The 117432-nt window shown below is 41.3% G+C and overlaps 3 protein-coding genes across 3 annotated transcripts; 1 reads left to right on the forward strand and 2 right to left on the reverse strand.

Annotated features, from left to right (window-relative positions):
• Nucleotides 1–22005: 22005 nt before the first annotated feature.
• dipk2ab (divergent protein kinase domain 2Ab) lies at nt 22006–49174 on the reverse strand. The gene is made up of 4 exons (XM_078280450.1): nt 48697–49174; nt 42156–43050; nt 27740–28043; nt 22006–24479 (listed from the first exon to the last, which is right to left on the reverse strand). The coding sequence occupies exons 2-4, from the start codon at nt 42807–42809 to the stop codon at nt 24133–24135; spliced, it is 1305 nt and encodes a 434-aa protein (XP_078136576.1). The 5' UTR covers nt 42810–43050; nt 48697–49174; the 3' UTR covers nt 22006–24132.
• Nucleotides 49175–50280: 1106 nt separating this feature from the next.
• LOC144536855 (sodium/hydrogen exchanger 9-like) lies at nt 50281–111489 on the forward strand. Its single transcript, XM_078280137.1, has 16 exons — nt 50281–50597; nt 51340–51539; nt 55321–55398; nt 55596–55672; nt 59640–59755; nt 69369–69474; nt 71815–71953; nt 73013–73118; nt 76227–76315; nt 78591–78701; nt 82207–82318; nt 83733–83886; nt 103282–103327; nt 105254–105309; nt 110179–110284; nt 110374–111489. Exons 1-16 carry the CDS (start codon nt 50459–50461, stop codon nt 110542–110544), a joined length of 1806 nt encoding a protein of 601 aa, XP_078136263.1. The 5' UTR covers nt 50281–50458; the 3' UTR covers nt 110545–111489.
• A 924-nt stretch (nt 111490–112413) lies between these two features.
• Nucleotides 112414–115850, reverse strand: chst2b (carbohydrate (N-acetylglucosamine-6-O) sulfotransferase 2b). Its single transcript, XM_078280136.1, has one exon. The coding sequence runs from the start codon at nt 115098–115100 to the stop codon at nt 113703–113705; it is 1398 nt and encodes a 465-aa protein (XP_078136262.1). The 5' UTR covers nt 115101–115850; the 3' UTR covers nt 112414–113702.
• Nucleotides 115851–117432: the final 1582 nt, after the last annotated feature.

Here is a 117432-nt window from a genome sequence, read left to right on the forward strand (position 1 = left end):
TGAAACATGAATGCCACAGAATGTTCTTTTATTATGCAGTTTGACAGTCAGTTCTAACGGAAAAAGAACATAAATAAACTACTTTAACGTATTTTTTCTTTAGGGCTTTATTACGTGGTATCGGATCGGTGCATAAACTCCAGTACTTCCCGATACCGATAACAGCGTTTTAGGCAGTATCGGAGCCGATACCGATACTGGCATCGGTATCGGAACATCTCTAGACCTTGGCTACACATTTGTATTCGTCCAAACACACTGACAATGATACACAGTTCAACACTGTAAGAGCGACCTACAGTAGCCTACAGTGGGTCTAATCACAACAGGCTACTTAGCTTACAGCTTCACAGGCACAGGTGACGTCAACACTTACAGTGACGGCACAGGCACGGCGGCCATCCCACCACACTCAGTTCAATAAAACAACAGAACAAGAGACAACATGCAACTAGTGTGAAGGTCTGCAGGTTAAAGCTCCACAGACACAGGTGTGGTCAACACACAGTGATGGCTGTAGAAAAGGCCCCAAAGTTGTGTTGGTGTTGCTGTTGTTTAGTGCAGTTGACCATGTTGTGTTTTATGTTTCACGTTTACTCTCGTTTATTCAGTGCTTGTAATAGGGTAGGCAAAGCGTGTACTGGTTAGTATATTATAGCTGACGTCACACAGTTAATAAGCAGTAAGATAGTTAGTCGGTCAGTTGGACTGTAGTTGTGAGCAGCATATTTCTTCAGAGTGTGCGTAAATGAGAAGAGTAAGTATATCTGCTGCATCACTCGCTATATGTATTTCTTTGTTAAACCAGCTTTTATTTCTGCTATTTGATGTGGATGAGAGTTTAGAGTTTAAAGGGTCGCCACCCTACGCAACCACTGTGCTAATTATAGCCACGTTCATTCAAGCTAGTTTATCACCTTCGGCTCACCCGACTCAGTACGTCGGGTCAAAATATGTAACATTGTATTTCAACGTGTATACTTTTTATACTTGTTGTTAGGATTGTTCGGTACTTTGTGGTTGAGTAAAATAAGAAATAAGTGGTGTTAAATAGTGTTATCTGTGCCGCTATTGAGGCTTCTCTATTGAGATTTTGCTAGCTTGAACGAAATATAACATCCGGTCAGGGATTTTCACAATAAAAGCATCAAGCTGTTCAGTTTAGTCGGAGGCTTTTAAGTGTATCATAGACAACAAGAAGTGTTGTCTACGTTAGCAGTAATTTAACGGATGGTAGAAAATCTATGAGAATCCCATATAATAACTGTTTGAATCCCTTTTCTCTGCTTACATTATTGGAGTTTAAGAGATATATAGCCATATGCTGACTATTGTTTATTTTATGTTTGGTAATGTATATTAGTGCGTAAGAAGGAATGAGTGTATACATATGTTTCCTTTATTCATTTGTATTTTGTTCCTCTCTTTTATAGAAACCACACTCACACTCAAACGTACACAAAGGAACCAGGAAGAAATAAACGGAAAAAGAACATCTCTCAGCTCTTCATTTACTTATTTGTGAGATATTTGGCCTTAAGTGGTGTTCTGGCCGACACACCTGTGTGAACTTAGTGATAACCCTATAACTAGCACTTAGACTGAGCATCTACCCCTTATCTACATTACAATGGCACAGGCATGGCGGCCATCCTGCCACACTCAGTTCAATAAAACACATTACAACATAACATGACAATATGAACAGTGTGAGAGTAGTTCTGCAGGTTGCAGCTCCACAAACCCATGTAACCCACACATAACGTTACCGTATAACGTTATGTCACGGCGGCCCACAAACAAACAAACACCAAGCGTATATTTCCAACAATAACTGGCACTTACTAGGCTATTTGAAGGTCTTGACGGCGGGTCTACATGAAGTTCATTCTTTACAAATCCTCCTTCACAATAAGGTCCTTTATCGTTGTATGCCTGGTGTTTTTCATCCGTTTTGAAGGCTGAAGTGGTCATGGCCTGTAAGATGTGTTTTTCTTAGCTAGGTAGCGTGGACTTTTTACTGTGGAAAACGTTTATTTGTGTAATTTATACATCTTACCCTCCGTCCTTGATGGCAACAGTCGAGTGAAGCAGCTGTTTTTAGGCATTCTCTGCTGGCAAAGTTCTTCACATCTATCACATAAGTGTTGAAAGGAACCGTTGAAAGGACAGGTGTACATCTCAGCAACAATTCGGCAGAAATCAAATTGATATCGGACGGTCAGTAAATTCAGTAAATTACCAAAAATAAGTGTTATTGCAAGAGAGTGCAGGAAAGTCCAATTAACGCCAAAACACCTGTCAAATTCAAATATGGCGTGAAATATCTTCTTCGCTTGTATACCACGCAGCCGCTACATTGAGCTCTATGCTACTGCTGTCCCCTGCTGACTGAAAGTAAGCAGAGCATGTTTGGAAAAATAAGCAAACGTCATACTGTATGTACTATGTAGCATAAAATTTCAAATAATTGTAAAATTATGATTTCAAAGTAGGTATAGTGTAGTTCAGGCAGCACGATGCCACAATAATGTAAAACTACAATGTACTGCAAGTGGTTAAAAAAAAAAAGCTTTAGGTAGATGTGGTATGAGATATCTACACAGTAGCCTACACAAAGCTTAAACATGCAATGCAACTTTGATTATATTGTAACCTGAGAGCTAGAAAAGATGCAGCACACCATAATTTATGTACTGAAACAGTGTTGCTCATTGGTACTTTTACAGTGGTGTTTTTTTTTTTTTTTTCTGTGTAATTTCACAAAACGCAATGCTTAAACCCCTGTGTTACGGCTCCCTCACAAGTTCATGTATTATTTATGAGAGACATGATTATTATGCACAAAGGGAGCCCTACTGTGTACTTACAATGCTTTGACATAATGTAATAAACAGATTAACATTGGGGGATTCAGCTATTGTTTAAAGTCTTACTGTAATGCAGAATGTATCTACAAGAAACAACACATTTATTTTAGTTTTCTGGAGGCTGTAACTTCCCAGGTTGAGTTCACATAAATCACTGTGTTTTGCAATAGCCTATAAATTCATACTGTATGATGATAACTCAGATCTAAGTAGGTAGTTGGCAAAATTTTTGCTCCATCTCAGCTGCCACTGGTAGCCTGGCAGTGTCGAGCAGATGGCACTTTATGTATTTATAATTGTCCAAACATTGTAAGAACCTCTCAGTATTTGGATCTTGTGCGCACTAATTAGCTTGATGGATATAAATAAAGTGCTTAAAATTTAGCACATCGCAAAAACTGTGTGTGTGTGTGTGTGTGTGTGTGTGTGTGTGTTGCCTATAATACATAGACTCTGCTTGCAGATGACATGAACATGCAGTTTTGCATCAGTGTGAGTAAGCCCCCTACAGTATCTATTTCTAAGAGCCAACGACCACTGTCCATTATCTTACTGTTCAACATGGTATCATGAGGTGCTCTTAGCAGTGCCAGAAAATCATCAAAGTATTCTCAGCGTAGAGACACCATACATTTGTTATCAGAATTTTTTTGAGGGAAGCATCATTGATATATCTGGTGAACTGAACTTGATTCACTTGGTTTGTTTGAACGATATATACTATGAAGACAACAGTAGGTGAGCAAGCTTAGAGGGTGTAATACACATGTTACATATGTTCTTAGTCTATTGTATCATCATACCATTCCTTGTTACACGTTCCAACATTTAAAAACATAGTGCGGTTGATAAGGTTTTTTTTTTTAAAGGCGTAATTAATCAGTGAAAAGAAACGTTAATGCAAATTATGAATCACAGATTGAATCTGTGTATCTGCAGTTAATGATGCATGCCAGAAATTTGTGGATTCCTCATTGTATACGAATAATTATACAAAAATCTGTCATGCTTTTCTGCATTCCTTATACTTGGCTGATTTTCATAACACTGGTGAGAGAGGGACACCTATCAGGTCCCCTGGAAAGCCTGGATTGACATTGTTCGGTAAGACACGGCACTGCATAAATGAGTCATATGAGAATGACAGTAACATACCATACCAGCTGCTGTGAGGTGAGAGGAATATATTAGAAATAAAACAGATCAATTCCTCGTGCCTGACACCTCTAATGCAGAATAATGTCTTGTGGAAAGAAAAACGAAAGCAGCATAATGCTCATTTGCAGTGGACTGAGTTCTGTAGACATGAACTAATCTATAAATGATTTCACTTTCGTGGTTATGACTTTAATAAGACAAGCTACATTGTGACTGGCTGCTGAGGTCGCTACACAAGATCTTACAAAACTAGTAACTGCTTTTGAGCATGACTTCATCTCAAAAAAGCTCCAGCTATGCACTGACATTGACACTGTGCTGCTTCAAACTCCTTAAATTTGGATAAAAGGCTCAGACCCGAACGCAGACAGCGGTACAGATGTTGCAAACATGAATTGTCTGAATACAGACTGCAATATGACATGTTGCGCTACGTGACATAACATAACATAACACAAATTTGTCATGTGAAGAGTAAAGCAAAGGCTTTGTTTTCAAAACAAGGTCTGCTTACTTATGTGTTTTAGAATCTTTCAACCACATCTCATGGTCTCCATCAGCTGATGGAGATGGTTTAGTTATTATTACGTGATGTGGAATGACAGTCTAGTGATAAAAGGTGGTCTTTAATGGGGACCTTGGAGGGAAGCGGATGGCGTCTTTGCTGGTTTCCTGGCAACATGAATATAGATGTCGTCGTTCCCAGCCATGGTTCACCAACAAATAGCTAAAGCACATGTGGCGAACTTGTTATCAATCAGTGGCCTATTTATACATCCACCACATATGGAGAAACCTAAGCATTAATTTGGATTTATGTTTGTCCACCTGATGAATATAAGGCAAGGCAGGTTTATTTATATAGCACATTTCAGCACCAAGGCAATTCAAAGTGCTTTACATAAAACATTAGTAAAAGAGCAGTAAAAAACAATTAAAAACATCCATTTAAGAAAATATAAAAACAGCTAAAATAGAATAAGACAGGTATAACATACAAGAATAAAAGTTGCAGTGCAGTGTAACAAATGAACAATTACTTGATTTAAAAAAAAAAAGGCAGCATCAAAAAGAAACGTCTTCATCCTTGAATTAAAAGAACTGAGAGTTGCAGCAGACCTGCAGTTTTCTTAGAGTTTGTTCCAGATATGTGGTGCATAAAAACTGAACGCTGCTTGTAAGTCCAATATTCACTCTCCTTTAGCTGTGTTTCGTTCTCCACCAACTCCTCAGGGAAACATCTGCCTCTTCAGCGGCGTACAGCTCTCCTGTGTTCACCAGCTCGTCGCTCATTGTGTTTGTCTGCCTTTTTGGTGCTGGGCAGGTAGTCTACAGTAGGCTAAAGAAGGTGTTCTCATTACACTAAAGTCCCATGTATAAGTGTATGAGTGTAATGATATCAAAGAGACTTCTACAAAAACCTTCAAAATCCACCATAAAGTAAAACATGTATACATGTTCACTCAAGTTGTGGAGGATCCTGACTCATCAGCATCATCCAGTTGTTTATGTAACATGGGGGCCACAGTAATTATGCAAGTACACCATTGTAATTTATGGGGAACGTGTCCTATTTTGATGTAGAAGGATTAAGAAGCCTCCAAGGCTTTTTGACACCAATTCACACAGGAATGAATGCAAAACATTCTCTGCATGTCACCAACAGACAGATCTGCATCAACAACATTGTGCTGGGGAAAAGATTACACTGATGATGTGCACGTTCAGTGAGTGTAGTCATCCAAACAGTTTGTTACTCTTTTTTTTTCTTGATGTAAAGCAACGAGTTGTCTGGCCTCATTTCTCCAAATGGAATGGAATGTTCCCATTCCATCTGTCTGATTACAGGATTGTTAAAAATGTGTATCTGTAGCCTTAGAAAATAAATGAGTGAAAACACTTCAGGTGGGACATCCCATAAAACATATTCAACATTCTATTTCCTTCCACTACCTGTCATTTAAAGTGCAGAGGCTTTCCATCCACCTGCAAAGCCCTCAAAGAAGATGTAATTTGTATTTGTGTGTGTGTGTGTGTGTGTGTGTGTGTGTGTGTGTGTGTGTGTGCGTGCGTGCGTGTGTGCGTTCGTGCATGCCTGCGTGCGTGCGTGCCTGCGTGCGTGCGTGCCTGCGTGCGTGTGTGTGTGTGTGTGTAATAAGATGTGGAATCCAAGACAAGAACCTGCTTTAATCAACACTATACTGAAATGAAATAGCTGTGTTTCTAAAGAAAGTCTTCATATCAAATAATTGTATAATAAATTGGAATGTCCAACACAAGAGTGATATTAAATATTCAGCAATTTAATTTGAACATTTTCTCTCTCAAAAGTATTTGTGTTATAAAAATGTACCACTTGAAATTACTGTAGAATGATGCCGCAGGGTGGGCAAGATTTATCTGGAATAAACAGACACTGCTCTTTGGGCAATGAGTTTCTACTGTCATCTTTTCACAGGGACTAAAAATCCTTCTGCTCCCACTTAAAACATCAACAACTCTAACCATGTGGGCAGGGTAAATAAAACGGTTTGACAGAATGATACAGTTTTTCTAGTCTGACCCTCAACCCCAGTGTGCTTGTTATCCTTTCCTGCGAACTTTTGCGTAGGTTTGGTTTGTCTGCTTCCTGTTGCGTGTGTGTTGTTTTTTTGTTCCAGAATTAACATCAAACCAAAGCAAGCAAATTTGTTTATGTGATATCCTGTAAAGCAGCGCACAGGCTCCCTTTTTGGAGATACAAAAAACTCCCAATATTTGGATTGACACAATAATCACATCAGAACTGTGGCTCTATTCATATTCATATTTGAATCCGCTAGTGCACATTCTGACAGAAATTAACATAATTGTAAGCACTGAGGTGAATGCGGAGCTCTGAAGTCGCTAAACTGGAATATTCAGCATATTGCAATAGTGAAGGAAGTGACTGGATGAATGAAGGGCTGCGTACGGAGCACCGGAGGAGCCCACATCTTTCAACCAAAGCCCTCAGTGCCTCATGCTGACACCTCCACCCTGCTGAAGTGTCCCTGAGCAAACTCCTTACTCCTCTCTGAATTTCTCTGTGCCATATCGCTGTGAAAAGATATGTGGAGAAATGTAGGTGCCGGCCCTGCTTATCTTTCATTTTCTATTGCCTTGGTTTCCCTTCCCAGGAGAAATCCTACTAATTTAAATGAGTGACCTAAAGTAAAGCCCTCAGTGAAGGAATTATTTTAATAACATACAGAAAGTGGAGACAGTCAGCCTCTGCTGTACTTGGCAAATGTTACCATGCTACAGGCTAAACTAAGATGAAACATTTCATTTTACAGGATTTCCTATCAATATGGAGTATATTGTCAATTATTTCACCTTGGTCCATATTGGTTGTTTCGAATAAAAACACCCTTTCTTTTACTAAAATTGAACGTTTTTACAAATGTTTTCATTTCCATTGCCTTTATTCATTGTTATAAAGCTCTAGATTAATTTAGTGTCATATGAGGACTGTGAAGAGATTTTTATATTAGCAACAACATAACAATCTACCTTAATGAAAATACTTGGTTAAAAAATGAATATGAGCTGTAATGGAGAGACAGAACATGTTCTTTAAAGGTTCACAGTACCAAGATAGACTGAATGAAAGTGTGTCACAAAGCATAATCCCAGTGATTGTGTCCTCTGCCCAGGATGGTGCCATTGTCTGTTGATGGCTGGTTTCCAGCACAATCTCTTTTGTCACATCTGCAGCTCATCATCCCATCTCTCTCTCTCTCTCTCTCTCTCTCTCTCTCTCTCTCTGTCTTTTTTTCCTGGAAGCAGCCCTCTTATCTAGCTTTGCTTTTCTCTTTCTTCCATTGCTTTAATGCATCTTGTCAGATTGAGAGTCTCCGAGTCACAGCTCTCTCATTTTTGGATTATAAACCCCTTGAGGGTTTGTTGTTGTTTTGTTTTTTTTCTTTCTGCAACACCGCCTCCGCTCTTTTTTGACTTTAACTTCCTCTTCTTTATCCTCCTGTTTTTTTTGTTTGTTTTTTCTCCTTAGATAGTAGACCAGTATTCCCAATAAGCCTCTTACTCCAAACCCTCACCTCCATCTACCTCTGTGTCCTCATGACTGGAGTAACAAGTTCATGATATCCAGCTAGAGTCCATATGACACTTAAACCACTGACTGTCTTTATGCGCCCCTGGATCATATTGGGAAGGGCGGAGGTCTTCATCACCTCAGGGTTTTCTTACGATCAGTAGCTACACTTGTGATTCAGTATTCAGCTGTGCCACATCTATATCACAATCTCTTCCTCTGCTAAATCAACAGCTTCGCCAGAATGTGTGAGGCCAGAGCACAGAAATAAAGCAATAACTCAGCAGGAGTGGCCTACTTAAGCCGGCAGTTTGATGTGCTTCCATTTGACTGATTTCACAACTGCAAGTTCCAGAAAGACTTGGCTTTAAAACCCCACTGAATGGTCTTAAGGGTCCAGACCACACAAAAAGATCAACTTTATGTCTTTTTATTCTAAATGTCTTTGGCTTTACTGTAACAATGCATTTAAAATATTCATAAAGGGAAAGAGAGCTACAGAGGGCATTCATGTTTCTGCATCAGTAGACCCAAGGAATTTCCTCTTTGTTTTTAGAATAATGGGATTTGAATCATAATGTAACTGGTTAAAACTACAATCACCATCAGCTCTATTTATGTTGTAATGATGTTCCAAATGAAATCACACATTAGTCACAGTAAGATGGTTCTTTGTGGTTTCTTATCTTAGCGGTAGATACTAATTTTCTGAGTGAGTTCAGTGAACCGCCGTCATTTATTAGGATTTTTTACTTCAACCTTTTTTTGTCCCCGCAGGAGGTTGTGTTTGTTAATTTCTCACATCTCTGCACAGGATAGAGAGTGTTGCCGAGATGAAAAAAGGAAAACATCTCCTCCTGTCTCGTCCCCCGTTCTCCTCTCCCTCAGCTCAGCACCCCCACAGCCTAAAGCTTAAAAGACGGCTGTCCAGACTCCCCAGATCATTACACAGGAATCGTACTAGGAGAGGTGTGTGGGACGTGGCTGTGACTCAAAGCCTGCACCAGTGTTTAATGACATTCATCTCCATATGTCATGACCCCAGCAGCCAATCAGAAACCATGGACGTTGATTCGGCTTTCAGGAGAATGGATACATGCAGTTGCCTGTGGTAGCTGCAAGTTAAACATGTATTAACACAGCAGATAAGATTGTATCTCCACAGACATGGTTCATTTACATTCCCTATCAGATAAGTCTACATTTTTCCGGTTTTGCACCATGCACACTGATCTAATACAGGCCGGGTAAAACATACTGTTTAGACGATACAATTCAAACGGACAAAATCTCAAACAGCAAGTGAACACCCTCAAATCTCAAATGAAAACGACCAGCTCTTATACCGACTCCAATTACATTTTGGCATATCAGTATGAGAATACATACTCCAGAGCAAATTAAACCCTGTGCTTAAACAACCCCCCCCCCAGCAATTCAGTTCTATGCAGTGCTGAAATCACTTCCCTGACTGCACTGCCAATCTCTCCACATGAGGGGAGAGATTCACTCCAGTCTATTTCTGAAAGTCTAATAAGATGAACCCTCACACTTGCCATGCAAGATAAGGAGTCGCTTGAGTGTGTTGAAGTGTTTACCATGGCTCAGACTTGCCTTCCACATACACAATACAAATGCCTTAACCCTTTCATTTCCTTATAAGTGATTCTAGAGCTAATTTGTAACAAAACCGCATTAAAAATGAATGTCTTTGGTGCCTTTTCACTGAATAAACTATTTACTTTAGTAACAGTACTCATCTTTTACATAATGGATGTTTTATAGCCACTGTATTGGTTGGTCATTCATAGATATTTAGGGTAGCCACAGTAACACTTTGGTGACCTAAAGGAAAATTGGCTGATGATGAAGAGGTAGAAGATAAAGAGGTTGTTGAATTGGCGGTCTTTGGCCTTGCATCTTATTATTAACCTTGTTATCAGCCTCAAGGCATGCAGTTCCACTCTGTTTTTACATTCCTTCTATTATTGAGTGCCCATAGGCCATGCTGCCATTTTATCATAGCCTGCTAAATTGCAAAGTTGAAAGATAACTATCAGCTAGACCGCTGTGAATCACTTTTGTGCATGATGCAAAGCAGAAAATGTCATCCGCACTGTGACTCTCGTGTCCTCCGAGAGGCCAGATCCTCCTCATATTTCAGATGCATCAACTTCTCCTGCTCTCCGACTCCCACGCGAGTCAATACCTCACTGTGCGATAGTTGGCATTTACGGTAGTTTGTTTTGAGGAGGCTGTGCAAAGTGCAGGAGCAAAATGGAGCCTGTTAGTTATTCATTAATGAAATTAGTTTTTCAAGTGAGCAGGGAAAGGTTTGCAATCATGCCTGTACTTACAGTAGTAATTTTTATGCACACTCCCACTCGGAAAGCTCAAAAGTTTAAAATACTCAACAGAACATCCTCTCTTTGTTTACATATCAGCTCACACAAACACGTCTTTTTCAACTTCTCATATATACTTTCGTTTTCTATACTTATACATAATGCTCATCCACTCTTCTTGACATTACTTTTCCCGATGAAAAATGTAACATCAGTCTTATCTTTTGGTATATTGTACATATTTTTAGGAATGCATTCCAGCAATGACCAATGTCTATTTATAACTATTGGTTGCATGATCACTAGAGCACAATCAGGCTCTTGCCGACGTGGCAGAACTGCATAGGTTGATAGTTCTCTTTGAACTACTAGTTCCCTTTGATTGTTGCTGATGATTGCTACAGAGTGAGTGCAGTCACACACGCAGCTGCACGCACACAAATGTACTCTTCATACTCTTCAACTTTCTTCAAAATGTGATCTGTGGAAATCAGTGTAACCTATTCAGTATAAGGAGAACCGTGGCCGTACAGTACAGTAGAGTCAGCCTCAGTATAATCTACTTGGCTCCTAGGTTGTAATCCTTTTTCTTATACCCTGACCTCCAGGGTTTAGAACACAAGACTGAACACACCAATCTCATTCAGATGATACAATAATAATCATCATCTCTCCTCCTTCTGTCCCGTGCCCCTGCCTGCAACACATGCTGCCATGGATCTTTGTAATTATCCCTGCGCTACAGATGGCAAAATTTGATTAAAATCCTCTCCAAAAATCACGCTTTGTGCCCATTTCTCCGGACAACAGAATGTAATACTCCGTCTGAACATTCAAAGTTACAGTAGCTGCAAGGGGGCTGCTGTGAAAATGGTTTATCAAAGTAATTGGTGCTTTACACTTTGGCCCAGGGTGCAGAATGGATGGTAACAGATGTCTGTCTGAAGGAGATGTAGGTCAGCGAGTTTCCTGCTCTGCACTGATCCCATAAGATAAAGAGAAGGTTGTGTCTGAGACTGCTTCCCGCCATGACACCGTATCAGATCTGAAGCCCCATCTTGCTTCCTGTGTTTGAGGAAAATCCATGTCTTTTGAGACTGCTGGAGAGGCCATGTCAGAGTAATTACCGCACCATGATATCATCTACCCCTACTTATCCTCTAATGGCAATAGAAGCTAAATCCCAGTATTGTGGCCTCCTTATATTTGCTTTATCCCTGAATGTGACAGGATTTTATTTTGGAAATTAGTAGCCTATGATTTCTATGAATAAATCAGAAATAAACAAGGTGATGAGAACCATGGTTGATGTGGTATTGCTCCAAATGCATGTACTGCATGTCTTTTTCCACACAGTGCCAGGGAATCCTTTACATGCATGATCTGTTTTCGTGCCACCGGGTTAACAAGGAGCTTAATGGACTAATCCCCATCGGATAGCAGTCTGGCAGACTGTCGTCTTAGGAACTTATCCCCTGAGCCAAGGGTCAGAGTGCATGGCCCAGGTAATGCACCACCTTCCATGGCAATCTGAGTCACGACAAACTTCTTAAAAAGTGCTGTTTACGGGAACCTGGGTAGCTCACCTGGTAGAGTGCGCACCTATATAAAGAGGCTTAGTCCTCAATGCAACGGCCACGGTTTCAACTCCAACCTGCGGCCCTTTGCTGCATGTCATTCCCCCTCTCTCTCCCATTTCAAGTCTAAGCTGTCCACTCGGAAATAAAGGCCTAAAATGCCCCAAAAAAGAATCTTAAAAACAAAATAAAGGGCCCTTTATAAGTGTATGAAAACTAAAGATTGATTGGTTTCTTCAGACTGATAATTCCCTGTAAAATCATCCCAGCCCTGACTCAAAATGTGACCCCACTGCTCACCCTCCCCTCCCCTTCGTTTTTGCCATGCACACGACCTGCACAATCCTCGCCATCCACGATGGATTATGGGAAGGCCTCGGGGCAGGATGACTGGCTGGTTTTACTATCTGCCAGTTGTGACCCACATCCCTCTCTCTGGCTAATCCTTTTGTTCCTGCGGTCTATGAGTACCTAGCCAAATCTAATCCTTTGTATTGCTTTATTTCAGCATTAGATTTCATCTCATCCAAGCATCTTCTTGATGATAGTCTTCATTCCACTTATCAATTGGTTTTGGATGTGCATGGAATTTCTATTTGCCACAGGTTCACATAAAGGGAAAGGAGTTCTGGTAATTGTGATGATAATAATAAAAGTGTTATGATCTCATCCTACCTTGTCACTTAAAGCACATCAGATTAGGGGACAATGAATGATTACCCTGCATGTAACACTAGACCTACTCACTGTATATGTAATGTTCATACCCTGAAACTGTGCAGGACCAATCTCAGACAATGACTTCATGTAGGGCCTCTTCCCCTTAAAACTCTTCAGTTCACATATTCATGACATAACGACCTGTTATCTTTCTTTTATTTGAATCCTACAAAACTCTGCATGTCAGCATGTCAAAGCAAATATACCACGTTTCAATAACCACCAACAATTGATTGATTGATGAAAGTTCAATACAGCAGTTAATACAGTGTGAAACATCAAAGTTCGGGAATGAAATGTGAAAATATGTTTGGCTTCCTGTGTTGGCTATAGTAACCTGACTGGATTTCACATCTCTGATGGTGATTCAAATTATGGTGGCTTTCAGTTTTAATGTTTTTTTTAATGTTTTTGTAATGATACTACAAAGAGAATATGCCATATTTATTCTCATCACCTGCTCACGCAGACATACATTTATGCATGCAAATACAAAACGAGTTAAATTGGTCAGAGCCCCTTGAGCCATTTGGAGCCCCACAACAGCTAACCTGGTATCTGCCTTATTAAATAAATAAAGCTTTCTGCATCTATTATACATGGATATACTGTATACTACAAGAGCATATGGAGGAGATACAACTAGCCTACATATTAAATCATTGCTGGACTGAACTGTTGAAAAATGTATGTTGGTGAAGAATCAGTTTTACACTTGTACACAGACTAATTTGGCCATAAAGTAAAAAATAATTACAGTATATGCACTATCCTACACAAATACACAATTCTTCTTAAATATATGACCAAAAATGGCTATTTTTCCAACTTAAAACTAAGGTACACCCTATGCCAACCATACCTTTCATAACCTTCTGAAATGTTCAGCCTACGGTATCTTTCTCCTCTATTTGCTTTGTTATCTGTGAGTAAAAATAGCCCTTCTACTCCTCTTCTCAGCTCTTTTTCTGTCCTCTGTGACCTTTCATGACAGTGGAAGGGAAGCTACTTCCCTAGACTTTAACTATGTCTTGATTAAAGTTAAATTAAATATACTGTTGAAAGCACTTTCTCTACATCCTCCTTCAACTGTTGACGATCTAGCTATTTCTTGTGTCACCGTCACAGCATATGGGAACACAACAGTAGCCAGATTTTTCCATGCAAGACACAAGGCTCAACATTGGAGTACACATATACACATAGTATAGAATAATACCAGTGGCAGATTTACTACTCACTGTAGAGGGCTCATTAATTAAGCTAACATTATCTCTCCATGAGTTGGTTGAAAACGCTGTCTCTGGCCGACTTAAATAGCAAAAAGTCAACAAAGTCAACGTTTTTGACTTATGCTATATTGTTTGCATTTCCAAATAGTATGTTTCCCGTATATAAAACACCGTGGCTTTTATAATGAGGACAAACCAATGTGTTTGTCGAATGTAGTGCTTTTTTAGGTATACAACAAGTTTGGCTGGAGCTGCTGGAGTGTGAAATTACCCAAATTTAATAAAGGGCAGGAGACGCTAACATATAGTAACATTTTAAATATCCTGTAACCCTGTAAAAAAGCTTCTTGGCTCAAAGTCAGGCTGGGTTAGGTTGCTACTTCAGATAGTAAGCTCAGAGCAGATAAGGAAAGGGAAGCGAAAGGATTGAAAAAAGACACCACCATCTAAGTTCTCCAAAGCTTGATTGCCCTGCCGTGCCTTGTTACAGCTGCTAAGCTATGATTGGATAGTCTATATCGACGACATTCCACTTCCGCAAATGTTCAGGCGCCGCCGAGAATTCAGCCAGATGTCCCTCATTTCGGCCGGATGTCCGTTACCTTCTGCTCTCTTTGTGTTGGCATTCTAAACTCCGGTGGATTTATGAGGACTATGGTTAACTGCTCCTCAGATCTCTGCAGGGTAAATCCAGACAGCTAGCTAGACTATCTGTCCAATCTGAGTATTCTGTTGCACGACTAAAACAACTTTTGAATGTACACGTTCCCCCAAAACAAGTTCCTTTTGAGGCTATTTTGTAGAGGCACCATAATTGTGGTGAAGATTGTGATTGGTTTAAAGAAATGCCAATAAACCAGAGCATGTTTTTTCTCCCATCCCGGAGTGTGCCATCCAAGGTTATAATCGTTAACAAAAACAAACGAAATAACGAAAACTAAGTGGGAAAAAACATTGTCGTTAACTGAAATAAAAACAAAAACGAGGCATTACAAAAAAACGACAACTAACTAAAACTGTAATGTCTGTTTGCAAAACTAATTACAATAAAATAAAATGATCAAGTAATAAATGTCCTTAGTTTTCGTCTTTGTCAATGTCTTTCATAGAGCAAATAACGTTATAGCTTTCAGAGTTGACATTTCCGACCATAGACGTATATAGTTTCCAACTGGGAACCTCAGCATAGTCCATGCCACTCGCCTGGCATCATGGCGGTACCGAAAGTCGGAAGAAAGCGGCAGAGTCCTATTTGATAAAAGCAAATGCCTTGCAGTGGAAGGTGGTAAAATAACAACAATTTATTAAAGGGAAAAATCCTAACCTAGCTTACCTTAACAAGGTTTACATATTTGTGCTCATCATATGTACATTTCATGTACTGGTGTTATTGTTGAATACATTGTAAATACATATTTATAAGATTGTATGATGTTTTTGTTGAGTTATTATTACACAATACTTTTTCTGACCTTTTTGAATCTTGCCCCTGACAAATAACCCATATTACAAAAAAAGACTAAAACTAATAAAAACTAAACTAAAACTAAGTATTTTCAAAAAATGTAAACTAAACTAAATTAGCAAACCCGCTTCAAAAAACAATTAAAACTGAACTGCAAACTCTCAACAGATTTACTACATAGCAGGGTGTAAATACCACCTGGAGAATTGTACTGCATGGTCCTAATTATTCACCTCAGCAAAGTCTGCAGTTACATTCCACACCTTTTCCTTCTCCTTTTCGTTGCTGCAAAGTCTCTGACTGGCCAGTCACGGTCCAATTTACGCAGTATCTCACTTTCAAACAACACTTTGCTCCTCTGCGCTCCAATCTCCTTCTGCCTCGACTCTCTACCTATCCTGCGGTTTTGGACACCAGCTCGCAAAACATGGAGAATGAAACACCAATTTAATCATCTGGAACTCACGTTTGACCAGAGATAAGTAATTAACAACCAACGATTAATTGTGAGGATTAATGCTAAGGATGCAATTCCACACAACAAAGTATCTACAATAAAGGCAAAGAAGAACTGATTTTGGACAAAAGGAGTTCTTCAACTTTACTGGATTTTTTTCCAACCCAAAAGGGAGCCTTAAATGAATAGTTAGGCTGTTGGTGGAGGAAAACAGATGTCATGTTTTGTCTCAACATGTGGATACACTCACATACCCTGTCTCTTTCTCTCTCTCTCTCTCACTCTCTCTACACACACACACACACACACACACTTATGCTAAACTTGGCAGCCAGACACAATGACTACTCAACAAATTGCTGTCCAGCCTGCTGTTGGCCTGTGTGCATCATGTCTCAGCATTCGAACGACAGCTTTGAATTGCTTATGATGCAGTTTCTCTAGAGTGCTCTGCTTGCACATGCAAGCCACAATCTCTGTGCAGCAGCAGCTGACTAGGGAAACTGTGGGAATAATTGTCTGTCATTCCTTGTTGGCTGCTTTGACGTCTGGCGAATTCCTTTGTGGTGCACTAACAGAGTTGTTTGATGTCAGGTAGGAAGTGGCATGGCGCGAGTGTGCACTACATGCTATTTCACATCTGCAGTAAATTCCACGATCCACACAGTGTCAGACTGGTTGGTGGGCAGATGAGAGGTTGGACGGAAGAGCAGGCCGAGCATAATAGCTGCAGGTTTGACCCTGGCAGATGGACAAGACAGCTTCTAAATAGAGATTTTCTTTCTTCAAATATCATCTTGCACTTTCTTTCCAAGACAAGCCAAATGCCCAGACAATGGCAATCTGTTGTGTCCACGCAAGCATTTGTAACCATTTAGACTCATTTTTAAATGGCAGCAGGTTTCACACTCTTAATTTAAAACCTTCTGCTTGATGTTGGACACGCTGAGCATTGTGGTGAAACATATCTGAAGCATTAATCAAAAAGTAAAGGAAATAACTCCGTAAAATTGCCTCAGAGGTCTAAAATTGACCCTAGCTGTGGATGTGAGAGTCTAGTGTTTATTCAAGCATTGTTTCTGAAATATTTACTCCTATTTTGCTTCAAATCAAAGATGTAGAGAGCTGGAAATCTTTGAGTAGTTGTAATCAACATTTCATCAATTTTGCACTCGTCAGGGGAGAACAAGTTTTCATGAAAACATGCACATTAGAAAAACAAGGGAGGATGCATGTTTTCCCATTGTCCCTGGTCGCGTTTCTCCATTGGAAATAAATATAAAATTGACTGCCAGGGTGCATGCTTGATGAAAAATGGCATGGTGTACTTGTATCCAGGGTATCTGCTTTCATACTACCTGTGTGCTGTTAATTCCTCACAAGCTCACATGGAAAATTCTGGGTAAACCTTTCCATCGTGTTATCAGCTTTAGCCACATGTCACTTAATGAGGACGACAGTCATCAGAGAAAATGTTCCACTTTGTCCACTCAAGTGTCACTAACTGATGAATTCCTCCAGAGTGAGTTGGGCTGCACTGCTGCAGCTGAATGTGAAAAGCACCAAAGATTTTAGCACTGCTTTTTGCAGGCATAGTGGAGAAGCCATGTGAGGTCACAGAGGAGTAAATATAGCCCCAAGAGAGTGTTAAAGACCTTGGTCTGGGTCCAGGCTCATGTTAGATGTGCCGTCCTTGCCATGCTCTGGAGGGCAGGGAAACTAAGCACATCATTTGGGTGGAGCAACGAGGGTAGGACAGGTGAAGGGCAAGCAATGCAATAGTGAGCTAGAGGATTTTCCATCCATGCAGTTCAGTTTGTTCATATAGACATGTACGATTTATCTTATCTAGAGTGCTGTGGTAGTACAAGTAGAAGCATGAATAGTTACCACAATCAGTGCAAATGTCACCTAGTATCATCTCAGGCTTGCCACATGTTTATTACATCTTGTTTGAGTCACAGAGTACCATATGGTGAGTGATTAGATCAAAAATAGAAAAACTTATCTCAGCTACGCTCTGAAAAATACATTGAAATAAAGCCTCAATCTTGGACAGATGTGCACATCAGAATTTGATTCATTGGGCGAGGATGTGCGTTTGGCATTCTCTTCATCCAGACTGCGGGTGCTCGTACTGATCTGTGTGCATGGTGGATAATATGTTGTCTTTAGCGGGGATGAATACAAGCCTGGATAAGTGAGTCTGTTGAATAAATGATGTTTATAATCATAGCCCTGGGTGTCAGCTAATGTGCCTGGGGAGACGAGGGGTGGGGAGTGGAGGGTTGGGAGATGAGGAGTTCCAATCATCTGTCCAAGCAAGCCCCTCCAAGGCAGATGATAATGTGGGTCTAAACTGCTGCATGGGCGGGTAATGGGATTGTGTGCACGCTGGTCTCCTGCTGGATAAGCTTCCCTGATAGTGATGTTGACCTCTTCCCTGATAGCTGGGGTAAGGAGTCCCAACACAGCTTCATTTGGTGTATGTGTGTGTTTAGGTTGCAGGTATCATATACGAGACAAAGGGGCAACGGTAAAGTGTGCCGGTGGTGAGGTAAAAAGGTAGGAGGTGTGCACATTTCTCTAGCCAGAAAACTTAGGGGAAGAACAAATAAAAAATAAGTGAGTATAGATCGGGAATGAATGCTCAGGAGGGGTCATATTTGTTGTGATTCACTTCTTGTGAGATATCAGTTGAGGTCTCGCTGATTCACCAGTAATCAAAATTAAAGGTTGATTCTTGTTCTGGTAACTACAGATGGTAGACAAGATACAAGGATTTTAATTTGGAAGCAGCAAAATCACAGTTTAAACACTGTTATAAAGGTGATACATATTAGACTGCATGCAAATTAGCAGATTTCATCAACTCCTGTCTATCCTCTCTCTCTCGGGTAGTTCCAACTTGTGACCTTCGTTCCTCTTTGTGTAGGCAGTTTGTCTCATTTGGCCAATGTCGCAATGATTTTCCACACAGTTCCTTTTGACACACTGAGTCATTTTGCAGTTTTTCTGATTTGGACATAGATGATTTGTCCTTGAGTTATATTTGCTGACTCATGTTCCTTTGAAAACTTGTATATCAAAATGCTGATTGCCAGGCCTCTTCAATGGCTGAACTATGTGGGAAATAAGCATTCAACTGAATGTGACACACCTTTGCAAATGTGATTAATTTAAATGCAGTCACGTGAAGCGAAGACTTCCAATGCAGCGCACGGTGTATGTACATGAAGCTTTATTCATATCACAATAATCTAATTCAGAAGCTTTGATGATAACTGGCTGACTGGGTTCAGCAGAGAAGGGTTCGAACCACTATAAGAAAAGACGTTCCTGAGCGGCACTTTGAAGAGGACCTGTTAAAGAGGTGGGGCCCATCCTGAATGCCCTCTATACTAAGTTCCTTCAATAGAGGAAGCTGCAGTTTCAGGACCGCATATCTATAACTCTACTGATCAAAACTGGCATACTGCACAAGGGTCAACACTAAGGTTAGCAACTAGCTAGCTATGAAGGGTTAAGGTTATGTGAAAAGACAGGGGTTAGGGTTAGCATCTACCCAAAACACTAGGTTCCTCTATTGCAGGGACATGCTACTCAATGCCCTTGGCCTTTAGTGACAAGATTCCTTTCACACGCTGTTGTTGTCAGCATATTCTGTCTTTGACTTCCTTTTAGCACCTTCTGATGTCAAAATGTGCAGGACTAGAAGATCACACTAAAACCAGAGTAACTTACTAAAAATTCCAGCAACCCGGCTCCCGTGATGAATCCTTTTGGTACTTGTCATGCATACTGTCTGTATTTTCACACAACGAAAAACTTCAGACGTGGTTGTATTTGTGTTGGGCTGAAATGTGCAACAGCTTTAAAAAAAACAAAAAACAACTTCAGAACCAGAGCGCTCTAAATGAGGCATAATAGATGTGAGAGCGACATAACTATGTTGGAGGGATGTAAGCAGCCTGACAGGAACATTGCTTCTAGCAACCCAGTGTTGCATTAGTGATGATTTTCCAGAAGCCGCTCACAGTCTTTACAGCACTCTCCTCCTGAGCCCCAGTCAGACCCGGGAAAGCCCCAAAACAACAGGCCATGTGCTGCCTGACACAGCTTCACGTGTTGTTATTCATAACCCACCCTCAACACTGGCCAAATCTATTTCCCCTCACTTCTAAAAAAAAATATAGGTCATTGCGGTTCTAAAAATGGCTGCCTTTCCCTGGGGCTTGCCAGAGCATGAAATAGACTTTACATCACGTTAGCCAAGCAACAGCAACCAAGAAACTTTCCTGGTCATTTTTCATCCTCTTTTGTTGCTGTAATTTAACATATGGCGGTTCGCTCACACTCCTCTCCTCTCTTTCAGTTTATGACCTGAATAAGATATCAGTAGTTTGCCAGGTTTGGAATATGACAGGCGAGGCTAAAGTCATGTAGAGATTTAGATAATATGGTTGCGGAACACTTTACAATGCTTTCCACCTCTGCCTTTCAGACTTCCACCATACTGATAAGCAGAAATTCGGGGGTGGATTTCAAAACACTTTGGATTTGCAAAGTGCCTCCTGATATGGCGAAGGTAGTCACGTGACAGACATTACGTCCTATCGGTTTATAATGCTACCTATACTCTTAACCAGCGGCAGATGAATTACAATATCCACTCTTCCCTTGGGTAGTGGCTGCAAAGCTGCAACACACAATATGTAAAAATAAGCTGCTCTCGCCTACATTGTGGCTTTGACAACTTAGACTGCAATATATGGCGGCAGACTCGCAGCAAATTGGATAATGCAGTGAGGACATTTCTAGGGTTCCATTTGCTGTAGTTTACACATTTACAGATGCTCATCCTCCACAACCATATTGTCTCATTTTAGGTTTTTTTCTTCCAGATCCTACCTCTCTATGTTCAATGCCTAACCTCCCTGGTGGCTGTCCCTTGAAATGGCCTCATGTTTATTTAAACTTAGTTAGCAGCAGTGGAGCGCCTGGTGCCCCATCCGTTGTCTGTGATGTTTTCTTATAGCCAGCCAACCCCCATTCATCAGCTGGGCTTAGTGTAGCTACAGCACACAGGGCTAAACAGCACTTCACCACAATGAGTGTGACATAAACTCTCCACACAAACCAGCGGGTGTGTCAAAGAGAAGCACAATTACAGAGGAGAAAGAGGTGAATAAATGACCATGGAGAGACAGAGGGGAGAGAAAGAGAGGAGTCTCAGTCATGTAGCTTATAATTCTCTCTCTCTCTCTCTCTCTCTCTCTCTCTCTCGCTCACTCACACACACTTCAATTCCAGTCATTAAACAAATTACCTGTTTATTTTGTACGTGTTTAATGTTGAGTAATTCAAGTAGGCCTAAATTACTTTCTTTGGTCCATTTTGCAGCTGAAAAGGTCTAAAATGTTCGCCTTGCAGTGACATCACATAATTTTTTTAATGCTTCAGTTTGTCTTTCTTTGACAGGTTTGAAATAGGTAATACATCCCAAACTCTCAGGAGAAAACTCATTTCAAAACCATTACAGGCACATAAACACACAGCCAATTAAATGAGTGAAGTACTGGAACAATGGGCCCTTGTCAAATTATTTTTCTCATTTCCCCTTTGTCTCCCCAAAAAAATACAGATCATTACACCCTCATACCGTAACACTAGTCAGTCAGTTAGACAGACAGGTGCACACACACTTTTTTTTTATATAACTAAAGCTCCTCTGAATGTTAGGCTTCCAATTTCCTTGTGAAAATGGCACACGATATTCAACACAGACACAGTAAACTGTTACAAAAATGATTTCCCCAAATATGGATAAAAGTGAAGGACTCGCATCCTAGTTGAGTGAAGAGCACAACAAAGGGAACTCGGGCTAGGATCCAAATTAGGGGAAAGATGAAGATATGAAAAGATCAAAACCAAGGAGGAATGAGGAAAAAAAGTAATAGGAATTGGCAAACACCGACACCCAGCTGTGTCACACTGAATCAAATTTTAAAAAGACAATATGAACTAGAGCCAAATCGCCTCTAACTTACATGGGAAATAATAAAAAAAGATTGAGACAGATACAAAGAAGAGTCCACACAGAGCGTAAGTGTATATATCTCTATATGTATATATATATAGATATACATAGATATATATATCTATATATCTATATATCTTCATTTATTTTAATATTTAAACCCACTAAAAGTTGTAAATACAACTTTTGAATGAAAGGCACAGGAAAAAATCAGACAATGCTGATATAATACTCAAAAGAAAATGACAGTACAAAAGTGGACAGTTACGCACGTACAAATCCCTCCAGATTCAACGTCCTCCATACAGGGGAAGCAAAAATGTATCTGACACAACAAAGGAAAGGGAGGCTCAAAACCAGAAATCTGTTAGCCAAACTTCACTTTATTGCATTTCCTAACTGACATGGGTCATGTCAGCTCCTCGGGTCGTGGAGAAGGCGAAAAAGCAACTGTTGTGCTTTCTAGTTTCCCCGCAGATGGAGTGGCTCATATTTACTTGCTTATTGGGCTGTCTGTTGACCGTGCTACACAACACTCCACTGGGCATTTAGCGTCTGATTAACAACATCAAGACAGATAAAATACAGAACATATGGAGCCAAAGAGGGAATTCTTTTGTTTTAAGATCTCTCATAATCCATTACCAAATGAGCCTGTATTTGTAATTACGCTTTAATTCGTTGGTCCACTGAGTGCAAAAATCAACCCAACCTCTAAGTGGCAAGTGTTTAAATATTCAACAGAAATTTCCGGGCTGCAAAATTTAAAAGTGCAGGTCATAAGCCATTTATGGAGCGAGGAAGTAATTCAGGATATCTTCAGTTTGAAAATTAGATTTATTTATCAATTAGACATTTAAAGAGAATTCGGCACTCAAGGTCACTACAATGCTGTTTTATTGTGTTTTCTAGCCCTCTTAAGAATCACTATATTTCCCCCCCTTTCATTTAGTCGTGATGTTTTTTTACAATGTAACAGAAAAGCATGCTGAGGCCTATTCGATCATCATTTATTAATCATATGGGAGGTTAACAAAGCAGAGGGGGCTATGTGACATTAACAATGTCCAATCTTTGACTTCGGATTAGGAAAAAATAAATAAATCAGAATGCAGGCCTGCCAGCTCATATAGGATTGTGTACACATTACGGTTGCTTAGGAGAGCTCTATTGGGGAACAACTGGAGGGAAAGGTGCTGTCACTCTGTACTGCTCAGGGTTCTTAATATTACATATAGCCTCTTTGGTATAGGCACATCTGCATCAAGGGACCACCAATGTCCAATTATTCCCTTCCTTTTCCTATGTGCAGCTGTCTCATTCTCTTGGTTTCCTATAGAAAGGGAAGAAAGAAAAAAAAAACACACAAAAAAGACCACAATCCTGGAACCTGGAAATCAAGTGATTGATTGGAGTAGCAGGAAATTAGACTTGTATAGCCGCCAAGGGTTTTCTTTTTCTCCGGCATAAAAAAACCAAACCCCCAACTCTCCGCCTTTCCTCTCTACCTGCTGTAGTTTGGCCTTCCCTGCTGCCTGACAGCAGGAGATTCATGCTACCTCCGCCTTCCCTGCAGCCATGCTACAGAGGGTGAAAAAAGCCATGGCATAGCAAAAATGTAAACGCACCCATGTACTTAAATTCAGCCCTGAATAGAATAAAAAATAAAATAAAAAAAGACATCCTGGGGGCAAAATGAAACTGGTGTTAAGATTCAATGTTATAAAACACAACAGTTGTGATGGATTGAGGAGTGAACAGGACGATGAATGTGGTCAGGGCTGTGCGATGACGCTGTTGTTGCTTGGATGCTCTGGTTTGCGGTAGCCTCGGTTCCAGTGAAGGATGCGTTTACCAGAGCCCTTTCTCACCTCCCCCAAGGATGGCAGCCCACCCTGGGAGAGGAGAGGTTGCCTCTATCCCCTCTCTATCCTGGTTCTAACCAGAATCTCTTAGCGCCACACTGCTCTTTCACACAGAAGCAAAGTCAGGTAAAAGCTAGAGCTTTAACAAATCTGCTTTGAAGTTTTGATTCTTACACTTCCTGATGCAAGACCTCTTCACACCTTCCTGCTCCAGTGCACAAAGGGGAGCGAATGACATCATGTACAAGAACCAGGATCTCAAGAGTTCAGAGATAAAGAGTACAGGATCCAGTCTCTCAGTGTGTCAGGCTAACGCCGGCTCCATTCATTACCTGGCCGTGGCAGAGGAGGAAGCGGCAGCTAGCTGTGTGAGGTATTCACGCAGTTCCTTGGCCGCCTGGAAGCGGCCGTAGCGCTTTTTGGGCCTGGTGCACTCGTCCAGCAGGGTCTCGAGTTGTCCATCTTTGGCTATGTGGGCAGGGGGGTCGTGGAGGAGGCCTCCAGTGGTGCCCCGCCATGTAGCGTACCGCGACAGCAGGTTCTGGCACACGGCATAGTAGTTGTGGTCCACTGTGACCCTGGAACAAAGGGAGTCCTTGGAGAAAGACAGGCAGGCCTCCCTGTCGCACTCCTCAAACCGGCTCTCGTACCACGCGTCATAGTTTTCTGGCTTGTCTGCAGGGAGACAGGGAGACAGTTAAATGAACACACCGCAATAAAAGCATACTGATCATAAAAACAGTCAGTAATATCAATATAGTCGTAGATGCACAACATTCATTTGAAATATATAAAAGTGTTTATTGGGTCGTAAGCTCGTTTCTTACAGCCTTTGTCAGGTGAATATGTAATGAGGTCGGAATATGTGGGTCTTGCAAACCAAAAGAGCAACATACATTTATATTTTTTTTGCATATCGCTTAGTAGTTCCAACCAACCTGCAGTTTACATTTTATATGGCTTTTTTTAACTGTTAACTAATATGTAGAAAAGCATGGGAAGTTTGAAGCTGATACTGAGTGATGACAACTGTTTGACTGCATAACCGTGAAGAAAAAATATTTTTGTAAAGGTTTGTGCAGATTATTAGCCAAGAAATTAGCCAAAAAAGGCATTGGTGCCATTTTTGACATCCCACAGGCACTAACAGGAAATTGTTTCTCAAAGCACACAGCCAAACAACTCATCTACAGTTTCATTTGACAGAAATAAACAACTTTCCAGATTTATTGAGCAAATAAAATTCTCTCTCTAGCTCATTTCACATTGCTTTTTCTCTTTAGAGGATTGTGTTGGGAATGGAGGGAGCCAAGAAAATGACCTGGCATGATGAGAGTGCTATTGGTGTGTGCATTAAAAAGCAGATCAATAACAGTGTTGGGAGGGTGTGGAGGTGTGGGGGTGGGAACCCAGAGGACGCAAACACATGATCAGTGTATCAGCGTTGTAATGCACTTATCTTCTGGCTCATCAGAACAACTCAATCAAACCATCCACGCTGCCCTGTTAGCGAGGGGCCCCTGAGGCCCCCCCAAAAAGGAGGGGCACATCAACCTCAATCAGTGAGGGTGATGGAGATGGATCTGCGTGTGTATGCACACCATGAGCGTGCACACACATACCCATATAAAAATGTGTGCGCACAAGCAGCAAGGTGAGGTGAAAGCAATTAATGTTTCAGAGCTTGCCATGCATCACACCTCAGCACTGATTGACAGACGGCATCAGGAGAGTGTGAGACACACACACACAAAAAATTACTTTGTCTGAAGTCTGACGTCTATTTACTTGCACCCAGATGCCCTCTGTTCCACTCTTACAGCAGGCCTGAGCGTAATAAAGCTAGAACATTTCCAAAGCAAACTAAATAATTTCCAATTCAAATGAGTGGGAGAGCAGTGGCTGGGGTAGGCCGCCTCGCCCGTCTCCTGCACCTTACATGTTAAGGAGCTCAGGCCGGACTTGTATACAGTCATCTCACTGCTCTGCCTTCCCAGGGCTGCACTCAGAAGGGACATTGGGCCTGAAATGCTTGTTAGCGTGGCCTTACTAGTGGCATTCAAGAGAACCAGCCAGTTTTAACAATGCATGCCTGTGTTAGAGTGCATTATTAATTGTGAGAGAAAGAGTGTGTATGGGTTTCAAGTGCTGTTGCATTTGTGTGCGTTTGTGTTGAGGACAGAAGTGTGAGTGAGTGAAGTGTGTGTTACATTATACAGCATGCGTTTCCAAAAAACACTGGGGGTGCAACCATCCTCAAACACTATAAACTCAATGATGGGGAATGGCTCCTTTCGCACCACTGGACTGTGCAAATACACAGCGTGCGGCACAACTTAAACAAGGCATGCGTTTTATCTCGCCTGAAACCCGCAGCATCGATATGGATGCCCCTAACGAGAGAGTGGAACTGTGCGCGGCTTTCTGCGTGTTTGATTTGCAAATCAATTGGCCTCAGTTTACACTGATGAGATTCGCACTACACACTTTAACTCGCTTTCAATCTCACGCTCTAATTGTAGGGATTGGATTCTCCGCTTGTGGAGCCTTGGGAGGTTACCGCGCCTGTTTCCTGCTGCTGTCCGACACATGGCCGTGACCTCGCAATACTCATTATTGCCGTCATCCCTCTTCTTCGGAACTTGACAGACACACACACACACACACACACACACACACACAAACAGATCAGACACACAAACACGCGAGAAGCGCGTAAACATTCTTGAGGCTTAAACTCTGAATTGGCCAGGGTAAGCAGCTTGCATTGTCAAGCTCTAAATGTGTCGGCCAAACAAAGGGAGTCTCAACCTGGATTGTGCTTCGAGACTTGCTAAGGGCTACTGTGACGGGAAGGGGGGAGGGGGGGGGGTGTGGGAAATTGCAGTTATTAGCAAAATAAGGTGAATATTCACACTTTTGAGTAGGCTTGCACACACAGCAACATAATCACACAGGAAACCAAGTACAAACTCAAGGGGAAAAACTACAGTGCATGTAGTGCCTCGATATGTAAACACATCTATATGCGGTTTCCTGGTGTTAGATCTTGTAATGTGCAAAGTGGCATCACAATACTTCCCCCTAAATAACAAAACTTATCTCACACACACACACACGCACACGCACACGAGCACACACACGCGGCACAAGAGGGGTGGTACCTCCACACCTAGTGACACAACAGTTTATCACTCTAATAGGATTCCTGCAAGAAGGGATAAATCCAAGTCTGACTGGGTGGTCATCCCTCTCTTTGAAGTAGCCCTAGGAAGGGGGACTGAGGGGTAGCAAACTGCCACACTGAGTGTGTGATGTATAGCTCTCCATGTCCTTGTTATGAGGTTTATTCTGAGAGGCAAAAAAAAAGAAACTAGGGCAGCGGAGATGGCTTGTTATCCAAACTCTTTTCTTTGATGGGGACGAGTGTGTTGGAAGCACAAGGGGTGTTGGAGGAGTGTATTCTTAGAAAAGAGGAAACTATCCCTTGAGATCTTTCCTCGAACCTGCCTCATAACCTACAGTTGGTAGTTATAGTTTTGACATACAGTGCAGTGTTTTCCAGAGGGTTCACACCAAGCAACAGTGTTTGAATCACACTTTGGCTTTTGAGGAATGATAAACAGTTGGAAAGGAGGAAAAATATGGTTAATCATCACTTACAGTTTTAGTAAAGCATCAAGCTTATACGAGTATAAAACCACCAATGACATTTCCATAAGTTGAGCGTGACAGTCTTAAATGCAAATATAAATACTGTTGTGTAAAGATGAGCAGCATTTATCTTCCTATGTAGCTCCAGAGGTGGTAATGTTTAAAAGGTGTAACACACATGGAATTGCCATAGAAACTGGGATAATAAGCTGTGCTAGGCATCACACACACACACACACACACACACACACACACACGTAATACTGGACGCTGCCACTCACTCTGCTTGATCAGCCTTTTGTCTGCCACGAGAACATTCTCGGCATCAACAACGATGACCTTTCCGTCCCGTGGGCCGACGGCAAAGTTGTCGAAGCTGACATCGAGCAGGTAGAGGGCAAACTCAAAGTCGTTGTTGGTGAGCTGCTCGGCAATGTCCATGAGCTGGCGCGCCAAGTCTACCCTCTTCTCCCAGGGTGCGTTGTAGAAGCTCCACAGCTCCTCGCCCACGTAGTTGACAGCTACCATCCGCCCACACGCTCCGAGGTACTTGGCGAATGGCCACCCTTCGTCTGATGGAAAGCTCTGGGAAGGACAAACAGATGACAACAGAAAACGTTGATTTAAAAACCTAGATAAAAGAAGTAGGGTTGAAGAAGGCTGTGTAATGTAGAGTTGGCTGAAAGAAAAACAGAAATACCCCCATTGGCTTTGAAAAGCAAAGGCGAACATAAATTAAGAGAACCTTCACACTGTCAGAAAATATTTGTTTAACTTGCACAGAAACCAGTTTCTAAATAGAGACAAAGGGAGAAAAAAAAACCCCCAACATCAAATACAAAGTTGCTGTGTGCAGCCCTGGGTAATTTTTGATTCACAATTCTAAGCACAATAGTTGAAAATCTGCCAGAGGATCACGTGAGACGGAGCCAGCACTGGGTATAACGGATTAAATGTAATAAAAGCGAAACGAGCCAGTTTGTGTTAATGCCCCACAGCTATGAGCTGATGTACGCTGCTACACTCAGTGCTTCCAGAGAACTGATAGGAGGCGACCTGTGGTAGCAGCAGTTAGCAGGGAAGCCTTATGTGTTGTGATGCAGCAGCAGGGCGATTTAAACTGCTGCATGATGCTGGCTAACCGAGTAAATTCAGTGTGGGCATGCTGACAAGAAATCCCTGTGTATTGCAAGGTTAAAACTGATTAATAATAACAACATGGTAATACAGCTAGCAGGATGTGGTATCACTGCTGCTGCACAAAACCCTAATCTCTCGCTCAGCTTTACTCGACTTTATTGAGGTCAAACAAGAACATGCACACACGCACCATTGTCTGCAATCACTCAAAGCCAAGTGGTAACGTCTGAACACACACACATTCACACGCACACCTTAAATGAGTTGGGCGTGAAGCAGCTGCATTTGGCAAACGTGCCAGGCCACTAAGGGACTGGATTCTGTAAATCTACTGCTTCCATCTCTACCTCTGTGAGCTCAGGTGTCTCACACTTTCCATACATCGCTTTCTTTTCTCCTGGTCCATTTCATTGCCACGCAGGTTGACAAATAAAATATTCCTTCTTTTTTTTTCGCAGCCCATATGAGTTCCGCTACAAGTGATAATCTTTTACAATAAACCCCCAGCCATATGCTAGCTTAATGATAGCCCACAATTCCTATGTAACAAATCTCTCCTCGGCTGTCGTTTCTGGCAGGCAGCCGCCACTCAGACACAGACAGAGAATCAGAAGCGCTCATGTTTCACAGGAGCCTCAGTAGCCCTCCCTTTCTGAAACCCAATTGCATCGGAGATATGGCAGGGAACACACCATGCCACTGCAGGTAAGGTGGGAACTACTATGACGGTTAAGTCTCACTTTACAATTGCTGTAACTTAATACTTCACCAGCTTTCATTTATTTAGAGATGGGTGATTTTAAATATGCATGGCTTCTCCAACTCCCTTTAAATTTTAATGAAATACAAATAATCTAAAAAATTTGACCCCCTCTCGCCGGCTACCCAGCTGCTGTATCTCAAAGACAACAGCTGGACCTGTGCCACATAGAGAGGGCGTGAATGTGACAAAAAATAAATAAATAACACGGTTTGGTGAACCAATGGCTATGCAGCGATTTGACGGTTCACTTTTGCAGCATTGACTAGTGTTGAGACATTTGTTCTCAGACACTCCTCAAACTATGCTGCTTTTAAGCTCCTTTATTACATCCCTTGACTAGGCTATCATTTGGTAAATGTATTGAAGGCCAAAGCATACAGATCCCACCTGTGCTATAGTACCAGGTGCAACAAGCTGAATGCAATTTTAAGTGAAGGCTAAGGATGCCTTGCAATGGGTCCTTGACTGGACAAACACATTTTAAAGGATGAAAAATCAAGATCTCGATGCAACAATGAGTCACAACTCTTTTACAATCTACAGCGAAACAGACTTTTACTGCCTGCGGTGTAAATCTATCCCATAGGCGTATCTCCTGTTCCCATCCGTTTTAAGAAAGATCCACCACCAAGAGGGGAGGACAATGATAAGTTGCATCCAATGCAGTCTTGGTCGAACCCATTTCCATAAGGAGACCCAATCAATTTTGGGCCAGACAAAAGTCTGTCCAGGAAACTACTGGCTTCCAGCAGCCTGGCTGTCTGTGCCTGTCATCCTTAGACTTGGCAACGACTCACCCCAACTTCCCCCAAAAACTCTTGGCTTAATAGCCTACCTCTATATTTTCTGATATAGCAGACTTTACAGGAAGGGGAATCTGAGGAAGTAGATATGTCTCAAAAAGTGAAAGGTTCCAGCACATAGTAAGAAACAAAGGATAATGGTGGGCTCACTTCACTCCCAAATACAGGCTGGAAAGGAGACAATCCCAGACTACTGAGATGTTGTGAGTCAATGGGCATTCCTAAATTCCTATTTAGGATTAGAGACTATACAGGCTAAATACCTAAAATGGCTTACTAATTTCTGAAGTTGGTATAGACAGATTAGCTTGAAACTGGATCAGCTGGTGGTACATACCCATTAGGCCCGCTTCCCTTTGACCCAGATACAAGCCTCCGATTGCTTTATGTTGCTGCAAATCTAAGCGGCTCTTGGTCTTGTTGACAAAACTTAGCCTGTCCAATCTTACGGCTAAACCTGCTTTGTAAAACACCATCCTCCCTCACTCACCCCTTCAGGGTGGATGGATAAATGTGGGGAAGGGGGTGGTGGTGGGGAGACAGAGAGCAAAAGAGAAGGAGAGAAAGAAGAGAAAGAAAGAGAGAAAAAGAAAGAAGAGAGAGAGAGAGAGAGAGCGAGAGAGAGAATATGATGGAGACAGCAAACAGAAGAGACAAACAAGAGTGTCTTTCACTTCTCCGCTCCAGTGGACAGGAGGAATAAACCAGCAAAGACCTGCCTGCTAAACACATCCCTCTCTTTGTTGTCAGGTTGCAGCCTGAATGGGAGCAAAAGTAGAGCGATGGCAGATGGGGGGGGTGGCTGATGGGAGGGAGGAGAGGGATGAATGCCAAAGGCTACTTTCAGACACTGTCAACGGCTGTTATGAGAACACCTTCATGTCTGTCCGGCCCTCGTCCGCGGGTCTTAACATAGATGTTGCTCATTCACTGCTCTGACAGGCTCATTGCACTGCGTCAATTACAGCGGTCTTCACAACTCGTACCCATTTTTATGAGCTTTCCATATTTAGGTTTTTATATGCAATAAGTCTAAAGGTGAGAACTACTGAACAGTGTAGGCAGGCACATGGAAGTGGGCACATGAGCTTTGGATTCAAACTCGCCTGTTGCAGAGCTTGATAAATACTCCAAGTGTCCTACCAATCATTCTCCCTTAGCGCTCTTTAAACGGTTACTCTGCTGAAGTCATTAATGTCCGCAATGAGGCGTTGAGGGGGGGAGTGGACGAAATAAATTGGAAAGCTCAGCCTAATACTACATCCACTGCACTCTCTTAGCAGAATTGGGAGGTACTGTATGTGTGCGCGCTTGTATGTGTGGGGACTGCACAGGTAGTGAATTTTACCAGTGGTCTCTCGATGATGTTATGCTATTGAAAAAAATGCTGAGGGTGCAAAATTGCCAATGTCACATCTCAGCAACTTTTACTGCTTTAAAAAAAAATGGTCTTATCACTTCTTGTTCCTGTCATTGGATTACTTTTTATCTTCTGCTTAGCAAAACCTTTAACTTATAAAACCTGGCGCCAAATGCTCTTCTTATTTTCCGAACACATTTTTCTGCTAGCGTTTCTTGCAGTGTTACAGAAATAATTGAGCCTGGCTCTGGGGACAACGAAAGCGAGGGTGGAAAACAGACCAAAACAGAATTGTCTCATTACAGACGACCTCACGGTGACTTCTAGGCTCAAGTCTAACTAATCTAATCTTAAAAGGTTGTGCGGGTGCACTACAGGACCATTCACTGGGGGGGGTGTTTGTGCTTCCCACTCCCCTACCCTCCCTGTAATACAACAGACACACTGGCATCCTCTTGGGGAGAGATTGGAGTGGGCTGAAATGAAACAGGGCCACAGACAAATGGGCAGCCTCTGGAGAAGAGGATGAAACGAATGGAGCGAGAGGCAGAGGAACACACACCTGCGTCCTGACATCTGCTGACAAAGACATGCCCTTCTACTGGGCGACTCAGGGGAGGGCGTGGGCATGTGTGTGTGTGTGTGTGTGTGTGTGTGTGTGTGTGTGTGTGTGTGTGCGAGAGAGTTCCAAAGAGGTTCTTTGTGCGCGTTTGCATGTGTGTTTGTGTGCGTCTATGTGAAACTGTATCCAAGTGCATGTGAATGAGAACATGCAACGTGACCAGGGCTGATAACAACCTCTATTCAGAGGCAGAGTAAACATGAGCGACTCCCAAGATATAGCCTTGGCTGGTTTGCAAAGAACACTGGTCCATCAAACACACATACACAGACGCACACACGCATATCCGGTGGACACACATCAGGGTTTACGAACGCAAGATTTAAAGAGAACCAGTTGCCCTCATCCCGCAACCACAGCTACTTACAGCAAAAAAAGGAAATTAGTAGTTTGCCACAGAGGTGTTTCATGTGTGCAGCTTGTTAAAGCCCTGAGCAGGGTGTGGTGTAAATTCTCAACATTTTCTGTCCTCAACAAAATCCCACCGCATCATAGCAAACAAGTTGGGACAGGACTAGTCAAGAGTCCCGGGATCAAAAGGTAAAGCGTGGCGGACTGACGCATTCAGTTAAACACAATAACTTTTAACCCTGATGTTCCAAAATGAACATTATTTAGCCAGTTTATCAAAAGGGGCTTATAGCATTAAAGAGTCACATCTGCTCCGCAAGGCTAGGGCTGCCGAGCAGGACTTGAAACGTCATTTTTCTGTATAGCTCTCCTGGTGACCTTGCGTGTCTGGAGGATGTGTGGTGAGCCCCGTCTGGAATTTTGCTGGCCATTTAAGTTTAAAATCCAGTTGGTTAGTTCGCAGCGAGAGCTCAGGCCCCACAGGGCAGCGGGCGCTAACTCCTCATCCTGGCACACATGGCGCTATCCCTTTCTTCTCTTTTGCTCTCGTCTCCTGCTGCTGCTGCTGCTTCTCCTGCTAACCCCGCTTCTCCCTTGCTCTTTGTTCCACCCCGAAAACCTGCAATATAGGGCAGTGATGCTGTCGGTTCCAGACATGGGAGCCAGGAAATGCCTAGTCAGAGCACCAGGCTGAGGAGAGAGTATGTGTGTCTCTCTGTAGAGGAGAAAGAAGAGTAGAGAGAGATGGAGACTGTGTATCTGAATTTAGCAAAGGCCTTGCCTCTCTCTTTACCAGACATGCGGTTCAAAGAGTGCACAGTCTGTAGAGCTGGAAGCAGTCTTGGGAAAAACAGAAAAAAGAATTGAACGAAGAAGACAGAAACTAGAAAGGACTGCTGGGTGCGTGTGTGTGTGTGTGTGTGTGTGTGTCCGTGTGCATGTGTGAACACTGAGCTCCGGTGAGAAATCAAAACCAAGGAGGTCAGGTAGATAGACCAAGTAAGACCACGTACAGACGGCTTGTGCAACACGAAAGAGTGTGCAAATGATTCAGTGAGCTCTGCCATGCAGTGATAGAAATGGGTTAGCTACGTCTTTGAGTTCTGCAGGCGTTTGCTCTATAGAGAGAATGAGAGCAGGAAGAGGAATGAGAGCAGAGGGCAGTGCAGCTCGGGGTTGCTAGCATACACTCCACTGATAGCTGATAACCGAAACCCTTTGCCGACCTGAACCTGAGCCACTGTGCACAGAGCCACCTCATAAATCCCCACCACTGGATGACGAGGAACGTATTAAGTCATAGGCAGTGGTGTTGACTCAGTCTAGGTGGTATTGCTGCCCACACGGCCGCGGAGGAAGCCAAGTGAATCTTGGCCTTAGACCTGAGGGCTGTGGGTTTGAGGCCTACATCAAGGGATGTGTATTTCAGAGCAGGCGCCAATTATTTTGGGGGCAGCCGAGGAAGTAGTGAGCAGGGAGACTGTTGTCACTGACCCTGCACTCTAACATCTTTGCAGAACAGGGCAAACAGGGAGAGTTGTGAACGGGGTTAGACTCCAGCGTTGCAGAACTGTGTCTTAAGGTGCTTACACACCAACCAGACGGCCGACCGTCGGCAGAAAAGGCAGTCGGACTGATCAGTCGGGTCCCCGAGGTCCAAAAAAATGCCTCAAAACACACTGAGGGGACGCTGACTTGAGCGTGCGCGAAACGTAACACGTCTCCATAGCAGCAGGTGGCGCTTCTCTGTATCGTTTCCCAGAAAATGAAAACCGGCAGCTGATAGGACGAACGCGTCATGTGGGTCTTTTTTCTCCGGAAATTCACAGCCAGACTGTCATGGCGGCTTGTTCAGAATACGATCTCATATTGTACCAAAATAGTTCACCGAAACGTGTTTCTGAAAACATTTTAAGCGAGAAATAGGCCGTGCAGTTGCTGAATCTGTCTTCATTTCAGAGCGACAAAGGTTAGTTTAAAAGATTTGTCCGATTTTGAGAGGCTCATTTTTCGGCTCACCCGGAAAAGGCTTGCCATTTCCGGGTGAGTCCCGACTGCCCTGTCTCCGACTGAATATGTTGGGTCGGCCAAAATGAAGGCCGACGGCTCCTCCAACGGACGATGGCACGGAACACACCGAGCAGACTCGAGTCACCGACCTCGCCAGACTGTCCGACGGCCGATAATCGGGTTGGTGTCAGCTCTCTAGGAGCTGGGCATGAGGTAGGTTGGAGTGTGGGCTGTAACAGTAGGAAGCTGGGGGTGGGGGTTGAATTCTAAAAAAGGAGCTTGTGGGTGGGATAAGTGAAGGGGTGTTGGGGGCTTCAGCCACAGGCATTTACCTAACCAAACACAGCTGCCATGCGTGTGTGTGTGTGTGTGTGTGTGTGTGTGTGTGTGTGTGTGTGTTTTTGGAGAGCGGTAGAAAGAGAGAAAGGATTATGGTAACACAAGCAGGCTGGCTCATTCAAATGGGGAAAACACCACAAGACTCTGGTTTGTACAACACACACTCACACAAACCCTCCACTCCTTCTCCTCCTTCTCTCCTTTCCACCAGGGCCTCGATCCAGCGAGGGCAGCCAAAAGAGGGGAGTCAGGCCCAGATAACTCCCTGTCTTATCCTAACAGGATTCAGTCTGTACACAAAAGGCCTATAAGAATAATGAAAGGGGGTTCGGGAGCACTTGAAGCAAGGTTAAGCAGCGTACACAACCTCTTCTCTTATGTGTCAAACCAAAAACAAAAGGTTGTAATCACAGACTAGCAATTTAAATACTATTTACCGGTGGACCTCAGCCACTGAGCCGGCCTTAGAGACAGAAAGATCTCACTTAAGCTGGGATAGCATGCAGTGTCTGTGATTAAATGAAAAGAAATGAAACTCAAAACAAAACAGGCTTTGATCCTCTTTGTAAAGAGGCATGGCCCAGAAAGCCAGACCATGAGATTGCAGAGTTTTTTCTGCAAAGACAATATAAAAAGGCTCAAACTCTGTATCCTTTGTCAGAACATGACCATGTGGGCAATAATGAGTTTCTTTTTATTATACAATATTGTAGACATTTTGTGACCACAACATCCATCTTAACTCACAAAACTCTCATTTCACACTTTGTTTTTATAATAATATAATTTGAACAGAAAATATTTTTTAGTTTTATGCAATTCAATACCACCAACTACCTGTATAGCCTCTGACACAGACTTAAAATGATCTTAATCTTAATAAAAGGTTTATTGCAGGGCTGTTTTATTGTAATGCATTAGATTGTAAAGGTGTTCCTGTTTTTCTGGTTTTAAAGGGGTGATAGAATGATTGTATGGGGTATTTCACACTGTTCCTTAAGGTCTCCTAATAGGGTATGTAACATTGGTTGGGCTGAAAATTGCCCAAATGCTATTTAATTAGGCCCGTTAACTACCCTGTGAATATGGCTCTATTTGGAACAAGAGCTTTTCTTCCAAATATGGTATGCTCATGAATATTTAGATGAGCTGCGCGCTGATTGGTTTGAGCGAACCACATAGAAACGCATTGGAGACGAGACAGAAGGTCTCATATTTCAGACACTGCAAAGGTATACATTGTTTGTCGGGCTATTTCGTTATTAAATTCACTTCTGAGACTTTTTTAAGCGAGAAATCAACTATATAAAGATCAAATATGGGCCGTTTTACGAAAATTGATGGCCAATTGCAAATTTAGTAAGACGTGTCGGACTTTAGGAGCTCCACAGTCTGACGAGAAAGTGGCAACCTCCATACCCAGTGAAAGTCACCGTTTCTCGGTTACTGGACGACCGGGGCTCGGGCTCCGTGGAGCTCCGGAACTGCAAGCTAGGCTATGTGTCCCATTTAATCCTATGGGAAAAGATCGTTGCTACACTTTCGGCATAACTTTCGTATATTTACAGTTTGAATTTCGTCACGCCACTTACATAACATCTACCCCAAGGTCTTATAAAGCTAACAATGGTGTCCGATTTCAATTTAATGAATTTTTGTGAACATTAGGGATTTTGTTAGCTGCTACTGTCCCTTCAATCCTATGAATCGCGGCTAGCTGCAGGCCCTGGAGCTCATCAGGGCCTCGGCATTTTGTAGTCCAGTAACCCAGAACCGGTGACTTTGCGCGGGTATGGAGCGACGCGGGCTTCCCTTCGTGACGAAGATCCAGCTAGCTCACAGCGAGCCGGAGTCTATGAAGTAGGACACGCTGGGCGGCGAGGCAGCACCGGCCGCTGTTACGTAGCCTGCTGAGCTCCTGCTGAACTGCGACACACAGTCGGACAAAATTTGCAATTAGCCATACATTTTCGTAAAACGGCCCATATTTGACCTCTACATAGTTGATTTCTCACATAAAAAAAGTCTCAGAAGTGAATTTAGTAATTAAATAGCGGACCTCTGGATATCTGCATGACCTAGCTAGATTCAGAAGACTAAGCTGACCTCAGGTCAGTGGTGTAGCCTATGCAAATGTTGGGGCGTGACAAAGACTAGGAGTTGAGATGCTGACGTCAACTTCCAGCTTTGTTGAGATTCGCCCGTTTTCAGCGGCAGTTTCAAAATGTGAGATTATCAATATATAATTATATATATTATATATCAATGGGATTTTGAGCTTCTATGTATGTCCTAGTTACCCACTGAACTGTCGTTATTCAACTATGACAAGGTAAAATCAGTTTTGCATTCTATCACCCTATACATAGGTTCTACTTCGGCGCACCGCCCAGGTAAATTGAGACCCGCCCAGGTAGATAAAATTTAATTTTCTTTCCAATTTGGAAATGTTAACGATTCAACCTTCACAAAAAAATAAAAATAAATAAATAAAAAATAATATAATTTAATTGACAAAAAACATCATGGCTAATTTGTCATTTGTTTAAAATTGAATGAGCAAGTTGTTGTATTTTAGCAAAATACTGAAAGCAGCAGAAATGCAGGACTGAGTAGACTACATTTTAATATCTGTTTATTTATCACAAGTTATATCATTGTCGCGATATTCAACGTTAGGGCATATCGCATATTTTCCTCATATCGTACAGCCTTAATAACTACGCTGAAATTGTGTCAGATGCCGCACAGTGTCGCAATATTTTCATCTGTATCATGTTTTAGTCTAATTTGTTTAATATGTAAATAGTTATTTCTTTCTAAATTATCTGATAATGTTATGTAGTCATGGTTTTCACCTTCGTTTTGACTAGTTTATAACTGAACCCATTATTAATAAACCCAGCCATTATGTGCCGTGCCGTCACATCCCGCGCCACACACCACCGCAAGTAAATTCTCAACCTGTGGAAAACACTGTAAAATGTATATTTTATTCGCCAAGCTGTAAAAATAATTTATTCGTAATGAGTGTTTGTCCATTTAAAAAACATGTCAACACCAAATCACTATATTTTTTCAAATGATATAGTTATACGATTGTTTAACTCCTCCAGCAGGTGTAGGCAGGTTGCACATCTACTTATGATCTGATTAAATTCATTTTCCTATTAAAAAAAAATATATCAAGGCTCAGCTGTTCCATCAAATCAAATTACCACCTTTGCTTTACTTTGTGCCAAGAAAACCTCTGAACTTATACTATTTACTTTGGCTTAGCTTCCCAAAGTGGATGAGCATCATAATAGATTATGCAGAGCCTCATTAAATCAACAGCATACCAAAGAGGCATCCCCCCATTTTAAAGATTCAAACAAGCTGCTAGTGTGTTTGCTCAAAGTGCTGTGAATGTTTACTTTCACATTTGCGTTAAAATGCGGCTGTCAAATCTTAGGAGGAATAGGAGATAAGGTCATCCATCTAATCTCTCTCATCCGTCTCTTCTCCGATTTAGTATCCGTGTCAAGTCGCCTGTGTTCTGGGTAAAACAGACGGTGTTGCGTGAGCAGTTCATGCCTTCTGACAAGTATGTCTGTGTCAGGTGAGGACGGTGTGTTGAATGAGGAGGTGCTTCAGTGGAAGGTGGGGAGAGGCGGTAATAAAAAAAGGGGGGGGGGGGGAGAGAGAGAGAGAGAGAGATGTCTGGGAGAGCACAGATTTGAGTCTGGAGGAGATGACTGAGTTAACCCCACAGGCCTGTCACTTCTTATTCTCAGCTTCACTGAGCAAGACAGGGCTGAGGACCAAAAAGGGTGCAAGCACAGTCACATGCTCCTGGCTAACTCACCGAGCTTAATGATTTGGAAGGAGGACTAGGCTAAATCAAACTAATTTAAGGTTGGGCCAGATGTACTCCATCAAACACAACCATCACCTGATGAATCAGTGAGTCATCTAGTCGGAAAGAGAGAAGCCAAGTATGGCAAATAAGCTTCCAGCCGGCAAAAATGAGAATAATTTATTGCTCACTTTTCATGCAAACCAGGTTACAGTCGAATGAGAAGTAAAATTAAACAGCATCAAGAATGACACAGACGGAAGAAAGACAAAATGAGAAAAAAAAAGGAGGCAAGCGAACACACAAGGCTAATCAGATTTGATAAAAGAGACAACCCTTTAACACAAGTAGATTTATCACAGTAGCAGAAAAATCTTTCCGGGCCAACTTATCTGTGAAACCTTAAAAAAAAAAAGGTCAAATATTGTAAAGTGAGATTTCCAGGTATTTTGGTTAGAAAGCAGGTCGAGGTGCTATATAAAACTGTGAAAGTATCAAAACGCTCAATCCACAAAGAAATGACCACAGCCCGTATTCAGAAACGGTGCATTTAAAACGAGCCGTCACGACTTCCGTGCGGTGAGAGAAAGACAGATGACGTTACCTTAGGTACGCATCATTGCGAAAGGATTTTCTTGTTTGGCTGTCGTCATTTCGCCTTCCAAAAATATTTATTCCCCAAAGGCAAATTGTCTTCCATGTGACACAGGAGTGGGGCGGTGTGTGTGTGTGTGTGTGTGTGTGTGTGTGTGTGTGTGTGTGTGTGTGTGTGTGTATCTACGTATGAGTGAACACTTGTGTACCGCAAAGCACACAGACAACACATTGTTGGACAGACCCGAAACAACACAGCAGATTGTTTCCCACTGACAAAGAAGGTCTGGTTTCTCATAGTGAAACGGGGCCGATTTACTGCCTGTGGCTTCAAAAGACTGGAAACACAAGCCATTGTAGGAGTGCAGCTCACTGAGCAGATGGCAGAAATGTTATTCTACTGTATAAAGCCAGAGGAAAGAGACCCAAAACCCACAGCACTGGCAACCAATGACAGTAAGAAATAATTTACACAAAATATAGCAACTTTACACCGAGTGATACTGGCCTATCCAACTTACTGAAGAGGTGATTACAACCAAGCAAAATAAAACATCGCTCTAGGCCTGACAACAAGGCAGCATGATAAATAGCTGAAATACGGATCAGGTTTCATTAAATAACTGGTCATAAAGCTCAGCCCACATTCCTCTACCTTTTGTTAAAACCAGTCCCCACACAGGAGGAGGGAGCCCAAGGTGTTTTAGTACAGCACGTCTCCTATTCAATCTCTATAGACACCATTAATTCTTTATGGTCTACTGCTGCCCAACCTCGTGTATAGGGTCTCCAGTCTCTCAGCAAATGTTCTCATCTTTTGAGTTCAGTGATGCTGATGAACAGTCAAGGCACTGTGAACCTCTGAGATGTCTGGCACATTTCTTTGTATTACATACCCATTCACACAATCCAACTACAATCTGTTACCACTGTTCTGGTGCATATGGACCCTATAGTTCTTTCTTATACCTGCCGCAGGTCACAAGTTTCAGCATGAGATCCACAATTTATGAGAGGGCATTATGTGTTGGTGTGCAATGTCTGCAGCTGTGTGCGAGATAAGGATTTTGGGGGGGGGGGGGTGTGATTCATCGAGCCTCTGAATTGGGGCATAATGGCATTAAAAAACACTGATGGAATTATCTGGGCAAAGTTTGTGGAGCATACACAAGCGGACGGGAAAATATAGGAGTGGATGACACAGATGGAAGAAAGACAAAATGAGAAAGAAAAAAGGAGAAAAGGAACGGAGGGGGAGGGCAAGCGAACCCACAAGGCTAATCAGATTTTATAGATTGACCGGACTAAAAGGCTGATCTCGCCTTTTGTCCTCTGAAAGGCCTGGAGGTGTCCGGTCTTACGTCTGGGGGTTGAAGGTCAGCATAAGTTATCGAATGTCTACATGGGCCATGACCATTGTTGTTCTGACGCGGCCAATGCCGGATTGAAATTGAAATTGACTGGCTGCTTGTAAATCATTGAGGGAAAAGTAGGGGGACATATGGTATATGTTATAAGGCTGCTGATGTCTGCTTTGCCATGCAGGATGACAGAATAGAGATGAGTTGTACTTTTACGCCTAACCTGGTGTCAAAGCAAGACAAGTTTAACAGGCACACCTTTGATTTTGGCAGCATGTACCATTGGCTCTATGTCCAATTAAATATTTCTAATGTTGCAGCACAATATTATAATTAGACCAACTGTAACGCGAATTTCAAAAATGCAATGCTCAACCTGTCACAGTTGCATCAAAACATAAAAAAAGACTTAAAGCAACAATGTCTTGGGTTTTTGTCAGTTCATCAGGTTGTAAAATGTAACTAAATCTTGGTTCTAGGTCAAAACTTTAAAAAAAAAAAAACAGCTTTCATTTTGGAAGAAAATAGTTACTAATTCCACTTAGCAGCCCCGTAAGAGATCCCTCCATGTGCTGTCTCCCACAAATGAAGAGAATCCAGTGGACACGGACGTATATTAAAATTAAAAACAACTTCGACCATTTACAGATGCATTCTTCAATAATTCAAAACTGCCCTACATATAGTGTTAAATATGCAGTATTGCCGCCAGCAAAAATCTCTCATCTTTTGGGAGGCCACAGCTCTTAAACCCTTCTATAATCAAGCAGGGGAATATTCGTGCTCCAGATAGCGGACGCGTAGTGTCGATGTAGCCTAGAGTTTAGGGGAGGGTGTAATGGCTCATCTCAGATCTATGGAAGAGGAAGGACAAGGAGGATTTCCCACCCTGTTATTTGCTGAGGGCTTTGTGGGCCAACACCCTGGCTTGATTTCATACCTGCAAACTCAAAAGGGCTGAAAAAGGTGGTGATGATGATCCTCCTCCTCCTCCTCCTCCTCCTTCTCCTCCTTCTTCCTTCTCCTCCTTCCTTCCTTCTCCTCCTTCCTTCCCCCCCCCGCTGTCAAGTGTAGTGTTAACTAGCGTCCCGTGCGGCAATGTTTCAGTTCCCTCTAACGTCCGCTTTCGGAGCATCAGAGAGAAGCGCAGGCATTTAAGTGGCACCTAAATCCGCGTTGCTATTCGGGCCGGTAGATAACGGTCGTTAAGGCATGTGTTAAGGCCGGTGCCGTATATTAGCACTGGGTCTTGGACCCCCCCCCCCCCAAATGTGGATGGTCATGACATTGGATGACATTTTCCCATTCAAAACGGCGATTTTTCGCCCAAAAGCGACTAGTTTGCACGGTATGTGATTTGCAAAGGTAATCCAGGAGCCGGGCTTTATCAGCAGCTCTGAAAACACCTGGTGCCACAGATCAGCTGACAGACAGAATATTTTCTTCAAAGACCGTAATAGTCAAACATCACTACAGCTCCTGTCCTGAAAACATTGAAAACACAGAATAACAGTACCTGTAGTACGAGCGGTTCCGGGTTGAATGCCAGGGTCATCAGCAGCTGCATTCGCTCCGTGTCTTTGAGGTTCTTTAGCAGAAAGCTGCCCGAGTCTTTGGTCTCTGCATACCTGCGGACCACGCGGTCCAGCAGCCTCTGAGAGGGGCAGTGCACCAGGTCAGACCAGCCCTCCACCACCTCTGGAGTAAGCAGACGAACATCACCGTTGATCCGGGAAAATTCTGTCTTGTACATTGCCTGGATGAGGTCACAGCGCGGCCGGCCTGTGGCCCTCTTGCAGATTTTCTGGTCTATCTCAGCCAGCTCCTGATTGGAGCCGAGCCGTTTCAGCACTACACGACGGGTGCCCTCCCTGGGCTCACCGTACTGAGCAAAGTAAACATTCTTGACATTGAAAACGTCTAGGAATCGCAGGCGACCCCAGGTTTCAAAGGAAACCTGGCCGTTCATGAACTTGCGGCACCAGCTGGTGCCAAAGCAGGCGGGACACTTGTTGAGGTTGATGAAGCGTCTGTCGGTGAGCTCATTCTTCTGGAAGGAGGCAAACAGGCTGTGGGTGTTCATCAACAAGATGACAAACAACCCAACAACCAGTAAGAGCTTCAGACAGCGGTACAGGCGGCCAAGTTTGAGAGGAAGGAAGCGCAGCATGATGGGGACGAGGCAGGGGCGGGGGTTCTTGAGGGATAGGGAGGAGGAGGATGAGGAGAGGTATTGAGATGATCGTCAGGGAGCAAACCTCAATGCCTCTCCGTCATGATGTACCGGGGTAGCTTCTAGAGCAGCAGGCAGGGGCGAGGTTGACACAGCTGCCCCGTGCCAGTCTCTGGCAGAGGCCAGTGAGTCATGTTCTCCCTTCTTGGCGTTAGTGTGCAACCTCGAGCCAGCAGGCCTGAAATCAAGCAAAGAAATGGAGAGGGGAACTCATTACATCAGAGAAAATCAAAAAGCTACATTTCATGACACGGAAAACATGCAGTGGAAAAGGTTGATCTAACAGTCAACTGAACTTCCTGGGGAGTTAAGTGCTTGGGTTTCATTTTTTTTATGATAAATGGTGCTAATAAAAAATTGATCTAAAAAAAATAAAAAGACAAATAAAAGTAAAAAGTAGGAAATGTACATCTTCTCTTAGTATAAAATAAAATGTGCTGCCCTGCGAGGACGATTACTCAAGGCTCTTTCTCTGCCACCAACAAAAGCACCATCACTTTTCTTTCAATGCACAGCAAAATAACCGTCTATCTATAATAGCTGTCTGCATACCGCAAGTTACACCCAGCTCAGAAATCTGGATCCCGCTCCACCCCCCTTCTCGCTTCAAATGGAGAAAACTCCCTTTGCATTGTGAAGAGAGCTATGCTGTGCGTAATTTAACCTTTGATCAGAGTTGCCCTGCTTCGTTTTAATCAAGCTTTGAAGTTGTTTCTTTGAAAATGGCTGGTGTCACTAAAATAACGTCTGTAGTTGAGGGGGTGAGAGAGATGATCTGTGAATACCTCCATTAGGCATATATCGATGTCAGCAGAGAAGGGAATGTTGAGAACGAAGCATGGAAGGAAGACAACAATCTGGGCTTACAGTACACGAACAATGGCCTCAGAAGGATCAGGAGCCCCCCGTAGTCTGCCCACGATGAAACCATGTTAGACCCTCCCAATCAGCTTTTAAGCAATGAGTCTTTTAAATCGTATAAGTCGCTTTAAGAAAGACAATGACTCAGGCCATGCAAATGAGCCATCCTCAATTAAAGCTCATTAGGACATGCCTATTAGGACAGCTGACTTGAGAGGGCATGGCTAACGACTAGTGTGATTAGTGTGCGTGTTCCTTGCATTTTGCTTTCAGATCGAAGTGGCTGGGATCTGGAAAGACACGGGGGCTTGAGGCGGCCACGAGAGCAGCGGTTGTGTGACATGTGCATTTGTGTGGCTGTGGAGTGTCAGATAAGAAGCTGAATACACTAGTTCTTACCTCACACATCTGTCTGAAAATACCTTGAGCAGATCAGGCCAACATCACTAATGTATAAATAGACCATATCCAAATAGGGGACAAACGGACGGACGGACACACACACACACGGACACACACCTTCATTGATAAGTAAATAAATAAGAGGGATAAAGACATGGGTTGGCATTTATTCATTTATTTTATCATTACAATGAACAGCACAATAATAAAATGATAAATGTAGGCTTTGCGAATGAATTATTTAGAGGACACGTTTTAAATATACTACTCCATGCCCACATTAATCAGAGATATCTCAGAATCAAAAAAGCAAAAAAAATTAAAAATAAAAATACAGCACAAAAAGATAATTCTTCGTGCATTTAGTCTGAAACAGCATTATATCGGGCAAGCTAAATAAAAGAAACTGTAGGTCCACATCGAGCTGACAAAAATGCCTCCAGTGTTATAAATGAACAATAATCAAGTAGGCCTAACCTCTCAGCTGACCCAATCAGAATGAGCTAAAGGAAAGAAGAAAAATAAACACCATTTAAAAGTGTCTGGGAAGAATTCATTCAAATTCTACAAGATAATATTATAAATTGGAAAAGAAAGATGGATTGGGAGATGGGAAATAAAGAAACAAAAGTATGTACGAAGAACCCCGCCCCCCAAAAAAAAAAAAAACACAACTTCAATAGGAGCCAAAAGGAAGGATGTTTGCCTTGTGCCGCCTTCTACTACTACAGGGAGCAAGAGGAAGCAGATTGCTTGAGGGGAAAAAAACGGAATATCCCGTTGCTATAAGATCTCAGTTCAAGTGCTATTTAGCATCTAACACAGGCAGTCGCAGCACAGATGTGGCTGCAAGATCTTTGGAGCAGATATAAGATTTTACTAGGATCAGCAAACGGCTCAAAGATGACAAAACATAACCTCAAACAGGCCGAGAAGATGATCACCCCCTTCATCCTTCAAAGAAAGCAACAGAGAGCTAGGGCAAGCTGGAACAAGCCCCGAACAAGACCTGGACACTGCGGAGTACTGAGAGTCATGAGCTGGCGGCTAAAACACAGGGAGAATACATAGCTTCTTCCTCCTCTCCAGAGAAACTGTTAGACCTCAATTACCTTTGGAGCGTTACATGGGATTATGTCAATGACCGTACTAATTGCTGAAGTGAAAGGATAAGCCACACACTTCATTTTGTTTCTGTTAATGAGATACAAGTGTTGACATGTTTAAAATGTTGACAATGACATGCACAAATCGGCCACCGATGGCTTATCCTTGATCCTGCACTTTAGTTTAGCATGAAGCAGGCGAGTATAAGAATTGAAATGCTACTAGATTAGAGTTTTTAATAGCCTGCTGCTGCTGCAGCTACACTCAGAGTAATAATGTGAATAAGACCGACACATTCAGTTTTATTGGAAGAATGCGTGGTAATTTAAGACGGGGATATTTTTCCCTGGTAATTAACCCACTAGACAGCTTCTTGTGAATTGTACACCTGCAAAACTATTTAACTCCCTCGCTGTCTTTTGCTGCATGCCAGCCAAAGGCTGAGAGTTATTAAACAGGACAGGCAGAGAAGAAGGCAGACTGTATCAAGCTCAAGGTTGCCTACTTAGGTTTTTGACAAGGGTAAAGTTCACTCCAAGCTCTAAATTAAAGCAAGATGCTTTGTATTCTAACACAGATGTTACCCACCGGTATAGAAGGGCAGTGAAATTTGAAGCAGTGTTTTCTTTTGGACAAACCTCATCGTGCCCACAGAAAACGTATGTTTAAAGTTAGCCGCCCTCCTCCATTCCTACCCCACGGTGCCTCTGCTCCTTCTGCACTCTGCGAGAAAGGGGGATGCACAATACGATGAGGAAAATCATGTTTAGAGTAAGCACCAAATTACCTCGCATCATACACAGCCACTGCCAAAACTGGGGTAAGAAAGTTTTTCAGCGTACTCAGTCTACAGAAGTACTGTGGTGAGCGCTCCGAAAGAGAGGCAAAGAAAAGAGGGCAAATCAAAGGATGCCTGACTCCTCATGCATGGGAGATGAGTCTCGCATTCAAAATGTTCCAAGTTTGGCAGATGTTAAGAGCCACAAAATGGCTCATTACTGGGACAGAAAAGGCGCAAGATGAAGCAATAGGCCCCATTTTGGCTTAAAACAGAAAAAAATAATTTTTATATTATATATATATATATATATATATATATATATATATATATATATATATATATATTTTTCAACTTTTATTAAAACTTATATTATTTTATACTGATTTTGACATAACAACCCAGATAAGAAAGAAGAGGTGGAAAAGAAAATGTCCATCTTGAATAATCTTTTCCACAGCTCATTGTGTAAAGCTGGTTTCCGATAATGGTGTACGAGGGCAAAGCTACTCTCGGGCTAACCCATTTCCTTCGCTGCACCTGAGGCTAAACTTCATTATGATATAATGATGTAAAGCCACACATGAACATGCTTGATTAATTCCCCTGGAAATGCAAAAAGAAAGTGTTGAAAAGGACTGGAATACAGTAGATGGGTTGGAAAAATAGAAAGAAATGGAGAGAAAAGAGACAACTGATATACAGCTAATGGACAGTGAGGTGAGAGAAACTTGGAGTTATTGCTCTTGTGATGGAAATGAATGGAAAGAGATCACTAGAATACAGAGTAGCAGTTCTCTATCTCTGAATGGACGCACACATACACATGTATGCCCATGGTGAACGCCTGTATTACCACCAAGCCCTACTCAAAGCTCAGAAAAGCCCCCCCCTTTCATTGCAATGCGCGGTTCTAGCTGGAGAGAGGAACTACTGTTGCCAAGGTTATCGACTGAGGAAGTCAATAATGTTTGATAAAAAAAAAACATTCAGCCACAGCCGGATAGTCTTAGTACAGCAAACACATAGACAGTGATGGATAGATATAAATGACCGTAACATTTGCATGCCTAATGGAAAATGGAGTCCTCAGAATATAAGCACCAATTAGCAGCAGCGCCACATGAACATTAGTCCATTCATCTCGGGCGCAAACCAAACTGTAGAGGTTTTAATGAGACTATCAATGGTATCTGCTTTGCACCAAACTGATGCAGCAGAAGGAGACTTGCTCTGGATTCTTCAACTGTTTTTGTTTAATTCAAACAGCTGCACATGTTCACAAGCCAGCATCACACTTAAGAAGTTTGAAAAGTTGCCATACATATAAATATCATGTTAATGCCATTACGAAAAAAATGTGTCATCCAAGCGAAGCTACACTTGGACCGATTAAACAAGCTGTCAAAACAAGCTTCACTTTAAACAAATGGGAAATATGTTTGGAGTGGGGGGGGAATAAAACTGATTACCTGACATGTATCGTTTAATTTAAGGTCACTCCTAATGTAGCCCCATCTGTTGTAGAAGATGCTTAATCCAAGTTTGATTTGGGGAGTTTTGAGGTCAAAAACTAAAATATACTGCTCCTGTGGGAGCTTTTAGGCTACAATTACAAGCCGTCCCCCTGCTGAGCGCTGAGAAACATTCAAATCAACCACCAGCAGAAAGTCTTCAGTGTATCACTTTCTACTTTCATATTTCCCTTGTCGACTAACCTTGCAGAAAGGCTCCACAATTAGTCTCCTGTTATGGAAAAATTAAATCTAAGCAGCCTGTTCTATTCATTAGACTGTAAAGAAATTCCTAAGGACTTATTATAGACTTTCTCTGAACAGTTGTGGTAATCTATTTTTCCTTTGAAGAAATCAAGGGCAGAAGTTTGCAAAGAGTGTACAGTCACAGAAATCTAATAGTCAAAGCCAGTTTAGCGGTTATTGCAAATCACGCTTTTATTTTCAACGTCTGAGCCTGTCTGTCTGTCTGATGGGCAAATCAATCCAAATCAAACTGGCCAAATGGAGACTTGTTGAGGTAAATTAACCTGAGTAGTCAAAAACTACAGTGCTAAAGTAAATAGGAAGCAATGCTTAACACCAATGTTGCTGCTATAATATACAGTATGCTCTGCATACAAATGACCAAAGGAATCCATTGTAGTTTTGTGCATTCTGTTATTTTGTAGTCGTCATTAAGTTGTGTATTGGTACCTGTGATGGACATGACTTATGTTCTGTAATGAAAAGAAGAAAAATATATTGGCTGGTAATATACTAAACGGTCATTTTGAGATGCCAAAGATAGTTGTGTTGTAACAAATAACATCACCAGCAGCTCTAATAGTAGTAATAATAAACCTCCTGTCCCATGTGGTCATCTGATAAGAGACATGGTTTCTAAAAAAAGAAAACACTGTCGTATATTACTTGATCTTATCATTTCATCGTGTCTGGTGGTAGCAACACGATTTAAGTGTCAAGCGTGCTCGCATGTTAGTAACGTTACATACTTAAAAAAAAAAAAAAAAAAAAAGAGAGACATTTGTTAGAGCTTTTGTTTTATTAGCCAATGAATCAAGTGGCGGGTGCAAAAAATATTCTTAAAATTACATTGTCCCAATTCGTATTATTAAAGACTTAGTTCAATGCAAAGAGAGGAAGAAAAACTGTAACAAACCTGTATGACTTTCCTCTCCGGTTCTGTAGTAGTGTGTAATGCTTAGCGCTCAGTTGATATCATTCTTTAAAGTTGCGGCTACTTACGAGGCGGGCGGCGGATACTTCAAATCACCGCCGAGAATAACTAAACCGAAAACAGCTTTTTCAAAGATCAACGGAGATCTCTATCAAGCAAACTCACACGGGCTTCCCAATTCTAGCTCCTAGGTATTTAGCCAGTTAGCCTGCTAGCTGCTGAAATAAACAGTTGGGCTGTCGAGTCTTAACTCTTCATATACCAGATCTTTCCGACTGGACGACGCGGTCCTCTTCACAAAGGACAACAGCGTCTGTGTTGTGCATTAACGTCCATATCTGTCCGCTTATTACGAGTCCCTTTGTGGTCACGGAATTGCCTCTTTTCTTCTTCTCTCAGGCAGCGACTCACTCCTCTCCAACACCACAATAGGTTCTGTTTCGACTCTTTTCAACACCAGCCTCTTTACCCTTTACGACACCCGCTGTCTGTTTACGGCAGTGGTTGCTAAGCGATTATTCTAATATTGTCTTGTCTGGAACACCGCCCCCAGTGCAAAGTTTGCCCAAATTTCTATTTTTTCTCAGTGCCTCCGTCAGCCTAAAATTTACTTTTGATGGAAGATAGTAACATAATCTGAAAATAAACGTTAACTGAGATGAACATGCAGTGCAACGTCATGTGATGGAAATAATGGGAAACGGAATCGCTAATGTAGGCCTAAACATGTTATTATATGGTGTACAAAACGTTAAATCATTGCACTGAATCCTGGTTATGACGAGATCATCCTGCAAAAATAAAGTGATTGAGACAAAGGGGATGCAAAGATAACTCTTCATGAATTTTTAATTAGGTTGTGGGCCTACAAAACCAGCCCCTGGTTTTCTTTATCAGATAACATAATCAGTTGGAAAGTTAGACTTGTCAATACACCATCATGTGTAATAGGACCAGTGGGCCTTATTCAACCGTGTTAAATTCAGTGTTTAATTTTACATCCTCGGGGACACATATGCTACAGGCATTGTTAAGGGTGTTTACGTCTTTATCATTTTTGTATTACAATCAAAGTATCCTACATTAATGATCAAAATAAGTCATTACAACCAAACGACTATTAAATTAATTAATTGCTAATTAATTAAGGCTCATGACTAATTCGAAGGGACAGAGAGTGGAGAATCATTGTCCCAGCCTCTCGCAGTAGGCTCCTACGAGGTCCACGTGCATTAGTTTGCATTCACTGCCATCTACTGGAAAATTAGAGGCTGACACCCAAAGTATGATACATTTAAGTGCTTTGGGAAATACTGCACTTCTTTTAAAGCAAAGTAAATATATAGCGACTTGAGCCCGTGTCAGTTGTTGTTTTTACGTGACTAACAGGCTACAATTCGGCTTTCTAAAACAATGGTTAGACCTTGTCCAGTTATGATTTTTTAACATAGACTATGTTTCATTGCTCTTGCATTTTATTTGCAGTACGCCTTAAATACACATTTGTTGCATTGCACTGGAGCAAAACTGCTTCGTATCGCATGGTTTATGTAAAATAAACTAACGGTCAACAAAATATCTCAATTATGCCCCACGCGTTAACAGAGAAAATAGAGATGTTCCAATAACTTTAAAGGTAGCACGGGCTCTCGAGCGATGCTGATGCGGATGTGCGGATGTTGCTGCTGCTGATTTGAACCACAAGTACTAACAGTTTCCGAAAAATTTTACCTCGGCTTTGAAGATGTCGGGCAAACAAGACAAGAGTGCAAAGTTGGGACTCGCAGCAATTTGCTTGACACTTCTAACCATTCTCAGTGTGTGGAAGTTAAAACGGTTTAAATACAGACTTATAAATGAAACTGGAGGTGCAATGTTTTATGGTAAGTAAACTTAGCAAATGCCAATTTAGAGTATAACGTTAGAGTACGGAAGCCGTTTTCAACACTTCCTGAACTCACATTTGTTTAAGTAATATATCAGAATGTTGCTCAAATAAAGTCAATTTTGGTCACAATTTGTCGAATTTTGGGCCTTAGTAGGAATGTAGTGGCCACATCATCTAATTTTGCTTTATTCATATTTATTATCTTTACTATGGGAATTCATAGCCTAATTAACAACAACAACCACTATCAATGTGATGCACGTTAGCTTACATTGTTCGCAGCCAAAACAGATTAAGGCTATTTTTAAAGATATGATACATTATTTAATTTTGTATAGTGGGTTGTTTTTTGGCTTTATGGTGATACATGGCATTGGACTCAACCTTTTAATGTAGGCTATCATCAGGGTACAATAATTGTCAGGTAGCTCCAGATACTATAAACTATTAAGGGCTCAGCAGCAAGCAGTAGGCCTATACTTGACTCATGCAATATTTAAAAGTTTGCACTATAGCAACATTTAATATAAATTGTTTTCCTATGTGTGATACATTTGTGACCTTATTGTCTGCTTCTTGTCTTTTAATCTTCTATGGGACTGTTATAATAAGTTATGATAGTTGTTTGCGTTATACTGTAGTAGCTGCATAATGATTTATTTACTTCTGGAATATTTTTATAATATTTTTTGACAGTTTTTATTCCAGCAACTTTGTCTTTCTTTACTCTTCTGAAGGCATGCTTGTGGGTTTAACAGTGAGATGCTTGTCATTTGACCGGGGAGGTCATGTGGACGATATGGAAACTGTGTGCATTTGTGGTGGTCTTAACAGCACTCCTCACATCTTGACGGTCAACATCACATCACACATTCACTGTTTTAGACATGTTGGGAAAGGCAACCAACGATGCCCACCGATCTCAACCCCTCATACGGTAACTATGGCAATTTGATTTGACCTGCACTTCAAATACATGTACCAAAGGTGAAATATTAACATGGATAGGTGCTACAGGTTGTGACACAACATAGCCTGTAATGGAAAGTGAAACAACCTGTCTTAATAAAACAGTTGCTTTAAAAAGGTCAGTATCAATACTGCAGTGTGCAAACAATGCCCTGTACAGGATGCTTTTTTCCCCAACTGATGTAGTTTTTTTTATTATAAATATTTCATTGATTACACCTATATTTTGTCCCTTGTATATGCTGGGTGTTTACAACAACAGTCTCCTCTAATGGTGCTTAGTTATTGGTTTTCCTCTACATTACTTGCATGGTCTGTTTGTTGTTAGGGAAGCAAGAGACTGGTGCTACAGAGAGAAATAGGGCAACAGAGCTATTTAACCTATATGAAGGATTCATTAAGGAACAGATAGGGGAGATTACATTTTTAGGTGTGTGGTGCGGACAAAGGGAAATTAGAAGACTCAAGATATTTTGTGTCTTTAAATGCATAATTCCCATTATGAGATACTCTTAAAGTAATATTGGTGTTGCTCTGTACTGCAGGTAAGATGTGAGATTGAGTTATGTAATTTCAACAGGCACTGAAGCTTTTTCCTCTTAGATAGAGATGGCCATCACAACCTGTTACACAGCACACGGTAATGGATGGAAATATCTACCATCTGTTATAAAGTGAGAAGGAACTGTGATACTGTGAACAAAAATTCCAAATCACAAAATGCTGTGCATACTGTATATCAACTAAGGCTGGGCGATAGGGAGAAAATCACATATCACGATATTCTTGACCAAATACCTTGAAGAATCGATATTGCGGCGATAATCTAGTGTTGACAGTTGGGGCTTTAACAAAATATCTTCACACTTAGATTTTAGATAATCATCAGTAATGTGGATATAATGTCTAAGTGGGCTATAATATCAATATATTGCCCAGCCCTAATATCCACGAGTTTTCTTAATGTAGTAGAGATGCACTGCTGCTTGTGATTTGATGCTGAAAGTTTAATTAGCAAGTTTATGAACCCTGCAGACTCAGACAGAGGTTTGGTCAGGACAGTTGTTGAATTGTAATTTCATTTTCATAATTAAGAGATCTAACATCATTTTGTTTCTGTTGGAAGCATACCATTTAACCTCTTTGCTAACATATGTTACACTTATACATAAAATAAAATATACTCTATCGTATATATAGTATATTGGTATGTTAATGCTGTGAAAACTATACTTGTTTGTAAAATAATAAATATCCAGTCAAAAAATGTGTTCACAGCAAAATATTTTATATACTGTACTTATTATCACTTTTAATCAGGAGGGAGCTTATATTTTTAAATGCTGAAGGTCTTATTTAAAATCGACATACAAAGATTGTAAAACACTTTCATCAAAGTACAGTATACTTGTTATTTTCTGTCACTGAGGTGCAACAGGAATAATGTTCGAACTGGACCTTAAGAAGAGTTCTGCAAACTAATCCCTGCAATTATTTGTTAAAAAGGAATTAGTCAGAGGCTCTAATATCACTGCTAAGTAGAAGAGCCTAAGCCTTGACATCGGCCCTTTGATTGTCCTTATTATTATTATTACTGTTTTCTGGCTCGCTTTCATATTTCTAGCAGTGCCATCAGGGAGATTTGTCATATCAAAGTAACCAACCAATGAGCCAGGGATTCAGCCACACGATAGCGAACAAGCATGAGAAAATGTGGAATGAGCATATTTGAAAACGTATTTCTTAATCTCAGAGCGATATTTCAACCCGAGAGAAAGGGAGAAAGTGAACCATGAACCTTGCAAATCATCCAGGCCAAGTGTAACTCTTCACTAATGGCTTGGACTCTTTGGCCCCTTTGAATGCTTGGGTCTCATTAGTAATCCAGCAGAGGCTACCACAAAGGCCATTACATCGGTTGGACCAGTCTGTGTAGCGTTCATGCCATTAAGCCTGATACATATGGGGAACCTAGCAGGGGGACATAAGAATTTCATTGCATTACTGAGTCCATTATGTGCCACTGGGGAGTAAAGCATTAAAGTTTGTGGTCTGATTAAATTTAGTGCCGCTAAGCTGCAAAGGCAATTAGTGTATACAAAACACCTCCATCCTCAACTCTGTGGTGCAGGTGGCCCTTAGAATAAAACCACTAGCATATGCATCATTTATTGATTACAGTGTCTGTATTAGTCTCTGTTATGCCATTTTGTATTTGTCACGCACAACCTGCACTAATGAAAAAATACATGTATATTGTGCTGCATGGGTAATTGCAGCCGCAAAAAAAGAAATTTATATTGAGCCGGGTGATAGTAGCAGAAAGATAAGTGCAATTTGTAGCTCTGGCAACCATTTCGAGTGTGAATTACTGAGAAAGCAGGGTGGTTCTTCCAACTCTACAGGGATCTTTCCAGCATCAGAAATTCTAATTAAAAAACACGCAATCTTCCATATATCCATAAATATGTAAATGTTCACCAAAATGCAATGTCTCCTGGAAGTAGGACATTTACAGAGGCAGACCTATTTTCATTTGTCCAAATATTCATGCTATTTAGGTTGCTTCAACCTTTTGTCTGTTTTACAAAAAAGAAGCAAAATCTCAAAAGGGTTGTGACCACAGCCCTAGTACAGCAAGCATCATCACCACATCTCTGAAATTTAATTAAAGTAGTTTAATTTTGAGCAATGTAACGAGACCTTGTGGGATATAGGAATCGGGGAAAAGGTACAATTATTTTGATTGAATTGAATATTACTGCTGTTTGATCCTCAGAATGTACCCACAATAGACATAAAAAAGATGCAAGGATGGAGGACATGAAAGGCTACGTTTCTCAGCAGCTTGTGTTGCGTCATATTAACTGGAATGAGAAACGGACAAAGAACGTGCACGGTATGTTAAAAAAATGCCTTGCACTCTGGTTACTGTTTGTGCTGAAGGTAACGTAGGCTAGTCTGCAGCTTGAATTCAGTTCGATGTAAATCCATCTATTGTCTCAACACGTGCAGCTATACTAATGGTACTTGCTTATTCCCATCCTAATGAATGTGGGGAGCCTTTATGGTGAACGCTGACACAGACAGTTAGACTTCTCACTTTGTGTTATGCTTTACAAATGCTTTGTATTAAGCTTGCTTTTATCAGCTGAGGTCTGAGTCAGGGCACTTGGACAGAATGCTAATGCGGTACACAGGCATTTTATTATAGGCCACCGAGGTGGTATACAGTGACCAGTGACCTTAATGAAGGTTCAAAGTTTGAGAGAAGAAATTGTAGCATTTCCTAACAGCATGTTAACACTCAACGATTGTGTTTTTTAAGTTACAAAGTGATGATCTTTATATCTAGACAGTTGGAGCTTACTTTTTGGCAGTTAACTTGGCGCAGTGGTACCTATAATGCTTCCAAGTTCAGTGTTCATGGGTGGGAACAATAAAAAAAAAAATATGCCTGGAGTGTCACACTTTTTCCTATTAAATATATGCAATAGTTTTTTGTTTTTTTTGTTGTTTTTTTTTAGAAAGAGAGGACGAATAAGGTTGTCATGGTACCTGGAGACTATTGTGACATTGGGATTGTAAAAGAAAAAAATAACTGCTGCCTGTCTGCCAAAACAGAGCTGCTGAAGTGAACGATGTGCGTGTAATATCTGTCCGTCAGTCAGTCACATTCAGTAAACAGAGTCCTCTCGCTCCCCACGGAGCCCTGTCAGTCACCAACACAACAGCTCTGTCTTTTACAGGAGACCTTTGATCCCGAGGTCCTTTTCAATCTGTTCCTGCCACCCATCATCTTCCATGGAGCTTACACCCTTAATCAGGTGAGACTGGTGTCCTGATATGCCTCGATGTAGGGGAAAAATACATTATCAAAGGACTGTTCCTTTTGTATGGATGCTCCATTGGTTTAAAAAAGCAATGCCATATAGTGTATGCTGCTGTTTGTTACATGGAATCTAAGTAAATTCCCTGTTTGTTTGAGGTTACTAATTGGTGTTCATTTTGATTTCTGTTCTAGAAACGATTCATTGAGAATCTTGGCTCTGTTCTGACCTTTGCATTTTTGGGAACCATAATCAGCTGTCTGACCATAGGGTAAGCATTTTGTTTTGTTCATGCACACAACTGAACCCATCAAAAATACAATAACACAAACAAAGTTAAGGTGCACAGATGCAAGAGAATAGCTGATGTACTGGATATCAGATAATGTTCTGAAAACGGGGGCTTTTCACATAGTTCCACTGTGCATAATCTAAGACAATTTACTGATAATATCATAAACCTTTTTGGTTTGGTCCTATTTATTTATAAAATGCAACATATGATACTTTGTCAGGGATAGAACAATAGTCCTGGATTTATTTCCATTGCTATCCCTACACAGTTCTTCAACCAGATAACCAACCTGATCAGGATGGACACAGACATTCAGTGTCTGACATTTAAGAAATATTATAAGCTAGAAACTAAAAATCTCAAAAATGTAATCACATGAACAATCAATCAATAAACATTTTTTGTATGATTACACTTCAGAGTCACATTAAGCTGCATTTCATGTATGGAAGGTGCTATCACCATTAGTAGCATTCATTATCTCTTAATTGTCATACAGTACATACAGTATGTGTTCATGCTTTGATCATGATGATTTATAATTGTGCTAATTTTAAATAAATATGTTGCTCATTTTCAGTCCAATGAAATCCGATTTTTAAAAAGGTAACCTCTGTATTGTGCTATTTGTATATGAATATGCTATGTCCCAGTTCCGAGCTGCATAATATAGCAAGGCCCTGGAACTGAATGACATACAGTACATGAAATAGAGCCATCATTAAGGTTATTAATCAACGTGGCTTTTTCTTTTATGATAAGTCAAGATTTCGGCTGTAAACAGTTCGGTAGTGTACATTACCAGCACACTTAAAAGCATCAAATAATCAAAACCTGCTTAGCGTTAGTATGTAGTATGGAACTGGGTTGCTGTTCCGGCCTCACAAAGCTAGATGGCACTCAGTCTTTAGAGGAAATCGAGCTCTTTGCAAACCAGCTGATGCACTAATTTGCTGCACGCAAAGACTGTGTGAAAACCTCATAACTCCAGTTTTGTTATTTTTCTGTTCCAACTCCAGGATCCTCTGTGATGAATTTAAGAGGAGGTACAAGGTTTTTCACTAAAAACAATACATGTTTGTTTCACCCACAGGGCCACTTTATTAGGTACACCTGTACAATTTAATGCAATCCAATCCAATGGTTCTGCCATAGAGTCAACTTTCACTCAATGACGCCTATAATGCTCAGTTTGTCACTGTCATAGGGGTGTTAATTTAATTATATGTTTTACCATTGAGGTCATAGTTAGTGATGGTGTTGTACTGGACTGGACTGGACTATATTGAGAGGTGTTTCTAATATCCTGGCCCCCTTCATGGGTGTAAATGGGAAGACATTTTTTTTCAATATGATGTATTTTACGGAACGTTGTGTGCTTTGTAAAAATAGATGTTATGGCAGGGCAGCTATTTTATTGGATTGCATTAGATTGTACAGGAAACCTAATAAAAGTGTCCCCTGAGTTTATCAATTGCTTTCTTTTTCCTGTATATAAAATAAATAACATGCAATGTCAATATGTTTTCATATTCTGATACTCTTAAAGCTGCTACTGTGTTTAATAGTTACCCAGTGTGCTTGCTGTGATATTATTTCCACAGTATAATTTTATTGTTAGCTGATTCACAATGTTTTATATCCATGGGAACGGTTCATGCCATCTAGATATTGTAGCCTATGGGCTTCTCCAACCTGCTGTAAAAGATGTCGTCTTTTCTCGCTTCCCTTCCTTCTTCCATACATTAGTTCTTACCCAGGGCATTTCTGCCTTTAATGGATAGAAAAGCTGAAATTTGAAAAGTGTAGAGAGAGGGGGGAAGACATGTAGGAAACCGTCACAGGTCGGACTCAAACCCTTGACCTTCTGCGTCGAAAAATAAACCTCTACATATGTGCGCCTGCTGTACCAACTAAGCTAACCCAGTCAACCTGAAATGCCCTTTTGACATACTCTCCCCAATTCCTCTGGGAAGCAGGGCACGGTTAGACATGTTGGGTCACGTGCACATTCTTTGATGCTAAGGCACCAGACCCGACCAATCCTGTTGCTTGTTAGTGAGTTTGCTATATCCCATGGGGAAATGATGCACATGGGAGTGAGGGAACCTTAATGACTCAGCTTACCCCACACACACACACACACACACACACACACACACACACACACCCCAGAGGACATGCTGGCATACTGATTATTATGGGATGCTTCACAGTAAATAATTCATTCTTAACACACTAATCAAGAACTGGACTGCAGGGTTGAATGCAAAATTGACATGTTAGCAAGTTTTTGATAATAATGTAGTAATACTTTTTTGGTAACACTTTATTTGAAGGGGTGTGCATAAGACTGACATGACACCTGTCATGAACATGGAGTCATTTTGAGTGGTCATGACTGTTGTCATTAAAAGGTGCTGTAGGTAGGATTGTGAAGATCCAGGACTTAGCCAAAGAATTTGAACATCAACGTCTCAGTCCCTACCCCCCCTTTCTGCTAGAGGCCAAACGGTCTCCTAAGCCCCTCCCCCCACAAGGTAAAATTACTGTGTGTCTGATTGGTGTAAATGAACAGGGAGCTGTGGATTTTTGCAAATCGCACTACAGGCTGGAGGTGGTGCCAGAGGAGCTGGATTTTTAATAAAGTAACTGCTTTATGTAGTTCTACTGGAACATAGGGTCAGATTCAGCAAATATGACAGAAAGTTAGTTTTATAAGTCTTACCTACTGCATCTTTAAGTGTCATTTGGTAAATTATGACACTTCTAATGCAAAGTTAGCATTGTCTGAGATGTCTTTGTCAACTTGACATTAACGAAGACAACAATCTCTGTTATAACAACTTGACATTAAACAAGACAAGACAACCTGTCGATGTCTTTGTATTGACAACTTGACATTAACCTAGACAACATCACCTTTCATAAATATGTCATGACGGGCCCAATTATCAATATTTATTAAACTATTTAGCTTTATGTGTTAACATTACATTAAACTGTCATCAAGAGGTTGTTTTTTTACATTGGCTGTCATGAGAGCATTATGAGTTTAAAAACAGCCTCCGAGACTTACGGATGAGGCCAGTTTACGACAGGGAATGCACTAACAATACCGAGATGGTTTTCTTTCCGGGTTTAACGTTAGCTCTTTGCAGCCCAGGGCTGAGTCAGCTAGCTAACTAATTGGACAGCTGTAACGTTACAGCTAACCAAAACTCAATAAATCCCCTCGGTACTGCATTCACTGTCGTCAAACTGGTCTTATAACTTTTAAAAACATCTTAATGACCAGTCCAAATGGTTCCACTTTACTTATGGTCAAGGATATCATTCATGACACCGTCATATAGCTAAGCATTTGATGGTCAAATTTGATGATGAAATCAAACTTCATGACAGGTTCAAATTGTTTCACTTTATTTGAGGTCAAGGAAAAATATTCATGACACAGTTATAATCATGACAGCCAATGTAAAAACCAACCTGTTAATGACAGTTTAATGTAATGTTAACACTTAAAGCTAAATAGTTTATTATAGATTGATAATTGGGCCTGTCATGACATTTATGTTATCTAGGTTAATGTCAAGTTGTCATTACAAAGACATCGACAGGTGAGCGCTGTATTGTGTGTGTACTATGCAAGTGGGTGTAGACACACACACACACACACACACACACACACACACACACACACACACACACACACAAAATAAATAAATACTGTAAATGTAATAGTACCCAGCATAGTCACAGCTTTGTCTGTCCAGCAAACGAGTCAACTTACCTGCTGGTAGCATCTGGGCCCATTACCCACACTACTCTGGGTGAAACCCTGCTGCGGTTAGAGGGATGACTGACACTGTAGGCCTACTCTGGCTGGTGCTCCCTGGTGACCTCAATGTGTGTCCTTCTGTCTGTTTGTCCTCTATCATAGGGCCTGCGTCTACGGCTTCACCAGACTGATGGTCCTGTTGGGCCAAGCAGCAGATGGAGACTTCTTCTTCACCGATTGCCTCCTGTTTGGTGCCATTATTTCAGCCACTGACCCAGGTACAGTAGCTGGCCTTAAAAAGGAACTCATTATTACTTCTAGTGGCAACACTACTGGTTTTATACAGATATAAACTTATTGTGTAATTGTAGTCACATGTTATTGCTTTACAACACAAGCAAAAAAAGCCCAAAATATTCTCAGTAGTGTTTGGCACTTGCTCACAGTGAATGTGTGACAGACACATCACAGGGATCTGCTTTAGGTAAACACCTCCAAATGAGTTAAAGGACAAAACGCCACGTCAAAAAAATATCAAAGATGCACAACATGTTAAGACTGTTTAAGCAACTGTAGATTTGTCATTTCTGCAGTTTCTGGGTTTTGATTTGGTACTGTGGATTCATGCATAGGATACATATGAGTTGACAAAAGGTCAAACCTGGCTTATGCTGCTCATCTCTGTACCCCTTTTTCCTATTGCACACATGCTATTGCCAGTTGTAAATGTATGTGGAATAGAGGCTATACACATACAAAAGTAAGATTTAACATTGTTATGTCCCTTTACTTGGACATACACATGTATCCCTACCTCAGTGAAACACCCTTCTTGCTCTATGTATAGCCATCCTTTTCTTAGGCCACATAACTTTACACAGATAACAGAGATTACAGATAAAATTGATAGCTAAGCCTAAATGCATGAACAAAGTCACAATGCCCCCTCAGTCGATGCAACTGCTTTGAATTCGGTGCACTTTTTTCTTAAGTGGAACCACAATATAATCTGTGTTCTTCAAGAGCAGTCAAGTGGGATGTCATAAGGCATGCTGCGACGCTGCAACAGTGGTAATCTTAATGTCCTCATTTGGTAATGAATTATTTATACCAACAAGTAGTTGATCTGGGTGAGTGTCAAAGAGGAGCTGAAGATAATGGCGCAGCTGTCACTCTGACTGAGGTTATTTTCCCATGCATCGCTGTGCTCATCCCTGCCGACACAAGTGCCCTCGTCACTTAGATTAAAAATCACACCATAATGCATCGATGGCCCAAACACCAAGCCCCCTTGGCCTTTTCCATCTCGCGCTGCCCAAATATAGTGCCAGCTTTCTGACTTTCCAAAAGGGAGCCATTAAAATGTCCCCATCCATTTCTCTCCCTTGCACATTTGCATACACGGGCCCAAAGCGCAAAACCGTCCAGAAACAAATTAGTGTTGAGTAATAAGACTTTTTTCCGTTGTCATAACCCTTGTGTGACAGCTCTCTGTTTGTGTCAATGACTGGTTGTGTAAGTGCTACGATGTCAAGTACTAACTGAAATGATGGAGATCTTGAGAACCCTGTGAAAATTATCACAGACTGGCAGCCAAGCTTTGAGTGAAATGGAAGCCCAATTTATTTGCCACTTTGCTTGCACTGGACTTTGGACTATAACAGATATATTTGATAGGCCAGATTCTCATTGCAGCTATAATGAATCTATGAAAGCTTTCTATGAAAGCAACAGATAGCCAGGAAAAGTATTCCAGCATATGGGGATGTTGCCATTGCTAGTAAGTAGTAGTAATTTTTGTATTCATTTTGATGCTGATTAAAGGCTGCAGCTACCATTGAAGACTATGTAGTGTCCTCTCTATTGTTTCTGGGAATTTGGAGATTTTAATGACCTGAGGAGTTAACATTTTACAATTATAGACATGATGGGCTTTTTAAGGCTGATACTGTTAGGATGACATTTCTAGAGTCATTTCTCCCTCACAATTATATTTTTGGCAGTGTGGAGGATTTTTTCAAGCAGTATTTAAACCATGATGTAGGGAGATGTATATTATATATATTTTTTGGTATTGTCAAACATTTCTTGGGCAGGTGAGGTGGCACTGGGGCGACTTTGGATTCATAAATTCCAAAATCATGTCTATGGTCTTGATTTCTTCTCATAGTCTAAAGACATGATACCGGTCTGGTGGTTTGGAGACTGTAAATTGATGTCAGTGTGAGTCTGTCGCACCTACAGTATATGAGCGATGGATAGACTCCAGCTCCTGCTGACGATTCAAAAGATTAAGCTGGTAGAGAAAATTAAAAGCAGATCTAAAAGGAAGATACAGCTGTAAACAGCATATTTATATTTGCATTCCTTTTGCAGTGTTTTACATTATTATAGATGAATAGTAGCTACCTGAGCAATTATGGATTTTATTAATCAGTTTCTTGACAATACAGACAACCAATGAGTAAAAGCTTTTTAGTCTGTAATGTCACTGTTGGTATTCATTTGAAAATATGCAATTCTTATGATGCACAAATGTCCCTAGCATGTGCTTATTTGTTCCATTCAGTGTGCATCTATTGATTTTTAAATTGTTGGTTTTATATAAGCCTTCAAAGCTCTGTAGCCATAGAACCTGTTTTTCTCAGAAGAAGACACATGGTTCAGGTCACAGAGTGGAACGCCTGCTGCGCTACATCCTCTAGCTTCAGGGATGGATTCAAAAGGTTGGTGAAACCCTGTCAGAGATGGAAATGATGCCAGAACTAGAAATGCCTTGTTTACATCTGCAGTCCCGGGCCAGAGGTCGGCAGGAACTACCAAGATTTAAAGTGAATATTGGAAACGCAGTTATACACACACACACACACACACACGACTTACTAACAGTTTTACAACATTATACACAGAACTAAGGCAATGACTGTTTACTACATACATGCACCTTAAATAGCAATATATAATAGGCTTACACATGGACAAGTGAAGAAATGTGATGTAGTGTTGTGAAATTGGTAAGATTCCAACAGAGATAGGAAGTCTAATTTAGTGCCGTCAGATTCTCATAACCTGAATGTGTGTTTTAGCTATTAGGCAATGGCAGCTGTTTTAACCATGGTTACATACTGCAAATCTATATGGGGTCAGGCATTCTTGATACTTGTGAAAACAAAAACTGGTTGCCAGTTGTATATAGGTCTGTCTGTAAACACCTCAGCTGTCAATACTAGGTCAACCCGTTTGGGCTGTAATTAACTTAACTAAGGTTTTACAAAATGTGATTGGTTATACATTTATGTTGCAAGCCTGGCACCGCTAACTAGAGAAAGACCAGCACATACAGTAGTAAGTTCTTTGAAGTCTTCCATGTCTGGAAGGCTCTAATTAGCTTTTCTCCCAATTGCTATTACAAGGTTAGTATTAGCTAATTAGAATTAATGGAGATTTAAAAAAAATACCTTATGCCGACATTCTAAAAGGAACTACTGTAAAATTCAGAGTAAACAAAACAAAACTACTCATTTTAAAATGCTGGTTTACTTCAACTTGCTTTCAAATTGTGAGGAAGGCTTTTCCTGTTGCAGTATTTTGACCCGTTTGTGCACTTGACAATGCCTTAAAAATTTAGCACTTTTTACGCTGAGCTGGGTAGATTATAGTAATTCTCCGTTGACGGTTATCTCTTCCCTAATGCATCACTTTCAGTTTTATATCTGCCTAATTTGGTCAAATCAGCGAGCAAATCCCATGCCCTCTGACTGAGATGGCCATGAGCATAGCCTCTGCTAAACCTCTGCAGCATGGTAATTTGACCTAATAAGGCTTCCATCCGACCCTTTCAATTGTATTATGTCTGAAATAATTGTCTACTCTCTCCACCTTATGGTGTTGCTGTGGAAACTATTGAACACTTGACAGCTGGAGGACGGGGTTGCCATGGCAACACAGCCAACCCATGTATGTGTGCGTGGGGTGGGCTCAATTTTATTTTTCATTTTTTCCGTCTTGCAGTGCGAGTAGTGCATGACATGCTGTCATCAGCCAGATATTATGGGAGCTTGGAGATGGAACGAACCTGACTCCAGGGTCTACCTCAGCCTCTCCAGATAAAGGATTTTCCCCGACCAGGAAGAGCTCTAAACCTGTCAAAGACCAAAGAGCCAGATCTGTCATAACAAGTCCTGGGGCTGCTCTCTTACTGCTCTTATTCAGTCTGGTCCTATACTGGCTGTGATGCCCTTACTGGCCCGGTATTCACAAAAGAGCCAAACCCCGCTATTAGAGCACCCTCATTATTCATATCACAAATTTCCCTGAAACTAATATATAGGATTCTTTTTGTATATTGGTCTCAACAGGTGGAATATTAACTTACCGGGAGCTGTAATTGTTTTAAATATATTGTCTGGCCTTCAGAATGGCACCGCTCTGCATTTCTGTTTGCCTGTCCATGCCTATTTATTTATTTATATATATATATATATATATATATATATATATATATATATATATATGTGTGTGTGTGTGTGTGTGTGTGTGTGTGTGTGTGTGTGTGTGTGTGTGTGTGTGAATGTGCATCTGTGTGATCTTTCTCTATATCTGACATTATTTTTGTTATGAGAAGGGGAGAGAGAGAGAGAGAATTATGGTCAGATCTAATGCATTCCGATACACTAATGCACCAATTTATGGTAAAAATACCTTTATTCAGCCTATAGATGTTAAGAAAAAAAGCACGGATGACAATTCAAAATGTATCAAAACTATAATGGAAAGTAGCCTATGTTGTTACGTGTCATTGGGCATTTTTAAGTGGGTAGCCTATATAGAAATCCTGGAGCTTACTATCACGTAGACTACACCACTGGAAGTGATATTGATAGGATAAGTGTTGGGATTTACGTAAAACAGCGTCAGCTTTTTTTTGCCAGCTTTCCTTCCTGCATTTTTCCTGTAAAACGTGTCTGTGTTCTTCATATTTATGTAGAATTATAGTTTGCGCTTCTTGTTTAAAATATGCGGCTCTGGTAGATGTTTGCGATTGGTCGTGGTGCGCAAACCCCGCCTCTTTTATGTGAAAGCGCGCGCTGCTGGATTGGGAAACCCTGGGTTGATTGAACTAGTTAACCACCGTCCTGGCACAGGTTACACGTGACCGCGGTTGTTGGGGTTACTGAAGCCAGATAAAGAAATCCAGGGGATGTTGATCTTGATTCGTAGTACAGGCCTCGGGTATCTCTTGTGGCAGTTAAAAAAGGGTTTGACCCAGTGAATTTTGTCTGTCTACTGTATTTATCGATGTATTCATCTATCAAATGTGTTGTGATCTAATGTAATCTGATCTGCAGTATCAGGAAACAGAGCAAACAATACAACCGATATCTTGCAGAAGGAGATACTTGAGGTGTCTCAAAGTGCTAAACCGACAGGCCGTCACCACCTCGTCAATGTCAGTTTTCTTCTTGTCACTCAGTGTCAGCACTTTGCCGTCACGCAGTGCCGAGCAAGTTGTGTGTGCATGCGCTCATTCATATGCTCAGCCTCTTCCGCTTGATGTTTACTGTTGGTGAACTCACTGTGGAGTTCAGCTCGTATTCCTCTAAACGGATGCAGCGTGTTGAGAAATTCAGCTGCATAAATAAGTGAGTAATAAGTTGTTTGTATTTTTCATCACAAATTTGAATTTCATCATTAATGAGCTGAGAAATTGCTTTTTTTTTTTTTTTACATATGACATTGGATGCAAGTTAAAGATTGCGTTTTCATTAAGATGAAGAAATAGCACACATTTATATAGTGTATGTATACATTTCTCTGATTATTGCTTAACTAATGTCTAAGTGGCAACCACTGTTAACATATAGCCAAATTACTGCACTATTTCCATTATTGCAAATTTCACATATGGTCCAAAAGCATGGACCATATGCCATATAACCATGGAAGACAAATGAAATGGTGTCATGAGGGACCAAGCAAGAAAGGCACAAGAGACGTAGATAAATTGTACGATTTAACCAGAACTTCAATGTTCAATTGCAACCATTTGAAACCTTGTATTGTTTATTTAAAAATAGGCAATTAGTTTGTTGTATATCCTTCCAGTGGTTTTGGAATAATCTAGGTTTCATCAGCTCTACTGATTAGTTGGGGGATCCCAGCATTTAACCTCTGCAGATGACTCACACTGACATAACATAAGAGTTGAGTCATCTACAGAGCTTACCATAAATGCTGGTGACTCCCTCCCTTCAGTGCTGGTGGTGAAACTGATAAGACTCCCAGCAAGCAGTAACTGCCTTTGACCTATTACTAGAAATACATTCTTCTCAGCTCTCGAAACAATACAACATTTCCTAAGCTATGATAGACACTTGGAAAATCAGTCCAAGTTTGCAGCTCACCCTAGATCGTACCAGAAATTTGTCTCAACCCTGTGGTAATTTGGCATTAATATACAGAAACACTAAACAGCTGTTTTCTATGCAATTTCTCATCGTTAACAATTTGATGTGCCTTTATCATTGCTGACAGAAATAGCTGTGTTAGATTGATTTAATTCTTCAAAATGTTTACTTTCACCATTTTTTACAAGTTATGATTTATTTATAATTTCCCATTCCAAGTTTTCACGTCTGTTAAATACACACACGACTTACTAGCAGTTTTACAACATTATACACAGAACTAAGGCAATGACTGTTTACTACATACAATAGAAAAATAGGCTTACACATGGACAAGTGAAGAAATGTGATGTAGTGTTGTGAAATTGGTAAGATTCCAACAGAGATAGGAAGTCTAATTTAGTGCCGTCAGATTCTCATAACCTGAATGTGTGTTTTAGCTATTAGGCAATGGCAGCCGTTTTAACCATGGTTACATACTGCAAATCTATATGGGGTCAGGCATTCTTGATACTTGTGAAAACAAAAACTGGTTGCCAGTTGTATATAGGTCTGTCTGTAAACACCTCAGCTGTCAATACTAGGTCAACCCGTTTGGGCTGTAATTAACTTAACTAAGGTTTTACAAAATGTGATTGGTTATACATTTATGTTGCAAGCCTGGCACCGCTAACTAGAGAAAGACCAGCACATAATCATAATGTGATACAAACACTCATAACTGCAGGTGCTGTCTGTGTAAACATCCATGTCCACTCTCTATTATTAGGGGTGTAACAATACACATATTGAACTGTTCAGTACGAGGCTTTTGATTAGGTACGCATTACAAACCGAACGAGTTGTTGGACTAATCCTATTTCATTTAGAAAAGAAAGATCTTAAATTGTGTGAAATATGTTCTCCGTGCCGCTGCACTCAACAAGGAAGCCCAAACATAACATGCTGTCTGCCCCCCCCCACTCCCAAAGAAAAACACTACTCCAGTCAGGCATGCTAGGCTGATCTAGCTCGTTGCAATATAGCTAGTAACTTTAATGTGACTATTACCAGACCAGAATTAGAAGATCCGCCAATAACCAACAGGTTTGGAGCCACTTTGGCCTGCAAGTTATGAGGGTGATGGCAAGAGAGTGGGTGGTTTTAAAGTATGTGGGAATACTACAAACATGTCAACTAATTTATGCCAACGTCACCTCAGTGTGTCAATAACTGGAACTAGACGAAAACAAGAAGCAACACACGCTACAAACTATCCTCGCAGCATTTAAGCAGCAATTTCCAACTGATTCAAACAGGCATCACTGCAGCGATTGGTACATTTATAGCCACGGATATGGGACCCTACTCTGTAGTGGAAAATGCAGGTTTTACAAACATGGTTAAAGTAATTGAGCCCAGTTACACTATTCCTTCACAAGCCCATTTCAGCCAGACCATAATTTCTGCGTTGTACAACACACACACACCACACCAAAAGCCCAAATAGAGAACCAATTGTCCGAAGCATCAGCTGTTGCTCTGACAGCAGACGGCTGGACGTCAATGTCAAGAAGGTAAGTAGCGAGGATTGGACCCAAATGCAGTTCAGTACAGAAAACTAAGTTTATTAGCAAAAAACTTACAAGTGGTTCCAAAAAACAGGAAGGCCAGGAACGAGCGGGCACACCCAAACAGCACAGAAAACCAGAAACAGAAACACACCCCAACAGAACATAATGATCCCACAAGACACAAAGGAAACACAGAGACTAAATACACAGGGTAATGAGGAAACGAGGGACAGGTGACACTAGGGCTGGGGAACAGGTGAAACACATAAGACAATCACAAGGACGGGAAAACCAAAAGACAGGAAGTAAATCAGACAAGACTAGGGAGAAAAGACAGACTTCAAAATAAAACAGGAAATGGGAAAACCAACAGAAACCATGAAACCAACTAAACAAAGAAACTTGACACAGGGACTAGACGTGACAGTCAAGGGCTACACAAAGCTACCTGACTGTGACGTGTATTTATTTTATTTTTTTAAGGAGCGTTTTTTGTTTTATATGCTGCTAAGAAGACACCCCAGAAGATGGGTCAAGTATAGCTCTGTCATTGTTCAAAGTAAAAAAGATCATACTTTTATGATGTTAGTTTAAGTAAATATAAAATTTGTAAAAATCAAGTAAATTTCTCTGGCATTTCTTTCTTTTTGCTGTATCGAAAACGTACCGAACTGTGACACCACTGTCTCATATTGAACCGAACCTTGAATTTTGTGAACCGTTGCACCCCTAGTCATTATGCAAGAGGCACCTGTGTGCGAAACTGAATTATGTGAGGAGGAATTCTTTGTGTTGCTGAGCAGTTAATGAATCTTACATTATTTTAAGCATGGAGCTCTGCCTGTAGTTCCCCTGCATTAGTCTGTAATTGGCTCCTTTTGGATGTTTTAATCAGCTGCAGCATTTTAGCTCTAATCTCCCCCTTTCCCTCACCAGCCTCCTCTCAAGATTCCCAGAATCCTAGTTGTTATCTCACTCTATAGTGAAAACTGCAGTAATGCTCTAAGCTAATGAACACAAATAAACTCTATGTACATTCATGCTCAATAAACACAACAAACACATATGAAACTGAACACCTAGAAGGCTAACAATAAGGAATTTGTAACAGCCAGTAACTACCAATATATGCAAATTATATCAAGCAATTCAGTTATTTCTTCTACTCGGATGATTTGTAATATCTGCCGGTGCTATTGCTGCCAGCAGATCACAGATTGCCATGTTATGACTATAGATTTTAAACACAGGAAATGTACCCTGTAAAATAAACAGTCACACATGCAGTTTTTCTTTTACTTAAAAAAAAGTGTTGATGCATTTAGACTTAGACTGAAATGCTAGGTAGTGTCTAATTATTATTTTTTATTTGATTTGTGCTTCTTTTAAGTACATAATGACGCAGTATACAGTTCATTCATTCAATGATACTACAGTATACGAAGGCAAGCAATTTATTTTGTTTTGTTTTCCTGTGCACTTGCATCACAATCTCGTCATACACACAAAGAAACAACACACTCCAGATAGCTTGAGTTTGCTACTGCAGTGTCAAATAATGGCAATTATTCTTAACGAGTTACTGAAATAGGACAGTGACAGATATACAATTTCGTTCTTTTCGTTTCCTTTGCAGACATAAATATTGTCCTTTTGAAAGCATTGTGTATTTTCTTAAGCTGGGGCTGAACGAGTCTTTGCTTGATTTAGAGACTCTGGCTAGGTCAGTGTCAAAATCCTCTTTCCAGCGCTATCAGTGTGCTGACATTTTCTGTCAGCTTTCATTGTTTCATTGTTCCCCTGGCTTCTCCTGTTTGTAGCAGAAAAGGTGATACTCCACCCCACTTTTGCTGTGTGATTAACAGAGGAATTATTGCGCTTCCTGCAGTCTTCAACAGCAGTAACTCTTGTTTTTTTTTTGTTTTTTTTAGTTGCAGTCCTTGGCCTGTTGTCAGAGCTGCGTGTGGACCCGGATCTGCTCACCCTGCTGTTCGGCGAGAGTGTCCTGAATGATGCTGTGGCCATTGTCCTGACACAGTGAGTATCTTGTTTTTAGAATTTTTCTCTGCCCTCGCAATGCAATCTATTTCTAGGGTTAATTGTGTGGGAGCTCGGTCTTTTCCAATTAGCATTATGGGTCTGGATGGATGCTGCCAGCTTTAAGGAAAGGGTGTGATTGGCAAAACCACATGAGTGCCTCGGATGCTATGCAGTGGACTGCGTAAGTGAGTTGCCCCTGGCACTTTCAGCATCTCATTAAAGTATTCAGTGGAGAGATTCACTGCCAGGGTAGAGACACGCTTCCAGCTAACAAACTCAGTTAACACAGCTGCTGTCGAATTTAGACAAAATACAGCATAAAAACCCTCGGAAGCTTAGTGAAGTAGCCATGATGCAGCCATGCCATGTTCATGCATTTCAATTGCTTCATTCATTTTCCTCTACTTTAACCTCTTTCTCCAGCATTGCACTCACATATGCATGTTTGTCCTGCTCACCCACATTGCAGTCATTGTCTGCTCTATTTACGCATTGCTAGTGAACAAAGTAGACGTGCTAACAGATGGCAAGATTTGGAGCAGAGATGGAGACAGAGAGGGGAAAGAACTCACACAGGTCCACATTCATGGCTACGCAGGCGGATGAAAACATGGAGGTGGATGGGACAAGATATGTGTTCATATTTGCATATTGTATTCACACAGACCGATACATCACATGTACAGTAGCTGCATCTCTTTCTCCGATCGCACAAATGGGCCCAGACAGGCAGGCAGACGGAAAGAAAAGGAGGCGAGTGTGCAGAAAGTTGTGTTCACGCCGTGGCTGCTGTCTTTGTGTACATTGAAGTGCAGAGGAGGGAGCCTGCACGTCTTCCCGGATAAACACTCAGATAGTGCTATGTTTGTTCCTGGAGTGGCGTGACCGGCCTTCATGCCATCTCCTGTCACTTGACTGGCTCGCTAGCCTGCCGGTTGCCCTGGCTCCACACACAAAGCTGGCCCTTATTAGTGAGCCATGCGGGGCCCTGGCACTGGAATTTTAACAAGCTCCCAGAGCAGCTCAACCTTACGCTGATGTGCCCTCTCACAGGCACTAAACCTCCTGCTCCAGCAGCCCTGACCCAGCCACCATTCAACCAGGTCCTGTGTTGACATCTTGAGGTTTTTGTCTGGGAGTTAACAGCTCGACATGCCTGAAGATACAGTCTCTAGAGGGTCAAACTGACCAAGGGACTAGTAGCCAAATGTAATGTGCTAACACAACAGGAGTCTTTATTTTCACAGAGCCGATACAAGGTTTTCCCCTTTCAGCTTGCTGAGCTTATTAGCGACAGCTTGATTGATTCTTCCCCTTTTGCCATTGGGATTAAGGCATGTTGTGGTATGTGCTAGCTCATTACAATCTGACAGCATGAACAGTGGAGATACATTATGGGTTCATTTGTCATTTCACATTTTTTTGACACCAAGGATCTTCAACAAACCATTTTCATGGTAGCTGGAGTATAAAGTGAGTTTATGTAATGTTAGTAAAACTACCCTGGCTATCAGAATGTGTGTCCCATTAAATGTAGGAAGCAAAAACAACATCCCCCACTTTCACATTGTTTTGCTGACTCAATGGTTTGACATTCATTTAAATAGTATATCATTTTTATATAATCATCAAGTATAAAGGGTGTACATGGGAGGATCTGTGGTGGGCAAAGAAATGTAATCCCACAAAGGCAGCCAGCTCTATCAGCCACTCGCATGGGTGCCGGTCTCTGCTTGCTTCACCTCAGGCTGTCTCTCTCTCTCTCTCTCTCTCTCTCTCTCTCTCTCTCTCTCTCTTTCCCTCCCTCCCTCTCTCCTCCCTGTGAGGCCTCTTTTGCACTCAATGACTTCCATGTGGTAGTCTCCCCTTCCCCCCTCAGATTAAATATTTATAGTGGTGTGAATAGCAAGATGCTGTTGTCTTTGTGAACAACAATAGTATTTCCCAATAACCACTAGGGGATGTCTCTCAGGCAAATAATTCAAAATGGATTGTTTTTCATGGAAGGATTTAACTTCTAAAGAAGGCCATGTATTCTTAGGAGTGACTCCAATAAATTACACTTAAAGGCTTAGCTCAGCATAATAAGTATGTGAAGTTATGCTCACTGCTGCAGACTGGTTTGCACCAAGAACCAAGTGGGCCATATATCCGATGACTGCATTTGTTTCAGAGCCATAAACCACGTTGACGCTTTAATGTTTCAGCATCTGTAACACTCATTTTAATTTCTGCCGTAATTGTTCTATTGCCTTCTTTTTGTTCCATAGCAGTTGGTCTCTTTTTTTCATGTGTGTAACCCTTTCTTTTTGTCGGTTGTGTCAATTTGTCTTCCAGTGCCATCACCACCTATACCCAGATGGGTGCAGGACAAACCTTCGACCCCGCTGCCGTCCTCCTCTCTGTTGGTTATTTTCTTGGAGTGCTTGCCGGCTCCTTCCTCTTGGGTTTCATTTTCACAGTCATAACAGCCCTCATATCCTTTCATCCCCTCCCATCTTTGCCTCCGCACCCCCAACTCAATTATCATCTTAGCATCAGCTGCAATCTATTCACTTCCTCAACTTGGTAATTGCTTCTCTAACAAATCCCTACTGTACCACCTAAGCAAAAGCATTACAACTACTGTAAGTCTAAAGTGCTCCTGTGACATGAATGGTTGCAGAGAGGTCGTCAATCAAGCCAGTAGCCTCTGATGAAGTCTGGACTTGCGCTGTTGTCCAGTATTTCCCTCTGAACTTTAGTTATAAGACTTTAAGATGAAAAATGAGGATGTGTCATGAGAGGTTTGGGGCACAGCTCAGCTCTTATTTACAGTGTCTAATCTCTGAGTTTGAGCAAAGCACAAAGTGAGCATTTAATAGATTTTGCTGATGCTAACCATAGCAACAACCTGCTCTCTTGTGCTGTCTCCTCAAACAGTGTCTTAAAGAGACTCAGTTTGACATAGAGTTGCTTGTTTATCTTTTAATTACTTGCTGTACCTGTCCTTGTTAATTACAAAAACAATCAGACTTGGGAAGGAACGTATTTATTATTGTAAGACAAGGGGGTATTTGAGGGAGTCGGGAATGCAGAGCAGCAACCTGTTAACAATTAGCAGTCCTACTATAGTGGTATTTACAGTACCTAAACCTACTCATCTTCATTTTCTGTGACTATCACAAATGCTGAACTTCCAGCATGTATTGTTCTTTCTGGAACACTGCTTTACAAGGAAGCTGTGCCAGAGGGGATGTGGGACAGTGAGAAAGCAGGAGTGGGATGTGGACTTTGTTATCTGCCGGAGAACTCGCAGTAAGGGTCTCATTAAGACCCAGTGGGTTATTCGAATGGCAGACTCCTGGCTTAGTGAGCAGCTTCTGCAGTTGCTTTTTGTTTGCAGAGGCTGCAGAGAAACACTGCACTCTTCGGTACATGTAGTCTGCCACAACAGGCTTACATTTGTATTGCAATTCCAACCGTGTATTAGCCTGATGCAAAGTGTCAAGCAGTGTATGATTATCTTCTTGTATATCTTTAACTCTCTTTCCACCTCACCAAATTCACTCGGCTATGTGAGAATCCACTGCTGGAAACGTCTGTCTTCTTTCTGTTGTCCTGGAGCAGCTTCCTCTCAGCTGAAGCTAGTGGACTTTCAGGTGAGCGCTGTATGACTTATATGTTTGTGTGTGTGTGTGTGTGTGTGTGTGTGTGTGTGTGTGTGTGTGTGTGTGTGTGTGTGTGTGTGTGTGTGTGTGTGTGTGTGTGTGTGTGTGTGTGTGTGTGTGTGTGTGTGTGTGTGTGTGTGTGTGTGCGTGCTGATCGTAGCTTGGAGGTCAGACAGAATACAAATCCTGTTAGCAAACTGCTGCCCTCCCCCTCAGGCGTCCCTTCTCAAGTGCATGCACTGACTCGCTCACTCCTCCACAATATCAGTGGCACAAGCAGCTGTTTGATTGGCAAGCTCTGCTGCTTCAATGCGTCTCTGTGGCCACTGGTACTCCACAAACCTGGAAATGATGTGCGCAGATTGTCTGCTGTCCAGACATGACCATCTGCACAATTCCCTGCTCAGCAACAGATGAAAACCCACACCAGCATCAGAGAAAAGCCGTTCCCTTACATACACACAGTATGGTATGGCATGAGTGTATTAGACACATGCCTTACCCTCTGAGAGTCCGGCGTTGTAGCGAGTCAATCATGTACAGATGAGCAAGTATTAAGCCATCTCCTCTCTACGGAGAACTGTAGGTACCAATCCCATTTTGGTCTCAACTCCCATAATTCATTTTAAAATGGTGTCCACCCTCCTCTGTCTGAGCATGTTTGTATATTTTGTTTTGGCACCACAGATCAAGCAAGCCATAATAGCATTCTTGCCCTAGCTGTTTGCACAGATTTCCTGGAAAGTCAAGGTCCCATGTAAATATGGATACATGACCTTGCATCTATTTTCTTTATGTATCACCAAAGGGAGTTGTATTTGTATTACACTGTTAGATGTGTCACTTTACTGATTCATAGCATCTGGAAGCTTGGGTAGCTTGTGTTTGGAAAACAACAATGACCTGGCTCAGCTGCCTGGAATTGTATTCATCTATTATTTCACCGACCGTAATGTAGTTCTGAAATACCAATGTAGTGTACATATGCACAAATAAGTGTTGTTGTCCCTCCTGCCCTGATTCTGTCAGAGGGAGTCCACTCACTTAGTTGATCTTGTAGAGCTCTATCTTACTTGGCAGTACTCCCTGTGGCCTGTGGAGGAGGAGGAGGAGATGGTTTTAATGAAATAGCGTAACCTTTGTCCATTGGACCTAGATGCCCTGTCTACAAAGTACACCACTCTGAATGCTGCCCAGTGTGGGAGGAACACACTGCAGAAAAACCAAGGGCAATGATTCTCAGTACTATCTGATGCAGCGCCTCGGGTACTTTTCTGTAATATATTAATACTGCAATATCAGGGCTAATAGTAAAATACTTTGTTTCAACGTCAAACCTGCAGTGTTATAAAACCTATTTTGATGCTGATGTTTTGTCACAGTAATCTAAAAATGAGTCCTATTGCAATCTTCGATGTTCTTTGTACAAAATTGGACCTAAGAGAACTAATCTGTGGAGTGCCACTCTGGTCAAAGGCCTTTAATGTACCATTTGGGGTGAAGCAGCACCTCATACAGAGCGACCCAGTGAGCGATGAGAGTCCTCCCTGGTGTCCTTTGGTAATCAAGGCTCTTTCTGTCTCTTTTAATTGCTGGAGTTTAGCGAGGGTGTGCCTAATGACCCTCGGCCTCGCAGGGAGCCCTGCTGTCATTAATCTTATGCCCCTCACAACTGCTCATTATGGGATGCATCTCATCTGTTACCAAGTGCCCTGAGTGGAAGAGTTTTTATGTGGGTGGTGGATGATGTGTTACCTCCGTCAGTAAGTAAACCAAGGAGGATGTTGAAGCCCTAAACCAAATGGAACTCCATTAGACTTTGTCTGGTAAGAACATTGTGAACAGGGACTACTGGAGCTAGTATAGTGCATGTACAGGTCAGCATCCTAGTGTGAAGGCGGATGGTGAAAAAAAGAATAATTGACTGGCTTCACTTAGCAGCCTGAACCACAGGTGCTATCTTTTCCCTGCTGCCGTATTTATTACTGCCAGCTCTGTCCTCTAACTATTGCTCCCCATCACAGTAATTTCACATTTTCTTCAATCTTCTGTGATTCTCTCACAAAGTAGAGGGAGCAAAAATGTGAAATTAAATTTCTGCAACAAAGCAAGCATGTCCTGTGAGGCAGCAACCCACCTTTTATGCTATGCGTTTCAAATTCCAGCTCTCTGCTCCAGCCAGCCTCCTCTTTACCAGCAGGGGCCCTAATCACTCCGTCCACCCTGTTTCCTCTCTCTGTAGAGCTGCCTTTCTTTCCATTGTGTATTTTTGCTTGACATTTACTTGCCTTTTGTTAATTTCTGCTCCTCCGCATCTGGCACGATCTACACCGATGATGTCATTCTTTTGCATTTATCATTCCCAGAGCTTCATGTCTTTAGAGTAGAAATGGAAGTAACGTTTTTGGCCAGAAACATGAGGATGCTTGAATTGGGTTGGACAGCACATTTTGATTAAGCTGTTTATACAGCTGGACTCCACTGGAACCAGGACAATGGGTGGATAATGGTTTGGGTCGGTCTGATCTGGTGTCACATACTTTATTCACTCAAATACAAAAGTAGCTGCACACAGGAGGATTCAATTGAATTCTTGGACTTTTTGGTAATGTTTTGCTAATCTTTCTCTGAGTTTAATCGTCATGTCCAGTTTGAATTTAAAATCATGTTTTTGAGCTAAACTGGAAGTTTATATCTGGTCAGTTGCTTTGATTTAAAAAATGGTGGGTTGAACCACGCAGACAAAGAATCTTTTCACAAATACATTTCCTACGATGGAAGAACCTCCTACAGCATACTCACAACATGAGAGGCCCCAAGGCTCTGTGTGTTAACCAGCACACAAACATACACATGATTACATAATATGTGCATCTATCAGCAATTTTGCATACTTTGTACTAATTAGATACAGCACATTGTTTAACTCCCTCCTGTTTATAGAACACTCCTCCATGAGTTTTTCCCACAAAATGGTGATGCTCACATTTACAACTAATAGATGTCATCATGGATGTTTAATACTTTATTGGCTATTTTGTTATTCCCCTTTTTTGAATTTTCATTAATTTCACTTGCATGTTTTTTTTAATCTTTCAGGTATTGTGGCGGTGCTGTTTTGTGGCCTGAGCCAGGCAAGGTACACGATTCACAATTTATCTTCCCAGGGTAGGACCAGGACCAAGGAGGTGGGTTCATGGAGGATGATTGAGGCTTGTTTCACTATTGTTTTCAAACAGCATTATATTTAGTTTACTCACTTTGTTCACATTGCCTTTCAGTGCCAATGTTTGTGTCTTGCGTGCATGCACAAGCCATCATTAATTGCCACTAGTGGTCTGGTTGTCCAGTGGGTGTCTGTGTGGGAGGCCTGTCTCCACTATCTGCTTAATAGGCTGAGCACAGATGGAGGCCAGCATGCTGTCGTACTGTACCGGCAAACCTCACAGAGGAGCAAATAAATCAGAAGTACACAAATATACTCATATATGCATTTATTATTCATTATCGGTGCCACAGTGGAGCCAACTGTTTATCACAGAAAAGTGTTTTTTTAAAAGGCTACAGTATGCAGCACAGCTGAAACTTTTGCCTATAAAGTGGATTGGCTATGCAGTAGTCAATGCATGTGTATGGCGCAGTATGCTTACTTGTCAGAACGCCTTTATCTACATTATTATGATTTATGCATGCAGTTGCAGCTCAAAGGACAAGACAAAGTGATTTAGTGTATGCAGACACTGGTTGAATAGCTAGAAGGAGAAATATATTTCTCTGTGGCATCTCTTGTCCTTGTGATGCGAGACGCTTAATGGAAAAGGTACATTAATTCAATTAGATAGCTTTTGTGGTATCTGAAGAGCCTATAAGGTTAAAGTTTGTATAAAGCTCAAATGTGCTGAGACATAATGAGCACTGTGTTAGTGATGTAAGTTTAATGATTTTCCTCTCAGTGGAGTGATGTGTTGAAGAGGATGTTTTATGTGATTCTGTGATTGGGGGCTGAGTGAGATCAATGATTTGATGTGTAGTGTTGGAGCCCCCCAAAGAGACTCTGACCTCAAAGGGACTCAGACCTTTACTTGCCAACTCACATCTATTTACTTTATCTAACATGTTACCTAAACGTACCCCTTATAAACCATGTTCTTGCTGCAGCAAGACAGAGTGCATATTGGTTTGTGCTCTCCGGGTTCTGAAGGACTCGTCATTGATGCAGAATCTTTGATGTAATAAACCTTTTATAATCAGGATCAGAGTTGGTGAATACTTCTTCTATACAGCACCACAGCAACGAAACTAAAGATACCACACTTTTTACTTGTTTAACTGGTAAAAACAAAAAAGAATAAATCATTAATGAAATCATAACATCTGCTCTAATTACATCCAGATACAACATAAGGACCTTAATAAATATTTGATTTCTTATGCAGAAATGCCCCATTAAAATGATTCAAATTTTATTTTTATCCACAGTAAATGACATCCAAGCACTTTGATATGGCCTGGATCATTACAGGAAGTGTAGGACTGAGTTGATGAGTTGTAATATTCCTTCATCAGGAAGTAACATGGGAATGGTACAAGTTATTAGATGGTCTTTTTAAGTCCAGAAAGCTACTCTTTACACATTTGCACAAACAGCATGTGTCACATAAGAGTGATGACAATTCAATTCAATTTTATTTATAGTATCAAATCATAACAAGAGTTATCTCAAGACACTTTACAGATAGAGTAGGTCTAGACCACACTCATAACATAACATACAAGGACCCAACAATTCTAGTAAATCCCCCAAGAGCAAATATTTAGTGTGACAGACGAGGAAAAACCCCCTTTTAGGAAGAAACCTCGGACAGACCCAGGCTCTTGGTAGGCGGTGTCTGACAGTTGGGGGTGTGATGAATAGTGGCAATAACAGTCACAATAAAGATAATGGAAAAGTGACTAGAAATAGTAGTTGTAGTAGTTCATGGCATAGCAGGACACAGCAGGGCGTTACAGGGCGTAGCAGGGCACAGCAGAACATAGCAGGACGTAGAAGGACATAGCAGGACACTGCAGGGCACTGCAGAGCGTAGCAGGGTGTAATAGGGCATAGCAGGGCACACAGAAGGACCACGGCGACAGCTGCAACCATGATTTTGTTGCCACCTTAATCCAAGGAAACATGAAAAAAAAAAACAATGACAAAAACATGTCTGGTGCTACATGCAACCACATTAAGGCCTCAAGCTGTAGATGTTTGCAGTTGCAGCCTCAAAGGATCAGGAAATAACATCAACACTGGATTTGTCGTGTTTGTGCAAATCTAAGCCTGTTTACCCATTTTCAGATATGATCCGAGTCCTTCACTGTCACCCCACTACACACACACACACACACCACCCTGAACCCCTCCCCATCTCGGATGACCTTCTCCCTCATGATCCTCTCAATCCCTTTTATAATTTGCAGCTCTTTGAAGTCTTCAATTTCCTGGGGGAGATTTTCATCTTCAGCTACATGGGATATGCATTGTTGACGTTTCCTCACGTCTTCAAAGCTCTCTTCATTACTGGGGCATTTGTATCCTTTTCTGCTAAATGACGGAGCATCTTCCCTCCCTGCTGTGGCTTTGGATCCCACTCAGACCCCCAGGAATGATGTTCTGTTCCGTTTTGTTCCGTGTCTTCCACATTCTGTCATAACCCTTATCTGCACAATCATCTGCCACTTATTTGACCAGAGTGGTTTTCTATCTTGCCTCTCTGCTGCAGTGCAGTAATTTCCCCAGTCCTTTAAAAAAAACCTTACACTTAAATTGTACAGGTTTGATCCGGTGAGCTCTGCAAATGCCATTCAGTCGGTCTCTCATGATCACCATCTCTGCAGAATAAGATGTTGCAGTGCAGCATTTGCTCTGAGGAATGCCTATGAAACAGAAATGTAAATAGGTCCTTGATTATTGTTACTGCTGCTCGATTTCCGTTCTCTAGCAAAGCTCAGTGGAATAAAGATGTTTGCCTGTTTGAAATAAGATTGCAGTACTTTAATTTGTAGTGGATTATGCCCGTATCCCTTTTAAGGTTGAAGATGAAATCTTATTAGTTCTCGAATCTCCAGTGAAAGAGGTTTCTTCTGTTCTTTACTGTTGTCCCATCTCGATAATCCATTTATTGCTTTCAAAATTGTTAAATTGCTAGTGGTGACATATTTGCTTTTGTTGCACATAAATGGTAGGTATATTTATCTTATTCTCATTCACTGACCAAATGTAGAAACAGATAATGCATTTACAAAGATTTTTGATAATGAATTAATTGTTTAAGTCATATATTGTGCAAAAATGCCAACATTTTACTGGTACCAGCTTCTCAAATGTAAGGATTATTGCTTTTGTCAGTTTTATATCACTGTGAATATTTTTGAGTTTTGGGCTTTTTTTCCCCCGAATTTAACGTCAACTTGGGCTCTGGGAAATTGTGATGATGAGCAATTTTTTAAACTAAATGATTTATTAAATAATCTGAAAAGATAATGAGGATTAATTGATACAAGTTTGACTGTACATTATATGTAGTCAACAGTAAATGGTCAAGTTGGGGGCGTAAAAATGCTCAGACTTGCCAAGCCGGCAGAAATCTATCCCAGAAGATGCGTTAAGGCGCTGACACACCAATCCGATTATCGGCCGTCGGACAGTCTGGCGAGGTCGGTGACCCGAGTCTGTTTGGTGTGTTCCGTACCGTCGTCAGTCGGAGGAGCCGTCGGTGTTCATTTGGGCCGATGTTACTTGATTTGTTGAATCGGCCAGTGGGCAATTGAACTCAATGACCAATTCCCGGAAATGACGAGCGGGATGAGCGTGATGAACGCCTCTCAAAATCTGACAAAGATCTTTTAAACTGACCTTTGTCAATCTGAAATGAAGACAGATTCAGCAACTGCATGGCCTATTTCTCGCTTAAAATGTTTTCAGAAACACGTTTCGGTGAACTATTTTTGTAAAATACGAGATCATATTCCGAACGAAGCCACCATTATGGTCTGGCTTTGAAATTCGGGAGAAGCCAGACCCACATGACGCGTTCGTCCAGTCAGCTGCCGGTTTTCATTTTTTTGGGCGACAATACAGTTTAGCGGCACCTGCTGTTATGGAGACGTATTACGTCTCGCGTACGCACAGAACATACTCTCAAGTCGGCGTCGCTTCAGTTTGTTCCGAGGCTCTTTTTGACCAACTCGGGGAGACTGATCAGTCCGACTACCTTTTCTGCCGACGGTCGGTCGTCAGATTGGTGTGTCAGAGCCTTTAGTTTCTTCTCTGACTGGAGTGTCTGCAGACCAGAATGCAAAGCAGCTACAAAACATGATTGTGTTATCAAAAAGCCATCAGCCCCTTAATGATACATATACATGTTAAAGTTATACTATCATAACAGATGTTTCATATTCACAGCTGCTGTTGTAGCCGTCAGCTTTACTTTCTAAAGGGAACAGAGGGGTAGTAATGGACTGCTGGCTACAATTGTCCTTGCCGGAGAGCTGGCATGACCATAGCGTATGCCCGAGGAGAGACTCTAGTGGCTGTACTCCAAGGGGCTGTTCTTTCACAGTCCAGTGCCCAGATGGCCAGCAATTATTATTACAATCCATCTTCCACCATAGGGTCAAAGGAGCCAGAGAAAGAGTCCACTGAGCGGATTCTTTTTCCAATGCTCTTATGTTCAGTGTGAGGGGCTGCCAGGGAGACAATGTTTGACTTGAGCTTTAAGCCATGGCTAATCTGGCAAACTGCACCTACTGGAAGCTGACCCGGATGTACAAACAGGAATAAATGGAGGTCAAAGTCATCTTGTACAGTACTAAAAGGGTCTATAAAAATGAAATAACCCCAGTGAGTCAAGCCTGTTAATCGCTCTTTGGTTACGCAGTAGATTTTAATCACTGTAGCTTGCAGCCTTTTGCCAGTGACAATGGAGATGAGATGAAAAGTGCTTAATTACCTCTATTCAAATAGCTTAGAGGCCTTTGATAAATAGAAATGACTGCTTTTGGGAGCAGGATATTGCTTTTGAAAATCCATAGGGTGAATGAGATCTAATATTGACTGCAGGGTGCGGGGGAGCTCTGTTTTAGTAATAGCCCTGTCAGACTTTGGTCCCCTGCCTAAAATATTGGTTCCTTTATTATTGCAGGCATCATATTTAGACTTACTGTAGAAAATTATGCTAAAGCAGGGGTAGCTATGTGCATAGAGGATTTTTATGCACCAAAAGTAAAAGAGGTTCAGAATTTTTAGAAGCGTAAAAAGCTTGCTTGATCTCCTCCATCCCGGCCTCCTCCAGTTTTTAACTTAGACTTGGGTACCACTAGCAAGAACTTACCGGAGAATCTCAGGCTGCACTCAGGCTCATATGAGGTCTGGAGGTTTTATGGGGCTGCTGTAAGTTTTCCTACATGTATCTGAAAAGATGTTAAGTGTATTCAGGACAGCAGCTATGTCCCTGATAGTTGTACAGATATCCTCTCCCAAACTGCTGCCCAGGACACTTAGCATTCAGTCCCATCCTATGTGAAACATCAAAGTGTGTGTGGAGGGCAGAGACAGCTGGCAGAGCGTGATTGGCTTCATACCTCGACATGGTGCCACAGTGCTGTGTTTGCATGCTAAAAAGAAAATATTCAGAGATTGTTTTGTTATGTGTATGCACATGTGTTGATAGTCATAGGTGTAATTTTACAGCCTAATCTTACATATAATTAGCACATATGGAATTTTGTATTTTGTCTGATAAGTATTAAAAGGACCGGGCTATGTGAAGTCAACCAGGGGTATTCTTTTAGAATAAATAAAAAAACGTAACTTAATTCATCAATAATTGAACCTAACCTTAACTGACTGCAGACTTAATCTCAAACAGTTTACATGCAACTGAATGCATGCATTCATGTCAGTTTTTCTAGTATGATGCAAAGAAAAAGAAATATCCAAATTCCTATGGCAACATGTTGACTGATAAGTGTACCATAACCTGTGAGTGTGTCTCAGTCACAAGTATTCTCCTTAATCTGCGCTCAATACAAACAGATCTCCATCTTTATATCAAGAGCCTGCAACATCTACCCCTTTTCATTCCTCCTCAACCTGGGACGCACAACCAAGATATCTTGCCCCTTCCAGCACTTCATGATGTTTGCAGGTACTGTTCTCGAGAATACCTATTAACATTATTTATTGTGATTTATTTTCATTTGTAGCAACATTTTGCATAATTGGGCCTTGCTGAAAAAATATATCTGATCACATCTGTTATGTTATCTTTGGCTTCTATTTTGATAAATGTTGGGTTGGTAATATTGCTGCAAGAAACTAATTTGCCCTATGAAAACTCTTCAATTATTCCATTCTCTTCACTGTGCCTGCAGCTTATGTCATTAGTGAGGATGCTGAAAGTACAGTTTGTTTGTGTGTGTGTGTGTGTGTGTGTGTGTGTGTGTGTGTGTGTGTGTGTGTGTGTGTGTGTGTGTGTGTGTGTGTGTGTGGACCATAGACTGTATATTAATGGACAGCGCATGTGTGACGTCACCCATTGGTTTGTGGAGATCGGCTATCCGTCGTCGAGTTTGCCGTTACGGGCGCAGCCATCCTGGTTGCAGATGTGACGATTTTAGACGAGAGGGAGGAGTGTGGGAGGAGCTGCTTACACTCTACGTTACACACTTTCACTGGCAATCACATCATAGCCACGCCCTACAACAACACCCCCTGCTTTATCATTCTGCGTCGCAGAAGACTTAAAACTAGCGATTGAGACCATAAACTCATTATGAAAATGTTTACTGAGGTAATAAATCAAGTGAGAAGTGGGTCACTTTCTCATAGACTTCTACAGAAACCGAACTCCTTTTGCAACCGCACGTGTCGCCCCTGCTGGAATTCAGATAGAATGCAGGTTTAAGGCACTTCTGCATTTGCAGCACTTCGCCAAACCGGATGCGTTGTCAATTAATATTAACAGTCTATGGTGTGGACACAAAGACAGGTGCCATCCTAAGGCTTTATAATAATAGATATATATATTAATAATTCACTCATCTTTTTCTATTTTTGTATCTGTATTTTGGAGAAGACTAAATAAGGCATCGCCTCACTTTAGTGTCTAATGGTTGAAGCTCTGAATGGTTTGATGATGCAGGAGAAAGGAATATCCGAGGGGTAGTGCAGCAACAGCATGTTTCGCTGCTGACCCACTTTACCTCTTACATAAGAAGGCTTCTTTGTAAAAAGCCCTTGTCTTGCTATTTAACTCCCCACCATCACCACCACCTCCCCCATCTGTTCCTCGTGGCAAGGATTTGCTCTGGGAATTGTTTTGGCTTTACGTATTATGTCACCACTGTACAGCAATCTAGAAGTTTGTTTTGGGGCTGCTTGCTTGTGAGCAGCTGGTCAATGATAGTGATAGGTTGTATTCTGTTACCCATGGACAGAGTTATTAACTGGGTAGCTCGCTCCTGCCTTTTTCTAATAATTGGTTGGTAGGCGGTTGTCTGGTGGTATGATGGATGGCAGTAATATAGCTGTTTGCTCACAAAGGTCTTCTCTGTTCTCAGGTTTCAGGGGGGCTGTGGCGTTAAGCCTGGCTCTGAGAGACACATCCACAGAAGTGAGGCGCACCATCCTCACCACCACTCTGCTGCTGGTCAGCTTCACCATCTGGCTGCTGGGTACGGCTGCTCATCCCATGCTGCACCGTCTGAACATCAGGTTAGTGCTTCCACATCTCTGACCAGCACCGTCAGTAGACGCAGGTCAAACCTATTGTCCTGTCCGTCACTTTTCCATCATTTGTGGTTTCTCTGTCTCTCAAACACACAGACACAGCTATATTAGACTCTGACATTAAGTATTTAGCCAACATCTCTTTGTAAAGCTTTTCTCTGCATGTTTGAACTCTACCTCCTCCCCTTGCAGCTCAGCCCTACGCAGGCACTTAGCTCAATGTGTCTGCTCCGACTTTGACCTCTATTAGTGACTTGCACGGCTGGTGCACAGGGCAAAAAGCAGGTCCACAGGTCCCTGGAAACATGTTAGCGAGGAGATGGCATTTAAATGCAGCTTGCCACCCTGTACACAGAAACCCGTGTATACACTGCACTCTAGCCATATAAAGAGAACACATAAGACACACACAAGTCTGCGTACTATCTGTGTTTGAAAGGCCAGTGGGCAATAATGATTAAGGAGTGGAGAAGAGGCGTGAAGGATGCAAGGCAGTAATTAGATACTTATATTATTAAAGTGTAATCTATGGCCCAGATCACAGCGGTATAATTTACTCCCACAGTCTTTCAAAGGCAGTGCTTTTGAATCTCATGTGGTTTTCAGTTGTGTGTGTGTGTGTGTGTGTGTGTGTGTGTGTGTGTGTGTGTGTGTGTGCGTGTGTGCGTGTGTGCGTGTGTGTGCGTGTGTGTGTGCGTGTGTGCGTGTGTGAAGCCTATGCAACTATAACAAAAATGTCTTGAAAATAAATCAGTACAGAAACAGCAAATGTTTTATTATAATAAGAATGAAAAGAAATTAAGTTCAGTAAAACATTGAAATTGCCCAATTGGATATTTATAAATTGTATTTAAAGGGAGAAAAAAAACATTAAAAGAAAATACAATGTATCCAAAAGTGCACACCCTGGACCATTTTTGAACATTAAAACGCCCTCTCTCAGAGCTACAAGACACAGACAATGAAGCAGTTTGTGTTGTCTAACGGAACCTGGAGCTGCTCTATTGTCAATGAATTGCAGATTGGTTTTGGTAATTCAATCTGCCAAGTTGTTTGTTGGAGCTTTTATAGCCAAATAAGCTTCATGCCATTGTAATGCTAATGTTTGTGAACCAGACCAAAAACCAATATCTCTGTAAATCCCCCAGGGCACTAGATTTGTGTCCACAAACACGGGTCTCTTGTTCTGTGTCAGCCGGGCAGCTTAAGGAGTTTTTGCTCTGATGTTTCTAGATCCTGTCTTCAGTGTTACAGATTACACATAGCAACTTCCAAATGCAGGTGAAATCTGTTTCTGGAAGATACATTCTTAAGGGCTATTAGTAGTTTTTTAAACAATATGAAGGCCTTTACTGCTACAGTCTCTCTGGCTCCTGATTGACTTCTTACCCTGACTCTACACTTAATTGCAACTTTCACTTCATGATGAGTTCTTGATCCTTTGATGACTGTCTTTAAATCACATTAAAACTTGGTTTCAAGTATTTTTAATCAATATTAAATATTTGTGCCTAAATAGGCAGCAATCAAGATTACAGATCCCCTCCAGACATGTTATAAGATATTTTAACACTCGCTTGGAATAATAATTTGTGTCTTGAAAAAGAAAAGCACAAATAAAACACAAATACAGAAACTGTAACTTATACATGTATATAAAAGTAATGTAAAATAGAAATGTAAAATGGCAAGCAGTGTTCTAACAAGCAGAAAATTAAGTATGAACTAATTTCTTATAGTAATGGCTTTTTGAGAAAATTGGTTTCCAGGGCCTTTTAAATTGGCACACAGTGGCTGACTGTGCAGCTGAAACAATAATGGAAATGCATAATATGACGTAGTATTTCATTAAAATACATTTATTACTTTAATTAGATTTTACATTTACCATCTCTTGGCATGCAGTATAAGCTTATATCCTCTCTGTGGAAAACTTCACCTTTTCAGTTTTTGACTTTTATTACTGTTTTACCTCATGACTATCCTCGTGTGTGTGTGTGTGTGTGTGTGTGTGTGTGTGTGTGTGTTTGTGTGTGTGTGCCTGTGCATGTGTATAAATGTGGATATCTGTCCTGAATAATACACTCTATTGACTGCACATTTCTATTCCCATGACACTGCTGTCTTTGTGGGTAGTCATACCATCTGTGGAGCCCATCACAGTACACTGCGTCGAGCCTTCAGGCCTGTCATGTTTCAGAGAATAGCTCTGTTTTCCTCACTTCCCATCCCAAACTCCCACCTCTACTTCCCTTATCCGATTGTATGAAGTGAAGAGACAAGTAACAACTTGAAATGACTTTGGTGAATAATACATTACATCTCTTCACCTGGAGAAAATTCAACTTCCGTTCAATCTCTGAAATGGCTTTGTGGAGGAGTCTTTGAAAGTTGTACTCTGTGTGAAATTACTACTTTTTTTTGTTCTTTTTTTTTTTTACCCCCATAGCTACCTCAAAAGACCTATACCGCATTAAATAACAGAAAAAGAGGTAGTAAAAATGTCTTTTGTTTCCACTTTGTGAAATTTGCTTAAGAAAGCTGGTATCACAGGTAATAAGGTGCTGGGTGTATGTGTGTGGGTGCAGTCAAGCATGCACTGTGGGCAGGAAATGGTGGTGTTTATCTGTCTTTTCAATCTGATATTAGGTTATTTATTTCCTATTAAAACACTAAAGACATTGGTTGTTTACAGATATGAGTAGGCCAGATGAATAAACAGACAAACTAAACCGTTTGTATCCTCATTGCTGAGTTTAGCCCAATAACCTAGAACAATTTCCAACCACAAAGTGGGCACTAGAATTCATTCACTTGTATAACTGAGGCTCAGTGGAAAACATATCATGTCAATATACAGTAGGATGCCACTGTTTGTTCCACTACTCTGCTATCTTAAGACTCTCACAGTCAGCCACACACACACACACACACACACACATCCAAAACACACTCAGAAATGCATGCCGTACAGGGGTGAGCTGAGCTGAAACTGGTAAACTGTCTGTCAATCTGCAATGTGAAATTCATGGGCTTCATGTATAGATAGATGGACAAGAACCAGACAAGAATATTGCCTCCATTTTCGGTCAGCTCACTGTTCAGTCACACATCAGAATACAAGACAAAATGTGCTTTTAAAGCCGAGACTGTCTGTCACACCTCTTGCCAATTCCTCTCTTTTGCGTTCCATTTCAGTTTCAATTTCAAGGTACATTATTGCCCACACTTGAGAGTTTCATCATGCCGCAGCAAAATAAAGTGATTATTTACATTAATCTGCATACAGTAATTAAAATATTATTTCACTGTATTGTGCATGTGATAGTAATTATTGATATATCTCAACACAACTTACCATGAAACTGTATAATGGTCTTTTTTTTTCTCTAGTTCTCGTTTTTTCCTCTGCATTGTCATGCTTGTTGCTAAAAGATCAATCCCCTCCTTCAGATGAGACGTTTGCTTTCCGATGTACAAACCCATACACCTGTTAGACAGTCTGGAAAAGAGTCTTTTTTTTGCTGTACTTTATGTGTTGAAGATGAAATGCAAGCCTGATATGTCCTGATGGGTTGGAAAAGTTATGATTAGTGAGACAGGTGCATTGTAGAAATGTTAAATATGTCAACTTTTGGCAATATGTATATTAGAGGTTACCTATAACTCTTGGAATAATTCTAATGAGTTGTGGGATGTATTTTTTAAATAATCCTATATGTTATGTTTCAAGTATATCTGATAATTTAGGAGATTTGGTTTTATATGATGAATTGTACCAAATATTCACACTTGGGGCTAATTAATGAATAATTATTGAATATTACTGGCTGTTTGTCCGCAATATTCAAGATATATCACAGAGGTTTCTGTGATATTTGAATAGTTAAATATGTGTGCACCTCACCACATATGCATAGACTGCTTGTGTTTCCACCCTTGTTTGGAGCCATGAAATAACTAAACAGTCCCAGAAAGGCAAAAAGTTGCCTTGTGCCTGATGATCTGTCAGCATGGGCTTTGCACCAGCATGGGAAATGTTTGTTTCTGTGTTCACAGCCACTATTTGTGATAGGTCAGTATTAACATAGAATACATCCTCCTCCTTAAGGCTATTTCAGTCTTTACAGTACTGTAGTATTAGTGTAATTTAGGACACTGCAACACTGTTTCCTGAATCTCCTGAAATGCTTTTTAATAGTCTAATTCAAATCTGATATCCAGTCATATGCCCAAAATAAAGATTTATTATAGACTCACATTTCTTATTTGTCACACATTGACAGTTGATTCCAACTCAGCAACTAAAAAGAAATAATGTTAAATTATAACAAGTGACGTCATGTCACAGTGTTCTGTTTGTTTCTGTCTTTTCCTTTCCACATGTAACTCAATGCCCAAGCAGTACCACAATCACTCAGGCACACACATGAGCACACAATGTCACACTGCCGGTTCTCAGACTCGGTCTGTCTCCTTGGCTTTGATGAGGGCTAGAGGTGGCAGGGCACCCCTGAGGAGATCTGACACCCAGTCACAGTGAGCAGTCTGGGGCCCCTCGGCTTTGAACGTTGGCCAGTCATGTCCTCTTCGAGCCCTTTCACTTTGAATATCATTATTTTCCCTCAGCCCAGCTCAGACTAATAGTTTTATTTTGCTTTTAGCATTTGTTCTTATCTATTATTAGTAGTAGCTGTAGATGTGCAGTTGCAAGGTCTTTGGACTAACTGCCTCTGCTCTGTGCTAAGCCTACTGCAGTTTATAGCTTTGCTGTCCATTCTTACTTAATGTCATGAAAAGGGCAGATATGTGTTCTGTGTGGGTTTTTAGCTACTTAAGTGTCATGGCTCTATGGATGGTGTTTAATTAAGAAGTGTTAGCATGCTAACAGGCTAAACTAAGATGGTAACTAGGGGTGGGAATCACCAGAGGCCTCACGATACGATATCATCACTATACATATGTCACTATACGATATTATTGCAATTTTAAACATATTGCAATATTTTGCGATATATTGCAATTTATTACATTTTTTACAACGTCAAATTTTTCCCAATTTCAAATTATGTCCCCAAAAGTAAACTTTGTCAGCAACTGTTTTATCTAAAAAGATACATTTCTCCATTTGTTCATCTCACTTCAATTTTATTGCTGCAAAATGGGATTGTAAAGCAGACAAACTGACCAACACATACTGTATATAATAATAGCTCCATACTTGGCATCTGTGTATCAATACAGTATTGCCACGGAAAATATCGCAATACTATGCTGTATATATTTTTTCCCCCACCCCTAATGGTTACCCTGGTCTATATTACCTGATTAATATCAGCATGTTAGCATTGTCACTGTGGACTCATTAGCATGTTGATTTTTGCATTTAGCTAAAAGCACCACTGTGCCTAAATACAGCCACACGGAGCTGCCAGCATGGCTGTACACTTTCTGTAGTCTTGTTAATCTGCATACTCTGTGGAGCAGGCGTGATGGAAAGAACAATATGACTAAATAGCGCAAATGGAAGCCATTTCCTCTTCACAGTTTTTTTGAGATGATGTCATTTTAAAATATGTTAGGGTGGTTATAGTGTAGGAGGCCTTGCTCTCTCGCTGTAGTATATTGGAGGCTAAGATGGAACAGCTGGAGCCTGGCTAATGACTGACATTTTGTTTTGAGTAGACAGATGGACTGGTGGAAAACCACATCTTTTATGTCACTCACTCTCCTTCAAGCAACACTGACCTCTTATCTCTTTCCCTCTCTCTCTCTCTCTCTCTCTCTCTCTCTCTCTCTCTCTCTCTTACTAGCGTCCTCTTTTTGACATCCATCTGCCTGTTGAGCTGAGATAACATTTTTCCAATTGTTGGGACTGTGTAGTACAAGAATAAGGCCAGACACACACATGTACACACCTCCTCCCTCCTAATATATAAGCATAACAGAGTGAAGGAGAGGGGAAAGTCACCCACATATCCGCATGTACACAGGCAAATACACACTGCCCATAATAAAAGGATGTCAACCCGATTGGATGGTAGATACTTCAAAGGATGCCAAAGATTAATGACTCCTGCATAGGTTTACCCCTGCTGATAAGAAAATGAGGCAATAAGACATGAGAGCGAAAGCTTAAATCCTGACTTCTCCTTTATTGGTATATTCTTTATTCTGTCCAGTCAAAGTGATTGCTTTGTAACAAATGCAAATGAGAAAATATACGACAAGTGTGAATAAAAAAACAAAAAAACAATCTTCAACAAGAGATGACTTTGGAACATAGACAGGGTACAGAGGCTTTTCCTTTTTGCTTTAAAAATTTAACATGTTCTTTAAATGGGATTTCCAAAGCAATCTTATTGTACAATAGCTTCCTGAATGTGGAAAATGATCCCTCATTTCTATCTTTTAAGGGGGTGAGGTGACTGTTGGTCAGATTTGTCAAGCATAATGCATCTGATATGAACACTGAATTTTTTTCTCCAAAACAAATTCATTTTTAATGTAGCCCGATGATGCAATGATGGATTGGAGCTATAATACTGTTCCCAGAACACTTGGTCGCTGTTATTTATCAAAACAACCTGCAGTTCTCTCTCTTCTTCTCTTCCTCAATTTTCTTCTTCCCCCGTTCCTCCTTGGGGGATTTCTACTCCCTTGCTGACTGAAAGTTAAGTCTCATTTCTTATTACATTGAGCTCAGCTTCAGTTGGGCAACAGGGTTTTGATGTGCAGTACTAAGTCACAGTGGAGCCCTGCAAATTGAGCCAGCCGCAAAGACCATTGATTATGTCTCCTGAGCGTTGAAGAACCAAGCTTCATTTTAACATTTCAGACGGTTCTTCTCTCAGTCAGGGAAAAAGTTCTACCATTAAAATTCAGCCTGTCCTCGTCCGCAAGTGGATCTAAGCTCCAAATAGACATGACCACAAGCTGACATTTGCCATTTCTGTCTGCGTCAGGCAGCACATCATTGTCACCAGTCGAGTCTAGCTAACTTTGTTTTGCTAAGACTGAAGTTGCCTTGTATGTACTTCACACTCATTCTACATTCATGGAGGAAAGAGTCAGTCAGTGCAAATTGTTGGGTAGTAGGGTAAGGCTTAAGTGCTATAAGTAGGACCCTAATTGAAGATGTTGCTGTTGGGAACATAATGAGAGAGGTGGAGGCTGGAAGAGGCCAGTGAATTATGATTCTGATGCTGATCAAACGTGAAACGTTATCTTTTCACATTAGCCTGCCAGGGTTACTCTCTGTGGCACCAGATACATATAGTCCTCTCTCAGCTCAACTATCAACACTCCTATGTTTGTTAATAGTTTAGGTGTGTGTGTGTGTGTGTGTGTGTGTGTGTGCAGACAATAGTAAACAGGTGAGAGCTCACAAAGTGCATGCGCTGCTGTTAACACACTGCTCTCCCTCTCTGACACACAGTTCAATGGGTTTCCTCTCACAGTGGATTGATAGTTGTGGCGGTGTGCAGAGAGACTGAACAGATTGCTGTGGTAACCGTGTCTGTCAGATCAGCCAATACGGCAAGTTTATCAGGTGGAGATTGACTCTGGACGGGGGTCTCGTACATTGGAGTGCTGTGCTCCAGCCTCCACTAAAAAGGCCCAGAGGCACAGCCTAATGGATGTGACGTCAATACGAAGAGGGAGGAGGAGAGCCATTAAAAAGAGCATCAGGGCAATAAAAGTGTGTGTGTGTGCTTGTGTCTGCTTGTGTGTCTACTTGTGTGGGTGTATGAGGGGAATTTCGCATGAACAAATGGAATACACAGAAATACAAAGGGGTATGTTGAAAAGTGTTTTTGAATTTATTGTATTAACATAGTCTCAGTTAAATGTGGGGTATTCTCGCCGCAGCCGACCTGTCGAGCAGCAGTGTGACGTCATGGGAGCGCCGTAAAGCGTGAATTATACTAGACGCATCCAAGGTGGCACGTGACGTAAAAATGACGTAATATCCTGCCGGCGCGCCCGATTTATGTCATCGAATCAAATCGAAGCATTGACGGCAATGCTGCTGCCAGTTCTGCCGTTGTTTACTTTCTTCTTCTAGTCCGTAGAAAGAGCAATGTCTGTAGCATTTGCTCATTAGCGCCACCGCTGTTCAGGAGAAGACTGCAACTAGTGTCGCGAGCACCAGCGCGGGTATAAATAGTCACGCGATCCCATGACGTCACATTTGTTGGCGCCAGCTGGGCTGCGTCTAGTGTATAAGAGCCTTAACTGTTTATACTCGCGCATGGTGGTCGCGACACTAGTTGCAGTCTTCTCCTGAACAGAGGTGGCGCTAATGAGGAAAGGCTACCGACTTTGCTATTTCTACGGACTAGAAGAAGAAGAAAAAGGTAAAGAACCATATTCATTCACCATAAAAGAACTCATCTTAACCCAGTAAGTTTACAAGAGAGACTTGCAGTCACTCTGAGAGTCCTGGCATCCCCTCAAGCTCATTCAGGCTTCCTGTTTCCGCTTTGTCGCGGGCCGCTGCAAAAACTAGAGTGGTGCGCGCCCTCTGGATCCTGGCCAGCTCTTACAGCTGGCTACGCCGACTGTAAAACGGCCTTTAAGCACCAGCGAGGGAGAGAGGTAAGAGAAAATATAGTGAGGACATAAGTATTTGCTGTGTGCATCTCTGGCAGGTGTCTGTGGGCTGGAAGACGATCCACACATGAGTATGAATAATAAAACGGACACAGGGTGCCTCTCTCACACATGCATAAATGTAAACGCACACAAATGCACGTGCATGCACATTTTTCCACTCCGCTGCTGAATGAACAATGCTTTAAGAAGGTTGTCTGCATGGAGTCCTCCGAGGGAATGGGAAAGTGGTAATGAGGGTTGATGGATGGTACTGATGGAGCTAAATTTGCAACACTGCAGAGAACGGCGGAGGTAGAGATAGAAAGTGTGTTTGAAATACTCAACACCCAACACTGCATCATTGTGTGTTGTTTTCGAGGAAGCCGTGCCGTGTGTTTGTGTGGGAGAGTGGTGGGGGCTACTCTATGTAAGCGGAGAGCGCTAATGAATCCAACTTACCCAGCATCCCCAGCTGCCTAGCGACCTGGCCTCTCAATCACTCTCAATGGGCACCTCTTATTTGTAGAGCCATTATTTTTAGCCCTCTATCATGTCAGCCCTCTGCCTCTTGGAGAATTACAGAAATAACACTGGGAAGAAAGATGGATACAGAAAATTGGAGGGACAGCCTGAAAAGATGAAAAAAAATCCATTCAATCAAGTTAATTTTTATTCTCGTAAGAGAAAATTCTGTTGTCTTTTTTTCTCTCAAAGTTTTGGCCTTCTTTCTTACCAATTATGGAAAAAAAAATTAATTTGCTGAGACCTTGGAATGTAGCACAAGAGGGGAAGAGACACGAAAGGTCAGACAGGTTGTAGACTCTAAGTTTAGCTATTCTATCTAAAACACTTATTTGGAAGTGTGCTCAACCAAAATGTTGGTTATAAAATGTCATAACATAAAAAAAAGTTGTGGAAAAGTTAATTTCTTATCTAAAAGTTAAGTGTTTTTAGCTGAAAGCCAACATCGGGATGCTAACATGTTGTTGTTTAGAAGGTAATGTTTACCAGCTTGGCTTCGCATGTTAGCATGCTAACATTTGCTAATTAGCACTAAACACAAGATGAATCTGATCTGACGCCACTAGCCTGGCTAAAAATGAAGAGAACGTTAGTCTGCCAAATGTGATGGACATCCACACACAACTTTTGTAATAATGTTTAAGTTTATGTTTATTTTGACTTCCTGTTTGGTTTGTTTACAACCTGTCTGATGGCTAGTATTCCTTGCCCATGTTTGACTTTGTCCTAGCAATAAGTAATAAGACCCTGTTTATGAAAAAAAAAAAACAGTAAGGTCAACAGCTAAGAGGATGCATTCCTCTCTTTAGACACTGATCTATCGTTTCTTTTTGTTAGGTGACTTCCTCCACTCCCTGTCATTGTTAAGGCACATGCAAACCAAGATACCCGTCAAGGTAACACTGTGTCATCCTTGTGGGCTTTTTTTTTTTTTTCTGTCCGTCTCGTAAATGATGATCCGCTCTGCTCTGAATGTTAAGTTCACAACAAGGTTGAAACCTGTACATTTGTCTTTGATCGGTGCTGTGAAATCTGGGCTCCCTGCGGTTGTTCTTGTTTGGTCCCAACTGCTTGTTCTTGAAGCAAGAAATCATTGGTCAGAGAGAGAACAACAGTGTCGGGCAACACGGACTCCCAATACACAGATGAGAAAAGAGAAGCAGATTTAATGGTTCAGCAGAATGGGCACACATTGAGAGAAAGAGAGGGGGGTTCAGAGAGAAAAATGGATGTAGACTAAGTCACTATGAGACAATCAAGTAAAACGCGTGAAGATGGTGCTGGAACGTGCTGGAAGATGGTCATTTATTCAGTCTTGAAAGCCTCCAAGCATTGGCAATGCACAAATCAAATCCATGGAATCAAATCTTCATTGAAGGCAACTGTTATGTAACTGGTACATAGCTAAGGGTCAGACTTCACCCACAGAAATATGTAGGCTTGTGTGTATGGCCTTCTGTCTTTTGTAACCTTTCTCATTTGGACTGTAGACCCCACGCCTCCAGGCAGAACCAGAGAAAAAGGATAGACTTGGCTGACGAATAGACTTGAGTTGACCATCTGTTCCTGTGTATGTGGTCAGTCTGAATTAGGCCCCCTCTCGCACACATAGACACACACAGATACACAATCCCATCCTCTTTCTAACTGGCTTTCTCATGTACTGTATTTCATCAAGCCTCTTACGTGCACTGGCACGGTGCATCTGGCTGTCCAGTCTGCTGTGTCCCGTGGCCATGTGTCTGGACTTCTGTTCAGAGGGTCTGGGGTTTCAGGGAGAAAAAAAGGGAGAGGTGGTGGTGGGGGGAGGGATCCTATTGATTCATACCCGCTAGCAACGTGCCAAGAAGCTGCTTTCATAATCCTCCCTCTTAAATAATTCACAACTCGCCCTCAAAATTTCATCAGCACCTACATATAGAGAACAATATCCCCTCACTGCAGCAGCATTGTGAAGATTGTGTTCGTATGAAAGGGGGAGAGTGTGATGAGGCAGCAGATGAGTGAGCAGGTGGAAAAAAATGGTTGATGTCCAAACCCCAAAATCAACTATTACAGACCACTTATGCAGCTGCAACACATGCATGTGTGGATCTACAGACATGACAGTATACCAGCTCCATGCCGTGGGGTGTGAGGCAGTGGTTTGACACATCTAATTTTGTCAGGCAGAATTGACTAATGGTCATCCTGACCAGCTGGCTGCTGGCAGCAGACACACAGAAATACACTTTCCTTATCTTCTCACCACTCCTATCATATCTTGCCGTCTTACCTGTGTCAGTTCCACTTGAAAAAAAGGTACACAGTGGTCACAGTGTTCTTATTCAAGTCACCATCCAGTGCAGGTTTAATTTACTTGCCTCTTTTAAGCCCAATTTGAAGTACAAAAAAATAAAAAGCAGGCCATTTTCCTGTAAAAAAGAAACAAGGAAATCCCTCCAGTCGGCTTTGCAGCAGGAAGCAGTAAGCCATTAGCCCAGTGCCATATATAACACAAAACGGGCTACTGTTGTTGGAACTGCCTCGTCATGTTAACCCATATACCACTAAGGCCTTTCTCTGAGATTCTCCTGATATATTTAGCCGGGGCCAGCAAATACCACCCCTTGATCCTCTACTATTAAGAGATGGCACTGTCCAAAAATGACAGCCAAACACAGCATCAAGACATGCCTCAGATTCAGCCATGGAGAGTTTCACCAGCGTTATCTAAAGGAAACATCTGATCTCATAGCCTTGAGGCGGTTTTGGCATAGAGTGAGAAAAAGGAAGAAGGAAGGCGATATAAAGACAGATATTTGTTCTGTTCCACAATTATGAACGATCCGGCAACTAGAATAGAATTGCAGGCAAGTGCAACTCTAGTTATTGAAAGCTTCATCAACAATCTTGATTTTAGAGGTTTTCACTGACCACAACCGTTTTCATTATGATTTCCCAGTTGGCAGTGCACATGCACACACCAGCAAGCAGTAATGTAACAGGCTATTATTGTATTTTCAGTCGAACACTTTGCTAGTCATTAACAATCATTAAACAGCTTGAGGTTTTAGAACATTTCATCGAGGACCTGACTCTGGCTGTGAGAGACTTTGGCATAGCTGTTGATGTTTGTGCACGGTTTACACTTTCACACAATCGTTAATAGTTATTGCTGATGGCAAACTAGACATTTATGAAGGCAAATACAACGTGAATTTGCTTTCATTTCCCTGTATTATTGTTCTCCTATTGCAATGCATATACTGTAGAAAGCATTTGAATAGCTATTATACATTTGCATCACATGGCTTTATTTACATGCCAACAGTGAACATTTTCAGAAGCAGAGCTTGTGAGCTGTTAATATATCTGCCTAGTAATATATTTGTCAAAAGTAATGTTATTATTCCTTAAGGGCAATAAATCTGCACCACCAAAACTGTTTGGCTGGTGGTTGTAGCTCTTTTTTTCAAAAGTAATAACTCACCTCCCATTCCTGTCAGTAATCAGAGAAACAAAGTAACGCTGATGTCTTTTGCAGTGATGTTATACAGCCAATTCTTGCCTTGCTCTGGATCCCGCTTACTCCACTGGGCTAAAATTAGGCCATTTCCCTGTGTCATGCTGAGACATTCAGGTGAGCGTTGTGAGAAGGGAAATTAATTCTGTGTGATGAAAATATCTTTGGCTCCCACAGCCTCCTCTGCTCCCAACTGCCATTGGTTAGCCACAGGGATCCAGCTGGCTGAAATGCTAAAAGACTCCCCTCCTGCTAAACTGACACTGTTTGAAACACTGATGGCTGTCAGCTTCCATGGTGGAGGGATGTCTTTCTCTCCAGCAGTTGACACAGTGAGAACATGTAAGAGAGGCTCAAACTAAGACAGAGATATCTTACAGTAATATACTGTATGCTACTATATATTGTTTTTTACCTTTAATTTCATATATGTAGCAAAGTAGGATCCTGATACAGTAATGGCATGATACAAGGGAAAACAATTCAGTGCACGAAAGCAGAAAAGTACTTAGTACCTAGTTTATTTCAAGTACTGTACAATACTGAGGTAGACAAGTGGCAAATCACCGAAAATAAGTAATTCATTTTTGTTTCCTTTTCATTCTTACTCCCTACATTGCCATGATAAATTAAATTTTTTCTCTATTACATGTATCTGATGGCTGTAGTTTTGTTCTGTTTTTACATGCAAAACACCTTAAATATAGTAGCTGGCTATAGTTAAATAGTGAAGTAGTTAGATCAGAGACCACCTTGATCAACCAACAACAATAAAGAAAAAGTTAGTCATTTTGGGAAGCATGCTTATTCGCTTTCTTGCCGGGAGTAAGATAAGAGGATCTATATAAAGCGTATATATTTCAAAATGACCAATTTTGTTTTTTAACATACTGCTACCACATAAATAATTGAACACATGTGCACTGAAAGGGCAGTTCTTCAGAATGAATATGAAAAACAAAATATTTATGGCTCACTCTGGTTTATTTACACCCTTTCTGTTTGTCAAATATCATTGATCATGACAAATGAATTGATAAACTAAATTTGTACTTTTTCAGGTTAAAATTTGAATTTGTTCTTCCCTCCGTGGCCACAGCGCACAGAGCTCTCATAACTGTTACTGGGTTTGTGAATAGTTGGCATCAAGCCATGACTAGCAGCAATTTCAAGTTGGCATTACATAATGTGCCGAATTATTTCTGGCCATTATTATCCTGTGCTTCAGATTAAACAACAGAAATGATAACATGGTATTTGGATATCTGTTGAGTGGGTGAACATTCATCAGTGTGCAATATGGTAGAAAATGTTGAAAGTTTCGTCTGGTTAGATGGGCTATCTAACAAAACATCATCTCTTTAACAATTAACCGTGTTTTTATGTAAAAGCTTTGCACAGCCCAGTGCAACATGCACAGATAGATGCTTGACTAATATCACTGATACATGTGCATGTGAGAGCATACATACACTAATGTACAAACGCACACGCACTACTCTGCCAATTTTATTTTTATACCAGCTCAAGTGATGTGAAATTTAGGTTAAAACTGCAGAGAGAGTGGGACTCTCTCACTCTAGGTTTCAGTAGATTGACCTAAATACCGCAGTTACACAGAGACTTGGCCATATATGGATTGTTCTTTTGTAACACTGCAGTGATAGGAATGGAAGCTTATTTTGGAATGTTCTTTGTTTTATCAGCTCACACACCACAGAGTCATTATACTGAGAGATGTAGGGGTTCAGCACACATCATGTATGACAACATATACTACTTTATATAATTTCAAGAGAATGTGAGTTAAACGCAGTACAAGATTCTGGGATCGTAATGATTATTTGTCTGGAGTTAAAATTATTATTGGGTAACTATTAAAGTACTTGACAGTGGTTATGGAGGCAGGGTTTCATAGGTGGTGGAAGTTAAGAGCTTATCACACTGCACAGCTGATGTGTGTACTTGTGTGTGAGTGCCGTTTACTCCACTTTCTCACGGTATCTACAGTGCAACTTGAGGATTTTGTTTTGGGTGACTTGTTTGTGGTTTGTTACTACATAAACTACCACAAATGCAGTCATCTGAGCGACGGAACCTGCAGTGACTCCCAATTTGATTGACAGCTCTTTTAATACATAAATTAAATGTAGAAAACAATTCTAAATGTTTTCTGAAGCTCTCGTAGGTTTGTTAAATCAGTTACATTTGTAAACATAGCAGTAAAGCAGGCCTATAACTCCAGTTATGATCAAACAAAAAAACAAAATGCTTATTTTCATTATTAAAACCTTAAGAGCATAAAAGCATTACAGATTGTTCCTTTACAGTCATTTATCTCAACAGTTTGGATGAGGGCCATGTCTTTGCGTTAATGCACAGTCCTAGCTTTTATAAAGTCCTTCCACTGCTGGTTTTTCGTATCACTCACTCTAATCACTTCAGTCAATACAACGCAATCTTACAGTCAGTGTCTGAGTCACTGCAGACATTGATGTCTGCAGTTTTTCTTTTCTTTTTTTTCTTCTTTTTTTTTTTTTACACGACTGCTAGAGCTATTTGAGCCAGAGCACACATTCTTCTTAGTCCCTGAAATGTTTTCTGTTTGAGTTGATAAAAGATGTTGCTTTTATTGCCACCTATGGCAACAACTATTGCTCTGCATAGTCTGCATCTTATTGATGAGCTCACAATACACTATATATAATGTGACAATTTAAATCCATGTTGTTTGTTACACTGTTATACCACTCATCACTTGTCCCGTGTGTGTGTGTGTGTGTGTGTGTGTGTGTGTGTGTGTGTGTGTGTGTGTGTGTGTGTGTGTGTGTGTGTGTTCTTGTTTAACTATATTTGTGGGGTCTAAAAACCGGGAGTCCAGTATACTTCCCGACAGTCTTGAGGGGCCAAAATGCTGGACCCCACAAGTTTAAAGGGCTGTTTCAGAGTTAAGACTTGGTTGTAGGATTAGGGATAGAATCAGGTTAGGGTTAGGGTAAGGGTTAAGGTTAGGCATTTAGTTGTGATGGTAAGGGGCTAGGGAATGCATTATGTCAATGACGGATCCCCACAAAGATAGTGCCACAACAGTGTGTGTGTGTGTGTGTGTGTGTGTGTGGTGTTCATGTTGATGCTGGTTCTAAATTCAGATCTCTGTTAGGAGGAGTATACACTGTCGCATATGGAATCCCTGGTGAGAAGAACAACCAAATGGGATTTGCAAAAACAGGAAACTGGAAGGATGACTTACAGCTTTCCTCTTGTCCAAGCTCACAGTCAAGAGACTCTGACTCTCTTTGTCTCCCATCTCTCTCTCAATGTGCTCTCCTGTCTATTTTTCTCTCCTCCTCCTCTCTCTCTTTCTCGGAGCAGCAAGTAGAAGAAATAGCACAGAGTGAGCACAGCAGAGGGGAGGAGTGTCAGAACTTGATTTACCCTGCCTACTGAGTATAATGCTACTTAAGTACTTGAACTCATCCAAATGTTTATTAACTAGTGCAGCTAATCACATCCAGAGGAGGTTTTCTCCTCACGAGGAAATGTTTTGCCTGCATGTAAACACAGTGAACTACTACCTATAGACTGCCTCCAAGGTAAGAGGATATATTATAAATGAGCTGTAATGTATGTGCAAAGTAGTAGAGTAGTTTCTGGAAGCTGTTTCTGCTGTGTGTACAGTTTCTGCTGCACAGCAAGCACACCTTTATCAGCCCACTACTGTCTCTGATGACAATGCTACAGAGACACAGGCCCACATGTATGTGTGCACACCCACTGCTCAAGGCCAAGATATTTTGCTCTTCTTTCTTTTAGGCAAAAGTGGAAATATTATAAGGATGTGTTTATGGGTGAGCAGGGGTGCTTTCTGTGTCCATCTTGGGTGTGACAGTTCTGCCTTTTTTTGTACTAAATAAAAAGCAGATACATTCTCTTACAGTTAAAAAAAAACATGTTCCTATTAATAGCATCACTCCCAAAAAGCCTGGATGAGTCGTCAGTAAAGGCCCTGTGCAGAACGCTTTGTCATCCTGGAAAATGTCCAGAGATATTTTAGTCACAGTGGAGCTCAGCAGAGTGGAGATATTATCAGCACATAAAGACCACGCTAACAGAGACAAAAATATAGATTTTAGTATCAGAGGCTGCAGATTACTATAGGTAGGATGGATAGCAGCTACAACTCAATCTTGTCACTCTTGTCTGAGTTATTCCGTTTTTGTTTTTTGTTTTAATGCATGGGTGTGGTTTCCCTGCAGAATGGGAAACTCCACCTCATTTGGGGAGGTAGCTGGGTCATGGGAGGCCCACATTCTCCTGTGGAGGCTCATTACAAAAGTACCCGTGCCTCAGCTGTTGTCTAGGACCTTATTTCCTGGAGTAGATATACATTTAAGCAAAGTTTACAGACTTTCCTCCATAGCGCTTCATTTCCTCTCCCATTGTGGCTGTCCACTTTCACTCGTTGGCAGATGTATAGCTGTGAACTAACGGTCACAGAGTTGTTATTTTTAGTAAGATTAGTTTGGACTTGATTCGTCTTTATTGAGTGTCAGTGTGTTGAAGATAAGGGTAACAGGGCACAGGTGGTCACATCGATCTAAAAACACGATACAGTGAGAGCAGGCTGACTGACAGTAAAATATTCTCCCAGACACAAAACAGAAGTCGTCCTTCTCACAAACATCCCCCTGCCTCGCTATTATCTCTTTGTTCCTCTCTTTTAAGAGGGACTGTCTCACTTTGCTATTCTCTTTTATATCTTTTTCTATGTCTCTCTCTGGCTGTCTTGTCCTGTCTCCTAGTCAATCTTTCACTCACACAGTCACCATCTCTCCCTCTCACACACGGCAGCACCAACTCATTCTTTCACTCTCATGTCACTGAAGACTATCTCACTCACCATCATGCTCAGGAAACTGGAATTCATTCTCTTTTTTTCCCATTTTGCTCTCCTCTCTACCTTAAGCTTGTGTTCCTTTTCTGGCTCTTTCCCTCACACTTTATCTGCCCTTTCCGTTTTCTATCAGCTAAGCTCAGTGACAGAGCCTGTCGACTGGGAATGTATTCCACCAGCTGAAGGCAATGCGTCATGAGTAGTGCAGTCCGTTTGAGCCTGTCACAGCCTGCCCCATCCAAGAGGTTTTCCCATAACACTTTGCACCAAAACAACTTGCTCCAGTGTAAGAACTTGCATAATAAAGACAGATCTCATGCACCTCCATTACCTTCATCCCTGTGCAATTTCAGCACAATTTCAACCTCTGTGCCTCTTTCTACTGTTCTGATAAGAAGAATAAATACATGTGGTGGGCAGAAAATTAAGGGTATAGCAGGGAGACAGTAGAAGGAGATGACAAAGAAACAAAATTAAGAGGAGGTAGGAGGGGATAAAGAGACTAAGAGTAAAATGGATGTTGAGAAAAGAGATAGTTGGATGAAAGTGGAGGACGAGACGTTTGAAAGCGGACAGAACAGATTTGGAAAAACCAGAACAGAAAGAATCTTCGGTTTAAAAAAAAGAATGAAAGCAACAAAGATGGATGTGGTTAAGATAATGATGATTGTAGAGAGGAAGTTGCAGCAAATAAACAGGAAGAGACAGAAGCTGGGTGGAATACTGTAAATAGAGGAAGAGACAGGGACAGATGGTGAAAAAGGAAAACAAAAATGGTTAATGACGGATGGTTTGATGGGATAGACCACAGCAAAATCAAATTAATTACCAAGTACAATGAAATGAAAACAGAATGTTTTCCAGAGTTTCACAGCATAATACTAAACTGAAATGTGAGAACCGATAACAAGAAGAACACTGATCAGAGAGGGAGAAATAAAAAAAATAAAAAAAACAGTAAAGACAAACACTGGAGATGGATTGTGGAGGGAAGGCAGCCAAGACAAAAATCTGCACAAGCTAAAGTAGTCGCAGCGCTCCAATGCTCTGATGAGAATCTCTTCTCTGTTGTTGTTGATTATTGCAGGAGCCTCTCGGTGAAAGGCTTTGGCATCAGCACCTTCAAACTACACACACGCGCACGCATGCACAGCACAGGGATATTGGTAGGCTATTTCAAACTGCTGACCTGTAGGAACTAGCATCGACAGCCATCTTGTTCTCAGCATCCCTCTAACCTCTGTGGGAAACGCTTTACCTTTAGTGGATTTCGGTTGACATGCAATTATTATAATGTAAGAAAATGCTACAAAGTCATAATCACCTTTTGATTTCAGATTCAGGGTAAAAGTGTGTGTGTGGGTGTGGGTGGGTGGGTGGATGCAGGGAATGCGTGTGCACGCTGAGATAGTGCCCTTGTTGCCCAATGAAGCAGCTCAGTAGGCTGTCACTGACCAGTGCTGAGTCACTTTGTTTCAATTGAGAGCAAGCAAGCAGCCAGTCGGCCTCTCCTCTCAGCCCTGTTGCTCGAGCACGCCTGCGGCAAAGTAGGGTTCGCACTTTGACAGGGTAAAAATGGCAGGCACGCAGACTATCAAACATAATTGCAACGCGATTTGTCACTTATCAAAGGTTTACCCAGCTGACATTTTCTTGGTGTGATGTGGAAGACGAGGCTGATTTTGATGAAACTGTTTGAAAGGTCTTGTTCAAACTGAGCCGGGTTCCGCGCTGACTTTCTCTTTCGTTCGTAGTCACGTGCAGTGCTAGACTGACTTTAAAAGAGGTACAGTTTCACATGTAATGAAGAATAAAATCCCTTTGGGATTTGTCTCTGTCTCTTTCTTTTCGTTTTCTACAGAGTGGGGGTGGATGCAGATGAAAGTCCAGAAGACCTTTCTCATGAGGTAAAAACACCTTATTGTCACTATTCAGTCTGCTCTGTTGCTCAGCCACAGTCATTCTCCTTTCTGGCATTGAAATGTATTTTAATCTGCAGTGCTACAACCTTGTGCAGATGTTTTTGCAAGTGACTCTTTAAAATAGTGTCAGTGCCATGACCAGCTTCCATCTACAGGAATGCATTAAAAATATGATGTCCAGTAAATCTTTGGTCAACAATGTAAAAAGTATTTGTATTTTTTTTTTTTTTTAAGGAGAATATAAAACATTATGTTTGTATATACCAAGCAGCAAAGCATCAATCTGTCTTGCTTTCTTCTAATTTCAGTCTTACAAAAAGCCATAATACCCAAGATGGTATTGTTTACTCTGACTGTGGTTTGCTGCCTCCATTTAGCTGCACTTCATAGCTATTGCTCATCAATCCCATTTAGAATATTGAGCATTAGTGCTACTGTATATTTATGTATTGCAGACAATAGCTGTTTTTATGTGCTTAAAAACACAACTGTTGCAAACAGTAGTCCTAATGGTCTACCTATAGTTTTTAGATGGTTCTGTTTAGGTATTCAGCGGATCCATTTTTCATGAAAAGTCTCCGCCAGTATACATTACACTTTAAAAATGAGGAGCTAATTACCAAAATATAGGGAGAGAAATGACAGATGCCAGTAGAAAACAGCTCACAAGGCTTGAAAACGACTCCGTAATCACTAATGCAATTATCTTTATTGTAATATATCTATCTATAGAATTAAAAAGAAACTATGCAGCTTCACTTGCTTTCCAGATGACTTCAGCAGATGGATGCCCTGCAGCTTCTATTATTCACTCATTCATAATACTTAAAATAACGTACACTGCTGTATACAAAGTGATACTACATATGCATACAGTAGCTTGTGCTTTAAGGTGTGTTTTCTGCTTCGTTGTCAACACTACAGCTCTCCCCACTGGAGGGAACTGAACAAAGTGAGAGGAGAGGGGCGATGAATGAATGAAACTTAATTTGGTTAAGAGCTATTTTTAATTACCATTAAAGTGCTGCAGCGCTGTACTGCGTCACATTTACGGAGTCTGTACGTGTTTGACTCCTGCTATAGGGTATTGGTAGAGCTTTTTTTTTTTTGCACACACTCTACATTACAAGGATAACAATATGCAGCATGTTCACATGTACATAGCAAAGATTTACAGCATATCCTGCCATCCTCTTCCACCGACACTTAATATGCTTCCACCCTTTAATCTTGGCTCTGTTGTTTATTTTGACATGACATCAAAGCGAAGAAGAGGTTCAAGAGGAGGAAATGCAGTTTTTGCTTCCTGCTAAATGACCATCTGTAGCACATCCTTTGCAGCACACTGTCACTGTTTTTTTTTTTTTCTTGGTTGTGCACAGACATACACACACTCCCCCCTAACACCTTACCATGGCTGCTTCTGTGCAGCTCTCCATCCCGTCTCTTTCATCTTCTTATTTGACCTGACTTTTATCTGCACGTTGTGACTGGGACATGGTCTGGGCAGCTCCCTGGCATTATGAGGCCAGAAGGGGCAGACAGAATAGGCAACGTGGCCGGTAAGGCTGGAGGAGGATTTCAGTGGCGAGGTGAGGCTGAGCCCCAGGGCTCTTTCTTATGAAAATGTTTAAATGTAACCTTGCCCAGAGTTCACACACAGACTGCTGGGGGCGTGTTCTTACTGTAGCAAGTAGGAATCTCTAGGGGCTTTGCCGTTTTTTAAAACAAGATTTTCCAATATAAGCACAGGGCTCGAGGTCCCACTTGTAAAAGCTGAGGTCATTGGATATGACCCCACTGACCATCCAGGGGTGCAGGTTTTCAGCATTTCCATCAGGCAGCGTATGTAGCCACCCCAGAGGGTCTTTGTGTGTCAATGAATAACAGTGGTCCTCTCATGGTGTACAGGTTGCTACAGGGAGGCCAGACACAACACAGGGCCTGTGGCACCATCTGGACTACAAGTATCCTTTCACTGCTTTCTTCTCTAAAGCACTCTCACATCTGTTTGCACTCACGATGCTTAACACACTGGTCTATGGAGTGGTATTATACAGTGAGTACAAGGGAAAATGGCAGAGTGCTTCATTTCAGGAGATAGAAAGAAATACCCTTATGTACTGTGATGGTAGAACAAACAGAAAGTCCATGCACTGCTTCAGGAAAGTGGTGGGTCTATGTATGCATATTAAAGGGATATTTTGACGTTTTGGAAAACAGTTTTTTCCCATTTTCCAGTGTAAAGGAAACAACATACAAAATCAGTGTACACAATCTGATTTTGTTAGCTTCGGAAAGGTTCCCCTGTTACCAGTCTGTATACATGGCTAAGCTGCTAGCTGCAGCCTGTTTACCATACAGACATGACCATTTCATCTAACTCGTGGCAATAAAGTGTATTTCCCAAAACTATTGCTTCAATTGACTTGCCTTTGACTACGTTGTGAACTGGATTCCTGTAACCAGAGAATTTCCCAGTAAGAAAACATGAGGATTTCATTAGGTTTAAGCTAATCTCATTTTTAATGACTGGCCTCATGACTGCCCTGGTGATCGGTAAGGAGCACATCATTTTACTTTATGGTCTCTATCTCCACTGCAAAACAATGAAATGCAGCTAGTGCATTCATTTAGAGTAGGTCTATTCAATTTAATGCATGAGTGTGCTAATATTTAATAATATATTTTTTCGAGAAGTGCATTTAACAGTTAGGGGACATATATGATTGGACAGTGTTGTTAAACCATTAAACCTAAAAACACTAATGGGTTACATTATGGATTGTTGGATTAGTGACAAAGTTCCTGATCAAACCCATTAGTTTTTTTTTTTCAGGGTGTAAAATGCCAAAGAGAGGAATGTGGTTGAATGAGTTGTGAAATCCCCGTAAAGCACAGAACTTGATATGGCTTAATGTCCTTCCTGATGCCGTTTTGTTTTTTACATTTCATTGTTTGTTGTAAGTCTTTCAGCTTCTGAAAACATTGATTCAAACGTTACTTTTCTCAGAACCGAATGCCGAATTACCGCCTAAATAAAGAAACTCTCACACGTTGCAGAAATATACCCTTAATTAAATGTTCAATACAGTTTTCAACTGTTGAGTTTGCTGGAATGTCAAAATGATGGTGACATAGAAGTACACACCGTTTCTGAAAATACACACTAAACAACAGGTCTAGAAAGGATTAAAAAAAACAGTAAGCATATTTTGTTGATGTGAGAAGCAGAGTTTTATTGACATTTGGAAAATTGGTTTATTCACTTAGTGCTTAGAGTTATAAGGTAAAGTATAATGCCACAGCCAACAGCCGGTTACCATAGGTTAGCTTAAAGGCTGAAAACAGTGGAAACAGCTAGGCTGCATTTGTACAAAGGTAACAAAATCCACCTACCAGCCCCTCCAAAGCTCACTAATTTTCATTTTATATCTTGTGTGTTTAATCCGTAAAAAACAAAATGTATAAACATGTCTGATTTTTGACCTTTGAGCAGAGCCTGGCAAGCTCTCTAGTGTCTACCGAGACAGCCAAAGTTGATAGCTGTGCACACCCATAATACGCAAACATTCAATTTATGACACTTTTTGATAGGGTTAGGCATCGTTATGATATTAACAATTCTGATTCCAATTCTTCCTTTTGAATCCGATTCTTTGAGGGGTGGAGTTGAATCGGGTCACATGCTTATTTCACAGATAAAAGGAACATTTTATTTTTGATACAATGGTGATTTACAGTTTTACTGGTCTTTTTCGCCGTAAACTAAAGCCACACAACCAAAACATGTTAAATTTGGAACCGATGTTCGGATTCTAAACCAAATTTTCCAAACGATTCCAACAAAAAAACAATTCTATTGGAATCGTAAATTTTGAAACGATTCCAAGTTGGAACTGGTTCTCGATGCCTAATCCTACTTATTGACCCGCTCATTGCTTGCAACACAAGTCTGTGTAACCATAGTAACTACATACCCACACCCTTTGGCTTTAGTTAAAAGTCTACATAGGGGGTTGATTTGCAAATTCGACAGAATGTGTGGTGTTTTTTTTATTTGCATGTAAATGTAAGAAAGAGAAAGCGAGAGGGGATGAGAGAAGCTGTGAGCAAGATGAAAAAACAGTTCTGGCCAATGTTTCCTATTGATGGAAAAAGAAAATGGTAAAATAGAGTCTAGATGCTTTGATGTGGACCAGGTGAGAGGAGCCTCAGCCCCGATCCCACTGCCAGGTAATTGAGCCTCAACTTGGCTTGCCGGTGTCTTATCCTAAAGGCACACTGCTGCTTCCTTAAACGTTTCTCTGTCAGCCTGGCTGTAAGGCTCATTAGGACAAACACTTTACTCTTAAGCAGTGATTTTGACCGACATCAAAGCCTGTTTGATCTTTCCTGCTGAAGTGGTTTGCAGACTGTGGTTTGAGGGCTGTCAACTGCTGTTTTTGTTTTGACTGTGGCATCCCAGAGGCCACCCATGTTTAAGAGACCTGGGGTGGCTGCAATATACAGTTGGCTTGGTCCTGGATGAGTCTGTGACTAGGAAGTTAAATCTCTCTGGTTCCTCTATTTTTATACGGTATTATATAATATACCACAGTAGGAAGTAACAGTTAAAAGGGAGGTGGCACCAGTTGTAAATTGTACGTGCTGCTGACATTTTGTATTGTGTGTGCGAGACTTTTTCAAAGAGTTGTATGCATTTTATTGTTGTAGCTGGTCAGAGTAAAGCTAATTTTACTCTATTTACTTTACATACTGTAGGGTAGTTTAATCTCTAATAATGCATTATATTGATAAGGTGATGATATGAGTCATATGTAAAATCTGAATCGCCAAAGTAACTAGAAGCCGCATCTGTCCAAAATATGTAGTAGAATAAAAAGTACAATATTTCTCTCTGAAATGTAGTAGAAGTATAAGGTAGTGTAAAGAGATAACACTACATCCATCCTTTCTTGTGAGAGTGGTATTGATCTTCTCATCTAATTCTAAAAAAGAACAGGATGTCAAACTGTTTGTGTCATGTGGGGATATGGTTGCAGCCAAATAATTATGTTCTTAGATTAGAAATAACACATTCTCCATGTTTTAAAACATGGTAAAACAAGATGTTCTTACCTATTTGAACCTATTTTGAAATATCAGTATCAATCCATTTATCATATATCCATTTCATTTATTTTTTTATAACTTTTTTTTAGTGAACATTTTAATGAGGACGGTCCATCTTTTTTGTTTTGTTTCTTACTCATTATGTCTATCTATCTATATATCTATCTATCGATAGATAGAAATGGAATTAATCAAGTTAAGTATATAACCTTAAATCTGTACAGAAGTTGAGTAAATGTGCTCCTTTACTTTCCTCCACTGATGAGAGGTCAGGAAAAGGTGACGTGGGAAATTATGCTTACTGCAATGCTGGCTGAGGCAGCAGTTGGGCTTCTAACCCCACACAACTAGTCAGCATCTTTTCACACACACACATACACACACACACACACACAACCTGACACCATTGTGGAGCAGAAAGCAGCTCTAGCAGTTATAATTGCCATCGCTGTCGCTGGTATGGCCATGGCTATGTGGAACAGGAGGACACTGTGCCGACGAGAAAACAACTCACTCCTTCAGGCCCCCTAGGAAGTAATTATTCCCCCCTTTCTACCGCTCTATTCTTCATCCCCTGGTGTCTCTCTCTCTCTCTCTCTCTATCTTCTTCATTTGAGACCTTTATAAATAAATCAAAGTTAGTTGGCGAATACAGCCCATAATTCCCACATCTTACATATTGCTGATAACAGCACCATAATTTAAGAATTGGCGCCACATAACACATTAGATCATTTCCCTCTGCTCTTTGTTTTTTGTGTGCTTATGCCAGGGGATTGTAAGTCCCCCACTATTCATTATAGGCTCTGAGGTACAAAGGTTGCTTTTGTACAGAAATTATGGCATTGGTGAAATATTGTTTTGTCTTTTTTCGAGGCGCAAGGAGAGCAAAGTATGAACACCTGCAGAAGGGCAATTATTATCAGAACTATTTTTACAGCTTAAAGCTAGTTCATGTGCCTGTCATTTTAAAGGGGAAATAATGGAGAGGATACAGAATCAAGTGTATCACACAAAATTGGCTGCCACCAAGTTACTGTATGTAGACATCTGGCCTGAAAAAAGGGGGTTAGAGGGTGTATTATATGTCATATTTTCAAGTGACTACCTACCATCACAGCCCACAGCACCTCCATAGGTTCGTTACAATAACATCCAGCATCCAAAAACAGCCCTTTCTACTCCTACTCTCAACACTGATCAGAAATGCCTGTACACATTTATAAATTAGTTCTGACCTTGCCTCTGGTTTCAATCACATGCAAGACTGACCCATTTTTTATTTTTATTGTGGGGATTTATTTCTCAAGACAACTACAAAGCAGGAAAAAAATTATTTAATTTACTTCAACCAATGCTTTCAAACATAGTCCTTGTCCTGATTTGCACTCCCACATCTAAACACAAATTCTCCCCCCCCAAATCCTTTGGTCCTACCCATAATTAACATACTTAGCTAAGATAACACAACTAATGTCACACCTTGATCTTCTGAACCTTTGTGAACTGTCTAAAATACATCAGTAAAAACACTACAATTGCTTCTTTACACATATAATCTAACTAAATATGCCCCTAGTGAGATGTGCTTTGGTTTTGATAAAATGATTAATAGTAGAACTCGGTGGCCTAACACCCGATTTGGAAAAGGCTAAAAACAAACCATTTTCCTGTCTCCTGTTTGCTGTCATTGACGCCACCATACCTTAACAAAGTCACAGATACCTAAAGCCAGCGCTGACACATTGTGGCCCTCCCCTCACCGACTCAGTGCCAAAGTGGTGTGGGCTATTTGCCAGACTCTTCAGCAGCCCCCATGTCCAGGAGGTAAGACTTCCCTTGTGTTACTACATACATATCTTAATAGAATAAAAGAAATCAAAGTTATCAATTATAATTTGCTCCTTGCCATTCAGGATGAAGAGCAGCTGTGTGAGACTGAACCAGATGACTCCACCTTTGATTTGGAGAAAACAGAGAACCAGCTTGGATCTATAGGAAGTAACTCTGGATCCACGCACCAGGAAGACCTGCTGGAGGGAGACCTGGGACTTGGCACTGTTCCTGCTCTCGCCAGGGAGGCCTGAAGCTCCAGGAGTCACCTCCAACCCAGCTTATCAGAGTCTGCTGCCCTGAGGCTAAGGCCCTGCCTCCCACAGTGAGTGGGGTCATTGGCCGGGGCATCTGAGAGGAGTCGACCAGGAGTCAGTGTTACAATGGCTCCCAAAAGGTCATGCACTCCCCTTGTGCTGACATGCATGCAAAGACACACTCGCGCAGGGAGAAATTACAAAGGCCATTGCTCTTTCTGTTGCCGTGCTGATGATTTTCTTGGCTTGTTTGCTCCCGTTTCAAGGAATTTAAGACCTGAAATATTATGATTAATCCTGCCTTAAGTGCCTAATGTTTAACATAACTGACAAGAAGCAGAAATTGCCCTGTGTGTGCTCAGTGTGCTTTTCTGCAGCAAGCAGAGTTATAATGCAGAAGTTCTGGTGAAGATACATGTTGAGTCACACACAAATTGCCAGTGGAGCATCTTTATGCTACTCGGTTAGATAAGGTCTTGATTTCAGAGGTTGCAGGAGAATTTCTCCTGAATATTGGCTGTGATTAAACACCATGGTATTTTCCTTAATCAGCTGAAATGGTATTTTTGTGCCAACTTTGCTTTGCTCTTCCCCAACTCCTTATTAAACTTTTATTGCACTGTTTTCTGCTACAATCCCTTTAACAAATTCAAAATGTATTCCACTAAATGTATTACCCCCCACCCCCCATCTCAGGCTAGAATACTTCCGAATGCTTAAGTATATCAACAGCATTTGGCTAAGATACTATTAGCATGTAAGGTTTCCTCTGACTTATTTATAGATTGCACTTTGCTGCTTTATGAGTGCATCATTATAAATATCTGGGCCCCATTTGCCTTGTGTGAAGCAGGGTGTTGTGCACATATCCAATCTGTGAAGGTTAAGCTTTGTGAATATGCAGACTGTTTCTCTCATGTTAATAAAGCCATTGTCCTTGGAGTGAGGGCTTTCCATTTTGTTGTGAATGCATGGGTGCATCACTGGAATGCTCAATGTTCAGTCCTCAGTTGCTGCAAAGAAATGCAATGCATTGTCCTTTGTTTGCGCTGATGTTTATATTCAGTTTGGTTCTGAGCAAAAAAAGACTGAATGATAGCAACATAGTATCGCTTATTGTTTTGTCTAATTCCGAGTACAGTCTTACTAGTTTGGGTGTGATTTGCTGACATTTGGAGCTCAACACAATGCACAATAACGCATTTGGTCGGTGATGCTCAAATTATCTAAACATTTAAATCTGACACTTGAAAATTCAATAGCAATGTCTCTTCACATAAGACAGTTACTTCTGGCAAAAAAAAAAATGTTTTCATTGAGAACTACTCATTTAAGTACGCCCACCAGCTACAGGATCTATAACTCCGTGCAGGAGGAATTTACTGCTCACAACAAGGGCTTACAAACTTTGTGTAACCTTGTTAAAAAAGAAAGACGCCGCTTGTTGAGCTTTTAGGCTCAACAAGCGTAAGTGAAAAATCTGCTTTGTTGTGGTTTTCCCTTTAACTTTTATACCTTTAACTTTGTATTCAAGTCATTTAACATTTGTGTATTTCCCTTTTTAAACCATATCTTTGAGATCTTTAAGATTGGGTTGTCGCTAAATTGAAGCTGACGTTCTAAATACTTAAATGCACCCTGTGGAGTTTTTGACCACTAGTAACATTATAGAGCATTGTTTTTAGGCGTGCGTCCCCGCTGTGTTTGTTTTCGTGCCCAAGGACACACATGCATGCTGATGGGACGGGATACACATTTCTGCTAATGGTTTCACACTATTCCACTGATCTACAGGCGGCAGTAAATCACCAAGAATCACATTAATGCACCAACAAATGCAGGGAAGAAGAAGAATACCAGGAAGTAAACATTGACGTAAACAATGCAGCTTTGCAATTGTTTTACGAGGAAGGAAATTTATTCAACACGTTACTTAGACCTCAAGAATACATATGATATGTTTTGGTGAGAAACGATAAATGTAAACTTTGTTTGCAAAAAAAAAAAAAAAAAAAACTCCACAGGGCACCTTTTGAGTTATGTAGAAAATAGCAACAAATGTGTGACATCATTACAGCACAATGGTTCTCAAATGGTGAGGGAAGGCACAGTGGTGCATAATGCACTGAACTAAGGTATGCCTTGAAACATCTCATAAATAAAAGAACAAAATTCTTACAAAACCGATATGTAATTAAAAATGCATTAATAGCATATCGTTTTTTTGTTATTACAATATATTGATTAAATTTAGTAGATTTTGGATTTTATTTGACTTTTTAACCTTGCCTCATGCTCCAGACTTTGAGAACCACTGGTCTAGTGCTCATTTTTGATCATGAGTTCTACATGTACAGCAGTGCAGGTTCTTCAACACAGGTGCGTAAACTGTCTTGTTAACTGTGAACTTTACTCAATGCAATATTCCCAGATCACGGTTTTCATAAGAGCAAGCAATTGTAAACATTTGAAATGGTAGAACAGACTGCTTACAGACTTTCCAGCTCCAGAGCCATGACATGGTCCACAGTGCATGATATCCTACAAGGTATTCAAAACATCCTCTTTTTTTAAATCTAGAAATAGTACTACTGCTGTTCTGATGTAGCCTAGTCATCAAACCTCTACCTATGGCACGTACATCAACAAACCAATTTGATTGTCTCTGACCTCAACCAGATCTTACAAATAAACATTAGCGATGAGCTTTTTTTTTTTTTTTTTTAACCGTTGTTCTTTTTTGTTTTTCTGTCATCAACTATTTTCACTTTTACAGACAGTATGGAGACTGAAAAAACTGTTTTTTGTAGGGTTTTGAACATTCAAAAATAACCCCAAAATAGCAACTTTGAAGTGTAATCATAACAAGATACATGAATTATACAGTTGTTGTTTTTTCATTGTTGCAGCGTCACTAATTAAGTCATCGTTCATAGGCCTTCTATTGTCAAACATCCAATATTCCAGTATAAAAGAAGTGGTCCCTTCAAATACCACTGCAATACAACCAAGAGAAACATGATACATTCCAGATGTGGCCAGGGAGCTCCTCGAACACTGATTTAAAGTAAAGCTTTAATTCTTCAATAAGAGGAAACAGCACTCGATGCAAAATGAACATTAAATTAAAAAGGTCTTTGGTGGTGAGTACGTTTTCACAGTTTGGAGTGTGTCAGTAGTGATTTGCTCAAGTCCTTGGCCTCCCCGGCTGTTCTGACTCTTTCGTACCCCAGAACAGACATGGCATGGTGACAGTAGTCCTCCACTTGTTTGATCTGTTGAATGCTGAGCACTGTTCTCCATGCACTAGCAGCTTGTGTGGCATTCCTGGACGAGACTATGAATGGCTTAGAGGAGGAGCTGGAGCCACTGGTCATGTTCAGGGCAAATGACTCAATGTCATGGTTGGTGGTGAGGTTGGCAAAACGGTAGATGTTCCGCAAGGTCTTTACTGGGTTTTCGACCAGGTCCTCGTACCGCACGGCCATGTACTTCCCCTTCAGCCAGCTGGGTGGGTTTAAGGCAGTCCTCAAAGTCCTGGAGGTGCGGTCACAGATCACCTCCATGGCTCCTATGGAGTGGTAGTCTGCTCCATCTTTCTTGTTGGCTTTGTGACCAGGATCCACAAAAGGTATCCTGCGAAGTTTAGGATCCCTGCTGCGAACCACCTGTAAATTCTCCCTTATCAGGCCATGTCTGGATTTGATCCTAGAGTTGGCCACTGCCCGCGGGTCTCTGACCAGATGTATCACCTTCAAATCCAAGGATGGATCCTCCATGAGTGGGGCCAACACGTTAACGTCCAAAATGCGTACCCCTTTAATGACTATGGTGCTATATTTGAGGCACTCCTCTTCCAATAGTCTAAGGCTTTGAGGAGGGCACTTTTTACATATCTTATCATCCACCATGCCCACCACCTCTTTCCTGTAGGCTGAGCAGAGGGGATAGGAGCACACCACTTTATTGAGGGTGGCCCCAAATAGTCCCAGGGAGGTAAAATTCTTGCCCCCGGGGCTGTTGTAAAGTTGGAAAACAGACAGATCACAGCGGTATAAGGAGCTAAGCATGTCCCTGGCTGCCCCTTGTAAAGACACTGCATCACCCGGGTACAGTTTCTGCCAGATGTGCCACATTGGCTCATACAAGAAGAACACTTCAGGATTTTGGTTAAAAAGCTCCCCAAAAAAGGACGAGCCTGACCTCCAAGTGGTCAGAACATAGATGAGCTGTCTCTTTTTAGCCAGAGAGGGTCTGTACAGGAAGCGAATATCAGATCTGCTCTGATAAGTGGTGCTCCTCATCTGATGGTTACACTGCTGAGGCTCTTTAGTCCATTTATAATTAGCCAAGTTAAGCATAGTGAGGACCAGCAGTAAGAAGTAGGCCATAAATAAAACAATCCTCTTCCTGCGGAGGACTTTCATCACGATCCCAGGTTGTGCTATTATCTTGGTATGATTCCTGTAGGTTTTAAGCTTCCTCCCAAAGCCAGCATCCTTCTCCCAAGGCGCTGTCAACTTCAGTGGTTGATGATATTGTTTGCCTCTCATCTGTACCTTCGGAGAGTGGCTCTCTCACCACTAGACAAAGCTCCTTACATTGAGTGTGTACAAACACACTGCAGGATGTATACAGCCTATGGGCTACTGGGAAATGATACCCAGTTGATTAGCAGCTTATTATTAGGTAATTCCCCGCCAATTCGAAATCCACAACACGATATCCCGTTTTCACTGCACTGCGCAATGTTCTTCATAGGAATGGATGAGAGGAGCGTTTAAGTTGTCCATAGAGAGAGAGAGAGAGTTGCAGAGATTCTGTGGGTAGCTCGTGTTCAAAACAAAAAGCAAGCAGCCTTCATCCTTGTAACAGACGCCCCGTTTGTCCATGTTCAGCGGAGGCATCTCTGCGCAGTTATCAGCTGATGCATCCTTGTTAATGCAGCCGGCTAAGATTCAGGCATCGCAGACAATAAAACCGTCATGATTTGGCGCGTCCGGCTGCAGCTCAAATCCTTCCGCGTCTGCCATAACGGAGCCGTGAACGGCCAGTATCCACAGTCACAGCGTTTGTTTAGTGAAAGAGTCCCTCGTTCTTCCTGCTCCCCCTCTCTGCTCGTCTAACTAATACAAACTGGACCGATACAATCAGAATACAAGGAGAAATGCCCGCCCACAGAGGGACTATATTGGCCCGCGTGGTGGCGTCGTGCGTCAGCGAGCTTCACCATTGGACCTGCGGCACGTCTGTCTCGCTGCAGACTCGATTCTGGCTGCCACAGATCGCAGCAATGGTACACTGTGGGGAATGATGCTGTTGTTATGTTTCAGAGAGGCCTAACGTTACCTCCCTATATGCATCATTAACCATGCTCCTCCCTTCTTATCAAGACATGTAGCTGCACACTATACCAGTTGCAGTGATGTAGCCTACAGGATTGATAAAAATGCCACAACCTCACCCATTCCCACGCTGACGCTGACTTTTGTTTTAATGCATCTGTTTTTAAATTGTTATTATATTAAGAGTCCGGTCTTTACAGTCCTAATATGTATGTTCTCTTTATAGTGCATGAGTGCAGAGAAGAATCAATATTTCATATTAAATGTAGCTTATTTGTCGCACCCCCCCCCTCCCCACACACACACACACACACACACACACACACACATACACACACACACACACACACTACAGCCTCAAGAGGGTAGCCCAGGGGCCTGTTTCACAAAACCAAGATAAGGGATTAAGCCGGGATTTCCCCGTTATCCTGGATGAATTTAGCCTTGACTCGGTTTCACGAAAGCGGAGGCACATAAATCACCATGGAGATTTATTCTTTGCAGCTAGCCTGCTCCCAACCAGGCTAACAGCCAGGCTAACAGCTAACCTGCTCCCGACCAGGCTAACAGCTAGCCTGCTCCCGACCAGGCTAACAGTCAGGCTAACAGCTAGCCTGCTCCCGACCAGGCTAACAGCTAGCCTGCTCCCGACCAGGCTAACAGCCAGGCTAACAGCTAGCCTGCTCCCGACCAGGCTAACAGCCAGGCTAACAGCTAGCCTGCTCCCGACCAGGCTAACAGCCAGGCTAACAGCTAACCTGCTCCCGACCAGGCTAACAGCTAGCCTGGTCCCGACCAGGCTAACAGCCAGGATTTATTTAATCCTGGAGCCTTTTCTGATCACCCAGCAGTGGTTTTACCCTATTGTTATCAGCCTGGATTAAAATACAACAGGTGCATATTGCTGTTCATTTAAGTACTGTTATTAGCCTATTTAAAGTTGTGACCATTATTTTTTTGTAATAATTATTCATGTGACAGTCATTGTTACTGTTATATTGCTGTATGAAGACTGCTGTTAATATTGTTGTTAGAAGTTTGATGAATATATTATGACAGTTGTTGAGATAAGTAGAAAAGGCTGATACAATTTCAAATGTGTTTTAAATGAAGTCTGTTACTAAGGGCATTACATACAACGCTGTACATTTCTATAGTTGACCAATGCACCTTGAATTATTTTAGTTGATTAATTTTTTTTAAAAATTCTTTAACAATAAGGATCATGTTTGTTCAGCTTCCATGTGCATTGTATTTGGCATTCTTAGCACACAATTTGTGTTGTCCAGTAAACTGGGACTATAATTTGGAAGGACTGTACAATTTAAAGAACACATCCTAATTGTACAATCCTCCCAAATTATAGTCTTAGTTCACTGGACCAGTAACTATCTAGTTATGTAGGCTACTGTACATTCATGTAACAGGGAGAGGACACCTCAATGGTTTTTGACCTTATATTTTGCTGGGGGGGAAATAACTGATGAATATACTCTGTTCCATTCATGTCTATGTCCATATATACAAGGGAGCAAGGCAT

This window comes from Sander vitreus, chromosome 22 (genome assembly GCF_031162955.1).
Source record: "Sander vitreus isolate 19-12246 chromosome 22, sanVit1, whole genome shotgun sequence".
Classification (NCBI taxonomy): Eukaryota; Metazoa; Chordata; class Actinopteri; order Perciformes; family Percidae; genus Sander; species Sander vitreus.

Excerpts from the sequence above, each read along its gene's own strand:
- dipk2ab (XM_078280450.1), bottom strand. The coding sequence starts at position 42,809 with ATGCTGCGCTTCCTTCCTCTCAAACTTGGCCGCCTGTACCGCTGTCTG. Across the intron at positions 28,044-42,155 it reads CGGAACCGCTCGTACTACAG|AGCTTTCCATCAGACGAAGG; the intron begins GTACTGTTATTC and ends TGTCCTTCCCAG. Across the intron at positions 24,480-27,739 it reads CAAAAGGCTGATCAAGCAGA|ACAAGCCAGAAAACTATGAC; the intron begins GTGAGTGGCAGC and ends GTCTCCCTGCAG.
- LOC144536855 (XM_078280137.1), top strand. The coding sequence starts at position 50,459 with ATGTCGGGCAAACAAGACAAGAGTGCAAAGTTGGGACTCGCAGCAATT. Across the intron at positions 71,954-73,012 it reads TCACAGTCATAACAGCCCTC|CTCACCAAATTCACTCGGCT; the intron begins ATATCCTTTCAT and ends CTCTCTTTCCAC. Across the intron at positions 76,316-78,590 it reads GTAGGACCAGGACCAAGGAG|CTCTTTGAAGTCTTCAATTT; the intron begins GTGGGTTCATGG and ends TATAATTTGCAG.
- chst2b (XM_078280136.1), bottom strand. The coding sequence starts at position 115,100 with ATGAGAGGCAAACAATATCATCAACCACTGAAGTTGACAGCGCCTTGG.